General features: G+C 41.3%; 1 protein-coding gene across 1 annotated transcript; it reads left to right on the top strand.

Annotated features, from left to right (window-relative positions):
* Positions 1-940: 940 nt before the first annotated feature.
* STAC (SH3 and cysteine rich domain) lies at positions 941-84568 on the top strand (the record flags this gene model as incomplete). The annotated part of the gene is made up of 11 exons (XM_084281540.1): positions 941-1057; positions 32617-32890; positions 54284-54384; positions 56587-56668; positions 58225-58340; positions 62997-63069; positions 66955-67019; positions 68028-68116; positions 71537-71588; positions 71832-71969; positions 84470-84568. The coding sequence occupies 11 exons, from the start codon at positions 941-943 to the stop codon at positions 84566-84568; spliced, it is 1206 nt and encodes a 401-aa protein (XP_084137666.1).
* Positions 84569-121896: the final 37328 nt, after the last annotated feature.

Genomic DNA, 121896 nt, shown 5'->3' with positions numbered 1-121896 from the left:
CTGCTCTGTTGCAGCCTGATCGAGTGTTATCACTATGACAACCTACAGGTACAGGATTCACACAGTGGCAGGAGCTCAGGCTGACCATGGTTGCATGTGCATGGCTCAGAGCAGGGCTCCTCTGCCCTAGAGGGGAGAAAAAGCACATGGAGCCACAGATGCCTCTCCCCTGCCTGTGTCCTGTCACTTGCTCGGGGTGTAAGGCAGGGTGGGTGTTTTAGAGACATCAGTAGTTAGGATTCTTAATAATCTTCTCTGGGACAAAGTAAAGAGAGAGTAATTTTTCTTCTCAGTTTCCAGAGCCCTTCTTGGGGAAATCACCAGATTTATGAGAATATAAAGCTGCCCTTAAAACTCTGCCTTCTTCAGCGTAATTAAAAGGTAAAACGCTGCCAAACCTCATGTACCCTGCCTGCCTGTGTGTGTGCGTATTGTGTGTGTGTGTGCGCACATGCACACATTACTTTCTTTCACTACTATGACAGCACATGCTCCCCAAAGCTATTCAAAGCATTAGAAATATAACTCCTCCCTCCAGTGCCCCGTGTATGTGCATGGCTGGGGCTTTCTGCTTCGCCTCACTCCCATCTGATCGCAGGGCTGACAGTCACGACTCTGCTCTACACCTCCAGGCTTCACACAGAGGAGAGGAGGATCGGGGAAAGGAGAGAAGCAGGCACACTACTGCCCTATGGAGCCATCAATAACTTGCTCCCCTCGCAGCAGAATTGCATAGAGAAGGGGAGGGGGGGGAAGGAGGAGGAGGATAAGGGAAAAAAGAAAATCCAGAGAATTCTGCTCTTGTAAATGTAGTGAAACTGAGTGGTTGGAGTTCATTTGCTCAAGAAGAGCAGAGAAGAAAGAGGACATTAAATGAAAAAAAAAGGCAAGAAAGGTCTGTAGCCCTTTTTCCTGATAGTCGCAGTGTTTTAGAGGTAAAATGATTCCTCCGAGCAGCATGACTGAAGTCAGCGTGGATAGCGTGGACAAAGAGAAGGAAGTGGAGAGCACAGAGCAGCCCCCCTCTCCAGCATCAACCACCAGCCAGGAATCAAAGGTACTTGAAGAATTAGATGTTTTCTTTTCCTTTTTATTTTTTTTTTAACTCTTCCCTTGTTTTGAAAAGAGATGTGTTGCTTTGATTTTTATTTGCAGCTCTTTGCTAGGATCAGCAGTAGAGTGCTGTGAGCCACCTCTGATTGCGGTGCCTGCTCTGACACTCCTACTTCTGACTTCTGAATTCTCCCTGTCACCTGGGAGGCTCAGGGTTCTGAACTGGAAAAACATTTGCCTTTTGAGATGTTTGTGTCTGCGGAATTTGGTTTGTATTTTTCACCCCCTTAGTACTCAAATGACCTGGGAGGAGTAATGGGGTTCAGGGTAGGGATCGATGCCAACAGATGATTTTAGTTATTTTCACACTGAGCATCAGATCGCTTAAAGGGTTTTGTTCATAGTTGGAAAGATAGATTTTCTCACAGGTGTGGAGAGGAGAATTTTGTTGGGGGCTTGGGATGTTTCACCTGCCTCATCTATTCTGGCAGACCCATCGGTGAACTTTCACTGTTTAACAAGCCAGCAGTTGAAATGGGATATAAGAGGCAGTTTTGGCACAAGAGTCATTATGTACACTACCTGGAAAATGATTTTTTTCCCCCAGCCTTTTATGTATTGATCACTAAATGTGGTTCAATTTACCTTGCTGAAAACCAACATCCAGCTCAGACGGCATGACCTCAATTTTTAATTGACTTGCACGTGAAAAGTTTTTCTGTCTGCCAGTATGTGACTTGGAAGATAGAGGGGTAAATGGAGAAAAGTATGAATCTTAGATAATGAATGTTCTCTGCGGCTTTTCTGGATAATGGACTTTTACTTATTCTCTGCTTCCTACTTATGATTGATACCATGATAGCACCTGCTAGATCTTCCTGTAGGCTTCCACAGTGATGCTGTGTGCTGGGTAAACATGTAAGAATAGGGAGGTCCTTGTCACTAGGAGCTTACAGCTGATTAGAGCCTTAGGAAGCACCGTATGAGCAAAACAGCCTGACAGGGAAGGTTTGTGTTGGCCCATGTTTGAAGGTACTGGCTGCCTGGGTCTAATGTAGGAAGGCTGCTCCTACATCCACAGCCTTCTAATATAGGAAGGCTGTGGAAGGTTATTCCACAGTTACAACTAGGTTTCCGGAGCACGAGTTGCAAGAGTCTCTGTGTGAAGAGTTCTGACGTGGGCTTTGGGATTTTTTTAAGATGCTGTACTCCAAGGAGGATAGCTAAGGTATTCCCTATACAAAACAGCCTCTGTAAAGAAAAGAGCTCTCCCAGCAACAATAGCATTACCTATTCACACTGTTCACCATACACACTTGGCACTACTGGTATTTACATACACATATTTACATATACGCTGCTGCAGTCTCCCTGGTTAGTGGGAAATGAAAAGTAAATGGATTATGGTTTCAATCCCAGGCTGTAAAAGGATCATTTGATGGGTACCTAAATCTTTTGCAGAGAGCACTTCCCTAGAACTCTGAGTTGTTATTTGTCTGGTGGGAAGCTCAGCCCCCCAGGGAGGTCCCAGAAATAACAGGAGCCTTCACTGCACTGCATGTGCAGGGCTGTGCCCAGGGCCTGGAAGGCTCTGTGCTCCTTCTGCTCCCAGCTACAGTCTTCACTCAGTGCCAAGCAAGTGGATATGGAGCTCGAGATGCTGCTCACATGAGGGACTTTCCCACCGGGTGACAGAGCACTGTGCCCAAAATGAAAGAACAGGCAGGAATCCTAAATCTACAGAGGGAGAAGTGCTACATGTAGGGATCTTTCTTGCTGCATGTGAACATGCTCTTAAGGATGACAAAAGAAGTTAGGCACATCTGGCAAGAGAGCAAATAGACTACTAAATGGTTTATAATCAAACATTCTCATCAGTTTCCTCAGTCTTGTGAGCATTTCAAGTGATATACTGCAATAGGCAAAATCTGTGGCTGTGTAGTTGATACCATTACTTGCATACAGATATTTTAAGTAAACATATAAACTGTGTATTCACATTTTAGAACTACAGATAAGAAAATGTGTTGTATTATTTTGATAAATGGAGTCAAGAGAGCCCTCAGATCATTAGGAGAATTGCTTTCTTTTTTTTTTTGGTCCTAGTAAACTGGAGGATGGAAAAATTCTCAATGATTTCACAAAAACATTATTTTTTATTATTATTTTTTACAAAGGGAGTTGATATACTTCAGAAGCTAAAGACTCTGACAAAAGTATAAATCGGTGTGTGCCAACAGCCTGTGCACAAGTTTTTATCCCATGGTGTCCCCTGCTGAGGGAACTATCCTGTCATTCACGGAGGCCTAAGCTTTCTTGAGGTTTCTCTGTTGCATAGGTTAACAAGTTCTTCTCTTCTGCAGTTACTGCAGAACATTTTGTGCAGTATCTAATTACCCCACAATAACTTGTTTCTGTGGCAAAACACTATTATGACTCCAAATATAGAAACAGAAACAACACGGATAATACCAACCTTCAAAATGCATTTGAAAACATTTCAGCAGAAAGACAATTTTAAAAACTAATGTTGAGTTAATGTGGAAAGCTTGCTTCCAGTCTTTTTTAAGTAGATCATGGTATCAGATAGTCACTTACAGTACCAAAGTCCAGTAAAAGGGTTTTATCTAGCATACTTCAGACTGTACTCAAAAGATGATACAGTGGAGATATTGCAATTCCTGACTAGCATGAGTTTGAGAGGCAGAACTTTAGGTTGTTACAAGTAGCTGAAACTGTGAGGAATGACTCTCAAAGATTAGTCACACAGATCTGCCACAGGAAAGCAGCTCACTTTTAATAAACACTGAAACTTCCCACTGCTTTTTCTTATGGGTTAGGAGTATATTTACAGGTGAGCACACTCAGATGATGAAAGCTGAAAGATCAGTGCATGTCCTCCTTGTCATGAGCATCTTCACAGCTGAATTTCAGTGCAGCTGCTCAGAATGAGGAAATTCAAATGCACTTTCAGTACACCACATTGCCCGGGCCCTATTTACACGTTAGAAGTATATGTTTGCCTTGTGGTGTAGTAGATATATTGTTGTATTCTGTGAATGTGTCTTTGGGATTGTGTGTCCTCAGCTACGTTACACGTAACACCTCCAGTGTACTGTCTTATTAATATAACTTCAAACAGATGTCCAAAGGCTAGTAAACTCACTGTATCTGGGCCATCCTATAGAATTATATATATTGCTGCTGATCTAAAAACCCTAGAGCTTGAATGGTTACGAATGCGACAAAACTAGTAATTAACTTATTAATTTATTGGCTCTGGAAAATATTTGCTTCAGACCTAAGTATGACTTGAGTGGATACTTAAAATATATTAAGAACATAACTTTATGAGGTTACCATATAAATGCATATAATTGCTAATACGATTACATGCATGTGTTTGTAGTCACGTCTCCTACCTGTTTGGATCCTTCACATCTGGCTTCCAAGAAGGCAAATGGCCAGTTTGACAAACAATTTTGTAGAATTACAACTTAGCAGGGGAGGAAGTCATTAGCTAATGGATCCTAAGGAAAGATTTATTCTTGTTGGTAGCAATTAAAGACACACTGCACACTGGTACAATCTCTAAGTTAGCAATAGAGGCAGAAATCTAGTGGCAGTGATCAGATATTTCTCATGTGTCTTACATGCACACGTACCTTAGAGTTTAATAAAGAAAACTAAAATATAGGGACATATGAGTCAAAAGAAAAGATTCATACACCTGGCAATATTTTTATATGTTTTGGCATAGTTGGCACACAACTCTGTTAGCTTTATCCTTTTTATATTTAGCTGGCATTTCTCAAAGAAGAGGAAAGAGACCATCTGCTGATTTCTCTCTAGGTGTGAGTCAAGGCACTTTTGCTGTATTGTGAATAATGGCTGGGGGTATTCATAGACAATGGACTACATCTTAGAAAATGCCCTTCCCATTTTTAAATTTTAAGGGGACCTGAGCATCTGCTTAAGCTAGCAGCAGAAGGGTTGGTCAGTACTGGACTTCAAACTATTAGTGTTTCATTTAAAATATGTAAAATATCTGTCCAGTTCTTTCATGCACCCCAGAAAGGTTATCAAGTCATGATCCTTGCTATTGGAAGCATTCTGTCATGTAGAAGTTACTCACTTGTAGACAGCAGTGGATATCTGTGAAGGCCAAATATTCTTTCACAGCTTTGTCCATTTCCATCTACTTTTTATAAGCTTCAGCTGCAATTGTGATGTGCTGCAGTAATACATCTTTGGTGTGAATGCTCCACACCATGATTTCATTGTCCTGACAAATTGCTTACACTTGGGTCTGTTAAGTAAGTTGAATAGCTGAAAAATGAAAAAGAAAAAAAAAAAAAAAAAAAAAAAAACCACTCCAATTAAATATGGCATTTGGACTATACGTTTCACAAAATAAATGAATCCATCAGTCTGACACTTCCGTACATGGTCTATTCAGCAGACACTATTCAGGGAAATGCAGGCTATCTTCAAATTCAGGAAAGACAATTCAGGAGATGTAGCACAATTGTACTTTCTAACATGATATATAATACATAAAATGGAAGTTTTTGAAAAGCAGTGAACCAAGTAAACCATACAGTGCTGAAGTTCAAGATGTAGACATAAGTTATTTATATACCCAAATCAGTCAAAAAGGTTGAACCTACTTTGTCCTGTCCTACTGGTCTAGTGGAGCAGTATTGCTTATGTAAATTTTCAAAACCAGGTGTTAATATTAGATACTGAACTAACATAAACAACTTGAAACTCTTTGGATTTTAATAGGATTCTGTGAGATTTAAATCATGTAGGATTTGTGCTATGCAGTTACACAGAGATCTTCCCTACTTAAATAGTTAATACTTTATGAGGCTCCATGGATGGTTATGAATAATGGATAATGAATATTTATTTTATAAATGAATATTTTAAAAAGGCAGGGAGTACGGTGTACAGTTAGTGTTTCACCCTCCATACTAGTGATTAATATTCAGTATGTAAACTACTGCTACAGTCTTCAAAGGAACCCCAAACAGCTTTAAAAAATCTTGTGGAAGCATAAGAAAAAAAGGGTTCTCCTTAATCTTACCCACATGCCTCTGCATAAAACAGTGAGTATGTACTGTGAAGGTAAGACGAAGGGAAAGCAATGAGCTTAACTATTTTAATGTGTTACTTTTTCATGAAGTGTTAGATCAGATTATGTACAGGAGGATTTCCTTAGGAGCAAGAAAGTAATACTCTGTTCCTATCAATAATTTCTTGAGCAGTTCTTACATTTACATTTATTTTGGCCTTTCTCTCTTTCTTAATCTTTCCCTGATTAAAACACTCTGGTATTGCTTTTGCTTTGATATATATATGTCAGATCATTTCTTAGGCTCATTGAGGTATCTAAGGCAAAACAGAAATGTCATTTCACTCTCTTCCATCCACACTTTCTACTTTGCCAAAATGAAGAAAGTGTCTAATATCTTTCAACAACTAAAGATGACTTGACTTAACTCTGAAGTGGTTAAAAAAAAAAAAAAAAAAAAAAAGATTTACTAAGAAGTGCAAATTTTCACTGAAACAAAACTAGTTGTCTTCAAAGCTGGAAGACAGTCCAGCCCTACTATCACAGCCTGTTACCCTGTACCCTGTACTCTTTTTCAGAAAGTAATGCTATTGAATTCAGAATTTACTGCCACTTCTCTTGAAAGGCTGTCTCAACACCTGGATGAGGTGTTGAGACATGATGGATGAGGTGTTGAGACATCTCAATGGCTATGAGATGCCCTCTGCTCTCCTCTTCCTTCTAACTCCAGTTTAATTTAATTTCTGTCCAGCTTGTGTAGCATTGTATTTTTCACAGAACCACAGAATTGAAGGGGTTGGAAGGGACCTCGAAAGATCATCGGGTCCAACCCCCCTGCCAAACAAGTTCCTTAGAGCAGGCTGCCCAGGTAGGCGTCCAGACGGGCCTTGAATATCTCCAGAGAAGGAGACTCCCTGGGCAGCCTGTTCCAGTGCTCCGTCACCCTCACTGTGAAGAAGTTCTTTCGCATGTTGGTGAGGAACTTTCTGTGCTCTGTCTTGTGGCCATTACCCCTTGTCCTGTCCCCACAAACCACTGAAGAGAGGTTGGCCAAATCCCTCTGTCTCCCACACCTCAAGTATTTATACACATTGATGAGATCCCCTCTCAGTATTCTTTTCTCCAGGCTGAACACACCCAGGTCTCTCAGCCTAGGGAAGCTGCTCCAGGCCCCGTATCATCTTTGTGGCCCTCCGCTGGACTCTTTCCAGGAGATCCCCGTCTTTTTTGTACTGGGGAGCCCAGAACTGGACACAGTACTCCAGGTGAAGCCTGACCAGGGCAGAGTAGAGGGGGAGGATCGCCTCCCTTGACCTGCTGGCCACGCTCCTTTTAATGCACACCAGGATCCCTTGTCTTTCTTGGCCATGAGTGCACAGTGCTGGCTCATGGTCAACCTGTTGTCCATGAGGACCCCCAGGTCCTTCTCCTCAGAGCTCCTCTCCAGTAGGTCATCCCCCAGCCTGTACTGATACATGTGGTTGTTCCTTCCCACGTGCAGGACTCTACACTTGTTAAACCTCATTTAGTTTCTTCCTGCCCATCTTTCCAGCCTGCCCAGGTCTTGCTGAATGGCAGCACAGGCTTCTGGCATGTCAGCCACTCCTCCCAGCTTTGTGTCATCAGCATACTTGCTGAAGGCAGACACTATTCCCTCAAGGTCGTCGATGAAAATGTTGAACAAGACTGGACCCAGCACTGACCCCAGGGGAACACCGCTAGTCACAGGTCTCCAGCCGGACTCTGCGCCACCGATCACCACCCTCTGAGCTCGGCCAGTCAACCAGTTCTCAACCCACCTTGCTGTCCACTCATCTGTCCCACACTTTCTCAGCTTTGCTATCAGGATGTCATGGGAGGCAGTATGGAAAGCCTTGCTAAAGTCGAGGTAGATGACATCCACTGCTCTCCACCCATCTACCCAGCTGGTGATGCCATTATGATGGCATCATAAGGCAACGAGGTTGGTCGAGCACATCTTCCCCTTGGTGAATCCATGCCGACTACTCCTCATAACATTCTTCTCTTCCAATTGCTTGGAGATGACATCCAGAACAGACTGTTCCAACACCTTTCCATTTTTGATAATGTTACTTTAGTTCAAACAGTTTTTTCCTTTATTGGAAAAAAAAATCTGTGCTTCCATCAATTACTTTTGTATCTCTTTTGAGCCTTTTATTTTCTAGACAAAAGAAGGCAGGCTGATATAACATTAACTCTCCATTCTTCATCTCATTCTAGTAGCAGATCTGTGCACCTGTTTCAATTTTTGAATAATCTTTCTTGAAAAAGGGTGACTGAATTTGTGCACAGTATTCTGTATATGACCTTGTACAATACTACTACTACTTCACTAACTTTCCCAGGAACCCTGCTTCTGTTGCCTTTTAGGTCCTTCCTGTACCTTGTTTATGTCTCCTCATCACTCTTTGGTCAACCTGAGGTCACCATTTATTTTCTCCTCTATAATTTCCAGTGAATAGTGTAGATTTGTCCATCCTCATCTGGAGTGGTTTGGAACAGGTCTCAGGTGCCTTGCATTTGCACTGTTGAGCTTTCATAATATTTCTGTGATTCCAACCCTCAAGCCCCAGGCCTTCTCAGTTTTGACGATGCCTCCAGCCTCATGTCAGAAGGAAATGGACTTCACAGAATCACAGAATTTTTCTAGGTTGGAAGAGACCTCAAGATCATCGAGTCCAACCTCTGACCTAACGCTAACAGTCCCCACTAAACCATATCCCTAAGCTCTACATCTAAACGTCTTTTGAAGACTTCCAGGGATGGTGACTCCACCACTTCCCTGGGCAGCCCATTCCAATGCCTAACAACCCTTTCAGTAAAGCAGTTCTTCCTAACATCTAACCTAAAACTCCCCTGGCACAACTTAAGCCCATTCCCCCTCGTCCTGTCAACAGGCACGTGGGAGAACAGACCAACCCCCACCTCGCTACAGCCTCCCTTGAGGTACCTATAGAGAGCGATAAGGTCACCCCTGAGCCTCCTTTTCTCCAGGCTGAACAAACCCAGCTCCCTCAGCCGCTCCTCATAGGACTTGTTCTCCAGGCCCCTCACCAGCTTCGTTGCCCTTCTCTGGACCAGCTCAAGCACCTCGATGTCCTTCTTCTAGCGAGGGGCCCAAAACTGAACACAGTACTCGAGGTGCGGCCTCACCAGAGCTGAGTACAGGGGAACAATCACCTCCCTAGCCCTGCTGGTCACACTGTTTCTGATACAAGCCAGGATGCCGTTGGCCTTCTTCGCCACCTGAGCACACTGCTGCCTCATATTCAGCTGACTATCAACCAATACTCCCAGGTCCTTCTCTGCCAGGCAGCTTTCTAACAACTCATCTCCCAGCCTGTAGCTCTGCTTGGAGTTATTGCGCCCCAGGTGCAGGACCTGGCACTTGGCCCTGTTGAACTTCATGCAGTTGACCTCAGCCCATCGGTGCAGCCTATCCAGATCCTCCTGCAGAGCTTTCCTACCCTCAAGCAGATCGACACACGCACCTAACTTGGTGTCATCTGCAAACTTACTGAGGGTGCACTCGATGCCCTCATCCAGATCATCGATGAAGATATTAAAGAGGACCGGCCCCAGCACAGAGCCCTGGGGAACGCCACTAGTGACTGGCCTCCAACTGGACTTGGCTCCATTCACCACGACTCTTTGGGCCCGGCTATCCAGCCAGTTTCTAACCCAACGAAGCGTGTGCCAGTCCAAGCCAAGAGCAGCCAGTTTCTTGAGGAGAATGCTGTGGGAGACGGTGTCAAAAGCCTTGCTGAAGTCAAGGTAGACCACATCTACAGCCTTTCCCTCATCCACCCAGCGCGTCACTTTGTCATAGAAGAAGATCAGGTTCGTCAAGCAGGATCTGCCTTTCATAAATCAATGCTGACTGGGCCTGATCGCCTGCTTCCCCTGCAAGTGCTGCATGATGACTCTCAGGAGGATCTGCTCCATGAGCTTCCCTGGCACTGAGGTCAAACTGACAGGCCTGTAGTTTCCCGGGTCTGCCCTCCGGCCCTTCTTGTAGATGGGCGTCACATTTGCTAGCCGCCAGTCAACTGGGACCTCCCCCGATCGCCAGGACTGCTGATAAATGATGGACAGTGGCTTGGCCAGCTCTTCCACCAGTTCTCTCAGTACCCTTGGGTGGATCCCATCCGGCCCCATCGACTTGTGCACATCCAAGTGCCGTAGCAGGTCACCAACCAGTTCTTCATGGATAGTGAGGGCCACATCCTGCTCCCCATCCCCTTCCACCAGCTCAGGGTACTGAGTATCCAGAGAACGACCGGTATTGCCGCTAAAGACTGAGGCAAAGAAGGCATTGAGCACCTCCGCCTTTTCCTCATCTCTTGTAACTAAGTTTCCCCCCGCATCCAGTAAAGAATGGAGATTCTCCTTAGTCCTCCTTTTTTTGTTGATGTATTTATAGAAACGTTTTTTGTTATCTTTAACGGCAGTAGCCAGATTGAGCTCCAGATGAGCTTTGGCCTTCCTAATTTTGTCCCTGCACAGCCTCGCTACATCCTTAAAGTCCTCCCTAGTGGCCTGCCCACTTTTCCAAAGATTATAAACCCTCTTTTTTCTCCTAAGATCAAGCCACAATTCTCTGTTGAGCCAAGCTGGTCTTCTTCCCCGCCAGCTCGTCTTTGGGCACGTGGGGACAGACCGTTCCTGCGCCATTAAGATTTCCCTCTTGAAGAGCGCCCAGCCTTCCTGGACCCCTCTACCCTTCAGAATCGCCTCCCAAGGGACTCCACGAACTAGTGTCCCGAGCAGCTCAAAGTCAGCCCTCTGAAAGTCCAATACAGTGGTTTTACTGGTCCCTTCCTGGCCTTGCCAAGAATAGTGAACTCCACCATTTCGTGGTCACTCTGCCCAAGACAGCTCCCAACAATCACATCCTCCACCAGTCCTTCTCTGTTTGTGAAGAGAAGGTCTAGCGGGCCACCACCCCTGGTAGGTTCACTAACCAGCTGCGATAGGAAGCTATCTTCCACGCTCTCCAGAACCCTCCTAGACTGCTTTCTCAGGGCTGTGTTGTGCTTCCAGGATATGTCAGGGAAGTTGAAGTCCCCCACGAGAACAAGCGCTGAAGATTTCGCAACTTCTGTCAGCTGCCTGTAGAATTCCTCATCCATCTCCTCCTCCTGGTTCAGCGATCTATAGCAGACCCCAACCAGGACACTAGCCTTGTTGTCCCTGCCGATCCTAACCCAAAGGGACTCGACCTTGTCATTCCCAGCCTCGAGTTCTACAACCTCGAAAGACTCTCTAATATAGAGAGCCACACCACCACCCCTTCCATGCTGCCTGTCCCTTCTGAAGAGCTTATAGCCAGGCATTGCAGTACTCCAGTCATGAGACTGGTCCCACCACGTCTCCGTGATGGCAACCAAGTCATAGCTTGCCTGCTGCACGATGGCTTCCAGCTCCTCCTGTTTGTTACCCATGCTGCGTGCATTGGTGTAGATGCACTTCAGCTGGGCCATTGCCTTATCCTCCGGCCTTGCCATTGTTCCCCCTGGCACAGCCCCAACAATCCTCGCTTCAGCCCCATCCCCCTTCCTACCTAGTTTAAAGCCCTCTCAATGAGCCCTGCCAGCTCCTGGCCCAGGATCCTTTTTCCCCTAAAAGATAGGGACCCATCTGCGGCCATCAGGCCAGGTGCTGAGTAAAGTGCCCCATGATCGAAAAACCCAAGATTTCTGCGTTGGCACCAGCCCCTGAGCCACGTGTTTAACAGGTGGGCTTTCCGTGTCCTCTCTGTACCCCTCCCTGCCACTGTGGGGATGGATGAAAACACCACCTGCACTCCCGCTCCATCCACTAACTGACCCAGCCCCCTAAAGTCTTGTTTGATAGCCTTCAGGCTTCTCTCTTCAATGTCATCACTGCCCGCCTGGACTATCAAAAGAGGATAATAATCAGAGGGGCGTACCAGGTTGGGAAGCTAACTTATCTAAACTTTGCATCAAATTCAGTAATGAAAATACAGAGAGCAAGACTGGCCCTAAGATGGCCAGTGTTGTTCTTTGAAGAACTCCACTAATGACCTTCCTTCAAGTTAGTACTGCTTTCAGCAGTTGCAATCTTCCACTGAACTGACTTTCCTTTCTATCTTACAATATCTCCACTATTTCCCATCTTTTAAAGCTTAGCTAATAGATTCCTATTTGAAAGCATGCTGAAAAAATAATAAAATCTGAATAGACAGAATCTACCTCAACCTAGCACATTGTCTTTGCCTGGAATATTTTTCATCTTATCCAAGACAACCGGTCTACAAGGTTTTAGGGTTTTTTTGTTTGTTTGTTTTTTCTATATTCATTGAGCAATGCTAAAGTCAGACCTACAAATAATTTGCTGGGATCTCTTTTCCCCTTTCTTGAAACAGGCTGTCGTACCATCTATTTCTGCAAACTCTTTCCTATTATTCTTATTTTTTTGCCCCAGGATCATTGTTCTGGGAAGAAAGTGAGATGAAGTGTTCATTAAGTTCTGAGCCTACCTTTTATCCCATCTTTACTGTACCTCAGCCTATTTCTTTACCTTTCCTCAGCTTGCATCAATCCTTTGACATTTCCTTAAATGCCTTTTGCAGGGACTCTCATCTTTTCTTGTCAATTAACATGCTTAAACCTAAGCAACTCAGCTTGAAAGATCTGATTTTATTTGCATAATGTATTTGTTTGCAGTTTTCTTTTTTCTCTTTTTCTTTCTCTTGCTCCCCTCTCCACCATTTTTTGTGGGCTGTGTATTTTCCTAATTTCCTTTTTGAGGTAACTATTTTCATGTAGTTTGCCAGGAACACACATGCACAGAATATTTTTATTTCCTTTCATTTCATGTTCCAGATAGTATTAACATATTTGCTTTGATGAAATTCTACACCTCTTATAAGTGCATCCAATATCTGACAGTTTCTGTTCAGTCTTCTTTACCAACAAAGCACATCTCTAACCTGATACCTCATGGCTAGCAAAGGCCAAAGCTATTGCACCGCCCATGGCCGTGTGTGTTCATCAGCTCTTAGTACTTGCTGACAGCCAGCACTCATTAGCAGAGATGCAGTGACTGCTTACATTGCTATGCTGCTTTCCAGTCCACTGCTAAGACCTTCATACATCTTTTGGTGGACGTTAATTCAGACATATTCTAGCTTGTATCCTTCTGTGTCACATTCCAGAGTGTTATGTGGTGTAAAATAAATCCCTACGGAGTTGAAAGTGGTGAAGGCTTTGAATTTCTTCAAGGAAATGTAGCACATCAAAGGCTATCTTCCTGAACTACCAAACATTGTTTAGAGGTTCATTTTTTCCTTACAGTTTATTTAATTTAAACGGAAGTATATCATTACAACCTGATTCCAAACTGTTGTTTATATGTCCTTCCATGACAAGTATTTTTTCTTTTGCCTACCTGAGCCATTGATGTATACTCATGATGGGTAGAAGATTGTATCAGACTCATATTTGATAATTTTTCCCCATGTTTGTCAGGCAGAAGACTAATCTTTTAGTAGTGAATGCACGAGTCGAATATTCTTGACTCTGTATTCAGCTCTGCATAACTGCATAGGCAAATGGCCAATCAATGTTAAATGCACTGCCTTTTCCAAGCGAGTATCTATATTCTAACTTAAGCTTAAGCAAACATTGTATGTTCATTAGTAAAGATGACCAGCTGTGAAAATGATAACTCTATGTGTGAATGACTGAAATAACTTGATCTTGTTTTCCTTTGGCACGTGATCCTTCTCCAAGAAACTCCCTTGGTTAGACAGACCAGCTGATACCATACATGCTTCTTGATAGGGAAACTTGCAAAACATATCTACAATGGAAGTCTGAAAAGCAGACTTCTTAAGTCTTTGACATCACCAGTTAAATATGTTAAATGGTTTGCATATCTTCTTATTTCTTTAAAAAATGTGTTGCATATCTGTACTCACAAGAATGTGCTAGGCACTCACAGAAGTTTCCTCATTGTCCAATGCATTTCTTAGGTCACCTGTTTTCAGCTGTTGAGAGTAGTTTACTAAGCATTTTCACATATAAATGTTACAGTTTAAGGGCTGCAGTTATGAAGCTGTTAAAACTACCCCAGCATTAGTAAGTATTAGAGTGGGGTGTTTCCCAGCAGCAGGAGGCTGCAAGTTCAACACAGAATTGCAAGAGTCCTTTAGGTGAGTAACAGTGACAACTTCAATGCCTTTCTTTTCTTGAGACATAATATGCTCCATTTCTGAGTGCTATTTAAAAGCTTTATTAAAATGCCACACACGCACTGCTTTATTAATAAAGATCATTTTAGCAGTCTAGTGTTCTGAATAGAAAAGCAAAATGCACCTGACCTACAGTAACGGATGATTAGATTTGATTCAGAAAGGAGCAAAATACTAGAAACTGGTATTCACAAAACTATTAAAATCAGTATTTAGGATTTTTTTTTTCTTAGCTTGTTTTTCAGAGTAAGACAAAGGAATATGGGCTACAGAGGCATAGCTCAGGTGAGCGAGAAAATTCAACCTGACAGGTTTCTGTAGTAAATGCTGTTAAATATGGTTTTAGAGCTGAACTCAAATTTCTGCTACCCCCATATTTAACTTCATTTGATTTTTCAAAAATTATTCATGCATAGTGAAGGGAAGCACCAGCTTTTGTAGGCCAAAAGTCAGATTTCTGACCTGATGCGTACAAAAGTCACTTCCTCACATACCACACATATAGGTGTACTATTCCCTATTGGTTTGCTAGTGTTTCTCCTGCCAGTTTAAACAGTGGGGTAATTATTCTGAAAACCAAAATATCTTAGGATTGAACAGGGAAACTGACAATACTATCCCCACCACACTTGCTCCTGTGTATACACAGGTTGAGCAATACCTTGGACTGGGCACCTCAGTCACAGAATGATCTAGGTTGGAAGAGACGTCCAAGATCACCTAGTCCAACCTCTGACCTAACACTAACAAGTCCTTCATTGAACCACTAAACCATATCACTAAGCTCTACATCTTTTAAACATGTTTTAAAGACCTCCAGGGATGGTGACTCAACCACTTCCCTGGGCAGCCCATTCCAATGCCTAACAACCCTTTCAGTAAAGAAGTTCTTCCTAATATCCAATCTAACCCCCCTGGTGCAACTCTAGCCCATTCCCCCTCATCCTGTCAACAGGCACGTGGAAGAATAGACTAATCCCCACTTCACTACAGCCTCCTTTAAAATACCTATAGAGTGTGGTAAGGTCACCCCTGAGCCTCCTCTTCTCCAGGCTGAGCAATCACAGCTCCCTCAGCTGCTCCTCATAAGACTTGTTCTCCAGACCCCTCACCAGCTTCGCTGCCCTTCTCTGGACTCACTCGAGCACCTCAATGTCCTTCTTCTAGCAAGGGGCCCAAAACTGAATACAGTACTCGAGGTGCAGCCTCACCAGAGCCAAGTACAGGGGAACAATCACTTCCCTAGACCTGCTAGCCACACTGGTTCTTATACAAGCCAAGATGCTGTTGGCCTTCTTCGCCACCTGAGCACACTGCTGCCTCATATTCAGCTGACTATCAACCAATACTCCCAGGTCCTTCTCTGCCAGGCAGCTTTCTAACAACTCATCTCCCAGCCTGTAGCTCTGCTTGGGGTTGTTGTGCCCCAGGTGCAGGACCCAGCACTTGGCCTTGTTGAACTTCATGCAGTTGGCCTCAGCCCATCAGTGCAGCCTATCCAGATCCTCCTGCAGAGCCTTCCTACCCTTGAGCAGATCGACACACGCACCTAACTTGGTGTCATCTGCAAACTTACTGAGGGTGCACTCCATCCCCTCATCCAGATCATCGATAAAGATATTAAAGAGAACTGGCCCTAGTACTGAGACCTGGGGGACTCCACTAGTGACCGGCCTCCAACTGGATTTAACTCTATTCACCATGACTCTTTGGGCCCGGCTACCCAGACAGTTTCTAACCCAATGAAGCATACGATGCCAGTCCAAGCCACGAGCAGTCAGTTTCTTGAGGAGAATGTTGTGGGAAATGGTGTCAAAAGCCTCACTGAAGTCAAGGTAGACCACATCCACAGCCTTTCCCTCATCCACTAAGCACGTCACTTTGTCATGGAAGGAGATCAGGTTCGTCAAGCAGGACCTGCCTTTCATAAACCCATGCTGACTGGGCCTGATCACCTGGTTGCCCTGTAAGTGCTGCATGATGGCACTCAAGATAATCTGCTCCATGAACTTACCTGGTACTGAAATGAAACTAACAGGCCTATAGTTTCCCGGGTCTACCTTTCAGCCCTTCTTGTAGATGGGCGTCACTTTTGCTAGCCACCAGTCAACTGGGACCTCCCCCCATCGCCGGGACTGCTGATAAATGATAGAAAGCAGCTTGGCCAGCTCTTCCGCCAGTTCTCTCAGTACCCTCGGGTGGATCCCATCTGGCCCCATTGACTTGCGAACATCCAAGTGCTTTAACAGGTCACCAAACATTTTGTCGTGGATAATGAGGGCCACATTCTGCTCCCCATACCCTTCCACCAGCTCAGGGTACTGGGTATCCAGAGAACAACTGATCTTGCCGCTAACAACTGAAGCAAAGAAGGCATTCAGCATCTCAGCCTTTTCCACATCTCTCGTCACTGTTTCCCCCTGCATCCAGTAAAGGATGGAGATTCTCCTTAATTGTTCTTTTTGTTTTAATGTATTTATAAAAACATTTTCTGTTGTCTTTAACAGCAGTAGTCAGATTGAGCTCCAGATGAGCTTTGGCCTTTCTAATTTTGTCCCTACACATCCTTACAATATCCTTATAATCCTTCTGAGTGGCCCACCCTCTTTTCCAAAAAGAGGGTTCTCATAAACCCTCTTTTTTTCTCCTAAGCTCTAGCCACAACTCTCTGTTCAGCCAGGCTAGTCTTCTTCCTTGCCCACGTGTCTTTGGGCACATGGGGACAGACTGCTGCTGAGCCATTAACATTTCGTTCTTGAAGAGTGTCCAACCTTCCTGGACTCCTCTGCCCTTCAGAACTGCCTCCCAGGGGACTCTGCGAACCAGTGTCCTAAACAGCTCAAAGTCTGCCCTCTGGAAGTCCAAGACAGCAGTTTTACTGATCCCCCTACTGACTTCGCCAAAAATAGAGAACTCTACCATTTCATGGTCACTCTGCCCCAGACAGCTCCCACCAGTCCTTCTCTGTCTGTGAACAGAAGGTCCAGCAGGGCACCTCCCCTGCTAGGCTCACTAACCAGCTGTGTCAGGAAGCTATCTTCCACACTCTCCAGAAATCTCCTAGACTGCTTTCTCTGGGCTGTGTTGTGCTTCCAGGATATGTCTGGGAAGTTGAAGTCCCCCACGAGAACAAATGCAGGTGATTTCACAACTTCTGCCAGCTGCCTGTAGAACTCCTCATCCGTCTCCTCATCCTGGTTCGGCGGTCTATAACAGACCCCCACCAGGATGCTTGCCGTGTTGGCCTTCCTGCTGATCCTAACCCATAGGGACTCAACCTTATCATTCCCAGCCTCAAGTTCCATGACATCAAAACTTTCTCTGATATAGAGAGCCACACCACCACCCCTTCCATGCTGCCTGTCCCTTCTGAAGAGCCTATAGCCAGACATTACAGCACTCCAGTCATGAGAGTGGTCCCACCACATTTCTGTGATGGCAACCAAGTCATAGCCTGCCTGCCACACGATGGCTTCCAGTTCCTCCTGTTTGTTGCCCATGCTGCGTGCATTAGTGTAGATGCACTTCAGTTGGGCCATTGCCTTCTCTCCCAGCCTTGCCATTGTTACCCCTGGTACAGCTCTAACAAGCCTTGTTTCAGCCCCATCTGCCTTCTCACCTAGTTTAAAGCCCTCTCAATGAGAGCCCTGCCAGCTCCTGGACTGGTGTCTGTTTTCCCCTTCAAGACAGGTGGGACCCATCTCATCTGCAGTTAGCAGGCCGGGTGCTGAGTAAAGCACCCCATGGTGAAAATAAATAAACAAATAAATTCCTATGTTGGCACCAGCCTCTGAGCCACCTGCTTATCAGGTGGGCTTTCTGGATCCTCTGTGCACCCCTCCCTGCCACAGTAGGGATGGAGGAAAACATGACCTGTACTCTTGCTCCATCTACTAATTGTCCCAGTCCCCTAAAGTCCCATTTGATAGCCTTCAGGTTTTTCTCTTCAATATCATCACTTCCAGTCTGGACTATCAATAGAGGATAGTAATGAGAGGGGCAAATCAGGTTAGGAATGTTTCTGGCAATGTCCCTGACCCTGGCCCCAGGGAGGCAGCAGACTTCCCTATGGGTAGGGTCAAGTCGACAAATAGGGCCCTCTGTTCGCCTGAGAAGGGGGTCAGCTACAACGATCACCCTTCTTCTGTCCTTTTTAGTGGAGACAGTTTTGAGGCGTGTAGTCAACTTCCTCACCCTAGGCATCTTCCTGGGTAGACTTTTCACCTCATCCTCACCCACCAGTCTCTGAAGCTCCAGGACCTCAAACCTGTTGTATAAAGGCATCTGGGGAGGCAGGGCTGGTAGGAATGGGCATTGCCTGTTATGCCGAGCAGGGACCTGCTTCCATTCCTTCTCATTTCCTAGGTCCTCTCCCTCTGCTTGACAGGGACAGGGCAGGGGGTCCATTACTGTTTGGGGTGTCTCACCCTGGTCCTTTCCTTCAGGCCTTGCAGGGAGTTGCTCCACCAGTTTATCTCCTGCTCACAGTCCGTGATGGCCCTCAACCTCTCCACCTCCACCTTGAGCTCTGCCACCAGGCTGACCAGGCCATCCACCTGCTCACACCTCACACACATGGTGTCTCTGCCACCCTCAGATGGCAGCAACAGGCTCAGGCACTCTGTGCATCCAGAGACGTGAACTGCCACATTTTTGAGCGGGCACTCAGTCTGGGTGGCCACAGACTTTCTAAAAAGAGCTGTCTGCCTAGGGGAAACCATGGCGGTTTAGCTATAGGTATACAGCTGGTAGATGAGTTGTTCTTATGAATGCGGAGGGACGCTCTGCCCTGCCTATGCACTCCCTGCCTGCAGAAACTGCCGCATCACTCCCTGTTTGCCCATCCTGGTCGCTTCCTAGGGGTTGCCTTTGTAGGGGGCGCTGCTGGTTTCGCCCACGCCTTGTCAGCCTCCCTCGAGCGGGCTGCCGAGTTATGGCGGCTCCTGCAGCTGCTTCGAGTGGCCTAGATGCTAAAAAAAAAGCCCTGCCCTCCTCGATTCCCCGCTCTGCTACAGAACGCATCTGCCCCGGAGCCGATCCTCACATGTAAACAAAATGCAGTACACAAAATTCATCAGGGCAAACTTGGAAGAGTGCCACTGATTTCTGTGCTGTTAAATTGAGGGTCCAGTTGTTAAGACCTTCAGATCCATATGGATTTTTAAAGGGCACCTACCGTTACTTTTTCAACTGGTGTCAATCAACTCAAGGACCCAGTATATACAATTTTTTATTTTAAAATTACTTAGTACTTAGCATATATTGTTCATAAATGCATGCAGCTTGTTTCTCACTTTTGTTCACACATCCTCTTTCAATTCAAATTATCTCATTAAGGAATTATTTACAAATAAACATAACCTGACTTGTAATAGTATGCCAAACATTTTTAGTAATGAACATTACGATCAAATACGTGCTTGTCAAGTGCTCTTTTTTTAAGGTCAAAACCTGTGCTTTTATGAAAGTATTCATATTCCTTGACTGTGTAAAGCATATTCAGGAAGCCTTCCCTCTTTACAGGTTAAATTTTTAGTCAAAAAGGGAGAAGAAATATGTGTTAAGTGATACAGTCCCACCTGTAATTAGAGACCAACTTTAGGCTGTTAAGTTCAGTCTCTCTGTGTAACAGACACAGACTGAAATTGCTTCATCAAAGGTGATTTAGAGCAAAAGCTTGCCTTATGTTCTCTGAATTAGCCTCTTTGAGAGGAAATCACTTTCCATTGGCCATAGTAGACAGCTACAGCTGGATTAAGAACTTGAATTTAACTAAGGTGAACACCACTTTGAGTCTATCAGAGCAAGGTCTTAAACCTTGCAGACAAAAACTGATAGGTCACTTCCTCTCCTGGAAGTTTACTGTTCTGCTGATAGTACTCAAAGATGTTTTGAAACGTTGCTGTTCTTTTTTATGTCAACGTGGAACAAAATCATTCAAACTTTGAAAACTTTTGCTAAGTGGAATTGCTGTTTTCCAGCCAGACCTATAATGGAAAGTTATGTACCTATGACAAAAAGAGAGAAAAATGTGAGCCTACCCAGGCTTCAAGATGTGAAGTACCACTATTAAACTGTAGCTACAAGATGAATGGTGTACCAGTTTCATGAAGTATGAAGTATGGGCACAGAGAAGTCTTTGGCAGATGCACAGCAGTTAGATCTATCTTCTCTAGATAGTTGTAATGACAAATGGACTTCATTCTCATGGCCATCCAAAAGATGCAGATGAACCCTTAACTTCCTTTTTGCTAGCTTGTTTGCTCACTCTTTGCCTTTCAGTGCTTCTCTCTCTCTCTGTTCCTATTCTCACCCACATGCTTTAATCATGGATCAAGCTCTCCGGTACAATAAGCCAATGCAAGATAAGTCTTTACAGGCAAAACTTCCAAGTTTCCAAGCTTAGCTAAGTTTAAAGATGCCTGTTAAGAAAATGAATAGAGGTTCTTCTGTTAGGAGGAGGGATTTTTTTATAAACATTGTGTGGATACTGGCACTCATGTTGTAAGTACTCTTGGAAAAAAAACAAACCTTACAGTTTGCACCTTCTTTTGCATCTATATACAGGCTGTGCTTGCTTTATTCACAAATAAATATTGTAAGTTGCATTTTAGTTTCCTTGTGTTGTGTGGCATTATACTGTCTGTTCCCTACATGTGAATGCCTATTTATTTATCTTTTAATGTAATCATGGGGTTTTGTATGTGTTTGCAGGAAACTACATAAAATTAGAACCCACACAATGAGGTAATAGAAAACATTCCTGATCCGATAGATATGAAACCCTCTTAGTCTTTCTTTGTCTTAGTCTGTCCTAGTCTCATCTCTGGGTAGGCAGGTGAAGAGCAATGTAACTAAGGATGATCCCTTTTCAACGTTGCTGCCAGTGAAGGGCTTTTGAGCTCCTGCCTCTCTAGTGATGTAGGTTCCTACATACATCCTTGGATTCCTATGCCGCCCTTCAACAGTACTTTTTTTTTAAGACATTCCTACCTGGCATCTAAGAAAAATGCTCTCAATAAATGATTCCCTGGATATTATCAAAGATAGGATGAATGCCAGCAACAGTAGTAGACCTGCTTAAGTGTAGATAAATTAAAAGCATTTCACAAAGATTAAAAAAAAATGACAGCCATGCCTAAAACAAAAATTTTAACAGCCTGATCTGCCTCTGAGGAGAATTCAGTTGTGACTAGATGATGGCCACAAGAAGTAACCACTCAGTCAAGACAAGAAAAAATCAGACCTTTTTTAAACAAGATGAGAAAACCAACCTAATTTTTCTGACACTGTAGGGAATACACTGCAATAAATACAATGTTCCTGAAGTAGCAGTTGAGGTAACATCATTTCGTCTTTACTACCAGCTGCTGAAGTCCAGAAAAAAATATCTCCTTTCCTTGAGTTATCATCCCTCCAGCACAGTCACCACTGATTACATATGTATATATGAAATCAGTCAATAGGAGAAAACATAAATCTCAGAAATTAGCAACGTGCTTGTTTTTCAGTTCAACAGTGGTCAGTTGGTCCATACTCTGATTTCTGTGGAAATATGCTACACTCCTTATAAATCAGTGTCAATCAGCTGATACCAAGAATTTCAGCTATTCTGACAGTAGACTAGACGAAGTGAGATACTTTATGGAAATATCCAGTTTTACAAAGGGTTCATGTTCATATTCTTCAAAATGATTTCTGTCCTGCCTTGACTTTCCTTGCCTTATCTTTCTTCTGTTCCACTGTTCCCCTGCCTGCCTGAATCCCTCATGCAACCTCATGCCACATGCTGCTCCCACTTAAGTATTCCATTATTTCTGTCAGACGGCTTCACAGTGTTTTACTGGGTCAAGTTCCCTTGCTTTCCAATTGTTTAAGCAACTCCTGTTAAATGTGTTGGCATCTTATGTCAATACCAACAACTTTTCTCTCTCAACACCAGAAATATGAAGTTTGAATATGCTTCATTTATTAGGTGAGTACAAACTTGCAGAGCAAACCAGGAAGATGTTGCCAAGGTGGGAAAAGATTTTAATTGACACAGCATTTGTCTTCTATCTGGTAGCTGTTATAGGACTTTAGAACCAGAAATATGAGATGCAAGAAACTCAGTGGGCCCCCAGATGGAGCTAGGAGAACCCCAGAGGAATTAAGTGGCTTTGCTCGAATAGTGCTGTGACACTCCCCACAAAACCATGGGTGCTGGTCAGAGTGGTGCCAGGGCAGTGATGTGGCTCTGCACCAGGACAGCGTGGGTCCTGTTGGGTGTCAGAATGGCATTGCCAAAGTGACCACACATCCTGGCCTCAATAGAAGCTGCAAGAAGCAGCTTTTATATGGTGGAACAGTGTCACTCTTTAGGAGAGAAACAAAGCAGATGGAAGGCAGAAAATTTGCAACCAAGTTGTAAAAATAAGCACATGAAGGGGATTGTGAACAAGAAAACTGGAAGTGAGTCAGCAAACATTGCTAATATTTTGTTAAGGTATAAGTTCCTACACGATCTTTCCACTGAGAAGAGTTTGAAATCAAAGGATGGGAAAAAGCTGTACAATCTGGATCTGAATCTCTATTTCTGAATTGACAGCAAGAAACAGGGAGCAGAAACCAGTGGGGTCAAATAAGCCAAAAGCCAACCTGTGGATCAAATAAGGCATCTTTTTGTTTGGTTGGTTTTTAAACTAATAGGCCACAAAGCACACAAATTCTTGCAATGTAGTTCTGTTGTTTCTTTGATCAGAAAATGAGGTAACACCATGTCAGAATAAAACCACAGTAGTTAAACAAGAAGTGTGGACAGAATTAAGTCACATCTGGTACAAATTTGAAACAAATGTCTAGGAAAGACAAAAGAAGCAGGAGGCATAGGTGTCCCCTGGATTTATCTACTATTGGTTGTAGAGAAGCAGTAATAGGGTTTAAAAAAGAGGGGAGAATTGAGAAGGGATGAAAAAAGTCATTCAGATAACAGGATCCCACATGTGGCCAGGTGGTTATTCATGCTGCATGCAGAAATCCTTTGCTTTTAATGCACAGTGTAAAATAGTTTATAAAAAAAATGTTTCGTTTCAAAACAAACAAAATTATAGTCCAGCCAAACCCCAAGCCTTTACTCAGGAATCATTCTCACTGAAGTCAGCAGGAGTTAGCAGCAAGAAAAGACCTTAGGATTTGGCCCAGTGACAACAACTTTGTTGTAGAGCTGAGCACTTACATGCTGTCATCATGAAGCAATTTTAACAGCCTAAGTTTGGAACCCCAGAAGGAGGAGTGGAAACACTGACAGAATATTAACTAAAACAACTCCCCATAGATCTCAGTCCTCCTTTTTCTTTTAAGACAATACAAATGTGATTATACAGTACGTGGGATCTGGTGCTGATGTTAACTTGCCCTCAGTTAGTATCAGCCTCCTTGCGAGATGTATTTCCATATTTGCTTCAAGAGACATAGTACCATTTAAAGTCTTATAAAACAGCTCTATTAAAAGAAAAAGAAAAAAAAAAAAAAAGAGAGAGAGAGAGAACAAAATAAATTAATAGAAATTATTAGTAGAAGTAGACCAGCACTTCTTAGCAGAAGTCATGCTTTTTAAAAGGTCTGAGTGGGTCTTACTGAGCTTTGATTTCTCATAAGAACAATAGTGAAAATTATGATGTACACTTCATAGATGGACAGACACAAGATACAATCAAGGATGATTAATCTTACATTTGCAATAACATTCATCACAGATTATTTATGAGAAGGGAAAGAAGCAAAACTCAGGCCCTATTATTTTTATTATTGAAGACACTCAGCAGGTATGTACAGTGTAGCTTCATTCCCTCAGCAAGCCTGCCTGGATTTACATTATTCTGAAATCCGGTCTTTTAATCTCCAAAATTCGTTGTGCCACTTCTACTGCAACAAAGATTAGTAAATGAGCACATCAGGAGTTACCAAAGGGAAATCACTGTTCTGAATAGAGGGTGAAATGGAAAAGAGATATCCAAATGGGGCAGCAAAATTCAGGATTCGCAGAAGGGACCTCAGAGATAACAGCCCAAATTCATTCTATGTCAAGAGGCAGGAGACAACCACACATGTGCATCATCCTAATGGTCACGAAGTATGGAGATGACCACCTACTTAGCGACCAGACGCCTGAGGTGAAACCCATAGTAGAAACCAAGATGTTGTAAATGTGTCCATTTTGAATCTGAATGTTAGAAGGAGATTTTAAAGAAATGGAAGGACTGTTTCTAACCATCTCTTGCTTCCTTTTTGAGCTTGCCTGTTGGCTTCAGGAGAAAAGACTGGAAATTATTCAATTGCCCAACTATACAAGAGCTACACAGAGGTTTGTAGCCAGCTATTTCACCAGCCACTTTTCATAACCTGAATTAGAAGAGATCTCTTGCAGCTGGTGCCACCTATGTTGGAACTGCTGTTTGGGGTAAAAGGAAATATAATCCTGGATTTAAACGCAGGATTTACAGTCATTCCCTCTGATCTGTAGAAGAGCATCTCTTTGCTAGGTGAGGCAGGAGAAGAAATAGAAGGGAGAAAGCCTTTTCCACCCCCTACCCCCCAAAAAAAACAAACAAACAAACAAGAAAAAAAAAAAAAAAAAACAAAAAAAAACAAAAAAAACACCAAGCCACCATATCACCAAGGTTTTGGTCATGGGTGAAGTGTTGCTTAGTTTGTTCTGTAACATGTTTTGAGTTATGCATATGTTCACAGAGGAGGAAGAATTGATGACTGTTGAGGTAATAACACTAAAACCAATATATCTTAGTTTGGGACTAAACTTGGGAAAGCTGATGTTAAGCTTCTCTGAAAGATATTCTTGTTTGAAATGCTGCAAATTTGAGAAAGATGCACTGTATTTAGGCACAAGCTTAATACAATCTATGGCTGAGCAACACATATACAATGATAAAACATGGCCACTCTTCCACAAGCATTTTCCCAAACTTGAATCAAACATGTTATGGAATTTGAAGAAATACTCATAGAGACTAGATCTGTCAGAAACAGAAATATAACATATGGTCTCTTCTTTCTAGATTATTGTTTCTAGTAGAGCTAGATTAAAATAATACAGATGAATATTTCAAAATAAGGCTTTTTGAAAATGTGATAGAGAACTTGACAGCTTTAGCTAAATAAATAAAGGTATTTAATGTGGTTGTTTTGGGGGGAGAATGATTTTCTTAATTTTTGTTTAAAAAAACGTTCTGGTTTTCACATGTCTACAAATATTGTTATATTTATTTTGCATATGTTACCTCCTTTTTACAAGCTGTTTTAAAATGTTTAAATGACAGTGAGTCTTTTGAAGCTAATACTGAAATATATTTGGCAGTGAAGAAGAAACAAATTCAGGGTAAGTCAGAATTGCAGAATATCTAACACAGAGTTTAATCTTTCTATATTTCAAGACTAAGTAGACTATTCTGAACATAATGGAAACAAAAAAGGATTTCCTTGAAATTTGATGGCAATTGCTATAGTTAATAAATTATGCCTCAAACCTGCCACTCCCTGATCTTCAGTAATTTGTCCTGCCACACCTTATGCTGAATTTTGAGTCTATATAAAGGAATTTGGAGTGCAAGGCAGACTTTTTCATATTTTTCAGACATTGTTTTTCACATTTGTTTCACATATTTGCTAGTTCTGATTCCTTGCAATACTAGAAGATGTACCCCAAACTGTAAATTTTCAGACCAACAGCTTGTTGAGAACTAGAAAAAGTTTTCAGCTTGGTTTAAACCAGATGAGAGTTGAACAGAATGGAGTAATCTGCTAAGCAAACACACTTTGGCTACCTGTGCAGACCGTACCTCTTATAATTTAGAGGTCTGCCAATTAGATATGCAAACACACAGCTGCCAAGGATGTACTACGTCAGTACTGATAATGTGTGATTCACAGTGACATTTGTGGGAGCAGTGATACCTGAACATCTCTTCAGATTTCGTGCTTTGAAACCCTGAGGCTCATTCAGGGATTTTCACTTCTACATGTATGCTCTGATGTGCCAATCAGAATGTTTCATTGTAGTTAGGACTCTACATGTGAAACAAAATCACAGAAAGAGCCCTGCTTGGACAGGCTTACAACCTAAATAGGTTTGAGGATCACTGGGTAGGTTCCAGAAACAGTGGAGGGCATGGAGGGTAATATAAGGATAATAGTCAGAGCAGCAAGAGCCAACCAGAGTAGCTGGAGGTACCCAATAAATCAATAACATTATTGTTAGGTATTACAGAAAAGGTCTCCCCTTTAACTAGTCTGATACCCTATTCAAGCAGACAGATTTATTTATTTTTTTACAGCAATAACAAACATATTTGTTCCAATGCCAGCTATGCAATCTGTTTGGGAAAATACACAAATATAATATGTAGCAGATTCTGCAGTAACAAACATTCCCATTTTATCTGTAGTGGATTAAAAAGATACAGCTTCCAGGAAAGCTGGCTAGGGCAGACACAAGTACATGATAGAGCTAGATTCTCAGACTGTATAAACAAACAGCAATTGAAGTCAATTTAGCCATTTCAGTTTGTACTAGCATTGTATTTGTTCTATTTCTTATTTAGAAAGCAAAAGATAGAAAAGGGATCGGCTTTTCTTAAAGATTTTATCATGGACGCTTTGCCAGTAAACAATACTAACCCCTTAAGTGTTTGAAATATCATTTTATTTTGTTAATCCTATAAGACATGGTGCTTCTCTCATCAGCAAACACACATAATATTTATGAAATTGCATACTTGTTGCGCATGTCATAATCTTATTTTTGCTCATTAAAATGCCAAAGCAGTGCATTTTAAATCCAAACTAGGAAAAAAAAAAAAAAGAGAGAGAGAGAAAGAAATAAATAAAACCTACCACCCTCACCTGTGCTCAAAAATCCCTTACTTTTGTGGCCCCCAGTTTTAACAATAAAATAACCAACCTCCATGCCCACAAATGTAAGCACTTTTGTTTGAGCATGTTCTTTGTTTGCTCTTAATCAGTGTAGCTAGCTGAAGCCCGACAGTGCTGCCAGGCTAGCTGACATGTTGGTAACATCCAGCCCTTCAATAAATCTAGTTAACATCTGAAGTATGTTCAAGGGATTGGTAGTACAAATTGAATGCTCCTTGACCCAGCAAATGAACTGTACTTGGTAGAATAGATTCCATTTGTCAACACTGTTGCTCTTTCCTATTTTTGAAAGGGTTTTGGTCTGAGTCCCTTTTGGTAAATGTCTTGTATACCTGACATGATCTCTAGTGAATATACACAACAACCCTGCATGTTGAAGTCTGTCTTTTATAACAACATGAGAGTCAAATAATTTGAAAAGTTACTCTAAGAAACTGAAATAAAGTAGAAATAATTCCTAATAGAAGGTGGATATTTATCTCACAGTGATGTGTGAAAACCACTGACAGAGCACTTTTAGTCTGCATAGCTAATAAAATAGGTATATTTTATAAGAACTGCAGGAATCAAACTGGCTTGATAGCTCATTCCAACTCTTAATGCCCTGCATTACTTGTAATCCATTTAATGATACTGATAACACTAGTGTAAAGAAAGGGATAGAAAAGAGCAAGCAATATTATCTTTTTTTTTTTTTTTTTTTTTTTTTTTGGCAGAACAGTAGCCCAGCTGATGTCTTAAAATGAGCGTTTAGTTATATGGTCTGTCAGTAAAGGACAGCTGATGAGCCTTTTTCATTTGCTGTTTTCTCGTGAAAGGTAGTTAAGTGCAGAAATGTATAAAAACAATCTTGTTGTTGGCCCTGTGCCACACAGGAGCCTCTGACACTGCCAAGGATAGTTAGCCATGGCTGAGAAGGGAGCCATGTAAGCTCCTAAGCATATTGAGAACTAAGCTGACTTGAGCAGGCTCCAAAAGAGTTGGTCTGAATGCCAAAGCTGATGGTCCAAGCAAACGCAATATAATAGAGCAGCTTGTCTTCCCAGTTAACCGTGGTTGATCACTAAGCAGAGAGCTTAGTAAGCAGAGAGTAAGCAGAGAGCTTCAGAAAGGGGAATGAAGTGTTCATGTGGAGGGACTGGGGGGGCTTTCTCTGAGCTTTGAATGGTAAGAGGTGTGATAGAGAAGTTGTGCTACAGAAAGAGTGATGGCAGGTAGGGCACCTATCTTAGCATTTTAGTTTGATTTGGGAGTGCAGTTTCAAAGCAAACCTCCCATTTGTTGATCGGTATTCTTTGGTCCTTGTGGCACAGCCTTGCAGACCACAGACTGCATCTCTTGGGGTTACATCCTGCTCGTGCTCCAGGTGTGCAGTAATTGCACACCAGGGCTGCTGGGCTAGGCTAGTTCAGAGTACTCTGTGCCCTGAAATGTATACAGTATGTATGCTGGGTCCTCAGCACCCATTTCATTCTGCAGATCTGCTCTTACTGACCCACAATGTCTGCTACTGTAGATAGAGCCAGAGAGGCAGGGGAAAAAAGTTTGTAGATATCAGGGAAGCAGTTAGGAGCCTGAATAAATTATTCTTTGCAGGGTGGATGACTGGAAATATGTTTATCTTTTCTAATTGCAAAGCTAGTGATTATAAAACAGTTCAAATCACCACTATCTTCCTAACTTCCACAGGAAATTCTTAAAACAAAATTGTAGAAAAGAGTTGTGTATTTTCAGTGTTTGACTAAAATGAAGTCTTAGTGAGGGCAGGTACAATTCCCATTCAAATCAATATCAGTGGCAGCTGTTAACTCTACGAATGAATTTCAGTAGCTGTCCTCTCACTGCCTGCTGTTTTCTGGTTATAGCAGCTAAATAGTTATAGTATAAGCAAATTAGGAAGCACAGGAGGTGTAGATAAGCTGTGGTGCATCAGAGCTACCCAATCCCTTGCATTTAGTAATTCTGAAGAAGATGAAGATTGTGCTGGTTGTTACTGAAGAAAAGGTTAATCAAGCTCAGTGTTTAGCTATTTCACTTATCTTTTCCTTGCCTGTAGGCTCAGTATGTTCAGTCATGTGACTGATAAAATGTGTTTGAATAGAGACAAACTTTCTCCCTGTCTAATTTAAAACCACCAGAGCATCCTGAATTTTATAGCAAGGGTTCAGGTTTCTGAAACGTCAGTATTGTGAAGTATTGTGATGCTATCCCAATTCCAGAAAAGCTCTTGTGCTTGTGGGAATCTTATTTTGATTTAATTTATGTATTTAAATGAAAGATAATTTGTAAGCTTCTCCTCTTCATTGCAAAGGAGAAAATATGAAAGGCCCAGGAGAATTCTCAGATGTGTTTCTTAAAGCCTCTTCATGATTGGTTTAGGGTTTTGTTCAGTGCCAATATATGAGTTTTTCACTGAAGTGTTCAAGTACTGTCAATTGCAGAGCAACCCTAGTCTCACCTTTTTCCAAAGTTCACCAGTGTTTCATTCTATGATTTAACTTTGGACTCATTAATTCTGCAGAAATAAATTAATAGTAATCAAATTTGCATACTTCCCTCTCTCTACTGATAGAGCAGATTCCTGCCTAAGGTGAGCATCTCTATTAGGAGTGCCATCACAAGTACTTTAAATCAGTTTATGTCAGATCAAAATCAGGCAAATTATATGCCTGTGTTAACATTGAAAATCTTCTAGTTAAGGAGTGGGCCCAGTCCATAGCAAACTGCAAAATGAGGATCTGCATTTGGGTAGCAACAAGGATGCCTACCTGGTCTGGAAAATGATTTAACAACTTTAGCACAGGACAGAACTCAGGAGATCTCAGGGTTACTAGCTTGTACAGAGATGTGTGCTAGGTCTATAGATGTAACTTGGTCAACTTGTTATTGAATATCTGTGTTCTGAACTGAACATTGTGGCTGTAGATGCATGGAATATGCACTGCTACACATTCACCTGAGTGCACATGTGGACTTGCATAGCCCAAGTGCTGTACTCTTTGAAAAACTACAGACTTTTCTGCCTAGGTGAGTAAAGGGTGCTGATAAGGTTCTGAAAGGGTGCCTAGACGTGCAAATGATTTTACACAGGAGAATGCAATAAAGGTAGAAAATGCAGAGTTCCTTAAAATATCCTGCATTGCTGAGCTAGCAAGACACTTGTTTCATGATAAAACAAATACTGTATTGCACAGCTTAATCTTCTTTCTGTGGCAGAAGCAGTGTTTTGAAATTTAATTAACTTCATGTGGCACTGTAGAAATGGATGGCAAATCATTAATGAATGCCATTTCAGTCACCTTGTGATGTTGTAATTCTCTGTGTTTTGCTGTACTAATTAGGTCTGACTTCAGTGGGAAGCATTTCAAGAGCAAGGAACAAATTATTACTGAGTCTCTGGTCACCACTGGGGACATGAAGTAATTTCAGTGCTTAATAACCTCAGTGATTTTGGGTGCCATTGACTTAACATCAAAGCAGGAGAGGGAGGATCTCACATTTCGTCGGTGCTGTTGTAAGGTGGTTTTTGGGCTCAGCAAGTCCACAACTTAGCCTTCAGCTGAAAGAGCTTCAGAAACCAGAAACTGCTCTTGCCTCACAGTTCACATTTAATGACTTAATTGCTCTTATTTACACATTTCCCCACCAGCTAGGCCTTTTTGGCAAACAGGTGGGTATTTCCTTCCTTTGGATCTGGGGCTCCTCCTGTGAGCACAGAGAGAGCTGTGGCTGCAAGGGGCGTGGGACAGGCCCCTGGCTCCGATCCCTCCCAGCTTCCCAAAGTATGGAAACAGCTCAGGGAGCAGACGCTTTCTCCAGAAGAGTGCTGCAAAACCCTCTGTGCAGAAAACACAAACACTGTTAACCAGAGGCAATGGTATCCCTTTGCCCATTTATTGGACTTAGGTTATTTTGGTGTTGTACAGCACTGAAAGAGAGCTGGAGCATTTCAGTGCTCCAAGAGTGAGCTGCTTGCATGTGAAGGTGGGAGAGGGTGCCTGGAGGCTCCTGTCCCATGGCATGGTTTTGACTGACTCACAAAGAAAATAGATGGATCAAAAACAGTAACTGGGAAGAGCATGGGCTCTGAGGCACTGTCAGTGTGACAGACCGGTGCCATGTTTTTTGGGGAAAGTGTGTGAACTCCTTCCCTTTATATTAGTGTGAATTATGATTCCCGATCATCACTGCTTCTAACATAAACAGTTTCTAATATAAACCATTCATGCTGGTTTATCACAGACAGCCTGTGTGGCATGGAAAATTTCAGTCGTTACATCATATTTCCCCAGAGAGCTGCAGCAGTGATTGAAATGATTTTGTGATGGTTGAAATAATGCTGAGGTAAAAGCTGAGATGGAGATATTACACTTCAAAAATAACAAACATGAAGTAGATGCAAAGCTGGCTTTCCCACAATGTTCCCAGACTCTATTTATGGGCTGTCAGGATTGATAAAACTTCAGACTTGTCTATTAGATGCACTTATAGCTTCTGTGGCTCACCTAGTGTCCATCTCAGCCTTGCATAAAACTTTTTTGGGGGAAGGATAAGAGAACCTGTGGTAAGGTACGAGACAGTTTATGGTTAAAGAATCATAATTTAAATTTCAGTTAATGATACCCTATTGTGATGCTTAGTAATCTGACAAGGAATACACAATGCAATGTATAAGAAAATATGTGGATATCTCTATTAACTAGTATTAATTAACGTATTAACCTACTAGGTGACTAGTTAACTATACGGCTGCTGCTCCTTAGAATTTTTTCCTTAAGAAAATTGTCAATAATAATAAAAAAAATCTCAGTCAAAACTGCATGTAGTCTCCTTTTTTGTCAAATTCAAGATATATAACCACATCAAATTTATTTACTGAATTCATTCTTCTTGTAATAGCATATAACATCTGTCCTTGAAATGGCTCTACAGACTGCTGAAGGACCACGCAATATTCTAATTTCTCTCATGCTTGAATACAAAGGATGTATTTGTCAAATGACTATGTGCATAACTCTCTGCAGTATTTCTTTGCTGTTATACCTGAAAGAAAGAACAAACAGAAGCATTTATTATCTATCAGAAAGCATATGTAGAGTGGGTTATTTCCTAGTAGGAATCTGTTTGCCTTGCTTTGAAATTGTTAGTTAAATTCTAGAGTCAGTTTTGTTATTCGGGTGGTTCAAGGTTTGCTGATGGCTTCTAGGTGCTATAGGCGGGTTCACTTAGCAGTAACACACACCAAAACCAATAGGCTTGCCTTGCCTTGCTTTTGAAGAGGAAGAGGCACTAATTATAGTTCTGTTATTTGTTGCAGCTGCAGAAGCTGAAACGTTCGCTCTCCTTCAAGACCAAAAGCTTGCGGAGTAAAAGTGCAGACAATTTCTTCCAGAGGACTAACAGTGATGTGAAACTGCAAGTGGACTTGATGCCTGAGGTGAGCACGAGCACAGGGCAGCTCCCCAGCTCAGACAGCCAGGCATCCTCCCCCGCCAGAGCCCAGCAGCTGCCAGAAAACAAGGCTCACATCTTCCAGGAGCACATCTTCAAAAAACCCACCTTCTGTGATGTCTGCAACCACATGATTGTTGGTAAGAAACAATTTTGCATTTTGGTAAGAAACAAATTTGCATGAACTCTGTGTGGGCATCCATGTTGGAACATGCAAGGTGACCTTTCCATAATGCTCAGATGTCTAGTTGAGTGTACTCACACAAAAAGGATCTGTGTTCATGCCACATCTGCTAAACTAATATAAACCGTACATTCACTTACAGTTCTCTTCTCTTGGTGGCATATACACTTTTCATAAATAACAGGTGAGGGTTTCTGCTACAGTTAAATTCTATGCTCATCCAGGTTACACTGAGCACTAAGCCCAAGTCTTGTTGCACTTTATACTAGAAACAGCAGAATTTGTTCTTCTCTACAGTGGTAATTATAACTCTCTTGCTCTTTGTGACTGTCCCCAGCCCTGTAGTGCCCCAGTTTCCATTTACTGGGGTGATAGTAGCATCTGCTGGGTGGCTGGGTGGTGGGTAGGCTCCAAGCTACTTGTATGTGTTGGTTCTCTAGGACACGTGTTGTAGCAAACCAGGTCAACAGATAAATAACATTTGAATTCACACTGCAGAATTCCTTGAGATTGTTGACTTAAGTCTCTCTCTTCTACCTGTCTCTGGTACTCAAAAAGCCCCATACAAACACTGTACCTTTAAAGGGTCTCCCTTTCTCTTCTCTGAAACTGAGCATGGAACTATACAGGAAGAGGTCAGGAAAGAAGTGGTGACAAGTGGCTAGAGGTGTAGAAAGTGCATGGTGACCACCGTGGGAAGCTATAGGAGCTGCTATTCAAAAGTGTGGTCCTACAAATGCACATCTCTGTGGCTAGCTTGGTATGTACATGATTTGGTCTTCTTGCTGTTTATCATCTAGTTGTCCCAGCAAAGTAGATAAATAAATTCAGTGGCAGTGTACCAGTGTAAGAGTGATAGAATTTCAATGTTTTTAGGCAGTAAATGGAGTGAAAGACTTGAAACACTGGTTTAGCTTCATGTAGAGGTAGTACAAATCTTTAAGTACAAACTATTGCCTGTAATTTTTCTAGCTTACTGTAAGAAGCTAGAAACTAGCTTACTGGAAGAAGCTGTCCCTTGGTGTGGAAGTCACTGCCTTTCGTAAAAAAGTATGGTAAATTCTTGAAATATGCTGATAGATTGCTTGGCCTTTCTCAAAGGAGGGGGTATTCTTTTCCACATGAGAGTGCTCAGTGTCATCTCCCCCTGCACACATACGCATTTGTGTGGACAGCTATTATTCTTTGGAAAAGGCAGCTGTCTGCAGAATGTTAAATCCAATGCAAGACAATACTGCTTCTGAAAATTACAGGATTAAATGCATGAGTCTTGATTTCATCCCCTCTGTACCACAACTCTACTGAATACAGGGAAATAGAGGAGTTTCGATTCCATATACATGGTCTTATTTTCCAGCCTCTTAAGGTTTCTTGTACTTTAAGGGGCAGAACAAGTCTAAGAGAAAAGTATTAGGGAATTTCGTAGTCCAGAGGTTGAAGGGAAGTCTGGAAGATAGGCAGATGAAATGTACTTCTTGTATGGAAGCAGGCCCAGAACTTGTCTCTTTTTGTAATGTGGATGGATGTTCTATTGTAGCTCAGTTTCACAAATGTATACTACAAATGTAAGTGCTCGTTTCTGGCAGCTTCTCATAAAAGTTGTATGGAGATTAGTATGATCACAAATCTGTATGAGTCAGCAACACTATTCCAAAACACTGCTGTTCAAGACAGATTATTACTGGCAGCAAACTTTGCAGAGAGCAACTCCAGTTCATAAACACCCGTGCCCTTCTCCCTTGCTAGGCTGCATCCTGCCTGGGAAAGGAAAGTCCTGAAGTATGACTATAAGCTTCAAAACATCAGCTTTAACCCCACCTGCTTTCTGAATTTTTCCTTTTCTTTTATATCCTCTGAGGGTTTCCCTTTTCTATTCTGTATCATAGCCTCTTAATTAAAAAAAAGAAACCTTTCATAATTGCTGAAGAAGCTAACACGATCTATTTTTGTCTGGCGGCAGGCTGAGTCAGGCGAATTGCTCTGACCTCCCCCAGCACATCTTCAGTTGGAGGTATAGCAGAGCAGAGACGTTGTTAAGAATTTTACATTATAATGCACTAGTCTGGGTGCCCTTATTCTCATAGACAAAAGTCTACTCTATTAACATGATCCTCTGTCTTTGACCCTTACCACAGTGCATGTTTTCACTGTATGATATTTTAAGCAGCATGGGAGATCTGGGTGTTACTGTTTGTAGCTCAATTAATCCACGTAAATTGTGCAGCCGTTGGTCATGGGGATGGTGAAGCAAAGCAGGCAGCTTTTCAGGAAATCATGTCAAGCCTGCTCCCAAGGCAAACTGGAAAAAGAAAAGAAAGAGGAAAAAGAAAAAAAAAAAAAAAAAAAAAAAAAACTCTGCAGGGGCTCTGAATTTGTGCTTGCAACTGGGAACCTATTAGTTCCCTTGATTTGCATTTTTATGGGCAGTGACAGTTGAGAGTAATGAGTCTATGGCTCTAAATTCCTTATTCATGAGAGTAAAGGCAAAGGCTAGATACATGTTTTGAAGACTGGGGGAAAGAGTCCAGGAAAATCCCAGCTTGACTTTAGATGGTTTGAATTTTACCACCAAGAATGATTCCAGGTTCACCTTAAATGGTTCTCCAATCTATGAAATGAGCAGCTCTGTTTGGTGCAGGGCAGCATGATGAACTGTGCATAGCACGAACACGCAGTACACGCTTCGGTCTCTGGCCTGGCAGAGCCTGTCTGTAGCTTCAGCATGAACAGAACACTGGGAGTGGAGGCAGCAGGATCCCTGTGTTGTTCTTTTCAGTGACAGCAAAATTAAAGCAAAGGAGCATGAAACATTATCTTCCTACAAAAAATATGTGCATCATCTCTCCTTGATCGTTAGGCACCATGAGCCAAATTTTGCCTTTGGGATGCAGCACGTGCACCTGTTTGTTCATTTGACAGAAGTACAGTTAGAAGATAAAAGCCAAATGCATATAATTGGTTTCAGCGTTCAGATAAAGATGTTTACAAGGATGACTATAATGCAAATTTACTCACTCAAATGCTTTTCATGCATCCCAGAGCGTATAGCAACATATTCAAAAGAAACTCTTGTCTATTGGTTTACTTTCAATGAAGAAAAAGCAATATTGATAGTGTATTTATACCTCGCATTAAAGATGGGAGTCACTGTGTTCCTACTAACTGTACTAGACTGGGGCTAAATCTCCAGCTCTGTAAACGGAAGGAAAATTTGACATAGAAGCAGTAATTTTCTGCCTAATGAAATACGGGAGACTATTTCAAATACAAGGCAGCTCTGTAAAGTGCACAGAACATCCATTTGAAATTAATGGAGTCTTTGTGCAGCATCAAATACCATGATAAAATCTTCACTTTTAATACTGAAGTCAACAGTAATAGTTCACGTAATTTCAGAGCAAATCAATAGTGTGTTGGAGCAGGGCTCTGTATTCTGTTCTGCCACTCACTCTTTCACCACTCTGAATTCATCCTCTTCTGCCACTGTGAGCTCCAGGTGCTGTTTGGTTTAGGAGTGAGGATTCAGCTCCATGATGGGTTACATAATTTCCTACTATGAACATTCCCTCACAGTACAACTCTTAGAAACTGATTGCTGTTCTTGCTCTTAGTTTTAATTAATGTCAGTTCTATTTTAATATCTAAGCCCAACAAGGGAAAATTTTGAAAACCAAAGTATCTAAGGTAATGTATTGCTCGATCATCATTTAGAAGATGCTGGTTTGTTTATTTTAGATTACTGAAAAGAAAATGAAGAAAACTCAGATGTTTTGGCCTGGTGTTATCTACAATCTTCTGTGTTTAGCAAGATTGTGGTGAGCTCTGGCAATGTCCAATACAGGGAGGGAAAGCTGTCTGGCACTAGCAAAGAGAGAAACCATTAAATTAATATTGCATCAAGTTACAGGCTTTAACTATGCTGATCAGAAGGAAGTTCTTCCTCTTCTTCAGTCTCTGGTGTGTCATTGGTCATCTCTGTGGTACTTTGCTCTGTAAGAAAACATGATGTCAATACTCTACTCTTGAAAAACATTGTGTATTTAAAAAAAAATCTCCATCTGTAGACTTCTCAACATTTTATCATTTGCAGTTCATTTCCTGTGCTGACTCGTATGGAAAAAATTTATTTCCCACACATTCCAAGCATATTACATGCAATTAATGTACTTCCATCTAAGTCAAATATAAGTAGTGTAGCAAAAAAAGTAAGTCACTTTGCTTTCAAAAATAGCTGACTTGAAAGTTGATTTTTTTTAAACTGCGTTTTAAGGGAATAGGTAGTCATTTATAACATTACTCTATGTTTCTTGGTGTTTCTGAGGTGTACCTAGCAATGTGATTGCCCACAATCTGCAGCCAACATACGGTTGAATTTAATCTGAAACTTCAACAGGACAGTCAAGCCTGTGGCCTAGGTACCTGAGATTTGTGCATTTATAGTTGGCCTCAGGGCAATCGCGTTTCTGATTTGGATGCAGGTTCTCCAGATCTTTGCAGTCCTTTTGCAGGTAAATTGTTCAGTACCTCCTCTCTCGCAGAACTAGCTCAGTTGCAGACAGAAACCTGTAAAAAAAAAAAAAAAACACAGATAAAAATTAATAACAACTCCAAAAACTAGCACAGCTTACTTTAGTCTACTAATAGTACACTTAAACAGTGAAATTGTGCTGTCTCTTCAGTACTGATTCACTCCTACCTCCGTCTGTTCTGGTTTAGCCAGTGTTTTTGGAACTCCAGCCATCCATCCAAGAGCCATGAATAATTCCTTCTGGACACATCTTTTAAAAACAGCCTGTGTTTCTTTAATCCACTGTGCTGCTGTGGCTTTTGGAACTTTCAGCTATCTTCTCCCCTCAAAGTGGTAATGCAACTTCCTCCATAAAGCTGGGCTCAACACTGATAAAGTGACCTCAGCTTTTCAAATGCAAGAGATTTAAAAAAAAAAAAAAAAAAGAGTTCTAGTTTGCAGCTATGGTCCCCTATTTTTTTTGTCACTAAATCTGTACCTCTTCTTCCAGTATATCAGTAACTGCAACTAATAAGTGATGGAAAAACTCCACAGTTTGAGAAAGTGTTTATCTAACCTTAATTTATGTGTTGTGGTTTTTTTTATTATTATTAAATATAGCAGAATTTCACATATCAGTCAGTGATTTCTGCCTCCAGTCTGACCAGCTCCTTCATAAAGAGTATTCTTGACATTTTGTTTTAAGCTTGCTGATTCAGTGCTTCAAGTAGATACTCTGGTTTGATCCAATCCTGCCTTTATGCAGCTTTATGCAGGTAGACAAGGATGCTATAAACAGTCACAGATTGATCACCACTGCTTGACATCTATCACAAAATGAAACTGTGTTTTCAAGCAGTGGTAGTTTGGAAAGCTCCCCCAGAACTTTTTTTTTTTTTTTTTTTTAAGGTAATTTTATTTTCTGAAAGTTTTCTTGCAGGCTAAAGGAAAAAATGTTATTCATTCAGTGTTCATTCTGCCCTTCCCTCCTCCCAGACACTCTGACATCTGCCAGCCCAGATGAACTCAGGAAGGTAAATACATGTTGCCGCCGCAACAACACAGGAGTTGTCCCCCATGGAAAAGGGTGAAGAGCTGCCAATGAGGAGGAGATGCCTCTGGAGCAGCTTGTGGATGAAGCTTTGTGACCAACTGGACTTGTGCAGTCACAGTTGAGCCTTCCTAGGTCCATTTTCCAGATGATAGTGTGTTATGGTATAGTATTGTGTCTATGATTATTGTTTATTACTAATGCAAGTGGGCAACAGGTTTCCCTATGGAAAGAGGTTTTCTGAAAAGTCTGAATCCAGCCTCTTTTGGTTTTGATTGTGAGGGAAAAGAGTAGTTGTGTAACCTCGTTAATGACTACTACCAGGTGTCAATCCATATATTATTTAAATGGCCTAAGTCATTGTCTTTCCTCCTTCGCTCTAGTAAAGCTAGAGGGAGAATTAGCTTCTCATTTCAATTGACTCAGAATGGATCTGGGCACCTAAATCCTCTAGTACTTTTGAGCATCACTGAGCAAGTGAAGATTACTTCAGTCCCCTCTGACCTGCTGTGCAAGAGTTTAAAAGAAACACTGTGTTGTTTTTGTTGTGTTTATTTATTTTTTAACACACATTTGCAAAAAAAAAAAAAAAAAGCAAAATAATGATCTTAACATATCTACTAGCTTGATACTGAACCAAGCTTCTCCTATGATTTCTTTCTTGAGTTAATAATTCTCCATAAGCATAGATCTTCTCAGGAAGAGCCTTCTAACAAGAGCTAACCAAAATCCTGCTGGAAATAGGAAGTTAAGTGATACATTAATCAATTTATGCAGCATGCAGTTAACTGCTAGTTATATACTAGTCAGGTATAGACAATGTCATCTGGACTCTGTAAAATTTCCAGAAAATGGATAATTTGTATAGCAAAATAAATAGGTGTGGATGAAAAGGTGGAAAGAGAAGTAGACATGCATACAGTATATGTAGTATAGATATGTTCCATGGGTACCTCTACTATTTCTTCTAAATGTGACAAAAAACATCCTATTTGTGCAGCCCCACATTTGTGAAGTAGGTACAAGAAGGCCATACATTATACATGTGTTAAATTAGTTGTTGTTTTTTGTTTGTTTGTTTGTTTGTTTGTAATAGTTAAACATACTTTAAAGCAAACATTGAAAAGGAAATATTTACCCTGTTTATCCTCTGGGAGGGCTTCCTCCTCTGAGATGAGGCAGGAATGTTATCAGTAAATTGGATAATCAGGAACAGCTTAGCCGAGAAAAGAGGGTGGAAATATATTTTAAATTCAAATTTGTCCTTGAACAGCATCAAGCATGTTTCACATTTGTTCCTAGATAATTTTCAAGCTCACTGTAATTTTTGTAAAATTGCTATTAATATGAAATTGCAGTTAATGCTTAGTGAAAAGAGACATTAAAGATGTTGACCAACATTTGCTGCCTAACTCGATGGAAAACAAAAACATTTCCAGTACGTCTACAATCAGTATTTCAAAGTTATATTAACCTAGATGATTATGACCCAAAACTACATTGAAAGACACCGATGTAGCTGAAGTAATGCTTATCTTAGGTCCCTGTGACTGCTCTGTGCTGGCCAATGCTCCTGAGATCAGCCCTAGAGAGGAACGTAATGGTAGACTTAGATTTTTTTAAAGACCCGGGAATGAAGAAGAATATTTTTTTTTTTTTATGTCCTTCTATGTACTTTTTCTGAGCTCATGTGAGACATCAGGTGTTTTCAGATAAGCAAATTAGATACATTTTCTTTGAAACAAACCTTCTAGTAAAAACATGTTTTCTACATAGGCTTTGTCGACCAGAGTATCACTATTACGTGGATAGCACATTGTCATATAGCTGACAAAAGCATCATCTAGAAGGGAAATTATTAAGAGCTCCACCTTACTAGAAGTTGCAAAAATATATAAAATGAGGCAATTGTCAGAAATGTTTTTTCAAGTAGGGCATTGCCATCATGTAGAATAAAATGCCTGCGCACCATTGCTTGTTGCTGTCCTTAATATAGAAGGATGTCTCAGAGAACAGTGATTCTTGTGGTTCGTATGAAGCATTGATTGCTGAGACTTATCACTTCTCCCAGACGCTTTCTGCTTTTGTAATATGAATGCAAGTAAATGCAAGTTAAGTAGTTATCTACTCTAAATTGCATAAAATTTAATTTTCCAGGTTATATAGAATCTGTAACTTTTCCTCTTTGACATAAGTTTATATTATGTGATGAAGGGTTCTGCATGCACACAGATCCCCTCTTTTTCTTCTGAAGTTCTGAAGACATGTTCTGCACTTGGAAACTGTGGTTACATTATAGTTTCCTTTAAAACATGCAAGTAATGATTTTGAAAATCTTGGAATATTTGTTCTTAATAAAAGGGATGGAAGCATGTGTCTTCCTCCCTTGAAAACAATTCCACTTTCCCAGCCAAGAGTGGAAATGGGTTATGGCTGGCATGATCTCTGAGTCATTGTGAACTACAAAGCCATAGTCAGTATTTCCCTGATTGGCTTCATTGGTGTAGCATTACACATTAATGGGGGTTGTGTACTGATGAGGGAATGAGTATTTGCAATGCTAATATAGCTTGCTTTTCAAGCTGCAACTCTCAGAAGTGTAGCAGGCTTTACAATCCCTGTGGCATATGAAACTTTCCAGGAAGACTCTGTACTGCCCCAGGTCTTTTTCTTAAACCTGAGGACAAAGTAGTGTCATAAAGTGACACATTGTCTACCTCTCTAAATGCAGGCACAACATATTAGCATCATCAGAGGTTCATCTGCACATCTATTTACAGCTGTATGTTAAGATGTTGTCTGTCTTGTAATGTTTGTTATAGCTAATAAACATGGAGAAGTTACACCAAAGATCTGTTTTTCTAAACCTAGTCCCTCAACTCAGCAGAGCATACAAATCCATTTTCCATTAATAATCTAAGGATAGGACAAACAATCTCTGAGTACAACAAATCTTAAATATCACCAGAAGGGAAGACACGGGATGGTTTCTCTTGAAGAGCAGCAGATGAGCAACAACCTCTGACAAGCAGTTTTTTCCATAACAAGCTGATGAAATGCTCAGCAGAGTGTATTGCTTAATGGTGTTCTCTAAGGGCAACAAACTCTTTGTTAGCTGAAACAGATTTTTCTGAAGAGCAACAGAAAATTCAGCACTTTGATGGAATGTGAGTGCATTTCTCACAGATGCTCTTTCAAAATGCCTCATCTGTAAAATTGAGCCTGTTGCTTAATGAAAGAATCAGAAATCATGCTGGCCCTCTGTACCTCTTATAGGCAAGGCAGCATAAATGCCAACATAGAGAGGATAGTGGGTTATACTGAAGAACTATGTTCATTCCTGCAGTGATGCTGCTTACACTTGACCACCCCTGGCCAAGGTCCATGGACCTTCCCCAACATTGATCTCCACGTCTGCCTCATCTCAAAGTCATTTCCCTACTTTCAGGATCTTCTCTCTGACCAGAGCCTTCACCTTGTTCTCTCTGAGACCATTTCTTTTCAGAAATCTATCTTCTAGCACCAGCTCTTCTGGAAACCAAGCCTACAGTTTCTCCAGTCTAAGTAGACTATGTACAGAAAGAAGAACAGAACATGATTAGCCTCTTAATTGAGGGGTCTGCCTCATGTCTTTTTATTAGCTGGAGGATTTGAAATGTGCCACATCTGTTTAGTCCAAGTGTTATCAAAATTTCCAAGCAGCCATACCACTTGCAAGGAGCAGGCTCCTTCTTTAGAGTTCAGGAATTCAGTTGTGGACATTCAAACATGTGTATACACAGTTATCTCCTGCCAGTTAGTGTTCACAATTTTAGCTATATTTGCTTATGACAGCTCCATCTCCTAAATCTGAATACATGTATTGACCCAGCTGCCTGTTAGTAAAATCCATCTGTGCCAGTGCAATCTCCTCCCAATACTCCCCCCTCCCCCGCCAAAAAAAAAAAATATATATATATATATATGGCTTCAGAGGCATCCCACCAACAAACAGCTCCTCTTGCATAGAAAATCATTTTGCTAAAAGCAAAGTTGTTTGATGGAATTTACTGGATATTTATTTTTTTTAAGGTTATATCAGAGTACAGGTCAGACAGTTGTAGCTACCTAGACTGTTTATGCCTATAGTTTTCCTTCTCTCTGATGGCGGTAATATAATTATGTGGTCAATACTTTAAATCAGGCTTTTGGACAACAAATGACATTATCATGCTGGTGCAAGCTGTGCATGCAGATGAGAAAAGTTATGACCTAAATTGGTTTGGCTTATTCCTACTTAAATCTAGGGTGAGTTGAGATAATGCAAATCTTTATTAACCCTGGAGATGTTCAGTGATGCATTGAAGCTGTTCCTGGGGATAGGTAAAATCTTAGAAAGCAGTTTGGTAATTTTGGTTTAATTTGTAGGAATCAAGTAAAATTTCAGCTAACTGTCCTTTTTGTTTTTTTGCTTCCCAGACTGACCCCAAGGCAAGTAACACTACTTTGCGTTGCTGAGCTGCAAAAACTTGCATGTAATCATTTGAAAGAAGTTTTATTTTTCTTTTAAACAATAATTAATGCCACATAGAGGTGCACTTGTAAGCGTGCTTTAAACCAGCATTGTAATGAGTCAGGGTCTAAATCTGGTCTCAGGTTGTAGCAGTGAAGGCTGAGATTGCCACTCTGAGCAGATGACAGAAATAGTCAAAAGTGGTTTTATGCCTGACTTCTGTCATTTTGCTGAAATCAGTAACCTTTTCTTGAAATTTGTCAGTTTAAGTTTGTTTTGAAAAAGATTTTTTCTGAAAACTTGCATATGGGTTGAAAAGTTTCATTTGAATGTTTTTCCACATCTAGCATTTCATTTTTTTGCTTTCATAATTGCTGTGGAAAAGGAACTGAAACACCTCATTATACAATATGGTTGTTAAACTCTGTAAAGAAGCAGCATGCCGTGATTAATAGTAAAAATGATTCCCTGAAAACTGGTATAACCATTTTGCTGGGATCAGTTATACCTGCCCAGTTACCTACAGCAGTGCCCTGAGTCATCTCTGATCTCACCACATCCTGCTGTCACCTACACCTGCAGCTTCTGATGAAGTCTTACCCAGCTATGTGTGCATCCAAGGGCAGAAATGGCTTTGGAGAAGAAGCCTGTTTGTGGCCACATCCTGACCATGCAATAGGTGTTAGGCAGAGATGAGTGTAGTTATCCGCTGTCAATCCACCTTCCAGCTTTGCTGCCAGTTACTGTGAAATGGGTAAAAGAGGGGGAGGGAGGAGAATCATGGCCATGGTAAGCCACATGTCATGTGAGGCCCTTTGTTGCAGGCCTGCTAGTCTGTCTGCACTAACAAAGAACAGGAACAATGAGGTTGCGCTGATGAGGGAGTATTCATGCTGCACCACTGAAGAGTCAAAACCCTCAGTAAGTCTGAAAGAGCAGAAGGCCAGAGAGGAGCTGGCTGTTTACATATCAGTTTTGTGGTTTTTTTTAACTAAACCTTTTATAGTCAGATTGCCCTAATCTTCTAGCACATAGCAGCCTCTCATTTCAAGCCCATTAATGATGGATATCTGTAACCAACAAGAAATGTTAAAAATCCATTAACAGAGCAGAGAGAATATTAAATCTCTTTGCTAAGGGCAGGCTGTTCTTTTATTTTATAACTCTTTTCCCACATTTTCAGCAAGCCTAGAGACACATTCTTCATTTTGCAGCGTAGTCTTTGTTCACATACTATTTTTCTTGTTTTCAACTGCTCGATAATGGTATAACCCCTTCAAAAAAAAATCAAGATTTCAGCATATATATGACTGGCAGAAAACAGACTCCACAATCAGTAAGATTGTAAAGTAGGTACGTTTATTCAGCGCTGGGCAGTGTGGGGGGTAGTCCCACCAAAGTCGTGCGCACCTGACACGGCAACTTGCCTTGGTTTTATACAGTAAAGAGTTACATATGCATGAAGTTTCACAATATGCCTGTACATATTCATAACCTGTCCCCGCTTTGTATTAAAATTAATTCCAAGGAGTCATTTCCATAAACTCCTCCCATCTGCGCTTGCACAGTGTATTCTGGTGGTGGTCATCAGGGGTCATGGGGATGAAGATTGATGACTCTTCCTCATCACCACTAGTTGACCTCTTGTCTTTGCGCAGACTCTGTTTCTCCTTGGCTCTTGTCCATCCGCGGGACCTGTTTCTACCAGTTTCTTAAGATAGGTTCACACTCTTATCAAGAGACTGACCTTGGTAAAGGGGCCCAAGGTTTCTTGCTTTAATTAATTTGCACCATCCTCGTTTCATGCTGTCAGCACTCTATCTCTACTTGATAAGATTCCTCTAACTCCCTCTCTGTTTCCCCTTTTCTAAAAGGTAGTAAATTCTTTTCTAAAAGGTTAGCGAGTTATTGTATTCTCCTAACTCCCTCTCTCATATAAGTGGCTTTAAAATATTCATGTGCTTTTTCAAAGAATCTCAAAACAGAAGGAAAAAAAGTTGCAACTGGACATCTCTTCACTTTAGCATAAGAACAGAGGTACAAATGAATTGAGCTTGCCAACATGGGGACCTTTTTTGAAATCTGACTTTAATCATTTTCATCTCAATGAGAGTTACTGTCCACGCTGTATTTGCCAATATTACAAAGACCAAGATCAGCCACCAATCAGCCACCTAGTCTTTCTTTGGGCCACCATACCAGGTTTATTTTCTCTGTATCACCTTGTCCTTCTCAGCGCTCTACAATCTCTGGTGTAGTTCAATATCAACCTTCATAGAGAAGTCCATTCCTATCACCTTTGAGCTATTTTCCTTCTCAGCAAAACAACCCAGCGCAAAGATCTACAAAGAAGTCTTGGAGTGCTATTGCATGTCTACAATAATTGTTATTGAGATATCAGAGTCAGTTTATTTAGAGCAAAGAACATTAGAGACATTGATTAAGTTCGGGTTTTAGAGGACAGGATTTTTTCTTTTGATTAAACAGTTAGCTGTTAGTTTATTTATTATGGTGTTCCTGCACCTTAACTAACATTTAGATGATCAAAAACATAAGACAATATTTTAAGAAATATGGAGGTGGATATTTCCTTTCAGGGGCAGACATTTATAGCAAAGCTGCTGAATATGTGAAAAGAGCATTGCCAAAAGAAACCCTTGCAGCCAATTTTTTCAGTACAGGGCAGTGAATTTCATCCTCTTCTGATCATTAAACATGAAAAATGAGAATCTCTTTTGGACTAGGAGACAGGAAAAGGCTATTTGCCTTTTAAGTAAATCTCATTGGTCCTGTACCACAGTATAAAAAGGCTGTCAGCATTGGAAGTAAAGAAGTTATGAAGTTGATTTGCCAGAGAAATAAAGGCATTTCCTCTTGCTGTTATGTATGATTTGAAACCATGAATTTAGAAAGAACTTTATTTTAGCATGGATATTTTTCTTTTCTGTAACAGCGCTTGAAGGAAAACTTGTCTACTACTGCCTCATTTTTTTCTCAGCACACCGTTTCTAAACAAAACTGTCACTAAGAAGTCGGTTCTAATTTTATGTACCGTTTTGTAGCCTGCCTACATACAAGGCAACTATTTGTGCTATTTAAATATTTGTGCTATTTAAATTGTATATTGTTACAGGGAAACTGAATGGGGTAGGCACTCAAATAGACCCAGACTTCTTAGGGACACATAAACTAAAAATTATTAATTGAACAGGACAGGTACTGCGGCTGGAAATCAAGTTCTGCTCTACAAAATACAAACATACAAGTCACAGCTTGTCCCAGCACCCAATTCAGTTTAGACTGGCACAAGATGAACTCAAGAAAATGGGATGCTCACTCCAACCAGTTGAGCTGTCAGGTCCAGACCTGGCAACTTGGGTGCAAATAGAAGGGTTCCTCTTCTAGATCATACCTGGTGTTGGACCTCTCTGTATAGTATTCTCCTTCCAGAAGAACTACAGGATTAACCTACCTGTAACTCAGCATGTTTTGAACTGACAGATTTAACTATAGAAAAAATACCAACCAGAAGGTAAAACTTTTGAAGTCAATTCCATGCTGCTTTTACTCATGAAAACTTGCCTAAATAAGATTTTTGCCTGCTTTTCTTTATATGCTTTGATCTCTTCATCCTACCCATATGGTATTCATGCATGGAGTGTTTTTGCCAGTGTTCAAATGAGTGTAGACCAACTAGGCAAGTCAAAAGGGAAGGCTACCTGTAAAGTGTGATTTTTTTTTTCTCCTCAAAAAGGAAGATATTTCCTTTTGAATTGACAAAATGGAAATGCCAAGGGCTGCTGTAATCCATTTATCTGTGAACAGTCTAGGAACATTTCACCTCTCCTTAGTGCTTTTTTGAATAATCCATTTGGTCCTGTATTTAGCAGTAGAAAGCGCAATGGGTAAATTGCTAATAGTACTGGTAATTTTATGCAAGAGGAGTATCTGTGTATCAGTTAATACACCTGGCAACACACCATCCAACACTATCACACAGGATTGACATTCAGTGGCTGGTCATTTAGGATGTATAGGTAGCATGGGTTTGGACTCCAATCTGTAGGCCAGCTGGGATTCTGTGTGTTAGCTGGGGCAAGTGATGGAATCACTGTGTCATTTAAGAAGATGAAGCAAGAGGGTGTTATCTAGGGCAGGTAAAGGGGCAATTCCTGAGGTCAGCCAAGGCAAAGTGATGAAGACCAAGGAAGGATGAGCAAAATGATGCCTAGCTTATCCTTATTAACATAATGATTTTGGGGAATCAAGATTTTTAAATTAAAAAGGGCAGGTATCCTGCACAGAAAATGTCATTCTCTGTTTTATCTGCAGCTCTTGTGTTCTGAGGCAGAGTGAGGACAAAGGAGGAGAGTGAGCATTTGTCTCCAGTGGCAGCCAGCTACGGAGAAAGGAAGTAGCCATAGAGGAATTTTTAAAAATAGTCTCCATCCTTTCAGTGTCAGAGCTTTTACACAAAAACAATTAAAAAAATGAAGAAGAGAGCAGGGGGAAGGACATTGCGCAAAGACTAAGAAATGGAAATGGAGTCACAAATGCCATTTCAGGGACTTCTCTTTCTCCATCCAAGGTGACATCCCAGACTCCTCACTGCTACAGTACTAGCCCAGCTTGCTTTAAATTCTCCATTTCCCATGATTTCTGGCACAGAGACAGGTTTCCAGTGACAATTCCAAATGCGCTCAGGGAGAAAGGGGGCAAGGCAATCATTATTTTTATCAGCCTCCCACAGCAGAAGTTGAAGTTCTGTGGAAAATAATTAATTTTAAATGTATTTATTTATGAAAGCTTTAAATCAAAACAATTTCTGATTGGCACATTCATCTCAGCTGGAACAACAAAAAATAGTGGTTGGGTCACAACTGGTCTAGCTGGAGGTGCCAGCCTGTGTCTTTGCCCTTCTTAGTTCTCTCTATCTCTTACTCATATAGACCTGAATCTTTTTACCCTTTCTTCTTCTTTTTTTTTTTTTTTTTTTTTTTTTTTCCCTACTTTAGCATAAGTACCTAATATAGTTGTCTTTATATACTCAGCATGATGTCATGTTGTTACTAAGATTCGAAATTTTCTTTCAGATTTCTTCAGGCTGTAGAGCTCATTCTCCCTTACTAGCTATTAATCTTATGTTGAGTCTAGAAACAACAGGCAAAAAGCATCATCCAGCAGTGCTGCAGCCGTAGCTGTTCTGGCCAAGAGGATGATAAAGGTTCTATTTGCAAGCCTGTGACAAACGCAATTCTCATTTGCATTCCCTAGGATAAATGTCACTTTCCTGAAATGAAGAGTGGTTACTAAATTACTTTAATTGGAGAAACAGGCATAAAGCCTTGGAATCGAATTCTGCCCTTTCCATCTCCTTTATCTCTCTCTGCCTTCAAATGTTTCCATTCACCTGAATTGAGGTGTTCTGATCCCATTAGGACTTCCTCCATAAAAGGCTTAGATTTATGGAAGTGATGTCCTTTTGGTAGTATTTAGGGTCACATTATCAGAACAGTTTAAGATTGAATTTTCCATGACTGTTCCAAAAAACCTAGCCACTGGTTTAGATATTCAGATGGGAGCTGACCCAGTTGTGGAGTATTTCTAGCAAGGTGCTATTAAATATGACCTGCTTCTCAAAACAATATGTCCTTCTAGTGTTAGGTGTCTGGATGCATTAATTGGTATCTGAAGAAAACAACTGTGACAGAACCTCATTTGTAAGTTTAAGAGCTACTCAAGTATCCTGAAAGGAATTTTCCTCATTTGCTTCCAGTGAAACACTGTTTCTTTTGACAGTTTTGGCTTTTTCATTTGCAAAACTATACCAGACTTTACTGACCATGATAAAATGAATAGATGTGTTAATAAACAGGACACCAGGACACCAGAGTGTTGTCTTCCTATATGAAGTTTGTGACTACATTGACAGGTATGTTTATGTGTGCTACAAGTCAACTAAACATGTATAGTACTTTCCATTCTAAACCACAGTTCTAACAGCTTGCAATTTTCATGATTTAAACACCAGTATCTGGGCCAAGTACTGCCTTATCAGAGACACCTTTTCCCCTTTTACCTATTAGTCCCTCAGATAGGAGCTGTGGATTTACGTGGCAAGGTTTTGGTAGCAGGGGACCATAGGGGTGGTTTCTGTGAGAAGGATCTAGAAGCTGCCCCATGTTTGGTAAGGGCCCCACTGCTGACCAGAGCCAAGCCAATAAGCGATGTTGTTTTGCGCCTCTGTGAGAGCATATTTAAGACAGGGAAAAAAAAACACTGCGCCACACAGCAGCTGGGAGAGTGAGAGGAGTGAGGAACAGCCTTGCAGGCACCAAGGTCAGTGAAGAAGGAGGGGGAGAGGTGCTCCAGGGGCTGGAGCAGAAGTCCCCTGCAGCCTGTGGTGACGACCATGGTGAAGCAGGATGTCCCCCTGCAGCCCATGGAGTACCACGGTGGAGCAGGGCTCCACGCTGCAGCCCGTGGAGGAGACCACGGTGGAGCAGGTGGCCCTGCACCGACAGAGGCTGATGCCTGTGGAAGACCCCTGCCGGAGCAGATTCCGGGCCAGACCTGTAGCGCGTGGAGAGGAGACCGCACAGGAGCAGGTGACCTGGCAGGAGCTGCTGCCCATGGGGGACCCAGGTTGGAGCGGTTTGCTCCTGAGGGATGGCCCCTGTGGTACGGACCCATATCTGGAGCAGCTCTGGAAGAGCTGCTGCCTGTGGGAAGCCCACACCGGATCAGTTCATCAAGGACTGTATCCCGTGGGTGGGACCCCACAGCACAGGGAATGAGAGTGATTGAGAAGGAGCGGCAGAGAAGAAGTGCTGTAGACTGACCATAACCCCCATTCCCCCGTTCCCCTGCGCCGCTCAGGGGGAGGAGGTGGAAGAGGGTGGATGTGGGGGGAAGGTGCTTTTGGTTTCTTTCCTTTGTTTCTCACTTCTCTAGCTTGTTAGTAATTAGCAATAAATCTTACTATCTCCCTATGCCGAATCTGTTTTGCCCGTTACAATAATTACTGCGTGATCTGCTTGTCCTTATCTCAAACTTTGAGCCTTTTTCATCTTATTTTCTCCCTGTTCCTCTTTGAGGAGGGGAGTGAGAGGGCGGCTGTGGTGGAGCTCGGCTGACCACTCGAGCAGAACCACAACACCATGGCATCCTGGTTTTGGCAAATATGTTCATATTGCAAGGCATAAAGAGGCAAAGACAGGGGGACCACAGGAAAGTGATGCTATTAATCATCTACTATTTGGAAATACGCAGATGATGTAAAAGAACACATACTGACTGATGAAGAAGTAGAAAGACTAACTCAGTGGGAATAAGCCCATCATAGAGAGGCTTTTAACTTCAAACACACCCTGGTGTCCTATGAGAAAGAAGTGTTAAATAAAGGTACCCATTCATCAAACACTGTCCACTCTGTTCACTGAATGAAGTATAAATGAATTGAACAAAAATAATCTCAAGACTGCAAACAAAGAGGGACTGAGCAGGACCTTTGTTCTGATATCCTCAGTATTTAAGAATTTAAGCAACCACAATAAGGTTCTTCGGAGAAGGGAATAGGGATCATTACTTATTTAAAACAATGATAAAGAGTCCATCAAAGTTGTTCGTCTCCTCCTTTGAGAGAAAACTGAAGCAAATGGTAGTTAGGGTACACAAGTTCAGCTTAATTGCAAAGCCTTTAGTCCCTCTGTTTCTGGTCCACCACAAATGGAAATGACTGGCATGTTTGGGATGGGTAAAGGCATTTCAGTGAGTACGTTATACCAGTAGCTTCCAGCTGTGCATCAAGGTTGGCATCGAGGAATATCTGCTATTGGGAATAAATCGTAGGCTGCAATCATGCTGCCAGATATTTAGGGAGGCAGGAAACAAAGAGCAATGACCAGGCTTGCTGTTTGCCAGAACAATATGCCCAGCAGAAATCCCTGAGAAGAGCATTTGTAGTGTCCCAAACTTCACGGGTTCTACAACAATAGTGCCCCTTCCAGAAACTGCTTTGGCCATCTCAAATGTGAACTCTTTCCTCATTTTCTCCCTTCCCCACATTTCACTTTGTGGAAAGACTAACCCAGTGGGAATAAGCCCACCACAGAGAGACTTTTAACTTCAAACACATCCTGGTGTCCTATGAGAGAGAAGTGAAACTACCCAAGTTTCCTCAAATAGTCTGCCCCAGTATGTTATTATTATTACCATCATTATTATTTTTTTTTTCTTTTAATGATTAATACCATGTATTTTCTACTGTTTAACGTATGCTCAGTCCAAATTCCTTGCTTTCTCATGCTCTCTGGGGGAATCTATTTTCAAATAATGTTTCTAGACATTGCTATATCCTATGCTACTTCTGTAGGCATCATGAAATACCTGTTTCATACTGGTGTGACTGTCAACAAGTTCAGTCAGCTTTATGTAAATTGCTCGCAACACCCATGTTCGGCCTACTTTTTCCCAATTTCAAACTATAGGGATGCCTTCCAAAACCAGCAAAGCCAAACAAAGCCCTGCAAAGTCAACAAGCTTGCTTACATGTTAGCCCAAAAAACTGACCCCATTGGTCAATCCCGGATCTTATTTACACCTGTACCACGTGTGGACCAGTTCTTCACAGTGTGAGCACTGTACCTCAGTGCTGAATCTCAAGAGTTTGGGGGGCAGATGCACTGCCAGTATGTATTTGTCTAACTTCTGGCATGCAGTTTTGAAATAGCTGAGCCATGATCCTCTGAGGAGGTTTGAGTTAGTGTGATGGAGAAAAGAAACTGGAGAAGAAAGATTTATCCTGGGGGAAAATTAAAATATTCCCTGTAGAAATGCCTTTTTCAGAGCTTGAGGTATGATGGGTAAGTGTAAACACAGAATAAACTCTTCCTCTTTAAGCCCTCAGAGGGGGGCTGGGAGATACATGCAAATTGCTTCCAAGCTGCCTAGTCCCAAAGTAAACCAAATAGTTAAAAGTAACAATGAATTGATGATTGAAGCTTTTGGTAGTTGAAGGCAATTTCATTTTTATTAAACAAAAATAAAATTATTGTAGACTCAAATGTATGAAATACTTTTCCTCTCTTCGAAGCAACTATTTACCTATCCATATGTAACAAATGGTATTCAGTAATAGAAATGTAAAGTGTTAGTCTTTTGTAACTTACTGCATTACACTGATCATGGCTCATTTCTACATGCACACAGATTTCTCTTCTGAATAAGTTGTTTGATTTTGAAAGTAGCATGTCTACTTTGCATTATTTTTGTACATCATTTGGATGCTCAGTTACATCAACAAATGTGTATCTTCTGTGGTCACACAGTTATACCATGTAACACTAGCATTAAAATGGCTGGAATAACATAACACAGCCAGCAGAAAGGACTGTGGCACTGTCTGCCCTTTTAGCTGAAGACATCTCAGGAGTGACTTGGTAAAGCAGGTAAGAGTTACACCGTTACAGACAAGCCTGAGAAGAGAGCTAGACTCAGTGTAAACACTAATGCTAAATACCTGTTTTGTAGGCGAAATAAGATGTAATTTTCCTTTCTTGTTCCATTCATTAGATCTAGTAAAGTAATGTGGAGGAAGTCCCAGTTTCTCACAGCTGTCTGTGTTGGTCATTGACCATCAGAAGGGATGGAAAAGAGTCCTCACAGCACACAGGTGCAACCACACAGGAAAACAAACAAACACAAACAAACAAAAGAGCAGGGATATATTCCAGTGAATTTTGTGCTTACTAGAAAAAAAGGCCCTACGAGTGAGGCTAGGAATCTGCAGGTACCTGAGCAGTGAGTCTCCCTGCTCAGCTGAGAAGGGATGGGTAGGCAGCACATGGGGGGCCCCCAGAGTGCACCCCAAAATGCTCAGTTCCATTCACTCATTGTCTCTCCAACAGCCTTGGCAGCAAGGCGGTGAAGATGCCGGCTCCCTGTCCTACAAACAGCACACAAATGAAACACCTGGACCTTGCTCAGCCACCCCAGCTCCTCCAGCCTGTTATGGAAGTGTCTACTTCAGGGACATCCTCCCCTGAAAGCGGTCCTATCAAGGCTCATCTTTTTGACACTATTTTGATGCATCTTTCCCTGAAATGCTTCTTTCAGAAGTAGCATTTAACTGAGTGAAGTCAGCAGTGTGTACATGGTGCTAACTACTCAAATAACCAAGAGCTACATGAGTACTTTCAGATGTGGGATCTTCTGACTCCTCTGACTAATATTCCTATCGTAGCTGACTAAGGAGGGCTTGTTAAAATGTCAAGAGATTTTTTTGGTTTGCTTCTGTTTGATTGTTGTTTTTGTTTGTTTGTTTGTTTGTTTGTTTGTTTTACTACATAGTTCACTCTCACTGTAGAGGATAATGAACTGACATACTGTTTATTCATCCTACTTATACAGTCCCATGGCAGGAGGAAAATAGTTGCTGCAGCCTAACTGATACTGCATAGTTCAGAAAGTCTTACAGGTGTATGAATAAGAGTGACTGCTCCTACCTGGAAGCACAGATTCAGCTCTGATATTTAAGAGTAGGTCCACATTGAAGATAATGCAGAATAACTATTGCCCAACAAGGAGAAGTCTACTTCTGTACAGCAAAATTTCTGCTGGAGCTCCCCAAACTGTGGGACTAGATTTTTTCACTGTCATTGAGGGACACCAAGGAAAGGTCCATAACATCCTTGCTGCCCAGCTCAGGGCTATGCAAGGGGCAGGGAGCAATTTCTGCATGTCCCTGAGCACTGGCCTGGGGAAGCAAGAGCTGCAGCCCCTAGGTGGATGGGAGGGTAACACTAAGCAAGATGTCTCAGCCCCTTTCATGCACATCTGGAGCTACCTCTTACCCGTGAAATCTGTCCCTCTGCTGATGGCTTGGCTCCCAAGGACAGCTTCTGAGCCTGGATGGTCCTCTGGTAGCTCACTCAGCCATACACAGCTCCCATGCCAAACACTTATGAAATAGTAAAGGAATTTTGCTTGATGTTCATAAGGATGAGACATCACTAACAGAACTATCACACAATAGAGCATAATTCTATATATATATCTGAAGGCAGCATTAGCTTGAGAAAGAGCCTAGGGAAGAAATGCCTAAATTGAAGAGGATGTAAAGAAAATGCATATATATATGCGTACAAAAAAAATAGGCAAGGTAAAGTTTGCCATCAGTATTTACACTGCTGACCTACCCATCAGCTCTTTCTGGTCATTCATTAAATGCATGGAAATTTGTTTAGTGCATGGAAACTATTGATTTTGCCTAATTTAATTATTTCCTTGCATTTCACAGGGACAAACGCTAAACATGGACTGCGCTGTAAAGCTTGTAAGATGAGCATCCACCACAAGTGTGCAGACAGTATTGGACAACAGCGTTGCATGGGCAAGCTGGTAAGTGAGCAGCCCAGGGCAGCAAGTGTGTGTGGGGGACACCTTACTTTGTATGTCAGACCGCCAGGCTAGCATTTACTTGAAAATATAACAACATAATCCAAACCTAGCTACATATCAGAATTAATTCCTATGATTTAAACTGTACTTTCTGTAGTTGAAATTTCTACAGGAAAAGCTACATATTAGTCAAATATTTTGGCGGAGTTTAACAAAAGAAAAAGCCTTCAGTTATGTTTTATTGTTTTTTTCCACTGTTAGGGCTTGAAGAAAAATCATAATTCATCTTTAAAAAAAAAAAAAAAAACTGAAGGAGATTTCGCAGTACAGAGCTTGAAGCAATCTCCCAGTAGGAGAGGAGACCTGCCCCGTATGGACACAGCACCTTAGTGCCTTGGTCACCTTCTGAGCAGCAGGTTCTCATTACTGGCAAAGGCAGGATACTGTATTTGAGATTATTCTAACTTAACTTGGTGACTTTTTTATGGGAAAATGGTTCTTTTGGTTACTTCTGGGGAAAAAAGAAAAAACACTTGGGAAAATGACTATTTGGAATACGGAGAATAGGTACAAATATTCCTGTTTCAGATGTTTTCAGTTCTGTTGCAAACATGTGACAACTGAAGGCACTTACGACAAATCTAAGCTAAAAACAAAGAACCTTATATGTTACATGAGGAAAAAGGCAAGCATTGGCTTCAAAAGGGCCAGAAAACCCACCTCTCTCTGGAAAGATCTTTTCTCTCCAAGTATATTTAGTGAGTGCTATCATTGTTTGTACTCCTGAAGCAAATCTTGATACATTTAAAGCATAACCATAGCCCTAGTGTGAGTCTTTCTGGTACAAGAAGTTGATCTGTGAAGAGCTGAATTACCCTCTTGCAGGCCTGGGACAAGCCAAATATTAAGTCACACTAATTGTTTCACACATTGCTTGATCCCAGCCTCAACTGTTGTGGTCACTAGTTTACAAAAACAGAAAACAAGAGGCAAAATTTATAGCAGAAGGAAGTCCAGCGAAGTCGTGGGAGTTTTATGAGTTCATGTGGTGTCTGAATTTGGTTTGTTTGGGGCCAAACTGAGGCTGGGGAATTGGAATTTATTCTTATAAGAAACCATATATATCAGTCCCCTCATTCCTTCATAATCCATACTGCAGTTCATTAGTGAAAGAACTAGTTCTGGTTTTTGTTTGTTTGTTGTTGTTGTTGTTGTTTTGTTTTGTTTGTTTGTTTGTTTTTTAATATATATTGAATATAGGATACAGAAAATATGCATATCCTCGGGAGGCTTTTCCACTTCTCGGTGTGGCTAGAGGTTCTAAAGGCCTGCAAAAATCAGAGGTCTGAAAATCCTTTTGTGAATCTCTAGTGCCTTGAAAGGTATTTCCAAAGACTTAGGTGTTAGCACCTTCATTTTGGGTACTCAGCCTTTACTTGAGATATTTACAACCTGAGATGGTAGATAGAAAATTAACAGAAAATATTTAATCTTCTAAGAATGGTCTTTAGAGTGATATAGGACAACCTCATTGACAATACTGTGGTATTCTTCAGTGGTATAGCCTGAGTTGTTATAGTGCATTTCTCTACAAACAGACATTTAGGGGACATCTGGTATTGACTTGGGGAATTTTTTGACCTTGCTAGACAAAAAAAAAAAAAGCAGTGGAAGCTGTGGTCAGTCAGCAGCAAGCTTTAAAAAAATACACAGAATTGCTCTATATTTCTTGGGTTTCACAACTTTTTTACTTGAGAACATGGATATTTGGAGACAAGGTGGGGAAGGATAGATGCTTGTTTAGCAAATGCAAATCAATGCAAATTCACTTCACATAAGAAGAAAGGGAGAGGTGAACACAGAGCTTCCCAGAACATCTAATGATTCAGCACTTCTGCTGCAATTAATTAGTGCTGCTTATGTGTAAGACAAAGGAAAAGAGGAGGCTGGAAATGAGCCCATCCTTCTTCCACATAAATACTGGAAATTATTCTTTTCCAGGAGAAAAAAAAAAATCAAATAAATCCCTGATCTCTGCACCCCGCAGTGACTCAACAACAGGAGGCAAATTTCCATCCTTGCCACACTTCACAGAAGAAAAATCCTCTCTGTTATGCCACTAGACAAAGAGCTGAGTTTATTTCTATTATGTCAATCATGGTAGCAATGCACTTCATATGTTTTTGTTTTCTCTCCCTCCAGCCAAAGGGATTTCGACGGTACTACAGCTCACCACTACTCATTCATGAACAGTTTGGCTGCATCAAAGAAGTGATGCCTATTGGTAGGTTTTGATTGCTTTTCCATTCTGTCTCCCTTTGGCAGTGCTCTGCAACAGCAGCAGCAGACTTCCAGCACGGTATTTGCCCTCAGCAGCCTTCCAGCTCCTTTCAGTGACTGGATGTCCTTTTGCCATCTCAGGAAAGGACCACTTCAAAGATACAAAGCTGGAAGGGGTGTGTTTATTGCGCATTTCACTCAAAACCCCCTACACATAACCTCTTAGCAATAATCTTGTTTATAATAATAGCCACCTGATCTCAAGGTAGAAACTTAGAAGAGAGGTGACAGTAGAATACTGAGGTGAAGGTCTGAGCTGGGAAGACCCAGGTGAGAGACAGACATCAAAACAGTGAGAGGCATTTGCATCACTGGTCTGGCTCTTGCTAGGTTCCTGTTCTTTCTCACCCACCTTTCTTACTTTCTTTTTTTTCCTTATTGAATGTTTCTACACTTTTCCCAAGTATCTAAAAGACCATATTTTGTTCACTGTAATAATTGAAAGGGAAAATTTTGAAATGGAGAAGCTCAGTTGGTTCCGGATAATATGCCTTTCCACAAGTACTATGACCAAGCAAGCCTGGCAGTATAAAAAGATGAATGCCAAAAATAGGAGTTTATTAAAATGGCATTTTGTTTTTTTTCAATGATTAAAAAAAAAAAAAAGTCAATTAAATTAATTTCATTTAAGTATCTCTTTCTAAAAAACGTCTGTCATTTTTGTCAAAAATAGTTGAAACATTTTGAGAAAATGACTTTTTTTTACTAAAAAATGAGGTGTGCTTTTTTCTCATCAAAAATCAAAATTCCATGTATTTTTTTCAGTACTTTGGCAAAATTTTCTTCCTTTTATACAGTAATGCTAAGGTACTGTATGCTAAGTGTTTACTGCCCTGTATAACAAAGGAGGCTGAGGTCTAATAATGCAGTAAATATAAAAGGGTTTCATCTGGATCCATTCATGCCAATTGAAGACACCCATTTCTCTGCCATGGGAGAGTATTTTAGGACTAGCTAAGAGGAAGAATGGGAATGAGAAATGATCAGACACACCCGTGGGGGTAGTGGGCTTTCTGGCTACCCCTAGACTGTGCTCAGCAACCTGGAGCAAATTCCTAACTGTGAGTACTTTCTGATGACTGCCCCCAGACCCCTGTTTGTCCCACATTGGGGAGATCAACATCTCTCCAGGAAGATCTAGGTCATCTTGCTTATCCATGTTATCGCAGTAGCAGCACTATGAGGGTTAATGGCATAAAGATGATGGCCCACGCACACCACCCAGATGCTCTGTCATGGTTTTCTCATGACAGGGATTCAAAGAATCTGTATGAGGGAAGGATGATCTTTATGTGAGCAGAAAGGCAGCAAAAAAATTGCTAGCAAAAGACGGTTCCACTAAGTTATTCAAGCGCTTTTTATCTGGATAGTCTCTCAACTTGTATTTCTAAACATACATCCCAACATGTCGGTACAAGCAGATGTTTCTCCAAGTGGAGCAGGAACACAGCCAGAAATACGTTTCAGGGACTGATGCGTGTTTTGCTCCTTCTGTTGCAGCCTGTGGCAATAAAGTTGATCCTGTGTACGAAACTCTCCGCTTTGGGACTTCCTTGGCTCAGAAAACTAAGAAGGGCAGTTCTGGCAGTGGGTCTGACTCTCCCAACAGGAATTCTGTAAGTATCCCACACCTTTGTTCCATTTTCTCTTTAGAGGAGCAACACACATTGATTCACAGGAGCTGGTACTGGAGTTCACAAAACTTGCATTTCAAGCTGAAAAAATAATAATAATAATAATAAATACATAAAAGCTCATTCCCAGCTCCTGAAATGAGACAAGAAAACACTTTATTTTTATAAACTCAGGTTTTAAGTATCTTTTTGATGACTCTTGAGAAAAAGAATAAAGTACAAATTAAGTGAATAATGTTCTCCTATCAGATTGGAAAAGGAAATTATATTCTTTATTTTTGCGTATCTGTGGAAAAGCGGAACAGGAATATTTAACTGTGATCCCAGACTGAACACATCTTGCCTGTTGCTGATAGTGGACATTTACCCTTCACACAAATGACAGTGTTGGGTTTGAAGTCATCAGAGCCTAGATTTAGAAATACACCTTCTTCCTTCTCCATTGTATTCTCAAGGGTGGCATCACAGGGTTGGGCTCCTCTCTCCAAATCCCAAATGCTGGCAGGTGTTCTCAGTTTGTTATATCCCAGTAAGAGACTTTCACATTAAAGTTAATCTTTGTCATTCATTCTCCCTTGTCATGAAAGTCACTTTCTTCAGGACTATGGCAAGAGGGTGGAAAAGGAGGACAAGGGAAAAGAGAGTTCCCTTAGTCCTGACTGTACTAAATCCTTACCTAGTTCAGTAATACCACTTAAGCATTTGTGTAAGGTAATGTCTTGTAATGTCTTTCTTTTCCCGAGAGATTCTTCTCACCCCTCAAAAACCAATTACAACTGAATGCACTGCAGATTGAAGCTGATTGTCATGTCTAAAAATTAGACCCATGCCATCTGACAATCTTTCCTGCACTTACCTCAGGAAAAAAAAAAAAAAAGATGGCATGCATGGAGGCACCATGAGAGTTGGTCTGCAACCCTCAGAATGAATACTTAATGTTTAATTTAAACTTGTCCTTAATTCTATTTATGTTTGGTTAAATGTTTTCCTAGGACTCAAACATATGCTCACTCACATGACTGAACTGTAATTTCAGATGGTATAGGTGACCTCTAAACAGACTTGGAATTGTCTCAGATGGGAAAGAAAGCAGACAAATTTACACAAGAACCAAGTGTAATCTGCAAGGGGGTTATTGAGGGATATGTCCTTCATATACTCTTGTATGTGCCTTAAAAGGAACTTGGTAATTTTCATTCTTTTTTTTTTTTCTTTAAAAAAAAAAAGTGATTCTACCACCTGTCATATTGTGGTTACAGTTCTTACTTTCAATTATTTCATTTACTTTGAAACAGAGGTTCTACAAATGTAATTATTGCATTATAAATAAATAAAGCATTGAATTATGAATATAATATGTGAATAATATATATATGATATATATATGATATTTATAATATATATGAATACTCATGCAAAGAAATCATGAATGCTGTGTCAGCTTTCCCTAGAGAGCTGATCTTAACTAGGTGGGGTGTGGGTGTAGAATGAGGAACACAGGTTTATTGTGGGAATTTCTACAGGGTATTGAGGCTGAAAGAGAATAAAAAACGTGTCAGCATACAGAAAATAGAGAACACAGAGAACTGAATCAGCCTGGAGAAGAGAAGACTGAGAGGGGATCTCCTCAGTGTATATAAATATCTGAGGGGTCGGGGACAGAAGGATGTAGCCAACCTCTTCTCAGTGGTTTGTGGGGATAGGACAAAGGGCAATGGCTGCAAGTTAGAACACAGGAAGTTCCGCACTGACATGCGAAAGAACTTCTTCACGGTGAGGATGATGGAGCATTGGAACAGGCTGCCTAGGGAGGTTGTGGAGTCTCCTTCTGTGGAGATATTCAAGGCCTGTCTGGACGCCTACCTGGGCAGCCTGCTCTGAGGAACCTGCTTTGGCAGGGGGGTTGGACCCGATGATCTTTAGAAGTCCCTTCCAACCCCTACAGTTCTGTGATTCCGTGAATAAACAGACATGTGAAACCATACATTCTGCCAGTGCAAGCCTGTGGATTAAGTCAAGGATAAAAACCAGGGGCAGACCCAATCCTATCCAAAACGATGGGGCCATAGAGCTTCACAGCCATTATGTGTCACCAAGGAGCAGGCACTGACCAGTATCCAGAGCAGAGAGTGACGCAGAGCCCTTAGAGCCCAGGTAAAAATGCACTGGAGTATGCATGCTAACTGTCTGTGCAGTTAACAACACATAGGGACTAAAATCCTTCCCCAGTACTTCCTCAACTCTGTGCTGCTCTACTCCTTGGAAAACAGAAGCAGCAATGCAGCTGTGAGGCTCACAGCATCACTGGGCCTTTGTGGCTCATCCATGCCCCAGTCCTGGGAGCTGGGGACTGCTTTGGGGTTCTGCTGTGGGACCAAACTGTGGACACGAGGGATATGGTGACATCTGGGAACGTACTGCACCTTGCAGGTGTGTCCAAGCCAGCAAAGGGCTAGCTCATGGTCACAGCAGTATAGCTGCACCTGTCAAGGCTAGTTAAAAGGCCAGGAGCTGGGATTTGCCTCTACAGCTTCCAGGATTGCAGCTCATGCCTGTGCAGTGTAGAGATACTGTCTTGTTCTGAATTAGCCAAGGTATTTTTAACACAACTAAGCAGTGTGGATGCACCCACTATGATTTTCAGCCCAGATTCTGCACTTCCTGTAAAAGAAAGTAGCCATATGTTCCAGATTTAGTACTTACTGCTTCCTTCAAAATGTGTTTCTGCAACCCACATTTATAAAGTCACTTGAGGTGATGTAAATGTGATTCCAGTTCTTGTTAGTGTTTGGGGGATCAGCTCCTCTCAAAAGCAGCTTTGTACCTCTGTGATTTCTATTAGACCCTTTGTCATATAACTCTTAACTGAGTTAGTCCTTTGGCATGCCTGAGGTTTCAGATGATATATATGTTGAAAAGACAGTCACTGCATATCCCACATGCAGTAGTACCCAACAAAGTATGAAGCTAATTAACAATTTTGATGCTAGTCTAAGAAGACTGAGGAACATGCCATAGCAATGAACTGAAAAGTAGCCGGTACTTACTGTTTCAACAAAAACAGTCTTTCCCTTTCCCACACAGTGATTAGAAATCCCTAGATATGTTCTATATTGACTCCTTGTTATCATCTCTATTGCAGTGCCTTCTTATCCAGGGGTGACCCATTTGTGCAAGGTGCAAGACAAGCAAGGCCTGGTCCAAAAGGTTGAGTCTAAAAACGATGCTTAACAGAGCAGTAAAATATAAGGCTGTGAAAAACAGCAAGGGAAACAGGATAATCACAGGATGCCTGTGGCATAAATCTACTCTTAACTCTTTCATTCATCAGTATACTTGGGTTGAGAAGTAGCTAGGAAAGGTCTTGATACTGGAAATAAATTTACAGGAAATATACTAAACTGCTAAAGTACTTTCTAAAAAAAAATATTTGTTGTCAGCATTAATGAAAGGAAAACATAATATAAAAGGCTGCAAAGCAATTCTGATTTTTGCTCCCTGAACAAAGGCAATGAATGTTTCTCATTTGGCTTTTCTTCCTGAAATTCAGGCAAAGGTCTACAAATCACTGAATAGAGTTGTGTATACAGTGTAATTCTAGAGTGTCATAGAATAATTAAGACACGTGGAAGGATTTAACTTAAAATCCTGTTAACAAGAAATAAATAAAGCTTAGGAGCATATAAGGACTTGCAGTTTTTCATACTGGGAACATTGTCTCACTCTTCAGTGTAAAGTTTTGTTTGTTTGTTTTTTAGTATAGTTATAAAAGATGTTTTACCCAAAAGAAGTCATGGGGGTAGAGTTCAGAAACTGAAGCTCTGTAAGGTCAGATTCGAACAGAGTTGTTTGGAGTAGCTTGTGGTTCCTCTCAGGCTATACATGGAGAAGCCAACGCTTGGGATTTTGTCATCCCATATTTCCCTATATCCTAGAACAATGGGTCCCTAATAGCAATTGGCATTAATATTGTACACATCAGAAATCATAGTAATTCTAACAACAATATTTTGGTTTAATTTGTCTCTAACTATACCAATCAGATGACTATATAAAAAGTTTCTTTTTATACAGTCAGAAAAAGAAAAAGGCAGATATTTCAAAACTGACTTCACCAGCTCCATCACTCTCCAGCTCCTTCTTTCAAAACATGTTAACAGAATTAAAATCACACTTATGCTACAGTTATTTTACTGAAAAAAAAATATTTAAGGTTAATAATTTGATAGTCGATAGTTTCAATTAATAGCCAGTTTCTTCTGTAGACAGCTTTTTGGAAAACCTGCATCATCTACAAATTCCACAAAATCCCTTCTATTATATAAAGACAACTACATTTTTTAGCATATAGTCATTTTTTCCTTAACTTTCACTTCACTTTTCACTGAAAAAGTTTTTTACTCCAGGCTGGAAATCTGTTTTGGAGTTCTTTCTGGGCTTTTACTACTTCCTGTGGAGTAGGGTATTTGTTGTGTACCACCAGATAAAATGTTTTGTGCAAACCCATCAGGTTGTCTTGCTCTCCTCTGATAGCGCCCAAATGCTGCATTTCCCAAAGGCTCATGTGTGGTCCTAGTTCACCTTGACACTTGTTTTTTCTGGCTTTTCCCATCTCATTTCCTCTTTCTGTCCCTGCAGACAGCTGACCTGGCAGAAGTTCCTGAGGAAGCCGACAGCAGCCTTGACATAAGCAGGAAACGCAGCAACAGTGGTGAGTGCTCCCAGGCCAGGATCATAGAATCATAGAATATCCTGAGTTAGAAGGGGCCCATAACAATCATCAAGTCCAACTCCTGGATAGCATCTTCAGGTGTATTGGCCTTATGCAGACATGTGTGCAACCTGTTTTGGATGTTTTTTTTTATAGAATATCTATGTTTCAGCACTATTCTGGTTTTAGAAGGGGGAAGTGGGTGGCACGAGTAGTTGGTGAAAGAATTTAAGGGATTTGTTTTGAATGTTAGATGAGATCCAAGCCACTGGTTTTCTTAATTTATTGTGTCCTGACATGAGACAAGGTTCAGGTCCATTCCTTGTCTCCTGTGCTTCATGAACATTGCTGTAATCACTTTAAAAGCTTCAGTTACACATTGATAAAGGGGAAAAAAATAAACCTTATTTTTTTCTTTTTCTATAAGTCTAACTTGTCTACATATCTCTATATAACATAATCTTATTGGGGTAGGAAATGAATCATATAATATCCATATGTCTATAAAATATCCATCACAATGAATCCTGATTATAATTGCAGCTTCTCAGTACGACAGTATGTGCCCCAGTAATATTAGTAGCCAACTCCTTTGTCTACTTTGCAGTGAGCATAATGTTTTTACTGCAATGATATGATGGGATTTTTAAGAGTTAGGGGTGAAATCTCAGACACTGCGGGGTAGTGTTCGTGACCCTCTTCTTGAATGGTAAGGTGCATGGTGAGGGAAGCAATAAGTACAAACAGGTTTGAAGCACTTCTATCGAATCTTTTCTAATAGCACAAGGAGTCTACTTTGCTGAATCTCACATGAGATGTACGCTACAAAAATAAATCACAGTGAGCGTAGGTTTTTTCTGTTAGACCCCCATGATCCTTAAGTGCAGCTGGTAATATACGTAGGTGAAATGCCAGCTTTAGCTGTCTATTCCCCCTTTATGCTACCACCTCCTCATTCCTTTACTTTCCACATGGTGCCATCACTTCTCTTCACTGTGTTCAGTCATTTCCTCCCTTTCATTCTGTAAACATCCCATCCACATTATCTTTTCTCTTCTGAAAATTTATTTAGCTTTTCCATCTCACAAGTGTAAGTTTTTCTGACCTGGTTAAAGATAAAGAATTCATACTGCTTCACACTTTGTAATCCTGCCCACCTGAGATTAATTTGGCCCTGTCTGAGTTTCCAGATAACTTTTTTTTTCATTGTTGAACAGGAGTTTCATTTCTGAAATCCAAAGATACTTTTTTCTGAGAGATCTGCCTTCTCTTAATGCACTGAGAGGCATTCAAGGAACTTACTCCAAGAGATTAGTTTAAAAACCAAGCATGTGTCAAACCTCCAAATAACTTCCGTGGCACATTAACAATTCCTTTGATCACTACTGGCTTTTTACAGTCCATCCTTCAGAGGCTCAGGGTATAAATTATGCATAAGTCACTCCAAAAATTTTCCCTTGGTAGATTTTTAATAAACTGCCTGCACTATTTGCACAAACTATGGAAATGTTTTTGTTTGGTTGGTTGGTTGGTTGGTTGGTTTTTTTTTGGTCTTCTGCTGCTAGGGCAAACAAATATGAAAATAGGTGGATTTCTGTTTTGTGGAGACATGAATTACATAGCTGTATGCCTTTCAGATTCAAGTGCCTCCTTCCAATATCCAGAGACCATGAGCTAAACAGAGATTAAAAATTTAACAAAGTAAATTCAGAATATTGCTACAGGGTGATTCCCACTCCTTTTTCCTCAGTTGTCCACTGCCTCTTTAGCAGATGGTTCCACATTAATGCCTTGATGAATCAGGTCCATTCCACTTCTTTTCTTTCAAAAAAAAAAAAAAAAAAGCTGACTTCTGGAAATAAGATTTTAGGAATATGCACATTTGAGTCTCTTTGTTTAATGGGAACAATGAGAACAGCGAACAGCAAAAAGGACTCAGCACATGCATGGCAATGTAATCAATCCTGTAGACATATGACAGTAACTTCAAGGGAAGATGGTGTCTTTCAGGCCCTGGCACACAAACTATACAACAAAGCTATCTAGTTTACAACTGTAAGATGACATTCTTAATTTCCAGCCCTTCAGCCTCCTCTAAGCCAGTTACACTCCATCATTACTGTGAATTGCCAACTGTAACAGAAGTTCCACAGGCCAAAATGTACTTTAAATTGTGTGTATGAGCCTGTTATCAACAGGGATTTCAGGAAATGTGAGACTTCTTCCTGGCAAAGCCAGGTTTGGCGGGCACTTCTCTGTATACACAAGGATATGGTCCATGACCCCTCCCCACCACCTGGGTCAGCACCACGGCTCACAAGACATGTTAGTAACCAGGCTTTATTTTCTGTCACTGAGCAGAAATTACCCTGAACATGCTGCTGTGCTGCAGTACTTCCACTTACCCTGATGAAAGACTTTCTGCAAATCCAAAGTGCTCCTGGTTACTCAACTCATTTACCAGGACTTGTTCAATTTGCTTTCCTATCTCTTTTTCCTCTACCAAAAGAAAAATAATGATTAAAAAAAATTAAAAAGGCATAGAAATTTGAGTAGGATTTAAACACTGCCAGTGCGCACTTTATATCCCTTTATACACATGCCAGCTACCCGTATACTTCTCTGCTAGAAGATTTTGCAAAGTGTTTTTTTGTTGTTGTTGTTTTTTGTTTTTGTTTTTGTTTGTTTGTTTGTTTGGGGTGGTTTTTTTTGGTTTGGTTTGGTTTGGTTTTTTGTTTTTTTTCTTCTTTTTTTTCATAAGGTTCACCCTTCTGGTGACGGTGACAGTGTGCAGGGTCAGTGTCCTTCTGTGACCAGACCTGGTGAAGTGCACAGTGAGCCACTTATTTTCTCTGAATACATGAAGCAATATGACAGCAAAACAAAAAGAAAATAAACTCAAGCAATAAGCCTGGTCCTTATTACTGTTTCTGAGATTTGCAAAATGTTGTTAGAGACTACAAAATACAGCTTCTGCTTGAAACACCTGCAGGTATAAATGGTGGGAGGAGAAGCTGATGGTACTAGCTGCTCAAAGACTCCAGCTATTAAAATAATATTCAGACTTTATCCAGAAAACACCAAGTCATTTTTCAAATGTGAAGGGGGATTCAATGAATGTAATAAAGCCACTGTGGTGTTTCCAGGGACATAAGTGAAGACAGGCATCTGTCAGCTCACAAAGCAATTACGAATACAGCGTAACTGATTAGTATCAGGTACTGTTAGATGCTGCCTCCATGTCTTATTCCATAAGTTTCTGATTTAATAACTTAGAAGCAAATTTCCAAACATACAGGCCTGTATCTCATATAACCCATCTCGACTTAAAGACACATCAAGTACCCCTATGAAATCAGAGGGAGAGGCGGCGTATTTAGTGTCCCCAGGCAGGGTCTACTGGGGAGAGAGGGCAATGCCTCTCAAACATTCAGGGACAGAGGGTCCAGAAGCAGGGTTGGCTACAAACTTCCCTCAGTATCACTCATGTATGGTCATCAGATTTTGCAGTTGCTTTTAAATGGAAATCCTGCTGGTCCTAAACATGAAAATACAGCATTGAGTGTGAAGAAAAGGCTGCAGGGCTTTAAGTAGCAATGCAACTGGGGGGCTTAGGTTCTATGCTGTACCTATGCATATTCATCTGATAAAAATGGCTTATTTATTATGATTGTAAATTGTTCAGGAAAGAGATTGTTTTGAGCCATGAGCCAAGGTTAGTGGGATACCTGGTTTTGTTGGGGGTATAAAAAGGTTCAGAAGAGAGCACAGGGGATCATGGAAAGTAAGGGGGGGGAAGGAAGAGTTTAACAAAACTAAGCTGGTTCTGACAAGGTGAAGAGCCTTAACCTATTCCTAAAATGTCATATGTTTGCTTTATTTCAGTGTTTACATATTCTGAAAATGGCACAGAACACTTTGGAGAAGAACCAAAAAATATACATTCCCCGGTATGGGCAAAATTTTTCTGAGAATGCAATGGGAATGGGAAGACATATATAAAGGTTATTTTTACAGACAGCTGTGAATTTACCTTAGACTGTGGAACTGTAGTACAACTGCTGGGGCACTATTATGGGGAAGCGTCAGTATCTGACTGTCACATAATTACATTGTCACATAAAACATTTCTGGGCTACTGACCACAGTTGGAAGCAGTATACTAGATTGGATGCCTCTTTGGTTGACCCATTATGGAGCCTTTTGTGTTCTTTCTTCTGTTTATTACAAATTGACATTGTGAACACAAAAAATCCACTGTGGAGGCCATGTCATAACAACGAAACTGCAGTAACATAAAAATCACAGGCCTGACACAATCTGAAAAATTACCTGGACTTTGTTTTAGGTACTTTTTTTTTTTTTTTCCCCCTCCAGATTTCCAGTGGAGAAGAGGAGGTGAGAAAGTCTTCTCCATGGGAAGCTCAGTGCAAACAGCTTTCTGTTTAAGAAAGTGATTTTCCCTCTCTGCTCATTGGAGCTATGCACTGTACAGCTCTAGCTCATCCATAATGAGGACTGTATAATAGACACATCATAAAATGCCAGTAATATATTACTGGACTTGCAACATTCATACATTAACAGAGAGCAAAAGACAGACTGATTTTTAAGAGCTTGACCAAAAGACCAACTTGTTCAGATTTCTGCTTGTCTCCTCTGGAAGCCTGAAATTGGATTTTGGTGTTCAAAGAATCTTGTGTCACATACATGAAGACATTTATGGCCTTAGTGGCTAACGGTGTTTCTGGGTGACAGTCCTCCAAGATGTGAAAGCAATGAGATTCTGTCTCATCTCTTGGAAGACCAGGCTCTGGTTCCTCACTGTGACAAAGGCAACCAAATTCCTGAGTTTTCCTACAAATCAATAAGCTCCAGATATCGGTACATGTTGCACCTCATTTCTAACTCTGTAAAGGACAGATATTTACATTTTCTCTTTATCTTTTTTCTTAAAGGGACCATTTTATAAAAGCACGCTACAAATGAACACTTATGTTGCCTTGTACAAATTTGTACCACAAGAAAATGAAGACTTAGAGATGAGGTAAAGTCCCAAAATATTTATTAGTTGATTTGACCCAAGCAAACTGATACTTATATGGTTACATATGACTTAGGGAGGTGATAGGGGAGAAAGGGTGTTTGGCAGAAGGGAGAATTTATTCTGACATTTGTTCTAGACATTTTTTTAATATAGGTATCCACTCATAGAAACCACTCACATTCTCATAGAAACAAAGCTGGCAACCAATTTTTTGGCAAGGACACAACAGATAAAATGTTTCAAGGACACCTACATCACTTCAGGAGGAAGATGGCTTTCAGCTAGAAAACATTCAGTTTTCAGTTGCCTATTTTTTTTTTTTTTTTCAAACAGAAGTTTTCAACTAGGAATTCCTCACCAGCTCTCATGCTAATGCTGAACATTTTAATACTCCTATTTAATTTTCCCTCATATTCATATTATATCTGAGAAAAAAATAAATTAAAAAAAATGATGTCCAGCTGCTGGATGGCAATGTTTTCACCAGAAAGATGCATTCTAAGCTTTGCAAAATAACCTTGTTAATTATCATTTTTAACACTTCCTGCCTCAGTTCTGCATCAGTTGCTGCAAGGTGTAATCCAAACCCCCTGAAGTGTAAGGCCATCTTTCCTTTGGGTACAATTAGCTTGACTCATGCTCCTCACATTTTGCAGGACCTTGCTAGAGCTGTTGACTTTAAATGTGTCAACTCTCTTCAAGGCATCCCCTGCATAAAAATAAGCATGCACATGCCACAGAATGTAGGAAGTTGCCAGAGAAATGTCCCTGTTGTCAGCACCTCCTTCACAGAAAGCCTTTTTGGTGTTCCCAGCTGCAGCTTCTCATTGCTCTGGAAAGAATGGGTGGGATGTAAGGCATAAATAACGAGCTTCCCTATCAGTCTGTTTTGTTAGCATTTCTTTAGACATGACAATCCTTCCACTGAGACACCAGTCTCAATTTGGACTTGTGTCATTTGGCTACACCAATGTTGTTTGTTCCATGGCCATAAATTAGTAATGGATGGATTAACACTATTACATACATGCTGCCAATAGCACCAAAATGCTGTTTGGTGACTGCAGAGCCAGGCAGGATTCAGGTTGTTTGAATGACTTTTTATTTAACATAGTTGAGTTAACCCACATGAGATGGGTTCAGCATAGCAGCACTGTTAAGACTGACGCGCCCTGTCCTGGGACCCCAAGTCAGGGACCAGTTGGACACTGATCCTGCCTAACAGAATGACAAGAACTAGGAGGGGAAGGAACTGAGCTGGGATGAAGAGTTAGGGGAGATTTCTGGAAGTCTGAGCTCATGTCAGAGGGGATGCAATGGGTGGCAGACTGCTGCAGCTGAGAGGCACCAGCCCTGGTGACATCAGTAATTAGTATTTGACACAGCTGTAATTTCTTTTTCAACAGCAGGAGCAGCCAGCATAGTTTTCCAAAACTGTGGCATAAGTAAAATGGGATATCCCAATAATAAGTTTATTCTAAGAGAGAGACTTATTTTACAATGCCTAGAGCAAGTCCTGCAGACATGCAACCCCTGTGTTTCAGACTCTGAAGTGATGAACATCTACCTTGGCACCTACTGAAATCTGAGCACTGATGTTGAGCAAACAACTTGTCCAGGGCTGTGAAGAAGGATAAGGCCAGAGAGACATTTCAACCAGCAGTAATCACCAAGCAGGTTACCTCTTTTCAGGCACTTAGCAGCCTAAGTCTAGGCAGTAAAAGTAATATAGATTCACCTGAGACTTCTATTTGTGAATCCTTCTGGGGAGATTAGATACATCTATGTTAGTCTTGTACTAAAACAATCAGAAAGTAAACTTTGCAGGTCTTGCATGTAAAATCTCAGTGCTCAGACCACTGACATGGAAAACTTTAGGTTTAGTTGCCCTCTGTCTCTGACAGCCTGAATTTTTTTTGATGTTTTTTTGTTTTGTTGTGTTGTGTTTTTGTTTGTTCGTTTGTTTGTTTCTTATTTTTTCTTGTAGCCGCAAGGTTGGAAGGCTTTTGGAGGATGGAGTTCCCTAAATCCTTCTCTTTGAAAATGTTCCCCAGTGCAGTGTAAGGGCACCAGTGACATTACAGCCTATTTGTTTTGAAGTGGGCTCATTCAAAACCTAAGTATTTTATATTAAATGTTGACTGGAATAAAGGACTTGGATGTCCTTTACCATGGACGAAATCTTTTACCATGGGGGTACCAAGTCATGCTTTTTCTCTAGCTTCCTTTCTCACTGCAGTAACATCTAATTATTCCAAACACAGTGGAACAGCTTCCTGAGGAAGGATTGAGGAAAATCCCACCCTCTTGCCCTATTGATTAACACCTTTCTTTGAAATCAGAACATATTGGTTCAGATCCCAGTGTTAGAGGAAAGACTAAATGCCAGTTTCTCCATTCATAAGCAGCAGTGATAACTGTTGGGCAAGTAGACCAGAGGTCCACTGCTACTCCCACCTCCGTCTGGAGAAGACTATGTTCTATGTGTACTCTGTGAGAGCCCACTAAACTGGACCCTCTGTTCATCACTTACTTCAGATGTGATGCAAGCTCTTTTGCTGATACCTCAGTGACACAATAATCCTAACACGGTGTGCAAGGAAAGCTGAATAATTAGGGGTCAACCATTAATTTTTTTTTTAAGATCAAAGAGATACCTCTTATCAAGCAGACAGATTTCTGAGGTTAATCCATTTGCAAACGGGCTTCCACTTATTTTCTACAACACAGCACTATTATAATTACATAATAACGTTGATGAAGTGCTACCAGTGAGGGGAAGGAGGTCAAATAATTGTTCAACTACCTGTAAAAAATCAGCTTGGCACATTTCACTATCAGCATTTCCAGCCAAATTATTCTCCTAGCTCTGCTTTGGATCTAGTCAGCTGGATGTTGATACTTAGCAATTACAACCCTGCACCATGCATTATAAAGGTAAATATGTCCCATTCAAATCAAAAAGACATTCCTGAGCAGAATTATATTTCCTGCTGACTAATTGCCTTTGTCAGTTAAATAGAAATATTTTCCTGCTGCCTTTCTTCTGCAATCACAGCTTGAAAACACAGATGATAAAGTAGTGTGTCCCAACAATGGGAAATGTCTTGAAATAACAAGACAATGCCTGTAACAAATAGAGACTGTATTTTAAACAGTTTCTTATTAAACAGGAAACAAAAATTCTAGTTCACAGAAGATGTCGTCTCCCAATAAAGATCTAGCCTCATTATACAGACTCTTTTCCTACATTATGAATATGATTTAATAAAACCTTGCTGCCTCGTTGAGTCTACCTGCAGTAAATGCTCAGATAAAATGACCAAGGAAGGACCGCCTCCCTATTAGAAGCTAATTGTGGGAGCTGATGCAGCATAGCTATTGAGTCATCTTAATCCACTTTCCCTCTTCTAATTACAGGCCAGGGGATATGATCACTCTTCTGGAAGACTCCAATGAAGACTGGTGGAAGGTATGTGCTAATTATTTTGTATCTATGTATCTTGTTTCCAGAGGGAAAAAAAAAAAATATATATATATATATTATATTATATATAAATTATATATATATATAAATTATAAATTATATATAACAAATATAAATTATATATAAATATATATATTATTTTTTATATATAATATATTTTCAATGTTGAACTTGTATTAAAACTCCAGGTGTTAATAAGGTTCTTCTGTCAATATGTTTTCTCCACAGGGAAAAATTGATGACAGAACTGGATTTTTTCCTGCTAACTTTGTTCAGAGAGTGCAACATGATGAGAAGATTTACAGGTGTATCAGGACATTCATTGGCTGCAAGGAGCAGGGACAGATAACTCTGAAAGAGAACCAGGTAACTGCATGGGGATCCCCTGGGCTGGATTCCCATGAGACTTGAGCATCCAGCAGTCTGATGTGACCGGAGGGAAAGCTGTCTAAACTGAGCACAAGCAGATACTGTTCATTGCAATTTAACTACATATTCAAGATTTTTTATTGATGGAGTAATAGTCTAGCAACCAGCTAAGAGCAGCATTGGCCTTGTGTGAACACGTACTCCCTGCCTATTGTGGCCTAAATTTTCAGTCTCACAGCTGTTCATAAAGATGCTTTACATGTTACTCACCTGCTGACCTCAGAAGAACAGCTTGAAAACACAGAGTCTTAGAAGTAGACCTTGAGGGCCTGACAAATGGTCTGCTTTTCTCCACACTATTAGAGCTAATCTAATAAAATACATTAGCTCCCTCCCCAGACCTTACTTTACCTAAATATTTAGCACAGTGCATTGTTTCAGCTTCAGCAGGAGCAGAGTTAACACAGCACTGAACAAACTTCTGAATCTTAAATGTAACCCTTACTCACTGGTTACAAAATATCTCTAATCATTAATTGCTTGTGATGCCACTTACACATCCTCTGTACAAGTCATAATTTATTCTAAACTACAAGTGCTGCTCTGAATTATAGTACACCACAATCAGAGAAGATTTGCAGGGTCCATTCATCCTGCTGAATTCTCAGCAGCTTCTACTTTGTGCTTTTTAGGTGGGCTCACAACATAAAACCTACGGCCACCATTCTGTCGTGTGCCTTTGATCTGACTCTAAGTACATCTTTAAAGACAATTATTACTGGACTTTTAATACGTTCAAGTGTCAAGTCTAGTGATGCTGCAATAAATGCTGGCTGGGGTAAAGTGAGAGAAGAATATAGCTCAAAATATGTAGTAAGGGACAGTCAAGTTTGGGGCATAAGCTCATGTAAATAGGAGGACTGCTGACTAACAGCCATGTACAGCCTAGGTTCTACAACACCTTGATGAAACAGGAAGCCAGCTTTTTCTCACTGTTTCTTGTCAAGTCCAGCTTTCTTCCACTTCTTTAGGCATTTCCTTTCCTCAGGTGATTTATGTCACATTACCAGAAGGTGGTTGCCTTACAGTGCCTGGAAAGCCACTGATTTTAATATAAGTAGAGCAAAAACCAGAGTGGACTCCAGGACCATAATTTTATTTATGCAGAACCTCTGTAATGTTTCACTACAGGGGTAGATAAGGTTAACTTGTACTTTTGCAGCTGCCTTGTGGCATAGCAAAACGTACAAGTGCTAACAGTCCTTGGGTGTATGCAGCTTTTAAAGGAAGGCATAGCAATACAATAACCAGAATATATTTTAAATGCTCCTGTGCACTTATTACATTTGGCAGCCCTGAAGTTGCTAGAAAGAGATAAGGTGCCTGATTTTCTTTCTTTTTTTAACCCAGCTCTTCTTCTGATTGTTTATATATACACACACAGAGGGAAAATCATTACCAAAGCAGAACTGTAGGTTTGGCACCCTTTGTGCTCTAGTATAAACCAAGCACAAAGGCAAAGCTTGGGGAAATGAGTGTGGAAATTGGTGTGCCAGCATGAGGGAATGGTCACAGTCTGAGTCCTTCCTTGTCAGTGGACGTACCATATTCTCTCTGTCAGAGTGGCTGCTTCTGCAGACAGCAAGGGCACAGTTTCTTGCCTTATTTCTCAGAAGACCACATTTTTTAAGTGGGAAGGTCTGGCAGCTGCATCTGAACACAAGGGCTTCAGATTGTCCCTAGTTCTTAATAGGTTTACAAAGGAGCTCACAATCTTGAGTCAATTATTGTCTGTGGTAGAGCGGGAGGCAAAAAGGGGATGAATCCATCCTGTCTGTCTACTCCCTCCTTTTTTTAGCAAACTTATTTAACCCCATCTATCTCAAATCCATAAAAATGCTGAGGGTGAAAGCAAGTGCTAATATGTTCTTGCTCCACGGTGGGAGAGGCTTCAGAGGAAGAAAAGGAAATAGATGTTTGGTGTAAAACAGGGGACAAAGATCAGGCTGCACCAGCATTTGAGTGCAGAGCACTGAGACAAAAGGAGTGGAGCCAACAAAGCCTGCTCCACCCTCACACAAATTATGCAAAGAGGGGACACTGAAAGGGCTTCAAAGACATTTTGAGTAATTTCTAAGTGGGTTGAGTTCCAGACAGTCATTTGCCTCCCCCTGCAGCTCCATGAAGGGATTTGGCTCCCTAGTAATCTCCAGTGGGAGCTGGCAGCCTGCACAGGACCAGTGTGCAGCAGCAGCATGGAGGCAGGAGCACAAGGACTCCATGACCCAGCCTGAAGGACATGTTCCTGCCTCAGAGATCATTTCCTGAATGGCACAATTTATTGTCTTTTTTTTTTTTTTTTTTTTTTTTTTTAGCAGAACAACTTTTCTTTTGCTGTGGAAAAACAATTCTTGTGGGGAAAAAAATAATAATAATAATTTTTACTGGGAATTTTGTTCTTTAAAAATTTATGTTATATTTCCAAAGACAATTTTCCTTTCTTCTTTCTTCAGACACTTCTCTTATTTTCTGTCCTTTCTTTTTCCATCATTTATTTCTCCTGCTAGGAGAGGTGAACAGCATGGAATGCATAGAAAGTTGCATAGAAAGTTTTTAAAAAAATCATCTGAATAGGACTTCTGGAAAAAAAAAAATATTCCATTTCCATTTGGGAAATATGTGTGGGATATAAGCAAGCTTTTTTGCTTTCTCTGGGCACAGTGTCCAGAGCCCCGTGAGCACAATATATGTACTATGTGCAAAGCACTGGCTTGTTTCAAATTAGCAAGAAGGAGAGATCATTCATTGCTACCAATTCCTGTCAAGTCTCACTTTAGCTAGAAAAACTCATTAACTCATCTAATAAATTCCTGTATTCCTATTCTTATGACAGATCACCTTCATTTTACTGTGTTAATTCACTGGGGAAAATTCTGCAGGGCTTTTAGAGGGGCCAGGGCCATACATACAATGAAGGCAGGGAAGATATACCAACAGGAAAAAACATTCAGTGACAGTAATATGAATTTTCAGTATATCACTTGATAACATCCATAGTTTATACTGCAGTTCTCTATCTCCTCTGTACTTTACATGAATATTCTCAGATTGAGAGTCTATACTTATAAAGCATGATTCAAAAAATGATGGGTATTCTTTACACCAAGGAATATAAGCACATCAACAATACCTAAGAAAAGCCATTTCAGGCAAGCAGAGCCATTTTCAAAGTTTGAAACACAGTGGGTGAGGCTTCCTCTGGAATCATTTGGTATTTTCATGTCCTGTGAAGGACATGTTGGGTTTCGGCTTCATGTGGACCTTTCTGGCAAAGCCAATACTCAAGGAGAGCAGCACTAAGGGAAAAACAAAACAGCACATTTGCACATCTTGTGCAATATGCATGGTTTAGTCTTCACAAAGGATTCCTTGAAAGTTTCATTATGGAATATGGAACTCGGCCTGGGGAATAAGAAGTGTACTGCTTCAGAGACACCAGCATCTTGGAGTTTAGGGTTCAGTGACAGACTTGTGGTTCCTGAAACCAATTCAGAAGGTGACTGGGCACCACTGGGCTCAATCACAAATCTTCAAGAGAGAGGCAGACTTAGCCCCTGATATCAATAAAGTCAATAAAGTAGGATTCTTAACAGGGAAAACAAAACTGGCCATTTTATGTTTTTTGTTTGTTTGTTTGTTTTAATGTTTTTAAGCTGTCCCATACACAATACTGTCTACATAGTTTCCAGCTGTGATTGCAGCTTCACTTGGATATATAAAATTTTCCCCAGCCTGTAACTTTTGCTCTAGTCTACCTGAATCCTCATATTATACAAATGTGTCTTTGCATACCTACAGGCTCTGTTTTCACCTCTTTTCACCAAAAACAAAAAAAAAAAAAAAAAAAAAAAAAAAAAAAAAAAGTCACCATTTTGAAAAGTTTTATCTAATGTATCATCAGGGTTTGGAAGAGCATCTCTTTTAAAATGCCTCTAAGATTTTTGATCATCCCTATTTTTAAAGAAGTCATAATAGTCTATTGTCTAAATGTCTGTTTTCACTCCTCTTCTAACATCCTATTTAAATAAAGGAAATAAACTCTTTAAAACAAAAACAAAACAAACAAAAACTACTCACACCCTTCATTGGCATCTCTTCTGATGTTTACAGGCTCACAAATATAAACCACTTTAGGGATTAGATCTTTGCGATTAAATAACTCAATTGATCTTACATTGCACAAGTGCTCTTGTGCAACAAAAATAACCCCAAACCACAACATTTGTAACAAGATTGCCAGTCAGAAACTGCCTTATCCAAATGTGGACTGTGAGTTTACGTAAAGATCAGTGCAACTTTTTGCAATGAATGTGGTTTTTAAATATTACTGAGGTAAACTAGCCCCACTGCAGAAAGCATCTCCCAGCCAGGTTCTGCAGTGACTGCAAACAGTCCTCTGCTGCTGTGATGGCCATAGCCTCTAAACCAGAGCTGTCAGCCTTGCTGTCCCTGAGGCATCCCCCAACACCCGGTCACCCATATTTCAAAAAACATAACTTTTAGGTACATGTATATAAGCAGCTATGTGTACGTCTGATCCAGCCACCTGAGGAGAGCCTGGGAATGGACACATTCAGGCACAGGCTCCCAACCTTGAGGCTGGGCTCAACAGGGCAGGATTGCAGCTTAGGGGATCCAACAGGCTCAGGTCTTCTGATTAGTCAGGGTGCTTTGTTGGTATCTGGTTTTTCAGTGCCTGGGAATTATTTTAGGTACCCACACTGTACATCCTGAAGTACTTTAAAAGGAACTGAATTTCTAAAAGCATGACTCAGCTGCCTTTGAAAATCAGCTGCACTGCTGACACAAACCCAGCTCAGAAAGTGAAGCTGCAGTTATTCTTGTGCTCCCCTGCAACAGATGCTGCTCTTGAGAGCTAGGCTTGAAGGAAAAAGGGTCCTTTTTTCCACCTCTTTGATTTGCACTGATGCCAGTCTTTCTCAACAGGGACATTCGTTCAGAGACATTGAGTGGCACACAAATTCTGCAAGGACCTACAACCCGAGCACAACCCATTATGCATCCACACCAACTTTAAAACCCTAAATAAGTGCCATATGTAAAACATGCTGGTGTTCTTGGTCCAAAAGCTAGTGAAACTGCCGATATAAAACCTGTCATTATCATTTGCACTGTGCAAAAATGGGCATGAAACCCGAATTACTTATCATTTCCATCCACAGAGCTCATTTAGACAAGGACTTCAGTGCACAGACAGCAGCAGATGTAGAAATTCACGGTGTCCCTGTCATTCTTAGAGACAAACAGAAGACCTCTTGACCTGGTGTACTGGGTCTGGCTGGGATACTAATTCTCCCTGCAACAGCCCATACAGTGCTGTGCTCTGCACTTGTAGCTAGAACAGCAGTGGTATCACACCAGTGTTGTGTCTACTGCTGAGCAGTGCTGGCACAGAATTAGGACCTCTCTAACCCTTCTCGGGGTGGGCAAAAAAGTGAGAAAGGAACATCACCAGGGCAGCTGACCTAAACCAACCAAAGGGATATTCCATACCATGTGATGTCATACTCAGCAATAAAAAGGTGGAAAAAGGAAGAAGAGGGGAGGGATGGGCTCTCATTGCGAAAACGTCTGTCCTCCTAAACACCGGCTACATGCATTGAGGCCCTATTTCAAGGACATGGTCAAGCATTGCTCATTTGTGGGAAGTAGGGAATAATTCCTTTCCTCTGCACATGCACACAGGCATTACTTGTTTTGTTTTGTTTTTCCCTTTTCCCCTTTCCTTTTTTTTTCCCTTTAGTTAAATTGTTTAATTAATAATAATCTTTCCTTAATCATTTTTTTCCCTTTAATTAAATTATCCTTATCTCAACCCATGAGTTGTTCTTTCCTTTACTTCTTCCCTCTTCTTCTAAGGAGGGGGGGTGAGAGAACAGTTGTGGTGGAGTTCAGCTGCCTAGCATGGTAAAACCACCACAGTCCTTTTTGGCACCCAACGTGGGGCACAAAGGGTTGAGATAACAATAGAATTGATTAAAACTCTTACAACTAACACACTTACTTGCTAGTCACCATGTTCAGTGTCCTGTTAATATTTGCTTGTTTATTCATGTGTAATGTAATCCATGTCATGTTCTCCTTTCTCCTCTATATCCAATCTGAGAGTGTGCTACAATCTGTGTTCTTTTTTTTTTTTTTTTTTTTTTTTTTAATCGCTGTGCTGCCAAGCACTGGCCTTGAGTTTAATCTGGCATTCAGGCTCTGCACTGTTATCATTTGAGTCTCATGGAAACCATCTTTTAGAGAATATTCAGAATTACATGGCCTTCCTTTCCTCATCTGGAAGTCAGTTTATGAATAATATCAGGAATGGTACCTTCTCCTTCTTTCACAGTGGGCTAATTACAACAGTTTTTGAATATTTTGAATATCCATGTGTAACCCATATATTGCTATTTCTAATTCTGAATAATAGGTTTCCTCTTCTCTCTAAGATTAATCGATTGTTTAGAAAGCTTACCCTGGAATTTGTCCTGAAACAGTCTTGTGGCAGGTGGCAAGGTGTGTGGGAGGATATAGGCAGGTACCTGTCACGGGTGTCTCTTCCAATAATTTTAAACTTCACCCCTGAACAAATCCTAAAAACCTGATACAATGTTTGAGAGTTGTATGTCCTGACACTGATAATGCTGGAGAATGACAGCTTGCAGCATTGTGCTGGGTCCTGGCTTACTCCTATCAAACACTGTTTAACATCATCCAGCACCTTGAAGAGAGGGAGGAAGTCTCTGTGTCTGATGACTAGATAACATGTGCTGTGGCTGACCCAGAGGACCAACCAACTACGGTATCAGTCACCCCACAGTCAAGTCAAAACAGTGGAAACGGAAGTCAGCTCATTTAGTAAGGGAAGAAGCCTCTCGAAGACAGAGGGAGAAGGGGAAAAGGCAGGCACCTCTAAAGCAGAACCATCGCAAAAACAGCAGGAAGAAGAGATGGAAATCATAAAGGAAATAGAAACCATCCAATCCCTATCCCTGAGTGAGTTGCAAGAAATACGAAAGGATTATGGTTGACGCCCAGGTGAACACATCCTCACCTGGCTGCTTCAACGCTGGGACACTGGGGCCAATAGCCAACAATTAGACAGCAATGAAGACAAGCAGCCGGGATCCCTCTCTAGAGAAATGGTAATTGACAAAGGAATTGGGAGAGGGACACAGGTTTTCAGCCTCTGGAGGCAGCTCCTGGCAGCTGTGAAAGAAAGGTATCCCCATAAGAAAGATATTGTATATCAGATAGGCAAGTGGACCACTATGGATAAAGGTCTCCAGCATCTGCAGGAATTAGCTGTGCTGGAGATGGTTTATAGTGATTTGGACAATGCCCAGATATCTCAAGATCCCGATGAAGTCCAGGGCACAACATCCATGTGGCATAAATTGGTGCGGAGTGCACCATCATCACATACCAGTACACTGGCAGTATTTAATTGGGAGGAGGGGGTGGGACCAACAGTGTATACTCTGTCTTGCCAGCTTCAAAAATATGAGGACAATCTCTCTGCTCTGCTATGGGCCTGTGTCTCAGCTGTAGAGAAACTCTCCCAAAGGCTTGACCATCTCGTAGAATGAGCATATCCCTCCTCATCCAGACAAAGTGATATTTCAGCCACTAAGAATCAGTATTTTCCTGCTTGAGGAAGAGAGTACCTGTCCTGGTTTCAGTTAGCACAGAATTAATTTTCTTCCTAGTAGCTGGTGGAATGCTGTGTTTTGGCTTAAAATGAGAAGAGTGCTGATAACACCCCGATGCTTTAATTGTTGCAGAGCAGTGCTTATACTAAGCCAAGGACATCTCAGCCTTTGCTCTGTCCTGCCAACGGGCAGGCTGGGGGGTGCAGTAAGAGCTGGGAGGGGACAGACCCAGGACAGGTGACCCAAACTAGCCAAAGGGGTATTCCATACCATCTGACATCATGCTAAACTATATATAGGGGTGGCTAGCCGGGGGGAGGGGGCCGGACTGCTCGGGGTTAGGCTGGGCATCGGTCAGCGGGTGGTGAGCAATTGCATTGTGCATCACTTGTTTGTACATACTATTATTACTTTCGTATTATCCCCATTGTATCATCATTATTATTATTGTTATTATTATTTTTGTTATTTTTTTTTCCTGTCTTATTAAACTGTCTTTATCTCAACTCACGGGCTTCACTTTCCATTTCTCTCCCCCGTCCCAGAGAGGGAGGGGGGAGGGTGAGCGAACGGCTGCGTGGTGTTTAGCTGCCGGTCGGGTTAAACCACGACAGTACCCAAGACACACACCACATGGTACCTTCTGGTTTTATCTGCGTGACCACGGGGAAGATGTGAGGAAGTGGGATGGTGAACCTACTTCAACCCTAGCTGCTCGAGTATGTGAGCTGCAAGGAAATACAGCAGCAAGAAGAGGGTCTCCTGAGAAAAACGCTGCTCCAGTTTCTGTTGGGCAGTTCTCCAGAGGCAGTAGAAGGGCTGATGTTATTCTTGACCCTGATGAAGGCCCCTCTGCTTCTCATTTGCAACAATTAAGTGGCAGACACTCCAACCAGGACTAGAGCGGCCCTGCCTCTGGCCAGCTAGAGGAGAGGGATAACTGGACTTACTGGTCTGTGTGGATCTGATGGCCTGGCACAATGGAATCACAAGAATACAAAGCTCTAGTGGACACTGGCACACAATGTACCTTAATGCTACCTTGGTAGCTTAATCAGGCTACCAAGGGACAGACCTCATCTGTATCTCTGGAGTGACAGGGGGATCCCAACAACTAACTGTATTGGAAGCTGAAGTGAGTCTAACTGGGAATGAGTGGCAAAAGTATCCCATTGTGACTGGCTCCATGCATCTTTGTCATAGACTACCTCAAGAGAAGGTACTTCAAGGATCCAAAAGGGTACCAGTGGGATTTTGGCGTAGCTGCTTTGAGCACAGAGAAGATTCGGCAGCTGTCTACCCCGCCTAGCCTTTCAGAAGACCCTTCTGTTGTAAGATTGCTGAAGGTTGAAGAACAACAGGTACCAATTGCTACCACAACAGTGCACCAATAGCAACATCACACCAACCGAGACTCCCTGTTCCCCATCTATGAGTTGGTTCATTGACTGGAGAGCCAAGGAGTGATCAGAAAGACTCACCCTTTAGTAGTCCTATATGGCCAGTGCAAAAGTCTAATGGAGAGTGGAGGCTAACGGTGGACTATTGCAGCCTGAACAAAGTCATGCCACTGCTGAGTGCTGCAGTGCTGGACATCTAGAACTTCAGTACAAACTAGAGTCAAAGGCAGCCAAGTGGTACACCACAATTGATATTGCTAATGCATTTTTCTCCATCCCTTTGGCAGCAGCATGCAGGCCGCAGTTTGCTTTCACTTGGAGAGGCATCCAATACACCTGGAATCAAGGGCCCCAGGGGTGGAAACAGCCCTACCATTTGCCATGGACTGATCCAGTCTGCACTGGAACAAGGGGGAGCTCCTGAACACCTGCAATACATTGATGACATCCTCGTGTGGGGCAACACAGCAGAAGAATTTTTTGAGAAAAGGAAGAAAGTAAAACAAATTCTCCTGAAAGCTGGTTTTGCCATTAAACAGAGTAAGGTCAAGAGACCTGCACAGGAAATCCAGTTCTTGGGGGTAAAATGGCAGGATGGACGTTGCCATATTCTGGTGGATGTGATCAACAAAATAACAGTAATGTCTCTGCCAACTAGCAAAAAAGAAACACAAGCTTTCCTAGGCCTAATGGGATTCTGGAGAATGCATGTTCCAGGTTATAGTCACCTTGCGAGTCCTCTATATTGAGTGACTCAGAAGAGAAACTATTTCGAGTGGGGCCCCAAGCAACAACAGGCCTTTGAACAAATCAAACAAGAAATAGCTTGTGCAGTAGCCCTTGGGCCTGTCCATACCAGACCAGCTGTGCAAAACATACTTTACACTGCAGCTGAGGAGCATGGCCTCATCTGGAGCCTCTGGCAGAAAACCCTGGAAAAAACTCAAGGTTGACTCTGGGTTTCTGGAGCCAGGGCTATTGAGGATCGGAAGCCAGTTACGCCCCAACTGAAAAAGATATACTAATGGCACATGAGGGTGTTGAAGCTGCTTCAGAAGTTGTGGGTACAGAAGTGCAGCTCCTCTTGGCACCACAGCTACCTGCGTTACATTGGATATTCAAAGGAAAATTCCCACTACACACCATGTGACTGACACTATGTGGAGTAAGTGGATAGCATTAATTACACAGTGGGCTCGAATGGAAAAACCTAACCACCAAGGAATCCTGGAAGAGATCATGGGCTGGCAAGAAGGCATAGATTTCAGAGTGCTGACAGAAGAGATAACCTGTGCTGAAGAGGCACACATGAATGAGGTGCCAGAAGACAGAATGCAGCATGTGTTGTTCACTGACGGATCCTGCTGTGTGGTAGGGAGCCATCAGAAATGGAAAGCTACAGGCTCCAGAACAGCCCTCAAAATTGTGCTGTCCTCATAACCAAATTACTAGATCATCAGAACCAGCCTGTGGCTGACATACAGGTTAAATAGATGGGAGAGAGAAGATAAGCAAAAGACAGCTGCAGAAAACTAGAGTGAATTCAAAGTGACAAAGAGAATATGCCACTTGAGCTCAAATTCAAAGCACAGGACTTAGAAGAACAGGAAATTATAAATGACTGGGCAGCTTGAAGGATTGTTTCCTGATTGCTTGTGTCCCCCATCTGCTCAGGGCTGACTGATGGATAAAAAAATCCTGAGGGTAGATGTTGACAAGTTCAGCCAACAGTCAGGATCTAAGCAATTGTTTGTTTTGTTTTCTTTGTGTGTTTTTTGTTTCTTTCTTTCTTTCTCAGAAACAGAAAAAAATGGGTGAAAGAATGGGAAGTAACTTTATAATACTAGATCCCAGTTATTTCTGAATATATCTTACTTTATCTCTTTCAACCAAAGTGTTTTTTGGATTCTCTGCTGTGCTCAGTCATTCTTATAGTCTGGTGTTTTGTTTTGTAGGCTTCTTCTGTTGTCATTGAAGTTTTCACAGCCTTTCTCAGAGATACAGACCAGTAATTCTGCCCCAAGGATGCAATTCAGTTAGAATTACATAGGTAGCTTAAGTAAGAATATTAAAAGAGTACATTTGCTTTCCAAACCCATGTTTATAGCTACAGAAATGCACCTGACCATTTCCAAATACTGGAGGTGGCAAATATGAGGCAACTTCAGCTCCATCTTAAGACCTCTCATTTTTCACTGGCAGCATTAGTATTGCTAGTAAATTTTATATGTGTGACAAAAGGAGGACAATCCAGCCCAGAATTCAGATGTAGTATTTAAGTATCACCATGCAATCTGTAACAGTCATGCTGAAATTAATTTAGCCAGGAACATTTTAGAGCCATTTTTGTTCATTTCATAGTCTCTGAATTATTATAATTAAACACTGTAAATAGCTATCAGACAGAGCATTTGTGATTGTTAGTCCAGACATAATGCTTAAAAGACCTGGCAATAATGAGAAATCAGTGAGTTGGTTTCAATAGCAAAATCAGTTTTCTGTCTCTTTTTAACCATAATTGATTAATAGGAAATACATACTTCTTTGGAACAGAAGTTTGAAAACAATTCTTAATTCCATGTGCCTCGATGCTCGTGTGCTCATTCTTAAGTCCCTCTGCTTTCACATAGCTCAAATGTTATCAAACATGCCCCAGGATATGCACTGAAATGGAAGTACGAGTTCACAAAGGTCTTTAGGAAACGCAAACCTTTACCTTGATGTCATATTTGTACTATTGTAAAGACCATATGGTTTCTACTGTAATTGCCTCCTTTAGGAGCATGTGTTGTACAAACACACTTGCAGAGCTGTATTCATATCACGTACTTTGGTATTCAAAACAGACACAGACACCTGTTGGTGAGAGAGCCGAGTAAATAACATAACCCACTGCCCATCTGAGAAGTGCCTGGGCTCTTTAAACATGCCAAAGAGAATATGCCAGCATTCAGATCTGCTACTATGTGTGACTCACCTTGGCATCATGATTATTTTCAACACCAACTGTTGAAGGAGCCAGGTAGCCTGTGGTCTGAATTACCCACGCTTCTCATATATAGACAAGTAAATCATGATAGTTAAGAGTAGGTTGAAGTCATAATTCAAGCTTCAAAATCTTTGATCTGCTACAAGGTTGTTAATGATTTTGATGTCTCTCATGCATATGTGGCACTTCAGGGAGGCAGGGGGAATGGTAATGCTCTGAATACATGAGTTCAGGTTTCTTGTCAAAGCAGTGAGAATTAAACAAAAGATTCATATGATTACAGAAGTAACTAGCAGAGTGTCTAACCCACCTGCTAAATAGCATGTAATAATTTGTCTCTTGATCATGGCAAAGAGTTTTTTGGTTTTATACCTTCTTTGCATTCAGATTTGCGTGACTTCGGAAAAGGAACACGACGGCTTTATCAAAGTATACAGTGGGAAGAAGAAAGGTTTTGTCCCCATAGACATCTTAGAAAACATCTGATTTCAACAGCCCACTTGCTGCAGCAGGAACTCTTTGTTGGCAATTGCCTGTCTGCCTCATCTCACACTGTGTCAACCCAGATGGGCTGTCTTGCAGATGTTCAGGGAAATTGTGAGAAAACTGCAACTACAAGAAGAAAAAGACATTTAGACTGCCACAGCAACACTAAGAAATAAGAAAAGTGGAATGATTGGAAGAAAATATAGTCAGAAAACAGCAGGAAAATTAGGTCCTTGGAAACTAACAGGAATACGGTAAGAAAAGGATTTCTGATTTCTAGTGCAAGATGGCTGTTACAACCCTGATGGAGACAGACAGCTGCTCTGAACAACTAAACTTGTGTCCTGTTCTTGTGTCATAAGTAACTGTTGGGCAGCTTACCTTTTTGGGGGGAGGGGGAAAAATACCATTCAAACTGTCCTCATACTTCAGTCCAATGCTTGTAGTGAAGTGTGGCTGTGGTTCTACAGTTTTGTCCCCAGAATCAACCGATCAGTTTAAGCATTTAATCCTGATTTTTAGTCTCATAACAAAGCAGTTTGGAGTCACCATGTTAACGTCAGACCAAGAAATGCACTGTGCCCTGGAGTTCGGCAGCTTTCTCTTTCTGTGCCATCTTACCACACAAAACAGTAGCAACCCTTGTGTATCCTTTGTTTTCTCTGTATACAAACAAAATCTCTCAGCCTGCATCAGGTGTGACGGCTGCTCTCATAGGTCACAAAAATAGCCGGTCATCCAATTCAGAAGCCTGCTTGGAAGTGTCTCTCCATGTTTCCTGAACCTTTATCTGGTAAGACAGAAAATGGGAAAAAAATGCTGGGAGAGAGACACAGACTTGAAATGTTTTATATTTTTCTGTGTTTATTGCATTTAAAATATTTTATATATTAATCTTATTTGTAAAAAATCAGACAGCTAACTGACCCCCTGGAAGACCGAAAATGGTAGGAAAGGACAGACTGCACATAGAAGTGAAGTCTGTAATTACCAAAATGCAAAATTCATGACAGAAAGGCACAGAGTGTCTTAGCATTTTCTTTACCTATCAAGGCCATCTTTTTCATTTGCTAAAAAAGAAGTTTTGTGGATTCAGCAGTAAATACACTAACATAAATTCCACTTTGGCCTAAACCACCGGAAGCCTCCCATAAATCCTTTCAGTCTCAGTGAGACAGTGCAGCCAGATCTGGTCTGCTGCATAAGCCTCCACCGTCAAATATGTTTTGGGCATATGAACATTTTGGTACCCAGAGGGCAGCCCATGGGATCCATGGATCTTGACCAAATTACACAGGTCAGCCGGTGCCAATCCTGTTGTAGATCAGGGGCCTTATGATCTTTCAAGACAGGGAACCTAATTTAATTGTATGTAATTGCACCAAATACATTTAAACTGCCTAGCATGTATTATGACATAGACATTAAATCCAATCCCAAAGCTCCCTGCTGAATTCATGCCTTATTTGACCAGTTTGATACTGAATGCCAGTCTTTAACACTACTGTAATTGGCCCCTAATGAATGCCCTAAATGCCAATACTGCAGAAAGAAATCCAGATGCTGCCAGGTTTGTAAAAGCCTTTTTGCAAAGTTGACACAGTTTCTAAAAAGATGCTGTCAGTCTGCTTCCAGTTTGAATCTGTGTTGCACAGCTCATGTCTCATAGTTGGATTGCCCTAGTTGGACAGCTGATCTTATGCAAAGCCTTAAGAAATCCAGTGCAATGCTACACATGACCAGAAGCTCACATGGTAGATCAAGCTGCAGCCACTCAGAGACACATTTTGCAGCTCTTACATGTCACTTAATTGCAGAGGAAGAAGTTACAGGGCTGTTTACTGTTGAAACTTTGTCTTTTGTAGTGCAAATGGTCTACTCCGATAATTCATGTCCTTCTGGCTGATCAAAAGTATCTGATTTCGTATCATCCGTGAGAATATCAGCAATTTATAAATGGCTTTTCTTCAGTGCAAACAATGAATGTTTGCTCAGCTCATTTTCCAAAGTACCAGTAAACTCAGTGGGAGAACAGAGGATTCTGATAAGCCTTAAAGATCAAGAGAAAAGCAGTAGAGACATGTTAATCCACTCTGCTTTATAAGATTTTATATATACATATATATATATATTCACTAGTTCAAAGAAAAAAATCAAGTATTTGTTAGAATTGAAATATCTGCTATTTTTGATCAGGCCTATAAAGTAGGCAAAGGAAATCTGTATTAACTTATACATATGTGCTATTGTTTACATGATTGCATCATACTGTGAGTCCCTATTTGAGTCTTCTATCATTTCAATTTATCCCTACAATGTTCATCATACTATTCTAAGAATGATACAAGTATTACCTACAACTCACAATGGCCTTTAATTAATGTCAGTTTGATTCCTTTTGATACTGAGCAATAAGTAATAAAGTGATTGAGTAAAACAAAACAAACCTTATGTGGACTGTATTACATCTGAGCAAGCATTGATTCTGAACCAAAGCTTTCATGGTTATCTTTTCTTTGTATATTTTGTTTTGTCTTTTTACTGAGTTTTTGTTGCTGTTTGATATGGAGACATAATTTATGCCTAATTTAGCAAGAAACACATACATGAGTCTTACTTGAAGCATGTGATTCATTGGTTATTTTTATGCTTAAAGTTGAAGCACTTTGATGAATTAAAGGCATTTTCCTCAAGTTAATTTTGGATGCCTTACTCTGAATCCAGAAGAGTATCACATTATTTTTTTCCTACCATATGCAGTTTGCAATAGATACTGAATTAGCAAGCACTTAAAAGTCAGACAGAAGATGGAATGGACTTTATATGACATTTGCTCAGAAAATTTGAACTTTAGGAGATGAATGCTGTTAACATTTAATTTAATATTCTGCTTAATAAAGAATACTCAATGGTTGGAAGGAGAATAAAAGTGTATGTTTCTTGGTTTCTTTGCATCAACCTCTACCATTTTCAGTTAGCCACCTTCAAGAGCATTTAGTAAAATCATCAGCAACATACATTACTGAGTATTGCCATTTAAAACTACAGCTCTTGCTTTTGCCATATTTAGCAAACCATTTCTAAATATTTCTTCTGTAAAGTATGTAGTATGTGTAGACTGCATACATGAAATTTTGTGTTGGAGCTATCCTAAATTTTGTTTCTGGCAGATCAGAACATATTTTAAGCCATTCCACATCACATCACAGCATAAAACTGGCTACAGAATATTTTCAAAGTGCTAGGGGGACTTGACCAACATGAGTTGAGCATGAACTGCCTCAGTCATGATTTACTCCCATCCATAAACAACAATTTATCTCAGTGTAATATCATCTTGCTCTACACCTGACCACTTTGACTCGGTGATTTATTTCAGCAACAGATGCTGCAGTACATGCTCAGCTGCAAATTCATTGCACTGGTGAACAAGACACTTATTCCCACAAACACTGTGTGCCTTTAACATTGCCTACAGGCCTTTTTGCTGTAATTATTGGTTGAGGTTCAATTAACTAGGTATAGCACCAAGTGCCATTATAGACTGAGGAGCCTACACAGGAATCATGGAGCCACAGAATTACAAAATGATATGGGTTGGAAGTGACCTTAAAGACCATCTAAATCCAACCCCCTGCCAAACCAGGTTGCTCAAAGCTCCATCCAGCCTGGCATTGAACACCAAAAGGGATGGGGCATCCACAGCAACCTGTGCCAGTGCCTCACAACCCCCTGAGTAAAGAATTCATTCCTAATATCTTACCTAAATCTACCCTTCTTAGCTTAAAGCCATTACTCTCTATTCTTTCACTACATTCCCTGACAAAGAGTCCCTCACCAGCTGTCCTGTAGCCCCCTTTAGGTTCTTGAAGGCTGCTATAATGTCTCCCCAGAGCCTTCTCCAGGCTGAAAAAAAACAACTCCCTCAGCTTGTCTTCATAGAAGAGGTGCTCCAGCCCTCTGATCATCCTAGTGGACTACTCTGGATTCTCTCTAATACAGCCATGTCCTTCTTTTGCTGGAGGCCCCAGAGCTGAATGCAGTGGTCCAGGTGGGGTCTCACAAGAGCAAAGCAGAGGGGAACAATCACATCCCTCACCCTGCTGGCCATGCTTCTTTTGATGCAGCCCAGGATACAGTTGGCTTTCGAGGCTGCAAGCACATATTGCCCACTCATGTTGAGATTCTTAACAACTGTTCTCCCCATCCAGCCTGTGATTGTGCTTGGGATTGCTTTGGCCCAGATGCAGGACCTTGCACTTGGCCTTGTTGAACTTCATGATGTTCGCATAGGCCCACCTCTCAAGCCTGTTAAGGTTTCCCTTTTCCCTCCAGCATGCCAACCACACCACACAGCTTGGTGTCACTAGTAAACTTGCTGAGGGTGCACTCAATCCCACTGTCCGTTTCACCAAGAAAGACGTTAAACAGCATCAGTCCCAATATTGACCCCTGAGGAGCACCACTCGCTATTGATCTCCATCTGGAGTCACTGACCACAACTCCTTGAGTGCAACCATCCAGACAATTCCTTACCCACCAAGTGCTCCATCCATCAAATCCATGTCTATCCAATTTATAGACAGGGATGTCATGGGGGACAGTGCCAAATGATTTACACATCAGGTAGATGATGTAAGTTGTTCTTGCCTTATCTACCAACACTGTAACCCTTTTTTAGAAGGCCACCAGATTTGTCAGGCATGATCTGCCATTAGAGAAGACTATCAGGCAGTGACACTGGAGATTTGGAAGAGCTGTGACCTTTTGAAGAAGCCACTGGAAACCATCGGAAACAATGGCACTGGACAGATATATTTAGAGAATGAACCCAACTTGTTTCTTCTAAATGTATGCAGACAAGTCGGATTTATTGAGCACTCAAATTACATCTTTCTTTCCCTAAAGGACACCGAATAAATGCAGCTAACCATATCAGTCTTGTCTCATTTAAAGTCCACTGTAAAAAGAATCTTTGAATTCCACAGGGACTGAAGTTCATCTATTATCTTGGAAAAGACTGGTTAGTGTTACCATTCTTCCAAAACTCTGTGATGTAATTTATCTGATTTAACTGAAAATGTCTACAAATAAGCTAGTAACTCAATTATCCTCGTCTCCTTCCCCAGAAAAGAGAGTAATGGGCACTTCAATAGTGTGATTCATCTGACCTATTGAAGCCTTCTGCTTCTGTATGAGCCATATTGTGCCTCACAAGTGCCTGTTTCTATTCATTGACACTCCAGGGAGCCTTGGATAGCTGTATCATATGCAGACTTCTGTAGAGGAAAGGTCTATACTAGGACAGACTTCTTAGCCCCAGTTTCTAGGTGTGGCACATACATGTGCATAACAAATACATGTGACTACAATGTGTCTGTTTGGTGCTTTTTACAATGCTTCTGAAGTTGCTAATTATGATTATTATCAGAAATGAGAAAAAAGGGTGCATTTTTCCCCGTTTTCTCTATATATAATTTCTTTCACTTGCTGGTGGGCAAGGGCAGCTTTCTAAATATAATATTTTGCATTTAAATAAAAATATAACTTCAATATAGTATTGAACTAATCCTAAGGACATTTTAATTTAAACTGTTTTAATTAAAAAAAATAAAAAATAAAAAAGAACGTGGAGAGTATTAGCCTGGCCCCATCCCTCCCTGCAAGAATAGTGTCTGCCCAGAAATTCTGACAGCAACAGTATCACACAGGGACCATAGCCCTGGGGAGGTAGACTTGTGTACGGTTCATTTTCCGTTAATATTTTACAGTGTATCATAGCACTGAAAATTTCACAGCACAAAAGAAAGTGCACATGTACAACACAGGTCAGTCCCTGTTTAAAAATAATAATAAGAGGGGGAAATGTAAATGATATTCCCATGAACACTCCTTTTATATTTTACTGTATTACAAGTAAAATCAGAACAACACAAGTGTTTCATTTCTTATTTCAGACATTTCAGAAAAATATAGACTCAAATTATCATCCAGAATGTGTGCACTACATTTTGTAAAGCAGGATGAATAAATACTTCTCCCAGTGGGAATACACGTCATCACAATGTTGATATTTCCATGGGAAAAAAATAAATAAATAAGCATCTGAATCTAAGAGGTACAACAGTGTTGTTTTTAAAATCGTTCTTTACACAGAAGATTGTTGTGGGAATGAACACTTGGCAGACTCAACATAAAGAGGCCCAGAAAAACTACATTAGGGTTGCTTCAGTTCTGAATGTATGTCCTTTTGCTGAGTGGTTCAAGGAACTCTATCCAACATCTACCCAAATTAACATTACTTGTTCTATCAGATAAGCTGACATTCTTTTCTTGTTTTGTATATATGCATACAGACAATGCATGAACATATAGATAGATAGATATGAATATCTATATATAATTATTCATTACATTTAATAACATCATTCAATAACATCAAGTCAAAGGCAAGAGGACATTTGTCCTGGTTTCAGCTAGGACAGAGTTAATTTTCCTCCTAGTAGCTGGCAGGGTGCTATGTTTTAGATTTAGGATGAGAATAGTTGATAACACATTGATGTTTTAATTGTTGCAGAGCAGTGCTTACCGTAAGCCAAGGACTTTTCAGCTTCTCTCTCTGCCCTGCCAGAGGGCAGGCTGTGGGTGAAGCAGGGAGGGGACAAACCCAGGACAGCTGACCCAAGCTGGCCAAAGGGGTACTCCATCCTATATGGGGACATGCTAAACAATATATAGGGGTGGCTAGCCAGGGTGGGAGGGGCAGACTGCTCAGGGATAGGCTGGGCATCGGTCAGCGGGTGGTGAGCAATTGCATTGTACATCACTTGTTTTGTATACATTATTAGTAGAAGTACTATGATCATTATTTTTATTATTTTCCTTTTCTGTCCTAATAAACTGTCTCTATCTCAACCCACGGGCTTCACTTTTCCTGATTCTCTCCCCCATCCCAGAGAGGGAGGGGGAAGGTGAGTGAACAGCTGTGTGGTGCTGAGCTGCCTGTCGGGTTAAACCACAACACCATTCCCTTAAAAATCTGTCTCAGCTGATTTCTTCCTTACCTTAACATGCTTAGCACCTGGATAGGACAGTAATCAGTGCCCTACAAGTACTGAGACAGACAGCTATATGAACAGAGAAGTTTAGCCCTGACAAGTTTTATCTGTATTAGACAAAGCATATAACATATAAACCCCAGAGTTGCAGGCAGTTGAACTGCAAATATGCAATACATTGAGCACAGTCAAGATACTCACTGATCTGTAATGTGTGCCATCCATCAAGCAAAGTTAGGACTGTATGCTGCATACAAATGGGCAGACTGAAAACATTGTCAGAGCAACACGTAAATCAAAGTTCTTTGACCTGTCTGCCTCACAATAATGAGATATTGAAAAAAAAGAATAACTTCTCCTTGGAGGCCTGAAAGAGAGGAAGAGACGGGAGCATTCCTGTGGGCTTCAAATTAACAAAAAAGGGCTAGTCAGTCACATACACACACCATGAAGAAGGCACATAAATTCACCTTTGTTAGAATAAAGTAAATCATCGTCTGAGTAATTACTATGCTACTGACTTGCAGAAAACAGACTCCACAACCTGTAAAGTTGTAAAGTAGGTATGTTTATTTGGTGCTGTGCACACACTCCAGACACAAGGGGAATAGCTCCACCTAATTTGTGCACCAACAGTTACTGGCAGTGTGCTTATATAAGTGGGACAAATATATATTCATTCCATTTCCCTTAAATCTCTTGTATGTTCATGAGGGTCCACTGCTATGTGACCAAGGATGGAAGGAGAAAAACAGATGCTACCTTATTTTGACTCTTTGGGAGAAGTCTGGGTCCCTAAGGCCCAAGTGTTACATGAGTCATACTAAATACAGGAGGAAAATCTTCAGTGACCAGCCCATTCACATGGTTTAGTACTCTGTGTCAGCATATTCTGCCTCAAGAAATGCGACATGAATGCAAATGTCTCTCATTCTCTTTTGCACTCACTGCACATCCTAATCAGCCACTTCATTGTGTTGTGCTCAGCCTCGCAAAGGGTTCCCCTCTCTGGCTTTTCTCCTTCTGCCAAAGCCAATTCTTCTTGCAGAGATTATCCAAGTGGCAGTGAGACATTCCTCTGCAGGATGCTGGGGCTAGGCTTTTCTGTGTTGGTAGTGTCTCCTAGCAGTTCCCCTGCAGACACAATTCACACCATAGACACTGATGCCCAGGCAGAAGAAAGGGAAGGAGTGCAATATTCTTCACTAGGGCTTTCATTTTCTGGGCAGTGCCTGGAGCAACTGGAATGCAAAATGCCTGATCTGCAGCTGGGTAGCATCTGGACCCACTGAAAGACCTGTTCCACAGCTGGGTCTGAAGATGGCCAGTGCAGCAATGTGATTTGCAATTCACTCCTCTTGCAAGGAGGTGTAGGGTCAAGATTTTTTTTTTCTTTTTTTTTTTTTTTTTGGGGGGGGGGAATATTATACCAAAAGGGTATTTCATACCATCGGACATCATGCTAAACAATATATAGGGGTGGCTAGCCAGGGTGGGAGGGGCAGACTGCTCAGGGTTAGGCTAGGCATCTGTCAGCGAGTGGTGAGCAATTGCATTGTGCATCACTTGTTTCGTACACATTATTAGTAGTAGTACTATTATCATCACTATTGTTATTATTATTATTATTATTATTATTATTATTGTTATTATTATTTTTCTGTCTTAATAAACTGTCTTTATCTCAACTCACAGGCTTCACTTTCCCATTTCTCTCCCCCATCCCAAAGCGGGAGGGGGGAGGGTGAGCGAACAGCTGTGTGGTGTTTAGCTGCCAGCCAGGTTAAACCACAGCAACCATATGCTTAGTGGAAATCCAAACACAGATGGGACAAGTACCTACCCCCACTGTCTTGGGGGCAAGGGAAGGAAGAGCTGTCAGTGCTAATGAGGTACAGAGCAGGTGATGCAATTATCATCTGAGAGCATGAGTAGGATGAGACAGATGTTGCTTTCAGGGTTCATTGCTTTATTAGAGTTACCTACTAGCCAGTTTGCATGATACCCCCCAGCCACACCAGACACAGCCTGATATAAAACGAGCTGGTATTAGTTAAACCAAAACCCTCTAGGCAATATCAAACCCATTTTCAAGGCTGCCCTTAAACAGAGGATGTCCCAGCAGGAATTGAAAATGAGGCCATAAATCACTCTTAAATAAGGTAAATACTCTTGCATCCTGAGACTCTGTCTCCACGCTTGAACATCACCACAAGTCCTCCTTCCCAGCCCTGTGCCCCTGTCTTTGCAGCAATCCTAGTATCTATGCAGCCCATGCCTGGCTCAGCCCCTCTGGATGTGATGCTGGATTTCACACTTTCTGCATGGCCAGGGTTGGATGCAAGCAGTGCCCAGCAACACACATGGGGATGAGGACAGCAGTCACTGGTCGGGACACAGGGACAACCTCTGTCAGTGCTGATGAATATTTAAGGCAGGGACTCAGCTTTGCATGGAGCTGCAGAGGAATGGTGACTCCATGCTGAGCCTCAGGCTGAGTGATATGCTAGTTAACCATGGACTTCAGGATGCTGTAAGAAGGGTTGATGCTCAGCTGATGCTTGCCTGCTCAGATCCAAGTAGTGCTGGTGAACTGCAGTGGAAACAGTATAGGGAGACCTGGGTATGTAAAAAAACACAGTTGTGTGTCACAGTCAGGTACCAGTTGTAAAGCCTTACAAGACAGATCATCATTCAAGTAGGCAAGACAAGTTTGGGAACCCAATTTTGGCTTAAGGAGGATGAATAGAATCAGGAAAACCTTGTAGGGCCCAAGCAAAGGAACAACTCAACATCATTTGATGCCTGGATTAATTTGTGCTACTGGGGGCTGAGAACAAATGGGCAGGAGTGATAAAAATTCATTAGAGAGAATTAGAGCTGCAAAGCACATCAAGAATCTTGTACCCAAGCTAGTGCTGGAGTCCAAAGCATTATCCCAACACAAACATCTGGCAGTAGCAATTGGTGCTCAGTAAATCACTGCAGACTGAATTAGTTTAGCTCCAAGGCCATACACAGGCAGGTCTGAAATCACACCCATGAAATGCATCACTCCTGCTCTTAGGCTTGGCTGGGTAGTAGGGGGCAATGTAGGACCTTCCTCAAAGGGAGAGAATGTTAACAGTGTCAGCACACATGAAGGAAATCTCTTTTTTTTTGCCACCAGTTCAACTTGGCAAGAGAAAAGTACTTTTCTTTTTCAGTTCTGTCCATTAATTTAAATATTTTTCAGGTAATTAACACTGGGCACCATAGTGTTGCTTGAAGAAGAGTGAAACATTTATTACCCTTCTGGCCTTCCTTCCTGAAATGACTGAGGTGAAAGGAAGGTTAGAAAAAGAGTCTTTTCTAGTTGTCTTATTTCTCTACTGTCTTTCACATTGGTTCCCAGAATGGAAAGCCATTAGTCACCTATCAAGATGGCAGATAAGAGTTGCCTTGGGGTTAGCACAGATTGGAAAAGATCATTTAAGCATGGCAATTGAAATGAGTAAGATGGGGACAAGCTATTTGTTTAAAACTAAGTAGCAGGTGATAGTTAACACATTTGGATTGTTATTGAGAAAAATTGAGTGAGGAATCTTTGCTGACAAGAAGAAAAGAAAAAAATGAGTTACAAGGTAAAAGGAAAAAAAAAATAAAGGAATCAAGAAAGATGTTTATGGCAATGAGTATATTTATAGATTTAAATTATTCATCAGGCAACCTTTGACTCTGCCTTTCCTCCTAATTATGTTAGCCATGTTGGCACTACACAGACAAAGCAGTTGGAGCTGAAAGTCAGCCACCTGTGAGGCTCCAGAAGAAGGATGCTTCAGACAGTGATTTCATTATGCATCTCTGTGACGAAGTTTTCTCTCCCAGCTAGGCTCTGGAGTCACCGCAGATATATGCCCTAGACTGCTGCAGCTGCAGGGTTGGATGAGCTCTCATTATATATATATTTACTGGTTTTGTGCATCCTGTCTCCCTATCACACCCCAAAATAATGCCTGCATGTGTATTCCCTTTCTGCTTATCCCGCTTGATGTGAAAATCCACTATCCAAATGAATAAACTTCTTGCCACCCATTTTTTGATATCGCGGGGATACCACCCTTTTCATGAAGCATGTTTGCATTGAGGGCATACTGTGTATGATGGAGAGTAACAGAGACTCCACTGCCTTATTGCTAAGCATTTTCTTTTTCTAGCAAAATGCTGCTCACGTGCAATTCACCCTGTCCTTTTGGCACAGTCACCATACATGCCACCATCCTCCTCCTCCTCACATGAGCCTGTGTGTGAAGGAAACCCAAGGAAGCTCCAGCTTCTGCATTCCTCTCACATTCAATGCAGACTGCCAGCAGTGATTTACCGAGGCAGATGATGTCATCAAAACACCTTCTGGTTTTGACTCATTTCTAAAGGAGGCTAAGGAGCTGGGGAAATGGCCTGTTTTGAAGAGTCAACACAACATAACAAAATAATCAATACAACTGGGAATGTAGCACTGGTGTTTTACGGTGCAAAGCCCATAGTCATAGGAGTCTCTGGGAGATATGATGTGTCCAACACATGACCTTTTAACCACAATCAATTTTCATATGGCTTACTTCTCCGTTAAGCTTGATATATCCTCTGCTAAAGAAATTTGATATCACATACCCATGCAAACAATTTCCCTGTGGCATATTCAGAGCTGGAATTTCATCAACGTGAACAAAATCTCAAATCAAATGCTTCGGTATCTATAAATTGCAATTTCTATAAAAGAAATTTCATTAGAAAAATGTTACCCTATTCAATAGAGATGGCAATGAGCACTGCCTCTCATACTCAGACTTTGTAAAGCTGCAGTAGGGCTGCAGGATGTCGTGGTGCCTATCAGCAGGGTCTGCCATGCTTCACAGTTGAGCCTGTTTGGATTTTCAGCCAAGGTGTAAGTGCACATGTTGAAATAATTCCAGAGAGCAGGCAGGATCCCAGTTTGCCACCTGAGCAGCTGTCAAAACAAGCTTTCATCTCAGAGGAAACCTGAAGAGAAAGGTTTCCAGAAGGAAAAATTAATTAAATTTACTGATAATATCAGGTTGCTACAAATTTTTACTCATTGGGAGATGTGAGGAAACGGGTGAAATTACATTTCAAAGACAACCACATGTTCAGAAGTCAAAATTTCTTTTCTGTCTGTTACTGAAAGATTCATAGTATTTACACTAGGGCATTGGCACTCAGGACTAAATTTTCGGCTTCTCTATGACCTAAATGTTCATTTCCTAGTGAATTCTCACATCAAACCACAGAAGGCCAGGGCCTTTTGGAAATTACACCTTGGAACAGGCTGCTGTCCTAACGTGAGGGTTTTCAGATAAATTAGCAGCTTCTCATCATCACTCTGCCTTTCACTTTAATCCAAAACAAACTGCTTTGAAAGGATACCCTTTGCTTTGCAATGGCTGGCAAAATAAAAAAGCATTACCTCCTGGAGTTGACAACTGATCCCCATGCCACATGTGTGAAGCATCCAGTCATGACTTTTTCATTCTTGCTGAATAAAAGGCCAATTCTAATAAATCCTTGATGCCTTCTAATCAAAGTTCAATATTTGGTGCAATTTTATTTATTTTTTTTTTTTTGCATGAATATCCTGTTAGCCGGAGCTCAGAGAGACAGGTTGATCTAAAGCATCAATCTTGTGGAAATTGGAGAAATTCATAATAAGCTCTCAATCATATTTACAGTGCAAGATTAACACCATTTCTGCATGGCTTGGCTCAGTCAAAGTCCTAAAAGACCAATAACACCCAGAGCAGTTGTGATTAAAGTTCACACACTGGGCTGTCATTTAGTGGACATTAAACTAATTACAGTCCTGCTGGCTTCACAGAAGAATGTCATAAAAGATACCAAAGCTGTTGTAATGGCATGTATTCAAAATAAATCTCAAAGAAAATAAATGTTAGGTAGCAACTTTGTTCAGATTGGAAACTTGAAACTAGCTCTGCTGCAGCAGGGCAGATTCAGCTTTCACAAAAACGATACTTTTTTCAGATATGCTGGCTCTAACAATTTTCTTTGCATGCGCTATTACTGCACAGTATATGGGGCATGACTCATGATACATCACAACACAACGTGATAGCTAGGGAAAATTGAACCTCTGAAAACTGAGATTAAAGTGGGAAAACCAGAGGAATAAATAATACAATAGACAGATAGGGCTGGAGCATACAAATTAGATGTCTCAGAGCAAGATTGGGCCTGTCATGTAGTCTTTGGTAATGGGCAGTGGACACGCTTTATCTTCCTAGCATCCTAAGGGAACAGTGAGATAATTAAAAAAGTGAAGTGCAAGGCTGTCTGCTACCAAATCAAGGTGTGCTGGTACCTGAGGGTCAGAGACTTAGGTGTCTCTCAGCATTGCCTTGTTTTCAGTCCCCTGATAACGCAGGGTAATAATAATGGCAGGCAACAGCACCTCAATAATATAACTTGATCATGGAGTACACTTTCCTTTGGCAATTGCCAAAGGAAAAGTCTGGGGTGAAATGCTGTAGATGTGCCATGCAGCCCCAGAGCATTTAATACATCAGCTGAACCAGGAGTTACAACTGAATCCAGGGCAGACCAAAGCAATGCTGTAAGAGAGTGAGAAGCTTATGGAGAACTTTGCACTAGTTGTACCCACAAATAGATGAGCTGAGTGTAATACATACATCTACCAGGACTTGCTCATGCAGGAGGGAACAACCTGGGGCCATTAGCCAGCCCAGTCCTGCCCACCTGCAAGGACACCTGCAGCACCTCCCCTTTCATCCAGGTCTAAGAAAAGCACATGTACTCCTCATCTTCAGTTGCATCCACATACCTTCTTCCACCTGCTGGAATGAGCTGATGGGCCATGGCAGGAATTACAGCAGTGTTTTCAGGAGATGCCAGCTAGGTTTTTATGGTCCTGTCTGTGTTTTTTCAGCATCATCAGGGCAAAAAACAGCACCCACTGATTCAAACCATCTTTCCTGCAGGAGCACCACTCCAACAGCAAGGTCCACTTGGGCTAAAACAAACAGATGCAGCACAATTACACACAAATGCACACAATTAGAGATTCAATAGAGCAGCACTTCCCACTTTTCCTACATTTACAAATGCCACAAAATTCATGCAAACCAAACCATGTTCAGGTAGGTCCTGACTCCATGTAGCTTATCATATGTTTGAATACTGTTACTAGGAGGAGCTTCTCCCACATGGCCTCTGTCATTCCCTAAACTCCCCATCACAGCTTCCCCACAGCCTTTGCCCCACGGATACCCTCAACATCTCACCCAAAATTCTAACATATCTCTGCAAACTTCAGTTTGGTTTAAGGAAAAGTCTGATCCTCCCAGTGTTCCCTATGCCTCCATGTGTACAAATGCATGGGCACAGCATAGTGCTTGAGCAGAGCAGAACACACCACTACCTCTGCTGCTTCCTTTTGAGTACACGAGATGGTAAGTCTGGCAACTGGAAGGAAAACCAAGAGGGGACGGAGGAGATATCAGTGAGCAAAGAGAAAGAATAGTCCTCTAAAATCTCTTGCTGCTGCTCTTGGTCTGCAGATAAACACACATATATAAGTTAATTACTGTTTGTTTCTTTGTTGTTGTTTTTTTCCCCAAATTGACTGTCTCTCAGTAGTAAGATGCAGCAGCTGACATAATAAAAGGCTGGATGGTTTCGAATTAAATTAAAAGAAGATAATAACTTCATAATGGCTTTTCCAGAGCATAGGTGTCCTTCCAGCAAAAGATAATCTGACATTATTATAAGTGCTGTTCAGTATTCACACCCAAATTACCACACCATTTCAAGCAAAAAGCCATGCAACTCATGTATTTTTTGTCATTCATAGACATATAGCCTTGCACAGGGCATGCCAGCTGCCCTTTTGTTTTGTCTTGCTTTCAATAGTCAGAGGGAAGTTACCAAAACACTTGTCAGAAATGCTGAGGTGTATGTGCACAGGGAAGTTATTTTGTATTGGCCCACCCACCCACCCTCCCACCTGACAGATGTCTTTTGTTGAATAAATGCCACCAAAAAGATTGTGTCCTTCTTTGCATGAGTACATACAGCACTTCAGCACTGATCACCAGCAGCACCCATGAAACAACTGGGTAAAAAGTAACACCAGCAGCAGTCACTATTTTCCTGATGTTGGAAATCACAAAAGAATCCCAGAGGAGTAAGTTAAATGTCTAGACACCATCCTTATTTTTAAATGATGGCCTTCATCCCTGCTGAACTGATACCCAGTGGTGTTGGAGGGTTTTATGGGGGTATGAAGTTCTATCTTCCAGGAGCACATGGCAGGATGGAGGTCAGAGTAATCCAACTGTCTGCATTCTGGAGTTGGAAAGAATTAAGGAAGAGGTTAAAAAAAATGGATTAAGAATAATTTTTTAAAATGTGATAGAGGAGGGAGAGAAGGAAGTGACAGGAGGTGATGCACTTGGTAGAAGACCTAACGCTTCAAGACAATGAGAGACACATGAATGAAACATGATCAGTAATAACCAGAAGAAAATTTTAAATTGAATAACTGAATGCCTACATATGCATTCATTAAAAAAAAAAAAAAAAGACACTGGATCCCATGAAGTGCATATATACCCCTCTCAGGAGATCCTACAGCCAGGGCAAGTATGTTGCTGTATCAAGTTTCCAAGTCACTTCTGTGTAAGGTGGTATCTTCTGGGCAAAAGAATACTAGCCCAAAAGTATGCTGGCACCATTGTATCCTGACCACCATCTACAGAGGGAGTCTACTGCAATGACGCAAAACCTGTCCTTTGGCTAAATGCACTCCCTGGTTTTGTGATAAAGTCAGTAATTGCTGATATTAAAAACCAGAAAGAGAAACTGAAACCATTAGAAATTGATATGGAGTAAATCATAATGCGTAAAGAGTTGATTCTAGATATTTCCTTAATGTGTTTAGTTTTCCCTTTCCCTTTTTTTTTTTTTTTTTTTTTCTTTTCCTCTACACATGAAAAAATTGAGCTTATGCTGAAGATACCAGGGAAAGATCTAGGACTGTCAGTGCCAGGAGAGAGGAGTTTTCAGGGTACGTACAGAACAGCAGAAATTGCATTAACAACAGCTAATGTTGATGCTGAGGTTTCAGTTCAGTACTAGACAAACACACTTTCACCTGTTTGGAAAGACATGGCAAAAGGTACTTCTCACATAAGAGTGATGAAATCCTTATCAACCACCACAAAGAAAAAAAAAAAAAGAAAAAAAAAAAAAGAAAAAAAAAAGATGTCAGCAGATCTGATTTCACTCCTGGAAAAGAATATGAGTTGGGTTCAAAAGTTTTGTTGCACAGTAGTTACAGAAAGCCTTCACAAAGTATTCGGCACAGTGCTATCAAGTGCACCAAGAAACAGCACTGTCTGTTCCTAATAAAACCTACAGTAAACTGGTAGTTTGGAAAAATCAACAGCCAGGGGAGAGTCCTTCCTTTGAGAAATGTTCCTGGTGAGTTCTGCTGCATAGCCCTGTTCTAATCTGAATGCTCTCTGCACCAGAACCCCCAGAAGCAAGCTCTTTCCCAGACAGATAAACAGAAACATTTTCCTCTGAGACAGGGAAGCCACAGACCGTCAGGTCAGGATAGTTGCATCCTGAGAAGTACTAAAATGGAGTTAAGCTACACAGGTTTTCTACACAGCACAAAAGAAGCTTCAGTGGGATGCTGTAGGGATTTACCAACAAAAAAGGTCACATGCAGGCAACAAAGATAAGAAGAACATGAGCTACAGAAGTTGTCGCAATTTAGGCACTGGGAAAAAAAGATAACAGAGGTGTTAAAAATGACTACCAGACATTCAGCAGCTTGTCAAAAGGAGAATAGTTTCTGAGTAATCTGGTCATTTACTGTTATTACTTTCAGAGAGCAAGGCCAAGGCCAGTGAGATGTTCTTTAGTCCATACTGACATAAAAAAGCACCAAGGACTCAAAGATGAATGAGACAAATTCAAACCAAAAATAAAGCTTACGTTTTGAGGAGCAAGGGTATCAGAACAGATAGCCAATATACTAGAACAATGGCAGAATTTCCACCTGACAAATAAATGACTATGAAAATTACTTTCATCTAACACTGAAGTTACTAGCCCCAAGATAAAAGTAACCTTGCAAAACCATGAGAATAAAAAAAAAAAAAAAAAAAAAAAAAAAAAAAAAAATGGGGGTGGAGAGGGGGTGGAAGGAGAGGTGAAATGTGGGAGGTGATGTAAGGGTCGCTTCTGAAACTGAACTCAAACTCCCTCAGCTGCTGTTGAAAAACCATCATTATTAACCTGAAATATAAAGTGGGAATGAATCACTGAAAGTATTTGAGAGACCTTTAATTATAAGTATCCTTGCACTAAGTTATTGAATGCACTTCAGAGAAACAAAATGGAGCAATTGTGCTATCCAGGAACAAGAAGCATAAATGCTTTTAAGCCTTAAAAACAACACTTACTTTTTCAAAAAGTGTTGCCCAAGTGTTTGCAGTGTTACTCGGAGTTTTCAGTTGTCTAATCACCATTAATTTCAAGCTCGAAACCTGTTACTAGTCAGCCAGCCACTAGGAAGGGCGAGGGGAGGAGGGGAAGATTTTGATGTCACAGCAACCCTAACGAAGCCAGAGGAGTCACAGTAATGCAAAACACATGGGAAGGCATGTTCTGCCTCAGGGGGTTGTACCCATGCCAACGTGACTTACACAAAAGCAAAGAGGTGTGAGGTCCAGCCCTCTGTGCAGAGAGACACCTGTTCAGCCAGCTCTGCAGTTAGCAAAGGGCTTCCCCAAAACTAGCTCTCACAGATGACAAGCAGCAACAGGCCCTTGCAAAAGTGGCATATAAGTAAAGTCCCAGGAACTGATCCAATAGCCATTTGTACCCTCAGGAGCTGGTTTTACAGAGGAAAAGACCATTTTCCTCCATTGCCCTTTTCCTCCACAGGCAGGTTCCCTTTATGGCCAGCCCTGTGACTACCCCTGGAGACGTAGCCACAGAGACTCTGCTGCTGATATGGGCAGATGTGGGCCTGCAGCAGCAGCAGGGGACAAGGGGAAAATGGTCACCATTGGTCAGGTGTGTTCACGTGTTTCTGTCACTGCTGTTACGTGTGCCCTGAGTAACCCATGCATGAGTGAGACTAAAATTGGGATTGTACCAGTATATTAACTTTGCTGTTACATTTTGCAATCCCAAATATAAATGGCCGCACAGAAAAGCTGATCTGTGCTAAAGGAGCTACCACAGACTTAACCTTTTAGCTTAGGGAGACAGGTGTGAAGAAGTATGGCCCTAATTTTTACAGAGATACACTGGGGGGAGGGGATACGACTGAAAAAAAATATTAAAGAATTACACCATGAAGTCCTATCTGTTTCTTAAAGTTGGACAAGCTTGTTATGTACTCATTAGCCACATATATTTTTATGTCCCTTTTGTGAGCCAAAGACATGCTGGTGTGTATCTGCTGAAAATGACAGAGAACATTCCTGATGAGTACTTTGAAAACAGGTTTCCCCTTTGCTACAGAACTATGTAATCTTTAAACATGATCCTGGGAATTATCCTTTTTCCAGCACCCCATTTGACTTTGTTGTTGATGTCATGGAAAAAAAGCAGCAAGTTGTTTACCAGAGCATTCTATTTCTTATCAGCAGATCTGGCTATGAATAATTATACCACATATTAATACCATAGTAAGCCAGCTAATGGGCTACAGATGCCTAACAAATAACAGGATGGGAGAATAAAGGGCAGATTGGCAGGAGGCTGTTTGCCTTTGCGAGGGTTGAATTATAGAACTGGCCAGGCTTCAAAACTATGAATCATTAAGAACATGCACACAGCAGTTTTACATCAGTGAGCTCTATTGACTGTAGAGGAGCTAATATTGATCTACGAAACATATGGGAGTGGGGAAGCAGGTCCCACATGGTTAAAAATGTTGTATTTTAATGCCTGTCCTTTGGATTGTGTTGGTTCCTTGAAACGCCCACACATTTCTGACATCATGACCAGACCTTTATCCAAAGCCTTTAAAATGATAGCTGTTTCCTTTCAGGTTCACAGTGGCAGAAATCTTTGAAATATGACTAAAAAAATATGAATGCAAGTTGCCATGCTAATAATTTCTTCTATCTACCTTGCCACATTAGCTGTTTGTAGTACCTATACTGATATTCATATATAGAGAGATATTTCTAATTATAAAAAAAGGATAAAAAAGGATGGAATTAACTTGCCTTTCAGTATTAGCTAGAATTTATCTTCATTTGTGCAAATGGGGTGAAAATATTGCCTCACTGTTCTGCAGACATAACTGTAGTAAACTACAACATTAGCAGCAAGAAGGCAGCAGATTTAGCATCAAAGACCATCAAGTTGTGCTGATACCAGGGAAAGAAAATCTGACTATGACTGCTTTTCTACCCATAAATTCACTTCATGGCACTTAGAGATGCTAGACTACCATCAATCAAACTGCGACCACATGTGTTTTCATAGGTGTATGCTATTGTATATTTGCATAGAAATGACACAATTTGCATGCTAGCAAACAGTAGGTAAATACCTACTGGGATATTAACATGATTTTTCTTCAGATCCACAATTAATGCTGCTCTATGTACATGGAGCATTATAAAATATTTGAATCTGTGACTGAATCTTAACACTTTCTTGACTTTGTCATAGGAACACTCAGCAGCATGGTTTCCCATGCCCAGTGACCTGTGTCTGACATCCTTCCACTTTGCTTTTCCAGGTATCACAGACATACACCTGTCACAGTGAGAATGGGGCTGGAAATATTGGAAGCTGAGCACAGCCCTCTTCTTTCAATCCAACAAGCGGGCACACATTCACTTAATAGTCCTGGCAGCCCCCATTAGTAATAATCAGACCTGCAGCCTGTCAACATGTAGAAAAGTGTCTCTCTGTGGGATAGGGCTACATGAAATGCAAGACATTCTTCAATGCAGGCACTGATTTTCCATCTCTCCACTGTAAAGAGGCAGTGAGTGTGTGATGCACGTCCCTTTCAAGGCAAAGTCTGTTTGCAATGTGACCTCCATGCCTTGTGGCTTGTGCACTGGTAAACAAGCCAAGCATGATGGAAATCTACCATTTCAGGTTTGGCTATTGAAAAACAAGAATATGTGTGACTTAGTTTTCAGCTGTTTATGAAGCAGATGAACAAGGCAAGAGATCTTACATTTTTCCTGTTACTCCAATCCTCCTCATGGAAAACCTGAGCTGTGGCCCATTGTGACACTTTTCCTTCACTTTTATGTAAGAGAAAGAACGGGAGACCAAAGGAAATTAAATGGAGATAAAATGATGTCCCAAATGATCAAGACACTGAAAAAAATCAAACCCAGCAACTCACCTTGAATTCCCCAAGTATCTGATTCCCTGGACTCTTGTAGGGAGCCAAACTCCATTCCTTACCACGGGGTGAAACATTATTGGCTTCTTCTCCTTTAAAGAAAGTATACTGTGTACTCAGTGGTTCAAAACGATGAAGAACACACAGATATTTGCTCTACGATTAATCTTTACATGCAAGATCTCAGGGAACAAACAGCTTAGAGTGGACGGGCTGCATGCTTTTTGCACTACGCTTTTTAAAAATGTGGTCACACCCAAACTGTAGGTCAAATTGTATCTTTTTTCCCTTAAAGTGTTCTTTGAAACAGATGAGATCACTGACAATATAAACTAGTGCAGAATATATTAGATATTTACAATATATCTATGTGCTGTCAAGAAATTATTTCACCATAGAGAGGAGAGTATGAGCTAATGCAAAAAGACTGGCATGGCAAAAGATTTCATTTAATATCGTGTATTTAAAATGACTATTTTATTACACTCTTCTAAATGAAAAACAGTCTCTCTGACTGCAGTTGACCTCCACCTGCATAAATGAGAAGAAAATCTGGCTTACAGAGCAAGGGATTAAGAAAATAAGAGAGGAGAGGAGAGGAGAGGAGAGGAGAGGAGAGGAGAGGAGAGGAGAGGAGAGGAGAGGAGAGGAGAGGAGAGGAGAGGAGAGGAGAGGAGAGGAGAGGAGAGGAGAGGAGAGGAGAGGAGAGGAGAGGAGAGGAGAGGAGAGGAGAGGAGAGGAGAGGAGAGGAGAGGAGAGGAGAGGAGAGGAGAGGAGAGGAGAGAAATTATTTCCTTCCCATAAGCTGTAAATACTTGACTCTTAAGGACACTTGGCAGCTTTCAATAACTGAAAGTTATTTGTGGTACTTATACAACAATTATATTCACACTTTTTGGTTTATGATATATATTTGACCTATTATTCAAAAAGTTTGTTTAAAAAGCAGTCTTTGATCTAGTGGGAATTAAATTATTTTGCATGGGGTTTCTAATGATTCTAATTATTATTGTACCTAATTCTATTATATATTTTGTATCTATTCTAGTATCTATTAACTGTTCTCCCTTTTGATTCCATATTCTCTAGCTCAGATGAAATTCAGGTAAAGCTTCCCGACTGGTTCTTCCCAGGCACTGTGGTTACTGGATTTAAACCACTGCCCTGTGTTGTACTTCCTCAGTTTAATGGGTCTTGCACCTGCTGAAACTGAAGCAATCACTGGAGGAAGCCGAGCAAGGCTGATAGGAGAAGGAAACTTGCTTTGCCTGGGACTGAGTTATACTCTGCCACAGTCCCTTGGCTTGCCAGAAGGGAAGAGCTGACCTGCAGGAATGGTGAGCAGAAACCAGAAGAGAGAAGACCTCCTCTGTTTTGCAGTGCAAGACAATGCAGTGCTTTGATAACCACAGGGATGGACAAGACTCACTTTAAAAGGAGTACTCTCCCATCAGTCAGTTTATTCAATACTGTTTGAAGTAATACTGTCAAGTGAAATAATATATCCCCACCTCCCCTTTTCACACTGATCCTGTGCTCTACTTAGAGCTTGAGTTTCAAAGTTCCTCATTCGTTCCCTGAACATAGAGCTAATTCCATTGGACAGATGACAGACCACATTACTCAGAGTAACACTAGCAAACCCAGCAAATTAACTGAGGCTGACATAACTTCACAGTCCCCATTTCGATGAGACATTGAAGTTAAAACCCTCTTCAGTTGTTGTTCTCTAGTCCATCCCCACCTTCCAAAACTATTTGGACCAAGAAAGGGGCTACAGATGGAGATCACTATCAATAAAATTGAATTTTCAGGAGCAAGAACTATTCTGCTAACATCTTAATGGGGGACTTTAGTTGCCTGTACTATTTTTCTTTAATAGAAAAAAATACTTGGAATTGGAATAGAGATCTGATCACAGCAACTGAACTGAAAGTAGGAACCTATACAGTAAGTATTCATGTGGCATTATCCATAGTAGAAGCAAATATATTGCTGCTATTTGAATTAATGACAAGAAAAACAACAACAACAACAACAACAACAACAACAAAACTTAAAGGTGATCCCCCCAAGGCAAAGGATGTACAGTGTTTTTTAAAACTACCAGAAAATGCTCTCTCTCCCCAGCCTCATTTTAAGACTAGTTCAAACTGTTAATAAGATAAATACTCATCTTTTTTTTTTTCTTTTTCCTTCCTCTACCACCTACTTCTCCTATTTTTACCTTGCTAGGTAGAATTATTGTAATATAGGCTCATTATATTGTACATTGGGCTCAATTTTGAATGCCTAATAAGAAATCCTCACTTATTCATGTACCCCTATTAACTCAATGGAACTATTTGTGTGTGAATTATTTACATAATTAAGGTTGTGCTACAAGATGTGGAGCTGACTTAGCAGCATGTTCTGTGTATTCAATAATTTATATTAACATTTTTATTAACCAAGTCAGTATGTCTAGATGTATAATAATTGCTGTTAGTCCATTGCCTTCCAATAAACAAGGGAGGCAGGTCTACCATTACAATAACAATAAAGCAAGTCTCAGAAAAAAAAAAAAGTATGGAAAGGAAGGATGACACCATGCAAAAGACATACTAAGAAGAATAGATGGAAGGGAATACCAAGAAAAATGTATGGACAATGGCAAGAGACTGTTGTGGTTTGACCCAGTAGGCAGCTAAGCATGACACAGCCATTCACTCACTTCTCTCCCTCCCCCTCAGTGGGATGGGGAGAGAATCAGGAGGAAAAAAAACTAAAAGCTCATGGCTTGAGCAAAAGACAGTTCAATTGCACAGAAATGGAAGGGAAAATAATAAAATAATATACAAAGCAAGTGATGCACAATGCAATTGCTCACTATCCACTGACTGATGTTCATTGCATCTCCAAGCAGCACCACCACCCTACCCATCTTATTCTTCAGCATGACCCCATAAGCTGTGGAACATCCCTGTGGGCAGTTTGGGCCAGCTGTCCTGGCTGCGTCCCCTCCCAGCTCCTGGTGCACCCCCAGCCTCCTCACTGGCAGGGCAGCACCAGAAGCTGAAACCCTCGTCTCTGTGCAAACACTTGCTCTCTGTGCAAGCACTTCCCTTTTACAGCTCTTGTGGCTTCTCATCACACTGAGAAAAATCACTTAGACAAAGAGAACAATGATTCCCAATTTACAGTGATGTAACACAGTTGGGGAAAACCCATGGTGACTCCAAAAGCAAGAGATGGTAAGGCAGATCTGGAGAGAAAGCAGTATCAGGCTCTTCTGCCAGTGCTCAGAAAATCCTGTGTACACTGGATGGAAAAAATCCGTTTCTGTGCTCTCGTGCCTTGTAAGTCAGCAGAGTTTTGGCTGTAGCTGATCGATGAATAACACCACAAGAAATACTCCTCACTGTCTCCTTCCAAACCACCCCACCAGAGGAGCAAGGAAAAGAGACAGCAAGAAAGCAGGAATTAATTCCAGCTTGACTTCAGTGCACTTGTTAAGAGTGCTCTGTGCCTGCCAAATAAAAGCACCATGGTAACAGCTACAAGCAAATTAATGAATTAGAAAACAGTGTCCTTTGCAAACTGTAGCTGTAGCCACAAAGCTCCATACAAGGCACAACCATACAAATTCAGAGTCAGGCAACACGGATCTAATACAACCACACAGCTCCCTTGCCTGGCCAGAGGAAAATACCAAACCACAGCCATGTTTGGGGGTCTGAAGTATGAATTTTGGATGAAAGACTGCTATTTTTTCCACTCAACATTTTAATTTTGTTGCTATTAGACTCTTGCTGTGGGAGTCCTTTAGTGGAAGAAGTCAATCTATTGTTATTCCAAAGGTAGGTAGATTTATAGTAAAATCTGTTCTCCTTTCCAAATCACACTGCTTTTACAAGTGCCAGTATCTTGCTCAAATAGCAATACCAGTACATTTCAGGAAAAAAAAAAAAAAAAAAAAAATCTGAATACTCTAAGCCTCTGCTTAAGAAAGTAAACATAAGTAAAATTATTGATATTTTAGGTATTCATGAAATGCTTGCTGGTTTTTGGGGGAGGGGATTTTCTTTCAGCCTCACATCAAATGAGGATGTTATTGAGGAATTCAACAAAAGATTAGAGATGAGTGGGTTTTTTTGTTGTTGTTGTTTAAGGAGCATCTCCTAAATGTGAAGACATAAGCAAAGGACAAGCAGAATCCCCTAAGTGTTCAAAAAATATGAGAAACAGGCAACATACCAAACAGCAGAGCTGCCCCAAAAGAGAGATTGTTGATTAACAGCTAAGAGTTGTGATGAAGGTTGACCAGCTGAGTTTTAGCTTTCTTAAACTGGAGCTGAGGATGACACATCAAGAGGAAATGCCAGACAGGCAGGCTGAGATTTCATTTGGACACAAGCAGATGGGTCTGGAACATTGATTGAATTGAGGCTTGTCCATATAAAGACGGTAGTTACCTTTGTACTTATAGATGAGTCAGGTACACAAGAAGGAAACCACAGGCAGATTGCTCTACAAGACACAAAATATGAGCTAATATTTTCCTTCCCTGTTTTCATACCCATGCAATAATCTATGCTTTTTTCACACCAATTGCTTCAGTGATTTCTTATTTTAACACGGAAATCAGATTTTCCACAGCTCTAAGCCTTCAGAGGAGCCTTGCAAAACAAATATATGGTACTGACAGTAGCACAGATTTTTCAGGAAAAAAATAAAGAAAGATATATTTCAGTTTTGGGAGTCTAAAGGGCTACTGACATGTTCAAACAACATGAAGTTATGTATTAAATACTGCATTTGAGTGAGAAAAAAATCATGACACTTGGAAAAGAGAAAAATGAAGTTTCAGCACTATGCATTACTGACAGACCCAGAGACTGAAGCTTGCAATCTTCCTTTTTACTGACCAGATACACCAATATGACTCGAAACTGGTCTGTAGCACCTGCCAATATTGCCAAGAGGCTGATCGTGATGACAGAGGATAATTTCTTTCAACACAGAACTTGTGCATAGGGCATAGAGATTCCTGCAGATGCTCAGGAAACGCTGCATCTATCACAGGATGAAGTCCAGAGCACTCTGTGGTCATCTCATCTTCACAAAAACAGGGCTGCTTTGACTTAGCTCCCACAAGGACATGAAAGATGTGGGGATGACCCTTCATATTAGCTGTAAGACACCTTGACTGCTACTCAAGCCAAGACCAACAATCTATTCAGTGATGCTTCAGCACCCCACACTTGCCTCACTCCATGGTAAAAATCGGTGCTGCAGAAACCCTACTTGAACCATGTCGTGACAAATACTCTCCTTAGATCACATGTACCATCAGAAATGCAGTCCAGTTGCCACTAAAAATCTGCCTTCTCTCAGAAAGAGGCACATCCATGTCAACAGTCACCATTTCATTGCAAGCTTCTGGTTGCTTTGTGTTTTTGCCAAAGCCCTAACACCAACTCACATGGGACTGATTTCAGCATCTGCAATTCTCAGTAGCCACCATCAAGTCAACACCAACAAATATTCTCATTGCTGTTACCCTTATGCTCACCCCTGTTGGTTTCTCTTCCACCTGATACACCTTTGGGCAAAGATAAGGTTGCTGCATGGTTTTGTTACTCAAAGCCCTGTGCAAACATGCACAGCACCCACGCACTGTTACCCAGGCTTTGTCTTAACAGCTTAATGTCTAAGGGGACAGTAAGGGATATTAAGGTTGCACTGTAGATATAGTTATTGCAGTATGGGTGCACATATACAGACTGCTTGGAAGAGGTATGTTGTTGCAAGTGAATTTTTCAATGCAGGGTTTTATTTTCTGAATAAATGTCAGTTTTACCAGATCCAAATTAAGCATGCACAGTTAATTTAATTTGCCATTAAGCACAATCTGCAGTAATCTTTATTGGGACATGAAACATTATTAGAGCTCTGTTGGCTAATAAAGCAAGTTTCACTCCAGTATCAGAATTTTCTTCAGTTTCTCTGTCTCTTTTCTTCTTTCCAGATCATTTGATGATTGACAGTTCAATGCTCTGAACTCTGTCATCGAGAACATTGGAGGGTTAGAAATTACTACATGCAGAAGTCAGAAGGTCCATGCTGCATAAAAACATATTCTCTTCATTATTACCTATTTGACAAAGATTTAAGTGTGTTTTGCAGCTGAGGCCATGCGTAAAAAGACTACAGATCATTTCCAAAAAACAAATTGCAAAAATCCTGGGTAATTTGCAGTGAGATGTACTCACCTACATTAAGGAGCTGATGAAAGCACACCTTTAGGATACACTACTGGTGCTCAACACATCATGGGAAGGAAATTGGAAATAGCAGCCAGTGGTAAAGTTGGATGAAAACTTTAGGAATTAAATATTCTTCCATTGGAAAATGGAATTTTGTTGAAGTGGGAAACAGGGAGATATCCAATGTTGGTTTGTTTCTCTGTTTGTTTTGCTATTAGCAAGGGAAAAAAAAAAAAAAAAAAAAAGCATATATTGTGCCTGCAGCTGTGTGAAAAGGAAAATTCGCTGCTACAGAGCATCACTGGAGTCATAGTTCATTTCCCCATTGCTCTTACTTTCCTATGGGTGCTGGACCCCAGCTGTGTCTTTTCCATAGACCCAGACAACGTGGCACCCACTGCATCGCTTCCCCCCAGCAAGGCAGGGCAGCAGCTCAGCCCTGGGATGAAATCAAGGCAACAGAGGCACCATGAGGCTGCTGCTGGTACCAAGAGCGACACAGAACCTCCCACCTTGCTCTTATCCTGTTTCCCCACCTTCATGCCCTGGTGCTGTACTCAGATATTTGCAATTGATGGTGTTCATGGTTCCTGCATGACACAGCATGAGAAAGTGCTTTTGGCCAGAGAGCAGGAGAGTGCAGGAAGGAGGGACAGGGAGCTGCAGATCCCATGAGGGCACTTCAGGCAAATGGAGAAACTAATGACAGTTCATAATGTGCAAAGCATTCAGATAGACAGCTTTACATTCTTATGTGTTGAACCAGATTATGAGAACCAACATTAATCTCATATTTAATACATGACTGCTCTGCAGTGCCAGCCATCAGGAGCCTCATACTCTCCCTGGTTTGTCTACACAATCCAAAGATGCTTCTGGTGATCTTTAATGACCTGAATGGGTTAAGAGATGTCAATCTGCAAAGTTGTATATCAACTCATATTTTACAGAAAAAGTAAAATTATCCGGGAGCTCCCGTTGAAACATGGAATTAGAAATTAGAGAGTGATTGATTAAGAACGAGTATGTGCTACATTTGCGATGTACTGTGCCTGTGCTGCGCTTAGACCTCCAGATAACAAGAGCCCCTCGGACCCCAGGAATCAGATCAAACCAACCTTATGGCCCAGATTGTGACCAAGGCCTCAGAGAGCATGCGCAAAGAGATGAGGTGAAAAGTTCAACCCTGATGAAGACATCTTACTTCATCCCCACGACCCTCAGAGCCCACCACCAGAAGGCACCGCGCAAGCGCAAACAAGAGGAATTTATGGAAATGACTTCTTGTAGCTAATTTTAATATTAAGCGGGGACAGGTGATGCATATGTATAGGTATATTGGTAAACTTCATGCATATGTATATATGCATGAAGCATATATAACTCTTTACTGCATATAACCAAAGCAAGTTGCCACGTTAGGTGCGTATGACTTCGGTGGGATTACCCCCTGCGACACTCTGCTCGGCTACGAGATTGACTGCGGAGTGGACACCCCTACGTGCATCCTGAGTATTTTGCTCGGAGGGGACTCCACTCTCAGCCACTCACTGTGGGAGCAGACAAAGACCTCCTGAAGCTGCGGACAAACAGTATGTTTTACAGTAAAGGAAGGGCCTGTAAGTCGTACATGTGGCCAGGGCCACTGGTAAATCGCGCAGAGATGTCTGGCGTGCAGCATAGTCCCCGTAAGGGAAGAGGGTAGCCTACGAGCTGACCGATAGAGCAGTCAATGGGGATTTGCTGTCCCATAGAGCGGCCGCTAGTGATCTTGGGAGTGGATCGAGCAAATCTGAGGTTATCGCTGCATCCCAGTTTTGGGAGTCAGGACAGACCTGCTAATGACTATATAAGAAGCAGAAGGGTAAGCGGGCCTCTCACAATTGTGACAAGGTTACCTGGGTAATATTTTCAGCTGCTGGAGGGATACTAACTGGAGTGTTAATAACTGTATGTGTTATTCTTAAATGTCCAGGTATTTTGTGTTGAAAGTGTTTGTGTAAGTGTATTTGAAACAAAGTGGAATGCGTCACTCCACGAAGAACACAGTCAGAAACAATACTTGTTTGGTTGGTTATCATTCTAAATTATATATTCTTGTGGTATGAATGAGATGTGCTGGAGGTTTCTCTGTGTGATTGCGTGATTGTGCTGTGTGAGTGAGACGCAGCATCGCTGCGAAGCGAGTGCGGTGTTCTGATCCATGGTTCCATATTCTCTGTGAGGGGAGTGGCTGGAGACAAAAGAAATGTGTGACAGACTGAAAAGAAGTGCTGTTTTATCCAAGTTTTGATTGGTGGTGACCAATATACAGGCCTGGCATTGTATCTTGTGATCCTATTTTTGCTCTTAAATGTTTTGAGTGTGACAAGAAGAAAGGCAGTGTAATAAATGACTGAGTCCCAAATAGGATTGCAATTAAAGTTTACAATTTATTAAATGAATAGAGGCAAGCAAACAGCGCTGGGTGCGCCGGGAGTCTCGCCTCCACCAAGACGCACACCTATTACATCAGGTGGCTGTTTTTTATGCTCCTAGGCTAATACATATTCAACACCACTTTTAGAAAAGACAAGGTTATTACAGAGATGATTCCCCTCTAAAAATAATTCCATGAACAAAGTTTCCAGGGTCTCTTCCCTTAGGGATTCTCTGATGCCTGCATGGCACAAGCTTACTGACTGCTGTGAATGCACCGCTCTCCTCCATCCAAACATTTATTTTCATAATCCTTGTAGGAACTTACAGTCTTTGAGACATATATTTCTCTCTCAGATATGACTGATGTTGACAATGAGTTTAGAAGTTTGTAGGAAGGGAGACACACACACTTTGAGAGTGTGACCACACAGCATCATTTCCACAGGGAGTCAAAATGAAGAGGGCAAACCCTTAGGATGGGAGGCATTTACAACCAGACTGAGATGCCACTCCATCAGGCTATGTACCTAAAGAAGGTGCAGATGCACCACCTGGAGAACCTACAATATAAATCATAAAGGGACAGAAAAAGTGCTGAGAAGGCAAAATGAGCAATGATATGCTTTGGCAAGTGCAAGGAAATCAACAAACCCTCCTTGCTCACAACACTTGCAGTGCCTGAAGCAACACCAGCTTTGTCTCAAAGTTGACCTCAACTAACCACCACTCATCTCCTGGCATTAAAAAAAAAAAAAAAAAAAAAAAAAGTAGATTCACTGCCTGGTCCCATACACACAATTTTCCCCATTGTCCTGGGTGGCCAGACCCCATAGAGAGGAGGGGTGGTGGACATTTGTCAGAGGTCACCACTTCCCTACCTCCCTGAAGCACCAGTGGCCTTTCCCAACCCCATCTGATAAACTGGAATAGGAACATCTGCTGGAAGACCAATGGCGAGAGCATGACTGGTGCAGCACAACTGCATGGCCACAGAGCAGCAGGGAGGACTGGTGTGAAGAGCTGTCAGAGGGCAGCTGAGCAGCTGGCACTGCCACCTTCTCTGGGGGAGGGACAGGAGGCTCACACACAGCTACCATCTTGCATCTCTCCTTTGCAAGGGACCTCTTGCCTCGGATCTCATGCTCAATAATGTGTAAGAAGTCAGTGCTGTTTATGTCTGGCTTCAGGAAGAAAAGCACACAAAGAAAGAAAGAGATATATTAGCGGGGAAAGAAGAACATCTCTAGTGCAAAGCAGTCATCGAGTGACTTAGTACTCGGTGTCCTCATCCTAAGAGAGAGGACCCAATTCAACTCCAAGGAAAGGATTTCATGCTCTGATCACCTTCTTCCAACACAGCAAGCTACAGGTCTACATCCTGGTGTAGTGGGTTTATGTGGCAAGGTTTTGGTAGCAGGGAGCCATAGGGGTGGTTTCTGTGAGAAAGATCTAGAAGCTGCCCCATGTTTGGGAAGGGCCCCATTGTTTTCCAGAGCCGAGCCAATAAGCCATGTTGTTTTGCGCCTCTGTGAGAGCATATTTAAGACAGGGAAAAAACGCTGCGCCACACAGCAGCCGGGAGAGTAAAGGGAGTGAGAAACAGCCTTGCAGGTGCCAAGGTCAGTGTAGAGGGAGGGGGAGAGGTGCTCCAGGCGCCGGAGCAGAAGTCCCCTGCGGCCTGTGGTGAGGACCATGGTGAAGCAGGATGTCCCCCTGCAGCCCATGAAGTACCACGGTGAAGCAGGGTTCCACGCTGCAGCCCGTGGAGGATACCACGGTGGAGCAGGTGGCCCTGCACCGACGGAGGCTGCCGCCTGTGGAAGACCCCTGCCGGAGCAGATTCTGGGCCGCACCTGTAGCGCGTGGAGAGGAGACCACACAGGAGCAGGTGACCTGGCAGGAGCTGCTGCCCGTAGGGGAGCCAGGTTGGAGCAGTTTTCTCCTGAGGGATGGACCCCGTGGTACGGACCCATATCTGGAGCAGTTCTGGATGAGCTGCTGCCTGTGGGAAGCCCATGCCGGATCAGTTCATCAAGGACTGCATCCCGTGGGTGGGACCCCACAGCACAGGGGACAAGAGTGATTGAGAAGGAGCGGCAGAGAAGAAGTGCTGTAGACTGACCATAACCCCCATTCCCCCGTTCCCCTGCGCCGCTCGGGGGGAGGAGGTGGAAGAGGGTGGATGGGGGGGGAAGGTGCTTTTGTTTTTTTTTTCCTTTTTTTCTCACTTCTCTCACTTGTTAGTAATAGGCAATAAATCTTACTATCTCCTTATGCCGAGTCTGTTTTGCCTGTTACAATAATTATTGCGTGATTTTCTCGTCCTTATCTCAACCCTTGTGCCCTTTTCACATATTTTCTCCCCATTCCTCTTTGAGGAGGGGGAGTGAGAGAGCGGCTGTGGTGGAGCTCGGCTGCCCACTCGAGCGGAACCACGACACCTGGTACCAAGAATTTACATCTTGCAGTTTTCAAAAACATATCTATCTTGAAATCAAGTCAGCAAGAGCCAGATGCATGCAGACCTTCTAAAAGTGGTATCCCACAACTCTGTGACATTAAGACCACCAAGCACCTACAGGATCCACAAAGCAGGTTTGTCATGTTGACTGTGTAATTCTGCCTAAAAATGTAACCCTGCCCTGTTTTTTCCCCCTCCCCAAGATATGCAAATAAACAAAAAAGGAATGGATGTTTTCCTGGCAGGAAGGAAAACACGTTGACTGCGAGCAAAACAAATGAAGGTGTCTAAAACAAATCCGCACAACTCTAAATTTAGCAAGTGTCAGAGCATTGCTTATTGCAGTGTTCAGTGGATGGATGGGATGACTGAGGGGATGACTGAGTACCATCTACTGAATAAACTATGAGTGTCATCGGCATCAATAGGCAGCTGCATTAATGACAGAGCCATGCCTTGCATAAAGCAAGGTGAAGCTTTAGCCAAGCAAGGACAGGAGGAAAGATTACAGCCTGAAGGTGCTCTGGCTTGAAGCTGGAGCCCAAAACAATTGTCTTAAACTGCAAGTGTGGGGGAAACCTCCTGACTTCCTCCCAAGTTTGGTAAATCTATGCTCTCAATTAAAATGATATAACCCCGAGCTAATCTTGACAGGACTATTTCACACAGGCACAGGACCACAGTAATGCAGCTATATTTTCTCCGGTATCAGAGCAAATAATAAGAGTTATGTAGAAATAACCTTATCTTAAACAGTCTCAAGTACTCAACTGCTGTAACAGAATGAGATAGGAGTTTCCTCTGCATCCACATTGATGTTTCTTTTGTCTTAACCCAGCATTTGAAATATCCTTCATAGAACAGTATTAATTTAATGCTTCTCCAGATTAACTTCTTCTTTATGTCCTGGTTTCAGTTAGAACAGAATTAATTTTCTTCCTAGTAGCTGGTGGAATGCTGTGTTTTGGCTTAGGATGAGAAGAGTGCTGATAACACCCCAATGTTTTAATTGTTGCAGAGCAGTGCTTATACCAAGCCAAGGACATCTCAGCTTCTTGCTCTGTCCTGCCAACAGGCAGGCTGGGGGTGCAGTAAGAGCTGGGAGGGGACAGACCCAGGACAGGTGACCCAAACTAGCCAAAGGGGTATTCCATACCATCTGACATCATGCTAAACTATATATAGGGGTGGCTAGCCGGGGGGAGGGGGCCAGACTGCTCGGTTAGGCTGGGCATCAGTCAGCGGGTGGTGAGCAATTGCATTGTGCATCACTTGTTTGTACATATTATTATTACTTTCCTATTATCACCATTGTATTATTATTATTGTTGTTGTTATTATTACTTTTGTTATTATTATTTTCCTGTCTTATTAAACTGTCTTTATCTCAACTCACAGGCTTCACTTTCCATTTCTCTCCCCCGTCCCAGAGAGGGAGGGGGAGAGGGAGTGAACGGCTGTGTGATGTTTAGCTGCTGGCCGGGTTAAACCACGACACTTTATTATCCTTTGGGTGTTTTTCAGTAAAATGCAGCACAAAGACTACCACACAGACAACTTCAGACATTAGAGGCTGTAAAGTCAGATCCTGTTGTCATTCATTTTATCTTTTCTGTTCAAAGGGAAAAATGTGAGCAAAAGCATGTTATGGTTAAAGATAGAAAGGACTATTGTTCCTTGAAAAGAGCCCTTTTTACACTGTGCTCAGACCTTTGTCTGGTGCAATTTCATAAAGATTAACAAATACCTATGTTTTTCAAAGGAGATTCATCTCTTCAACTATCAAGTATGCAGCAGCTGCATGACAACTATTTAGACCAAGACATGAAGAGGAAATTAGAAACAGATAAGGCTACAGAGGACCTTAAGTGTGGATTTCCAAATTGCCCCATGTGCACACACTACACCAAAGGTATATTTCGAATCAGTCCAAACTGTGAGAGACACTCCATAGCCAACAACAATAACTAATAAGGTGAGGATCTCAGTGAAGTAGTAATTTATTCGCAATTGCAATGGCGGGCATCCCACAAGCAGGAGTGCACTACTAGTCACAATATGGTTTATATACTTTATTTCTCGATGACCGGGCCCCTCCCCTGTTTTTCCATTGACTGGGTAATCACAGTTCTTTTCAAAACAATTTTTCATTGGTCAAACAACTTTGCATGTAACAGCAACAGCAAACACCCAGAAACTTCCATGCCTTAATGGCTGGAGAACAAGAGAGCAGCTGGAGAACAAGAAACTGCAGACTGCATGGAGTCTCCTGAATCACCCTTCTTTGTTCCCTCTAAACTCCTTTATATTCCTGATGGCCTCATTCATTGTTAAGACTCTAATCTTACCATCAACCACGGGGCTTTCTGACCCCCATGGCCATATTCCCACGTCTCCCCCTTCTTTATTAATATCAACCATTTTCTCCACACAAATTACCACTCTATATATAACAACATGAACTGCTAGACCATTCTTTTGCAAGATACAAGAACTATCTATATACATTAACCACTCTGTTTCTCTTAGACTTATGGTTATACAAGGGTATGTAATACAGAAGGTCACATTTCATCATTGTACTGGGTCTGGCTGGAATTTTTTTCCTGCCAGAAAAACATTTTCCTTTCCCTGCAGCAGCCCATACAGTGCTGTGCTCTGCACTTGTAGCTGGAACAGCAGTGGTATCACACCAGTGTTGTGTCTACTGCTGAGCAGTGCTGGCACAGCATCAGGATTCTCTCTAACCCTCCTAGGGGGTGGGCAAAAAAGTGAGAAAGCAACATCACCAGGGCAGCTGACCTAAAACTAAAGGGATATTCCATACCATACGATGTCACACTCAGCAATAAAAGGTGGAAACAGGAAGAAGAGGGGAGGGATGGGCTCTCATTGCGAAAATATCAGTCCCTCCTCCTGAACACCGGTCCCTCCTCCCGAAGACCAGCTATGTGCGTTGGGGCCCTGCTTCAAGGACGTGGTCAAGCATCGCTCATTAGTGGGAAGTAGAGAGCAATTTCTTTCCTCTGCACTTCCACATAGCCTTTATTTGTTTTGTTTGTTTGTTTTCCTCCCTTTTTTCCTTTCCCCCTCCCTTTTCCCCTTTCCTTTTTTTTTCCCTTTAGTTACATTGTTTAGTTCATAATAATCTTTCTTTAGTTATTATTATTATTTCCCTTTAATTAAATTATCCTTATCTCAACCCGTGAGTTGTTCTTTGCTTTACTTCTTCCCTTCATCATCTAAGGAGGGGGGGTGAGAGAGCAGTTGTGGTGTTTAGCTGCCTAGCACAGTAAAACCACCACAGTCATGTGGCCCTAGCATTGTTCCATATTGACACGAATCGGATGAACACCGTCTTTTCCCAGTCTTCTTCCCAAACGTCCCAATTCTCTGCGATTAAACTTTTAATTTCCATATACAAACTTTACTATTTCAGATTCTTGATGGGCCCTTTCCCAATCATAAATCCACGGGACTTTTGGGAAAACATTTGGGACACACAGTCTTCCGTCTTCTAGACGGACAATACCACCTTTTTTCACAAGATTTACATTTCAACAAGACTCAAGCCAAGTGCCAATTTTTCTCATGTCCTTTGTTAGTAAGCCCACACACAAAACAAGGAATCACTCCTACGTATCTGTCAATATGGGGGCTTAAAAGAGTATTGGGGATAGGCTGTTCCCAATCTAAGGCCACTTTCTGTCCACCAGGTGTTAAATACACCCCTCCTAAATAAATTCATTCTCCTCCCTTTCTTACCAAGTTTCCCCCCCTCGTTCAAATATTCCCAGGGCTTGAGCCCAAACTATCAAAGAAGTGATTCCTTCTGTCTGCCACTTTGATTATCACTCAGCCTCATCCTCCTCCCTCCCCCCCAACACCCCACCCCCGATATTTGGGAAACTGACCAAACACCACAGCAAATATACGAAAACTTCTAGAATGTTACTTAGATAATGCATGGCCTTCCTCCCTGTCACACTCAAAACATTTAAGAACAAAAACAGGATTACAAGATACACCACCGGGCCTATATATTGGGCACCACCAGCCTACACTTGGATAAAACAGCACTTCCTTTCGATCTGTTACATGCTTTGTTCGTCTCCTGCCATTCCCTTCGCAGAGAATACAGAACCATGGATTGGAACTTCACACTCACTTCACAGCAGTGCTGCGTCTCACTCACACAGCACAATCACGCAATCACACAAAGAGGCCCCTTGTACTTCTCGTTCATACCACAAGAATATATCACTTAAAAAAAATAACCAGACTTGTTTGTATTGTCTCTGGCCATGTTCCTCGTGGAGTAACTCACTTCACGACAATACTTTGTCTCAAACACATACACTTACACAAATGCTTTTAACATGAGATACCTGGACATTTACAAATAAGACATACAATTATTACCACTCCAGTTAATATGCCTCCAGCAGCTGCAAATGTTACCCAGGTAACCTTGTCATTGTTGTGAGGGGCCTGCTTACCCATCTCCTGCCTGGCTCACCAAATTGACTTGCGAAAAACAGACTCTATAACCTCGGAATAGTTATAAAGTGGGTATGTTTATTCGGCGCTGCGCACACACGTTGGACACAAGGGGAATAGCTCCACCTAACTTGTGCACCAACAGTTACTGGCAGTGTGCTTATATTAGTGGGACAAATACATATTAATTCCATTTCTCTTACATCTCTTGTATGTTCATCAGGTCTCCGAAGAATCATTAACGTAAATTCCATCTCAATTTGTATGCATACTGGAGTCCTTGTGTGGTTGGTCGTCTGGCATGCTCTGGTGGTTTTTTGTTGAGGGCCAGAAGTCTTCCTCCCTGCTTATCTTCTGGCCTTTCCTGTCTTTGACAGACTTCAGCAGTCAAGCCAGTTCTTGCTGGTTCCATTATTTATGCATAGAGTCTTTTATTGCCTTATCTTTGAGTCGTTAACATACAGTTGTGCTAGCTAAGACCTAGGAATCACCATCCTTTATCTTGTTCCCTGTCTCAGAGTGAAACCAAAAATGGAGAGAAAAAAAAAAAAAAAAAAAAAAAAGAACACTGGAGAGCTTTTTTTAGTGCTTGCTATTTGAGAATAATGACAGCTAATTATAGCAAGAACTCTTGTTAGGAGTGACCTCTGCTCACAATGAGTAGTACCTTGTTACTAGAGCAATCCAATGAAATAATGATTTAAATCACTCTGTGCAGTTCCTGCCTCTTCAACGCACAGCAGAATCTGGCCCTTAGTTGGCTATGCAGCCATCCTGCCCTCCAAAATTTCCACTACAGAGCATTTATTTACACCTGTAATGGAAGACACTGCAGCACTGGATCTCCGCATGGGCTATATTTGACCTTTTTGAGCCTAGAAAGCTACAAAAACAACAACAACAACAAATAACAAATGAGATAATTAACAGACGTCTGGTCTTACTTCATGTTACTGTCAGGGATACATTCATGGTTGGGTTTCTGCTAATGCACTAGTGCTTAAAGAAACATCTTTATTCATGACCTGTTTCCATCCCTATGAATAAATTCATGCCACAGACAGCTTGATTAGCTGGCTACTCACAGTCATCAAAGGAGAAATGAAACTTTGAAGGGGGGCATAGCAAGACATCATTACAAAATGTGGGCAAGAGATATTTCTCTTGCATCTTTGCTTAATAGTCACGGAAATAAATTAAAGCATGTC

The sequence above is a fragment of the Netta rufina genome, assembly GCF_964035555.1.
Source record: "Netta rufina genome assembly, chromosome: 2".
NCBI classification, from domain to species: domain Eukaryota; kingdom Metazoa; phylum Chordata; class Aves; order Anseriformes; family Anatidae; genus Netta; species Netta rufina.
Note: the sequence above shows the minus strand (reverse complement) of the source record. Positions and strands in the feature narration are given on the sequence as shown.